Source organism: Pelmatolapia mariae, linkage group LG1 (assembly GCF_036321145.2).
Source record: "Pelmatolapia mariae isolate MD_Pm_ZW linkage group LG1, Pm_UMD_F_2, whole genome shotgun sequence".
NCBI lineage: Eukaryota > Metazoa > Chordata > Actinopteri > Cichliformes > Cichlidae > Pelmatolapia > Pelmatolapia mariae.
The window spans coordinates 33,353,961-33,465,811 of NC_086227.1; the positions used below are offsets into that span (position 1 = coordinate 33,353,961).

Here is a 111,851-nt window from a genome sequence, read left to right on the forward strand (position 1 = left end):
AGATATTACTAGTAATGCAGTACAATACCAGAAACTTTGTCCACAAAATGAGAATATTATAATCTTAAGTAACTGTGTCAGTTACTTAGATTACAGTTTCATACATTTTATGTGCCTTTCTCAATGACAGAAATGACTGTATTTTTACAGATACACAGTTAAGCCATTAAACTCAGTCAACTGTGAATGCTCCTGAAATCTATCAGCCATTAAATTCTGTGAGATTATGGATTAACCTTTGGTACAGATATGTCAGGTTTTAAATGTTATCAGCCAACCTATGCCCAGAAACCAAGATATAACACCAAGGTTGCCTATCTGTTTGTAGCTTATGTCTTAACTGTTCCCAAAGGTATCCCAAGCTAAGGTTCAATGCCCTCTACTGAACAAAGGATTCATTCCAGGTAGAACTAAAAGCATAACAAGTCGTCTGTCCCTACTGAGCAGATATATTACACCAAAATAAAATGTTTGACAATGACTGTGGAATCGATAGTATCAGATAGCATCTGCACCAATCAGCCATAGCATTAAAAGCTCAACCTCACAATCTATGGACCCAAAGGATCCCAAAGGATTAATGTCTTGGTGCAGCCACCACAAAACACCTTCAGAGGTTGCATGTACATGTCTTGATGGCTCAGACTTCTTTTGCTGACACAAGGTGGACATAAATACTATAATGCAGGGTTTTAATGAGCTGGCTGATTGCTGCATTTTAGGTTTAATATTAACCCTTTCATGCATAGTGGTCACAACAGTGGACAGCTATTCAAAGGCTGTTTTCTTGTATTTGTGTCAGTGTTGATGGTACACTTGCACATAAACCATTACATTGGACACTGATGTGTCACTCCATACCCTGCAACCCACTGGTGGCAGTGTATGTTACTATAGATGTAGGATGTGTTTTATTGTAATTATTGTTATTTAACCCTTTCATGCATGAATTTTGACAACCTCGATCAGATTTTTTTTTCTTAAGTATTTTTATTTTGATCTTTTCATGCCTAAAGATGAATAAAAATACTTAAGAAACAAATCCTGATTGAGGTTGACATAATTCATGCATAAAGGGGTTAATAATGGAATTATGGAAAGGTTTGGTTTCTTTGGGAAGCCAAATTCTATTGTGAGAAAATCAGAAGACAACACTGAATCATATCTCGGGTGTTGCATTAGGAGGACCATCTTGCATAAAAGTCTGGCAAAGCCAAATATGCAGAACTGCATGCTGTGGTGACCGCTTGCATTTAAGGGAGCAGCTAAAAGTAGCTTAATCTTATGTGATACAAATATCAGGATATCAGAGAATAAGTAAATAATGCAAGCAGCATGGTCAGTGTGGTGATTGTGTTTGCAGGCTTGTGCTCTTTGATACAGGACAGTTATAATTTGGACTTCAATTATGAATCATTTTCTCTACTCCACCCTGAGCCATGTTGAGATATTTTGTCTTTCTGTCCTTTCAGACCTGTCTACTGGCTGGGCAATGACACCCTGAGGGTGTTCTCTGCCCTTTTTACCGAGAACTGATGGCGACTGTGCCAGGGGCTGAAAGCCAAAGATGGTGTGATGCCAAAGTCAGTAGTGGTGCTGCAGGGAGGAGAAAAGGCACAGAGGTACTGCAGATGTCCTCTTTAGACAGGTAGGTACTTTGTAATTTTGGTTTTATTCATTCTTTCTCGGGCCTTAAGCCGGCAGTGAGTTTGCTCTTGGTTGTGTCTGATCACCCAGAGTGCATTTCATTTGAGTGGATAAACACCTCACTTGGTGAAAGTCAAGTTGCAAGTTTCTCCAGTTCTCATAATCAACCATACTCTGTCACAAGTATGCAGACCAACCTGCACATTCTATAGGAATTACTTATCTTTATGATCTTAGGTTTTCCACCATGTGAATTTGAACAGAAATCAGTTGCCATATTGAAGGTTATTTTTGATGTCACAAGTGGCCTGACAATGGGAAGCTCTTATATTTCTTTTGAACAAAGCTAGCTCATTAATCCTGTAACTGATTCTTGAATTGTACAGGAGTCTTTCTTCCACCGGGCTTTTGGAGTGACTGAGGCTCACTGCTTAGGAGCCATTCATGTGGACTCCATTCTTTTTGTTCCTAAACTGCCTGAGAGCTATGCTGCTTGGATTGGAAAGTGAGTCACACTGATCCTCAAAGAGCTGTGTACAAGGCCAACATCATCACCAGCTAGTCCATAGCAGTGAGCTGAACCTTCAAAGAAATGCTGACGGATACTGTGTGTTATTTTATTGCCAAATTTAATAGGTAATATTTGGTATCATTATCTAAATTGCCTCAGGGCTGTTTGACTACAGCACTGCTGCAGAATTGCAAGTTCACGTAGAACAGTACATTTGTATTTATTTACTTAAATAACTACAAAATTATGTGAAATTGCAAATTTGATTGCTCCACTTTAAAAATTGTGAATGTGACACGTTATGGATTAAATAAATGTTGCTCCACATCGATTGTTAACTTAAGATGATCAACATTATAATGTGATACTGACCATCTGACCATTTGCTTTTCCCTTATCTATAAACGTAAAAGAATCTTTTGTCATTTTATTATAAAAAAAATAATAATAACTGTCACTCAAAAGTAATTTGATAAGCACTTTATGTTCTGCACTATTGTTTCTGTATTATTTTTTTCCTCTGAAATCTGTCCTCAAAACTGGACTTCAAAGTTATAACCCATCAGTTTTGTTTTAAGAGACAAGCCTCTTAAAATCCCTCTGACTTCATGTGTATAGTTTGCTAAGTGCACTTGTTTTTGTCAGTTTTATGTTTTTCATTTTTTGACAGGATCTTTCCTAAAGAGCACTTGAGGAAGAAGTATGCTGTTGATGAGGTGCACTACACCTGCAAGTCTGTCAGTGTTGGTTCTACAGTCCAGCCTCTCTGGTGTGGTCAAAGCATCTTACAACCTTATTTTGGGGCAAAGGCAAGAAACCCTTTGAACAACTTTTATCATATTTGACTGCTGATTTTATACATCAGTTTTTATATCCTATTTATGTAACTATTTAAATTAAAGGTAATTTAGATATTGAATCAAAATTGGTGCCTAGAGCTGTTCAAGATGAATAGTGAGACTTGCTTTTAGAAGGACTTTGATTAAACAGTCTAACCTTTCAGCTCCCCGGTACAAAGTCAGTGTGATGTATAATTATACTGATGTGTGAAAAGTACAGTTAATAGTCGGGTGTATTCACAAATAGCAGGTGGCCTTCATGTGTTCTGCCTCCTGCATGCTCTACCCAGGCAGCATCTGAGCCTAAATTAAATGCACTATTTTCAGTTATGACAGCTCTGCTGATATATGCCATTTCTTGCTCTGTGCCACATGTGAGAAGTTATGCCTGGCTCATTTAAACTATAACAAAGAAGGGAGTTCCACAGAGCAACAATATTCACCACATCAAAATTTATTAATCATAATCATAAAAAATGTGAAAGAGAATAGGAGTTAGCCTAAGGGCATGTGTGGCTTAAACTAGGGATAACTACAACACAATCAAACCAAAGCAAATGAAAACACATCTGGGTGCTTGAAAGGGATCAGTCAGAGAGAGGGAGCGTGTGAGAGAGACATCTTGGAAGGCCACGAGCTTGTATGGGCTCCCAAGCAGCTGAAATAATTTCCTCTATTAGAATGGAAGAGCTGTTAATTAAGACCTAAAAAATAAGGAGGCAACAGGCAGGCCCACAAACCAAGACTGACACAAGGCCTGGGGCTGTCATAAAGGGCAACTTCAAAAAGTGTAATAGTCTGATTCTCCTAACATTTTTCAGAAGTTTATGTGTGTAAATATGCTAATGGTGTTTTTGAAGAAGAATCCTCACTGTGCTACTTTTTCTACGGTAGGTATGAATGCCTTGTTATGGCAGGTCCCGTTTCATTTATATATTGTGAAAAAGTCATGTTATTGAAATTTTAAATGAACATGCATTTAAAAGTTTAAGATCACCTGTAATATGATAATAGGGACCTGTGCTGATATTTCTGTGGGATGATGTGAAATCTCAGAGGACAGTTCACAACCCAGTTTTTGGCTCCCCCAAAGCACATGGAGCATCACAGCAACAATCCGTTTGGTGCAACAGTTCATTAGAATGCACAACGGTGAAAGATCTCAACCACCGATACTCTTAGGGGACTTTTATATTGAATTTTATTATTTAAATTTGTAACGTGGAATTTCATTTGCTTCATTTTGACAGCCCAGTGGGAAAAATGCAATCAAGTTCATGCTCTTTGTAATTGCATGTTTTGAGAGACTGGGAAAACGGTTATGTCTATCAGTGCTGACAGCAGATTCCCAGGGGAGCTGTACTGGTGGATTGACAGCACCAGAGCTATTCTGGAGGTGTTCATGTTAACAAATCATAAAATATATGCAGAGTACAATATAAGAGCATTGACTGACCGAAAATTTGCCTATAAATTGGTAATAAATGATCACATAATTTTACAATTATTTCCATATTTAAACTTTGTCCTATTGATGATTTAGTCTTCAGATTATATTTCAGGTATTTTTACATCTTCGTACCTGCCTGGGGTGTTAGATACCTTTATTAATCACAAGTTAAGACACAACTCATCTGCCAGTTTTTCCATGAAGTAATACCAGCTTAACACAGCAAGTAAAATTAGGAAAAAGTCAACTGCATGACCCACAGCTGACATCTAGAAAAGACAGAGTTGGTGGTGTTCAGCATTCATGTGACAGTGCTACTTATAGACGAACCAAGAGGAGAACAATATTTCTTTCTTATCCAAAGCAGGTCATGAATATTTTAGGCAGCGCTCAGACTTGGGAGGTATTCATGCACACATACTTCAGGGCACTACCCTGCTTAAAATTCTGGCAATTTACCTTTAAATACTTGAATTTGTGATGTAAAAGTATTTGGTTTTCATCTTTATGATTTATTGTTGGGAGAGTGTTTTTAGTTTCCATATCTTTGGCTCTCTTAAATAATAGATGCAGTTCTATGTCCATCAGGTTACGTTTGCCTTCTCGGCTACAAATAAGCTGTTGAAAAAATTCCGTGGACTTCAAAGTTCTTTCATCTTGCTTTAGTTGACTGATGTGTGTTTTACTCCTTAGATTTACAACTACTGCAAACATTAACGATTTTTCATTCATAAACTATAAACCCAATGCCAGAAAAGTTGGAAAGCTGAGTAGAATGTAAATAAAAACATGCAACGAGTGAGACATTTTACTATTTCATTAAAAATATAAGCTCATCTTGAATTTGATTGCAGCAACATGTCTAAAAAAAGGTTGGGGTGGGGGAAACAAAAGGCTGTAAAAGGCTGATACTTAAAAGAAACAGATGGAGTAAGATTTTGCTAACTAATTAGATTAATTGGCACCAAAAGAGTAACATAACAGAAGATAAAAAAGAGCATCTTGGGGATGGACTTCTTAGAGTTTCGCCGAGGTAAAGATGGGCAGAGGTTCATCGGTTTCCAAAATACTTCATCTCCAAATTGTAGAACAGTTTCAGAATTAAGTTCCTCAGTGTAAAATTATGAAGACTGTTGCACAGTACATCAACAGTACATTGCACAGTACTATTGCACAGTGCATCAATAGTACATAATATTATCAACAGATTCAGCGAATCTGGAGAAATAACTGTGTGCAAGGGACAAGGCTGAAAATCAGAATCGAATGCCTTTGATCTTCAGTTCTTCAGGTGACACTCCATTAAAAACAAACATGATTCTGTCATGGAAAACATCAAATCTCTTTCATTGCATTTAGTATAAAAAATAATAATAATAAGCTGCTTAAAATGGTCTTTGATATGATTTCTCACACTATCTTTCTGAAAAGACTTGCATTCACTGGCATTAATCATACCCCCCTTGCCTGGTTCACCTCATATCGTGCAGATTGCTCTCAGTTCATTAAACTCAAATCTTACTCTTCAGGTTCATTTTCTGTTTCTGCTGGTGTGCCCCAGGGTTCGGTATTGGGGCCTCTTTTATTCATTATTTACATGCTTCCACTTGGTCACATATTTTGGAAATACAATATTAACTTTCACTGTTACACAGATGACACTCACCTGTATATTTATTCCAAACCCAATTTTACCCTTCCACCCATCTCCCTTTGTGACTGTCTCATGGAGGTTAAATCATGGTTCTCCTCCAATTTTCTAAAACTCAATAGTAATAAAACTACTACTCATCAGCACAGCTTCCACACTAACCAAATCCTACAAGTTTTCCATTAATATTGACAACTCCTCCATCCTTCATTCCCCTCAGGTTAAGAGTCTGGGTGTCATCCTCGACAGCACTTTCTCATTTCAGTCTCATATTAATCACATCACCCGATCCGCCTACTACCACTTAGATAACATCAATCGTCCCCAGCCTCCCAGCCCCATGCTGCTGCTATGCTTTTCCATAGCCTTGTCACTTCTCGGATCGATTATTATTATTCTCTTCTCTTTGGTTTCCCTAACAGGTCCCTTCACGAACTGAAACTCCTCCAGAATTCTGCAGCCCAGATCATAATTTGCACACCCTCCAGAGAGCGCATCACCCCTGTTCTTCAACTGCTTCACTGGCTGCCTTTCAAAATATCACTTCTCACTTTCAAAAGTATCCATGACCTGGGCCCTCCCTACTTGTGTTATTTAGTCCACATTACTATTCCTTTTCATTCCCTTAGGTCTTTGTCCGCCACTTACCTTATTGTTCCCTCTGCCCAACTCACCACTATGGGGCACAGAGCTTTCAGCCGTTCTGCCCCCTCAACTATGGAATTCACTTCCTCCAGATTTCAGGAATACTGGCTCTCTTCCCTTATTTAAGTCAAAACTCAAAATCCATCTACCTTCTTTAATACAACTGAAGTTAAGCTGCTAGAATCTGGATTTTAGATTTTGAGGATAAAGAGGGTTTGAATACAATAAATACAAGAAATAATTTTAGTTTTATTAATAATAGTAACAGTACTAAAATATCACTTTAGTACCTGTGTGCATTGAATTAGGAATCTATTAGGTGACATTTAGGCTGCTGGCAGAGGAGTAATAAAGTCTGTTGAGTTATATCATTCAGTGTGCTGCTGAGTGCTAGAGAGGCCACATAGGCACAATGGTTCCTTCCAAAATGACCTTTATTCTGCAGCCTGAAAGTAGCAGAAAATTTGTTCTTGTTAATTCTGCTGCACTGAACAGCAGTTGTGTCCTGAAACCAGCAGTTTTCCTCACACTGGTATGTGTCAATCACTGAAAATAAATGTGCAACTATTTGGTTATTTTTGCCCTAATCACCCTTCTGCATGCTACTTTAAATTGGCTCCCAGCTCATTTATATATATTAAAAAAAACCTTTGTTAATACATAGTTTAAGCACTAATATCACATTTGTTTTTTTAGTTTTCAAAAAAACAAATTAACTCTAGACACCACAAAACATTTAATGCTGTATAAACTTTTGAGTGCATAACATGGCAATATAATACCTTATTTGTCTGTTTATATTTTTTTTTCTGCAGTGAGGACAGAATACAGATAGTGGGTGCATTTGCCTCACCATCTGCCTCCTTTGATGGAGTTAGTATGTTTAATTTCGCCGACTAGCAAGATAATTATCAACATAATTATACTTTCTTAATGGATGTTTTTATTTTTATTTTTTAACTAATGTTGCAGAAAACTTGATATACTGATTCCTGCTGACTAATTAAATTTGAAATGTAATTCAGTTAACCAAGCTGTCTTGTGTTTGTTGATTATTACTTTAATTATTATTTTTATTATTTATACACTTTTTTAGCACCTTTCAAAAACAATGTTACAAAGCGCTTTGCAAGACAAGACAAAATGAACAGCAGTAAAACATTTTTCAAATACTCATCTCTATGGAATGTAACCATTTGCATCATATTGCATTTTTATGTATAATATTGTCCTTTTTTCATTTTTATTTTTGTTTATTTTAATTAGCTTAGAACAACAGTCTTTTAAACCCACTCATGAATGCAATGGTAGGTAATTAAAATGTATTACTGAAGAAGTCCACTTAAGATAAGAATAAAAAAGCTTTTGCCTAAGATTGTATTTAGTCAGACTCTCACGAACCTCTGCAGTTATAGCTGCACAGTTGGGTAATGGCGTGTTTGCTATAAAAACATTGACTTCTCTTGTAAACGTCTCTTTTTTTCCCCTTCCTCTCAATTTAGGAGTGGGTCTGTGTAGATGTAATGGACTTCGTGCTTGCCTGGTTGTCCTTGGCATTAGGGTTTGCACCCTCCAGATGAATTGACATTTTCTAAAATGAGGAGGAATGCTTTTCAGGCACACCTCCTGGGAAGCAGGGCTTGATTGAACCCTCTGCCCCCTCTTCTTACTCCAGCTTGCATGGCTATCTTTCATGGGCTTTCTTTCCCTTTTATGTTAATTACTGCCTGTGTTTGGGGTGAGTGCCCTGTGTTATTTATCTTATTTGTGAAAAAAAAACTTTAAATCACTTCATTACTAAGCTACAGTATGTGCACACAAAAAATTCTAATAGTATGAATCAGCAAGCAAAGGAAAAATTTGATTTCGGTCTAAAACTTACATTAGTTGTGGACTGAAACATTTTCATCAGTTCTGCAGCAGTAGATTACAAAGTTTCCACTGGAATGACAAGATCTCATTTAAAAGCTGTGTGACACATGGTTCTTGCACCATTCCTCTTTTAGCAGTGTATATTAGGTTTATTTCAGTCTTTAGAGTACAAATATTGCACTAAGTGTTGGCATTTTCTTTTTTCAAACTATGTCTGTTGGGTGTGTGGAATCGGTGTAATTTTGAGCTTAAATAACACAATCAGCAGCTGCAAAACAGCTGCTGATTGTGTTATAATATAATCCACAATGTGGTATATATGTAATCCTCCTGGGTAATTGACTGTGTCAAAGTATAAATGCTTGTTCTGTGCCATTTAATAACTCTGTTATATATCACTTAAAGTACACACAAAGATCAGCCACTTGGGACAGCTCTCTATTGAGGATACTTGGAGCAGAATAAACCACCAACATATTCTTATTTGTTACACATTACTTACATGTTACATTTTTTTTTTGTGCGTGTGAAAAGCTGTGCATAATTTCCCATTTGATGTGTCTGCTTACTAGTGAAGCTGTAAAAACTAATTGTGTCTGCAAGTTTCAAGATTGCATCTGAACCTGTCACTGACAAAAACAAGCACTTTTGCTTTGACACAAACTGTTGACTCCATAAATTATATTGCAACAATTTTTTCCTCAAAAGACAAGAATATGGGCCCCCTCTTAGAAAAAACAAAGTTTTCTTTAAGTGTAAGAGTTGTTTTCTATTTATTGCATGGCTGTAGATTCACTGTAATGTGCATTGGGTTTACTGGTCAGAAAGACAGCTGGTTACTCCTCCTTCTGTTTGTAGCTGTCTCATATGGAGCTGGAGGTCCTGTGCTACACCAACAGGATTTACAGCGAAGCCCACAAAATGGTTAGACCATCCTTGAACATACCAAAAATTCAAAAAGAAAAAAGTTCAAGCTCACCCAAAGGATTCAAGGTGTTAGGATCCTTGTGATAATATTTGACCAATAAACTGTAACACTAAAGCAATACCTTACGTCTTTCTTCAATGTTCATTGGAAATCATTTTTAGGAAAAACAGAAACAGAAGTAATTTTCAAGCTTGATAACTGCATATAGTTACTTTTTTATAAAAAAGGGGGCAGAAAAATATAAAATAGAGAGGTAAGTGGGAATATTATTATTATTTTTTAAATTTTACATTAGAAAGATGTAAAGGCCTGTGTTTAGTGACAAGACATGGAAGCACAAGCAAATGGATTTATTCCACATTAACTTATGTAGATGTTATGCAGACGCTTTCACTGTATTGTTGAGTGTGTGTGTGTGTGTGTGTGTGTGTGTGTGTGTGTGTGTGTGTGTGTGTGTGTGTGTGTGTGTGTGTGTGTGTGTGTGTACGCACACACAAATACAGTGAATGTATATATGGAATTAGCTGCCTATGGCTTTTAGTCAAGCCAAGATATTAGAGCAAAACACAGAAAAGCAATTTAAAATGATATTTCAGTTTATTTGGCTCATGCTTATTTTTATTTTATTATAAAAGCTATTATTTTAGTTTGGCTGACTTTCAATACTCTGCCGTCAGAGTAGCTTTCCATGAGACTGATTTTTGTTTACCATGTGAGAGGAACTATTACCTGTAATAATCTTCTTGAGGTAACAGGTAATGTTATTTCCAGAAGTAGGGAAGCATATACAAGTAGAGTAATTTTTACAAAAGTGGAGTTGGTCTTATGCAGACAGCACAGTCTGAAAAAGATTGACTCCAGGTTGGTGGCAATGGTGCATGTAGCAAGGCAGCAGTGGATGGGAAGCAAGTGAAGGCAGAGGCAAGGATTAAATTGTAGATACTTAAAGATGAAGAATGATGCACAGAGTTCAGGGAGGAGCTGAGACAGGCTCTGGGTGGTAGGAAAGTGTCAACAGATGACATGGAAAGTATAGCTGAAGTGATGAGGGAAACATCCAAGAAGGTCTTTGGTGTATTATCTGGACAAGGGCAAGGGCAAGGAACTTGGTGGTGGGATGAAAAAGTACAGGAAAGCACTCATTGGAAGAGATTAGCAAAGAAAAAGTGGGATAGTCAGGGAGATGATGAAAGTAGACAGGAGCACTGGGAAGCTAGGCATACCAAAGGGGGAGGTGGAAAAGGAAGAGGCTATTAGCGAGTTGTATTTGAGCTGGACACTAAGTAAGGAGAAAAAGATTTGTATTGATTGGTTAGACAAAGAGATTGTACTGGATGGTGCAGCCGGTCAGGGTGGTTAAGGACTGAGATGGAAATGTACTAATGAGTGAAAAGATGGAAGGAACACTTTAATAGCTGATTAATGAAGAAAATTAGAGAGTAGGATGGATAAGAGAAAGCTGGTGAATCAGAAAGTGGACAGGGATTAGTAAGGCAGAAGTGAGGGCAACTATGAAGAGGATCAAGAGTGGAAAGACGGTTGGTCCTGTGGACATACTGTGCAGTGGAACAATGGTGATGTGAAGAGCTGTAGTAACTATGGATGAAGTGATGAGCCATACCATGAAGATATGAGGTATCAAGAGAATATTACTATGTCATTGTGCCTTTGTAGATACAGAGAAAGCATATGATCGGGTAGCAGGAGAGGGACAGCAGTATTAGGTATTGTATTAGGAAGTCAGGAGTGGCAGAAAAGTATGTGAGGGTGGTGCAGGACATATGAGCACAGTGGTGAGGTGTGGAGTATTGCGACTGAGGTATTTCCTGTGCTTGACAATGTGGTGGTTAAAAAGTGAGCAAATGACTTCAATGAATTCTTAAAAAGCATGGAGTCAGGAAAAGGACAGCAAAAGTTCTTCTGCTAATAATTATTTTTTCTTCTTTGTAGTCTCTTCCAACACTACTGCTACACTAAAGGAGGAATGTGTCACACCTCGTATATGTGTGCTCTTCTTCCAGGAGAGGACAAGTGAACTTGAGAACAAGGGAGCTCATATGATTCCTGTTTTAAAGTCACTACACTGGCTACCAATCAGATTTAGGTTCCATTTTAAAATTCTAGTTTTAACCTTTAGAGTACTACAGGGACAGGCCCCTCCCTGTATTGATGATTTGATTCGTGCACATACCTCTTCTCATAACCTGAGGTCATCGAATCAAATCTTTTAGTGGTCCCCCACACTCGTTTTAGAACTCGAAGGGACCGATCTTTCCAAGCTGTTGCACCCAGACTGTGGAATGCACTATTTCTACGGTGTCTGGAGTCGGTGGAGACCTTCAAAAAGCAGCTAAAAACATTTTTATTTCAAAAAGCTTTTAATTAGAACAGGGTTTTTATGATGTATTTATAACTATTGTGTTTTCTTACTGTTACGGCCCTAGCAGGGCCTCCTCCTGAAAGTGCCTGTGTGGGCGTGTCCTTCAGTCTCTTTTGCCTGAGGCGCCACCTTTCGTGCACAGCTGACTCTCATCAGTAATTAAAAGTATTTAAGCCCAGGGAAAGGTGAGCTCTGTGCCAGAGTGCCATTAGTGTGGTTACAGCTTGTGAGCTGAGTGTTTGTTGCGTTTGCAGCTTGTGAGCTGTGTTTTGGTGGTTTTCAGCTAGTGAGCTGCTCTCTTTTTGACTTACTTTTATTTTATTGACCAACACTTGAGTTTTGTTTGTTTTCCTTAAATGGTAATAGCGGCTTGTCCGTCTCTTTTTGTTGTGCTACTTTAATAAAATTCTTTGATTTAACCCTTTTGCCTCCTTGACTCCTTTTTCTGACCCGGACACTTTTTGTTACTTCCCCTCACCGCCTAGACCCCTCAGGGGAACGTAACAAGTGGGGGCTCGTCCAGGATAGTTGAAAAGGGAGTTTCGAGTTGGAATTGGTTTTTGATTATCTTGTTTTTTCCACCTTTAGAGATTCACAACTTCCCCAACTACCCAGTTAAGTTAGGTGAGTGTCCAGCTGAACTTATTAAGTTCTTCCTTCGGGCACTCTTTTGTTGTTTTGCCTTTCTTATTTTTGGAGTAATCCTGGGCGGGGATAAGTTCCCTGTTGGGGGTAGGCAATTCAGGGCTCCAGTCACTGAAGGTCTGCCTTTCAAGTCGCCTCGAGCCCAGCACGCTCCAGAAGATAGGTAGGTATAGTTTGGTGTGCTTAGGAACTGGGTAAGTTGTGTTTGTTTAACGTGTATGCAGTAAGAGGTAAGTTGGTCAGTTAAAGTAAGTTGTGTAGTTTTCTGTTAATTGTTCAGTTGTCTCTGAGTTGGCAGAGGGGTGTGGTAGTGTCCTAATTAGGGTGTGTTTGCTGAGTCTTCTCCGCCCCCAACATGGATGACACAGCTATTAGTGCACAGGTGTCTAGAGGCTCGTTTGTAAGTAATAACATCCACCTGGTTCCAGTTTTCTGTGAAGCCAGTGTTGAGAGCTTCTTCAGTGTATTCGAACGCATAGTAACTGCACTGCAGTGGCCTCAAGACGTGTGGGGGGTGATGTTGCTGTGTAAATTCACAGGTAAGGCTCAGGAAGCTTGTTCCAGTCTGTCTAGGGATGACTGCCTAGCTTATGAAAAGATTAAAAGTGCTGTCCTCAAAGCCTATGAACTGGTACCTGAGGCCTATAGGCAGCATTTTCAAGGCTTGGAGTTGGCACATGGTCAGTCCTACCTTGACTTCGCTAGGGAGAAGGCAAAGCTTTTTGATAGGTGGTGCTCTGCAAGCCAGGTTAACAATTTGAGTTCATTATGTGAGCTAATTCTTGTGGAGGATTTTAGAAACTCTATTCCTGAGTCTGTAGCTTGTTATTTAAGTGAACAGAGGGTTTCCACTTTACAGCAAGCTGCCACCTTGGCAGATGAGTTTAAGCTGACTCATAAAGCAAAGGCTGCAGGACACGATATCCCTTTGTGCCATAGCACCTCTGGGAGAGGTAAGAGTGGGCCAGCTAACAAGGCTAATGCAGTTGTGGTTTCAAGATCCAGAGCAAAACTATGTTTCTTCTGCCACAAGCCTGGCCATGTGGTTGCTGATTGTGTGAAACTGGCACTTAAGCGGAAAGCACATCCAAAGGGAAGGCGGCCTGATTTGAAAACAGTCAGTTGTGGTTCCCAAACTGACAAGGTTGTCAGGCCCAGCAAAAGACCACACGGGGCTTAGTTGCTTAAGGGGCTCCTGTGGTCAGTGTAAGGGGTCAACTAGCCCCGAGCTGCTGCTGTTTGACAATTTCCCAGGTCCTCAAAATGGCCTACAGGGGGACAGGTCATGTATAGCACCACCACTCAGATCTGCACCCCTGGCTAACAAACATGCCTGTACCCCTGACCTGAGGAATCGTCTGCGGAGTGTTTCTGTAAGGCCCACTAGCAGCCTGCTGGGTTCTCCACATGTGATGGTCCAAAGCCCTGGCTATCACATGGGACACTGTTTCGAGGGTCTGAGGCCACTCTCTAGCAATGTTGTGAACCCACTGAGATGGGGTTGGCAGCTTCCGCAGGAAATGCCTAACCGTTCCTATGGGGTTTGGTAGGTGGAAAGCCTACAGTTTTGGTGGTGCAACGGTTATGGACTTTATTGTTTTGGTTATCGTAATCATTTTGGTTATCGTAATTTGACAAACCATGGGTTTGTATTTATGGGAGGGGGTGTTACGGCCCTAGCAGGGCCTCCTCCTGAAAGTGCCTGTGTGGGCGTGTCCTTCAGTCTCTTTTGCCTGAGGTGCCACCTTTTCTCCTTTACACAGCTGACTCTCATCAGTAATTAAAAGTATTTCAGCCCAGGGAAAGGTGAGCTCTGTGCCAGAGTGCCATGTGAGTGGTTGCAGCTAGTGAGCTGAGTGTCTTTGCTGTGTGTGCAGCTAGTGAGCTGAGTGTCTTTGCTGTGTGTGCAGCTAGTGAGCTGAGTGTCTTTGCTGTGTGTGCAGCTAGTGAGCTGAGTGTCTTTGCTGTGTGTGCAGCTAGTGAGCTGAGTGTCTTTGCTGTGTGTGCAGCTAGTGAGCTGTGTGTCTTTGCTGTGTGTGCAGCTAGTGAGCTGTGTGTCTTTGCTGTGTGTGCAGCTAGTGAGCTGTGTGTCTTTGCTGTGTGTGCAGCTAGTGAGCTGTGTGTCTTTGCTGTGTGTGCAGCTAGTGAGCTGTGTGTCTTTGCTGTGTGTGCAGCTAGTGAGCTGTGTGTCTTTGCTGTGTGTGCAGCTAGTGAGCTGTGTGTGTTTGCAGCTAGTGAGCTGCTCTTTCTTTTTGGCTTACGTTTTACTTTATTGACCAACACTTGAGTTTTGTTTGTTTTTCTTAAATGGTGATAGCGGCTTGTCCGTCTCTTTTAGTTACTTTTAATACAAACTTTAATAAAACTCTTTGATTTAACCCTTTTGACTCCTTGACTCCTTTTTCTGACCCGGACACTTTTTGTTACTTCCCCTCACCACCTAGACCCCTCAGGGGAACGTAACACTTACCTTTCTTGTAAAGCACTTTGTGACACATGTCTGTGACAGGTGCTATATAAATAAACTTTACTTACTTATTTACTTATGTGTATCTGTGCATCGTGAGGCTTTATTAATTGATCCATTACCTGATTTATTTCTAAGGACTTAGAAGGGCTTCATGCAAACAAAGAAAGTACAGATGTACCTGCAATTAGATCAGTCAAATGCTTGCAATGGGGAGAGGGGTCTCTACATCATTTAAATCAGCCACAGCCACTTCTGTTTTGGCGCCAATGTTTTTGTATGGTACTACATAAACTGAACATGAAAATGGGAGCCAGAGCTGCAGCAGCTCTATATGCATGAGTCCTTTCATATTAGTTTTAATTAATTATATCTGCTTTATGTCTGCACCAAATGTGGCACTCTAAGACAGACAAAAAGTTAGCCTTCAGTTTTTAGATGATGCCATGTTTGTTGAGATGCTTGAGCACAACTGGTGCAAAGTTTAGATTTCACTTTCGGGCCATCTTTATCAACAAAATACAGCCACACAAACGGCTCCTCAAAAATAAAATCTATTAATCTGGAGAAGATGTTTAATAAATATAAACATGAAATAAATCGGACCGTTTTAGGTTAGCTTAGTTAAAAAGGTATTTTCAGTCTGATCCTCCTGGTGCAAAAATTAATGAACAAAGATCATTGATGTAGTGTTTTTGTCTTTGGGAGTGTAATGTCAGTGATTGTAGCATATTGATCAAACAGTCAAGCAGCTGACCCTGAGACCATAGCCCTAAGCATCAGAGCACCAAATACTGTGTTCCTTTGTTCTTTCGGAGCACAAAATGCTGAGTTTATGACATAGTTGAACAGGCACCATGCATCTCTTCTGTATCCCTAGTGACTTGCTGGCAAAACAAACCGTGCTCATTAAAAAAAAATACATTAACATCCCCCCTTTAGCTGTGAGCTAGCAGCATCATTATGGGTGAAAAATTGGGAGATGTTGTTAATCATGTTCTGGCCTTTTGTGTTAAAGGCCATGTATTGTGAACATTGTAAGGATTAGTGGCCTGTAGATGAAAGCGTTTTTCCTGTTAAAACTAGGAGTTTGAAACAAGAGACTGGAATCCGTTTGATGCTTTAAAGTATTCTCTGCTTTGAAGATTAATAGTTATTTATATTTTATTACTAGTTGTCTTTTTAATGTATGCATTGTTTATTCCCACCAGTGGTATTAATTCCTCTGTCATCTATTATGGTAATCAAGCATGCAAGACATGCAGTCTGTTTGACATGGGTGGAGAGTGCTATTACTGTCCTCAGACATCACCTGCTCCTTCCCAGCTAACGGCAGGTTCAGAGGGCCATCTATGAGGCCATCCTGAAATCTTCACATGCTGTGATGGCCGTGATCAGACCAGGCTATAGTATTTTCTATTCAACTATAGATATGGTCATGTAGAAAATTTTAAGGGTTACATGATAATATATTATAGAAATCTTTTTTTTATTTTTTAAGTACAAATCATAACTGTGATGTCTTTTTAAAAATTTTAAACTGGTTACACTTACACCGTGGAGGACATGATGAAGGTCCACCTGGGCTCTGTATTCATGCCCCATGGCCTTGGACATTTCCTGGGTATTGATGTGCAGGATGTAGGAGGTTACCCTGAGGTTAGAACACAACTCTTAAATTCTGAGATGGCCTACATCATAACAACTAGTCAGCACTTATTTCCGTGACAGTCATAGACTGGAGACAGTAGAGGATTAAAACGTTTCTGTTCCTGGAATATTGATGTGTAATAAAGAGACCATTGGTGAAGAAGTGAGAGACAAACAAAAAGAGGCAAAGCTGCAAAGAACAAGTTCAGGATGAGGGCAGCAGCGAGGGGAAGATAAAATGTTGTTTGAACTGTGAACATAAATAGTTTCATGCTGCGGTGGAGGAATTTGTACTGATATGCAGTAAATAAAGAAGACAGTTAACACTCAGCATTTCGAGTAGAACTACTAAATCTTCACTAGCTGAAATCAACAGTAAGAGAAACACAGTCAGCTGACCAAATACTTCCAACCTGATCATCCCTGAAAAAAAAGCTTTCTACAATTTAACAATTTAAAAGGGGGGGGGGGGGTTAAAAGATGGGGGTTTTCAAGACTCCAACTGTAATGAATACTAAATTATATTTTTCTAACTGAAAACTCCAAAAGTGTAACCAGTTTAAAGATTTTAAAAAGACATCACAGTTATGATTTGTACTTAACAACATAAACAGATTTCTATAATACATTTCTATAATACATACATAATATTTTCTATAACACATTATCATGTACACAGGTATCTATACAGAGGTATATACTAGATACCTATACTATAAAACTATTGTGTTGACGATATTAGACCTTGTAAATTAAAAAAAAAAACCATACTATCTCATTGGTATATTATTTATGAACTATTACCCCAGTCCAGTCTTTATCAACAGAAATAATGAAGCACAAAATTTGATGAAAATTCATTTCTGTTGAGGATCCAGCAACAGAATTCCATTTTCCAGTAGTAAATGGATCAACAATAGAGAGTATAAAACATACAAGTAGCTTTAGGATCAGGAAAATAAACCTAGTGTGGAAATACCTTAAATCTGCATCTTTGACAGCCACCAGATCGATCTTTGAATGACAGGTCATTCTTAAATGGTTTAACAAACAAACAAAAAACTTCTTCTGAAAATGAGCAAAACCAGCCAGAGAAAAGCTTTGAAATACTTTCAGGAATCCTGGGGGACTACCGCTAAAGACCACTATAAAAATTACAAGAATGTCTGGCTTCTTTACTGTACTGTAGTTTTAAAAAGCCTCAATTTAGTTAGTGTACATTCACCACTACTGTTATTTACTGTTTAGGGCACTGAGTGAATTGACGATCCTGGATCGAGGAATCTTCTGATGGGCCGCCTGGTGTAAGAACGGATGGTTCTCATGGTGGAGCCTGACATATACTTAATCAGCCACCTGCTGGACCAGGCTGGCTAACCCTGCCCAGAGCTGCTTCATCAACAACCAAGTGCTGGCTCACTTCTTTGATTTTGGAGGGGTTAGTATGCTTCTTTTTGTTTATGTTGGACCAGGATGGTAACAGAACATAGGGTCAACTAATACAGAAATGAATTCAGCACAAAGTATGCACTTGATACTTGTTCTACAGTATGACAGGATTGGTATTCTTTCATGATTTGCTAAAGGCCACATGTGCAAATTTGAAGATAAAAGCTATAAACATAGGATAATGTCACTTTAAGCATGAAAACATGAGCGAGTTTAAAATTTAAGGCCCAGCTATCTATAAAATTATGTCTATCAGGACTGACTTTCCATGTCTTTTTTCTTTGTCTTGTCTTTAAACATACACTTATGTATAATCACTTACTTTGGGCGTGGATTTGTATGTGTAAGTCAGACCCTGTTGCATAGTGAATGTCTTGAATAACTGACATTTTAACATATTTTTGATCAATTCAAAGTCCTAACAGAACCTAGATTCTTATAGATTTTATAAAACACTGTATGAGCTGGAAAAGATTATGGAAAATCACAAATTTGCTTTAACTAATGATGTAAAAGTAACTTATCTTTGTGTGAGAGCCATGTTGGGAAATTTTAATTAATTAAAAAAACTGTGAAAAATATGAAACAAAAAACCCCAACATAAAGGTAAAATACACTGTTCATTCATTTTTTGCAATAAAAAATCTAAAAAGTAGGATATTCCTGCAAAGTAAAAGAATGAAATTAAATCAGCAGTAAAAATGTGTGCATGTGCCATACCTGCGCATATTTAATTGACAGCTTGCTTTAGAATGTCTCCTGGTTTCGACTGCCATGTTTCACTGTCCACTTTGGTGCCATTGTTTGCAGGTTCTCATGGAAGAAACCACTGCAGTCACAGCAGACGGCATAGAGCTGCTGACTTGTGTCCCTCACACAGTTAAGGAGATTTTTTATTGTCGGCACCGCAAAACCTTTCAGTCCAGTTGTCAACAATGAGAAACTCAGAGGTAACTCAGAAAATTTTCTGTGTGACGCAAAAGGTATTCCTTTGACTCTCATATCTCAGTCATACGATACATACACATTCAAAATCATCAGCATCCCCATTAAGCTTTCATGATGGTTTAAATTTCTGATACATATTAGTCATGATCACTTTTATTTGACAAATTGTACAATAATACAGTATCATGTTAAAACAGCAGCATGGTGGTATGGTGGTTAGCACTGTTGCCTCACAGCAAGAAGGTCCTGAGTTCCATTCCACCATCAGGCCAGGGTCTTTCTGTGTGGATGCTCTCCCCGTGTTTGTGTGGGTTCTCTCTGGGTGCTCCGGCTTCCTCCCACAGTCCAAAGACATGCAGTTAGTGGGGATACCTTTATTGGAAACTCTAAATTGCCCATAGGTCTGAATGGTTGTCTCTGTCTATGTGTTAGCCCTGTGACAGACAGCTATATTATAATATTAATGCAGGTAGGCATTCTCTGGTTAATCGACAAATAAGATGGAATTGCCTGATGGCAAAATTTAAAATTATAAATATAATATATAATATATATGAAAGTTTGCCAGCTTTGTGTTTTGGGATTTGTTGCTAAATGTTGAATAAATGTTCAGAGCAATCACACACAATGAGCACTGCAAGTCAGGGACACATAGACTAATATTTACAAACTTTCATGCAAATGCCTAATAGGATAAAATAATGCATTTATGGCATTTTATATCCAAAAGTAACATCATAATAACTTTACTTGCAGTTATTGAATTACATGGCCCAAGAACAGAAATGAAATGGAAACTGTACCTAGACCAGTTACTGGAGTCATACAACAGCAGGCAATAATTCTAGTTTATCTTCTCACACTAACCTTTTGCCAAACTATTTTATACCTCTGCTTTGCTCGTAAAAACAAGAATATGACTCGGTATTTTCTTTAATAATGTTCTTTCTTTTCTTTCAACCAGAAATAGGTAAATAGGAAATAGGTTCATATTGTGTTTTCATTGTCAATCTTGTGTGACTTTTTTGTGCAGTAACTGAAGTTAGGATATGTAGTCATATGGCATGAACCATGACATCACTATAAATAACATTGGGGCCTTCACTTATTTTATTACTTGCACCTCATGTTAGTGAGAAGAACAAATATTAAGCTAGTTCTCAGACCTTGCATAGTTGAGCTACAAGTCAATCATGATCTGTTTTTTACTTCATTCACCTATTCATTATATAAGTAAATAATACGGTCAAGTTAGAATCAATAATGCTATGCTCACATTAAGCAACAATCTTAACTAATAATAAATACAAATTAACTTTAAACTGCGGTATGTTTTGGCCCAGTAGTCGATGACTGCAAAACACTTTATGTACTTCATGTGAAGAATGTGAAACCCGAACTAAATGATTATGAAACGTGAATGAAACAGTGGAGAATGGAAAAACAAACGATGTCTCTACACGGCTTTGCTATGGTGTCAACAGCCACAAAAGTGTTGGTGTGCTTGACCATGTGGTGATAAAAGATTAAGTGTTGAATGAAAATTTTAAAAGAAGCAGGAAGATTGATAGTTATCAATTTTCTCTGATTTGCTAAATTTGTTTAATGTTTTTTTAGTACCTCTGTTGTATCCATGGAACATAAGGTTTTTAGCTGTCAGCGCACAGCATTGTTATGGATGGAGTGTTTTCAGATGTTGCTTCTAATCTCGATTTAACGTTTTGGAATAAAGGTCACACATAATGAATAGTTCCTGGGGGTTTTATTCCAGATCCAAGCAAGCTTAAAAACGAGGACCTGAAAAGCACTGAGGCAAATTATCTAGGTTTTATATCCATCCATTCATCCTTTCATCCATCCATTATCTTAGCCACTTATCAAATTCAGGATGGGGGCTAGATTTTCTAGACAAAGGAAATTACACCCAAAAAACTATAATCCCTTGTTTTTAGATTGAAGCATTATCTGCCATGTTTTTATATTTTTTTTTATTTATTGTTTTTGGTAAATAATAAACACTCAAACTGTGCGTGAATATGGATAGAACATTTGTAGCCATAACTGTACAAAAAGATAAATTACACAATTATTTAAATTATTATGTGTGTTATATTGTTATATTGTTATATATCCTGCACTCACACACCCCCCTCCCCCCCCCCCCCTTTATACCTCTCTGACCTGTCTTCCCCATGTGATGTTTGTGTAATGTATGTATGGTCGGAAGGGTAAGATGGCGCTGGCAAAGCTGGCAGCCTTAACCCAATTTCCCTCAGGATGAATAAAGTATTATCAATCAATCAGTAAATCAATATTATAATATTGCTGTTCAAGTCTTTTGCTTTCGAGACATGCTCTGGATTCTGAAATAGCTGGAATATCGATGTTATGTCAAATCAGGATACAGCCACATTCATTGGTTTAACAAACTCTTTTTTTGACAAGTCTGTCTGTGTCTGGCGATTCAAATACGTAATTGTATTTTGCATTCTCTGATGTTCATGGACCAAAGCTGGTGCAGGTCTTTCTGACACTATTAATGAAAAGGTTGTTTTTACCTTCTTTTCTAGCAGTTGAAAGTCCTGGCTTTGCACCATTCCAAGAGACAAACTCTTGAGTTGAAAAATAAAGCCAACAGAAATGCCCCAAAGTGGGTTTCCTCTAGTGTCAACTTGAGTGAGATTTGTCTCTTTATTTATTTATTGTAATTTTGCATCTACAGCAGGTTTTATATCAAACAACCAGGATCCAATTAAAGTGTAGTGTTTCAGCTTTACCTCATGGGTTCTAACAAAAGTACTGAATTACTGTTTATTAAAAGTATATATATTTTAAAAAACAAAACATTGTCACATTGTCCAGAAACTTATAGACTTAACTGTAGATGCCACTTATCTGTGAATTAAATGATGCCAGATAAATCTACCATCACTAAACTTTCAGACCTTTCTAAACTATAGACACAATGTGTATATTATTTATTGTCTATAAAAATTAAATGTTCAGAGCAGGTCAAACTGGAAGCATGTGAAATATTAACTTCAATTTCTTAAACTAAAAATTGGAGAAGACACACAAACTGCTGCATCAGATGGTGAATTTCCAATAATCCAAAAATTCAATAAAAAATTTATATGCAATGGATGTGACCCCTCAAAACATTTTTTAAACAAACATTTAAAAGTAAGGTTGAAGAGTTTATGGAATTTATAGCATTTCACAAAAATGAAGCAAGAAATCTCACATTGTCATTCTCTATCATTTTTGACACCTCACATCTATCTTTGGAACACTTCAGGGATTCATAGAGAGTATAGGAGATGTAGCTACTGTAATAACAATCAGTGGTTTTGGACTCTGCATTTTGAAGTGTCGGGACACCTGTCAATCAATGTGGTCCTGCCCCTAACTCAATTATCAAGGTGGATGAGTTATAAAATTGAGGACAAAAACTATCCATAGAGCACCAAACTATTTTTAAACCAGGTTTTAAATCTTCTTTCTAATGCTGTAAAGTTGCTCATTTAAACAAGGGCTCTATGGGGATTTATTTCATTTTGCATCCAGCTTCTAGTCCCACTCAGAGAAACTGCAGTTTTTAACACTCCCACATTGGCTTCATTTTTAAGATGCATTTTTCCCCTTGGGGTAATCCTAATTCTAAATCTATAAAGAACTTGAAAATACAGCAGTAAAATGCAGCCATTTTCCAAATAACAGAAGAAATTAATGCTGCAGAAAATCGTTAGCTCAGTGGTGAAATAAAGATTTTAATTTAAGTTTATTATTTTAACACTGAGTGTGCTCTCGCTGCAGTGTATTTCTAATTTGAGAACCGCAGAGCTCTGAAATGAGATTCATTTAAATATTAAAGGTTGCTGTCCCAGAGCCTAACAAAGAAAATGTGAAAATTGCTTTAGACTGTCAGCAAATCAAAGGGGAATTAATTTTATTGACCGAATCCTTGGTGATAAATAACCTGATCGATTTTCTGTTGGTGTCTTTGTACATTGTTTTGTTTTGTTTTGGTTTTGTTTGTTTTTTTTTTGGGGGGGGGGGGGTTCAGGAAAATAAAGTAACCTGTTTATGGTAATTGACATGCCATGCCATCTATCATGCAGTAATTACACTGGTCTTGGAAGAAAAGAAAAAACACAAGCAGACGCAAATGTTTTATCCACAAAATTAAGTTTTTTAATTAGTAATTCAGTTATACACTTTTTACTCAAAAATGTATTTTCCTGATTTCTAGGCTATTACCATGAAGGGTGGTTGGATTACCATTTACTACATTGTTGTGTCTACCTTGCTTATTAACAGAGGTGTCCAAACTCATTCAACCCAGAATTACACCTAAACCTGCCAGCCATGAAATTCTATGAGAACATATATTATCCTTTTGAATCAGATATCAGGCAAGATCCAGTCAGACACCAAGATTTATATTTGCAACCTCACCTACCTGCTTGTTGATGGGTCCATATCTTGTGTCTTCACTCTTCATGAAGGAAGGTCAGACTTGCTCTACTGAACAAATCCTGTGGATTACCTCCAGCTACAACTAAAAACATGCTAGAGCTTCTATCTTTGCTGAGCAGAGTAATTACTCTGGATATAATAGTTATAATATTGATTGTGGAATGAAATGATAACATCACATAACACCTATACCAGTCAGCCTGGCACTGCTATTCACTGCCAGGTGGAGTGAATAGCAGTGATCACTTCTTTACAGTGCAGTTTCTGCTGGGAAATCTTGAATTCTGGTATTCTTGTGGATGTTACCTTGACATAAACTAACCACTTAAAAAATGTTGTAGACTAACTCCAAGAACTCCCAAGTGGCATCTACTTACCCAGCAGTGCTTGAGGAAAACAATAAAGAGCCCGGGGCACTGATGATGCAAACTCCCTGGATCCCAATCCGATCAAGCATCCGTATTATGCACCAAAACAAGCCCAATCCTTGGAGGCCCAGGCCCACAACTCAAAGGACCCAAAGGATCCACTGGCAACATCCTGGTGCCAGAGAGATATGAGTCACTCTCAGAGGTCCCCTGTCCATGCCTCAGTGGGTCAGAGCTGTTTTGTTGACCTCAAGGGAGATCTACACAACATCAGGCAGGTGGTTTTAATCCATCTGCTAGATTAGCAGATTGGATCATCAGGACATTTACCAGTGACCAGGTAAGTCAGACATTAGCTGAGAAGATAAGAATTAAAATCCATTCAGTAGTCAAGGAGGTTCATAAACAGTTCAATTCAGAACAAATTAATTTCATTTCAGTGAAATCTGACTAAAACTCTAGAAGGACTAGCAGTTCTTGTGAATTTTGGAGGGACAAACAGATGGATGACTGGCCGTTGCAGAACCTCATCAGTCCTTTGGCAGGATAACCAGAAAAAACAAAACAACCAGAAAAAAAACTTCTATTGACATCCAGAGATATAATTACAATGAATTCTTTTTGGACACAATAGTCAGGTAAAGAGCATCAGATGTCTGTGTTTTCTCAGACTTATCTGCTGGCTGGTTATTGTCACCCTGAGGGTGTGTGCTCCCGTTTTTACTGGGAACCGATGATAACTGCACCACTCAGAGGTTATTTTATTAGAGTGCACAACGATCTCACCTATTCAAAGTCAGGGTTTGAAAATTTCCTTATTACTCATAATCGTCATACTCTGAAACAAAATTGTAGGCCAGCCTGCACACTTTGCATTTTGTTTTGACCAGAAATATTTTGGAATATTAAAGGTTCATTTTTGTTTTCACTTGACATATAGTGTAAAGAAAAAAGCATTTTATATTTCTTATATTATGCAATAAATACAAGAAATGTCTGTCATTGATGATCTTTAAAGCCCAGCTGTTCTAGTGTGACCTTCTTTTCTGTGCCATTACTGAACCTTAATGTTAATATCTTAAAGGATATCAATGCCTTAATAAGCCTTTTTAACACTTGCACTGCATCCCTGAACTTTTCTAGACATTACCCTACAATCCACCAGAGACATTATAAGAGAAAGAAATGGCACTCAAAGAATCCAAAGTTGAATTCTGTTGTGGTAGACAGATAACTTCCAGCTGAAGAAAGTTTTCCCCAAAAATAATTTCTGGGGAAACTGAGACAATATTTTAAGCAGTTTTTGTCAGATTTTACTGGTGAATATATACATCAGTTTTTATATCTTGGTGACTACTAAACTTAAAGTTAAACTTAGATAACTATGGCCCTATTAGTAGGGCCGCCAAGTGACTAGATCTGCTTCTAGCACACCAGGAACACAGGAAGCATGAGACAAAAGCAGACTTGACACAGAGACGTGGACATGACAGGTTTAACACCAAGCACATAACATAAAACTGAACAGACTAAACCTTCTCTAGGGATAAGACACCAGGCATACAAGGGAGGCACAGAGACAAGAGTGACAAAAAAGACACAGAACAGAGGGAGCACGGAATCAAAACCTAAGAGCTAAACTCTTAATGGGAATAAAACAGAAACACCAGGTAACAAAAACAGCAATACTAGAGAATCAGAACAAAACCCATAATACAGAATAATACCAGAGCTTAAAACATTGGGTCACCGACCCAGGACTATGAAAAGAATTTTGATTAAACTGTCTTTAACCTGCTAGCTCCTTATTACCTGTATCCTCTACCAGATTCTAAACTACATTTCCTTTGGTGAGAATGTGACTGACACAAGCCATCCTATCCTTTGATGAAGGACAACTTCAAAAATTCTCCCAATCTGATTGGCCCAACATTATCCAGAGTTCATGTTGGAAAACAGTAATAGGGTTTGTAAATATGAAAGTGGTCATTTCAATTGTACCTCTTTGTAACGAAAAATATATATATATATATATCTGTGGCACCAGATATAGTATTTGTACTACAATCTTCTAGAAGTTCTGATTGCATGAATCATTAGTGTAAGTCCTGTTCCATGTGCATCTCTTCAATAAAATATGTTTTTTAAAATTTGAATGAACATTCATGAAAAGTCATAAACTTTGATTTATTGGTGAATATATTTTATGGAAGTATGTAAAACCTCAACAGGAGTACATAACAGTGTAGAGATGACATGTGGACAGTGCTTTGGGGTTACCCAGCTAAGAAGCTAGAATTTAAAAAGATGAAAATATTTTACATTATAAAGTCCATATTTTCTTTTTGTTCTATTGATCATTCAGTCTCCATATGATATTTTAGGTCATCTATGCGTTTCCCTGAGGTGTTAGATATCCTAATTAGTCACAGGTTTAGTTACAACACAGCTGCTAGTTTTTCTATAAAGTAACAGGCACTTAACAAAGCAGACAAAATGGGAAAAACTAAATGACAGCCTTCTATTACCAAAGTCTGTCATTTAGGAAGCAAAAAAATCAGTTGCTAGTGTTGAGCATTCAGGTGGCAATGTTCCTTATAGAAGCACCAAAAAGAGAACACTATTTCTTTCATATCTAAATCAGATCATGAATGTTTTAGGCAGCCCTCAGACTAAGAAGGTTTTGATGCATGCTTACTTGTCTATGCTCAAGATTCACACAGTTTACCTTTAAATTTTTGCTGTTATGGTTTAAAAGGATCTGGCTGGGTTTTAATCCTGATAATTAATTGTTGGCTGTTTTCATAGTTTCTATGTTCTGATAAATAGCAGATGTATTATCCAAGTGCATTTCCCATTTTGTCTTGGATGGCTGCAGTCAAACTCTTGAAAAAATTGGCAGACTCTTGCTTTAGCTGACTGGTGTGTATTTTCCTCTTGAGTTTGGAACAATAACAAATCTCCATCAATCCATCTTCTTCTACTTATCCAGGGCCAGGTTGCAGGGGTAGTAGCCTAAGCAGAGAAGACCAGACCTCCTCCAGCTACCTCCTCCAGCTGGTGTTCCGGGGGAATACCAAGGCGTTCCCAGGCCAGCCAAGAGATATGATCTCTCCAGCGTGTCCTAGGGGAAGACCCAGTACAAATCACAATTATAGAATATATTTAAATCTCAGATGCTGCTTGTCTTACATGGGGAATCAAAAAATTAGTAAGATGTAAAGAAGAAGTTAAGATATTTATTACCTTTTGATTTCACTCTTTCAGAGAATTACTGACTTATTCCATCAGTATCTAACTGACAACAATGTCTCATCAGCATTAAAATTTCAGTAGCAGTAACCTAGTAGTAGTAGTCTGTAATAAAGGTTTACCTGTTGACGATAATAAGAGTGCTATCACTACAGTATATGTTACCAGTGAATGGAAAATTTGTTATGTGACATTTAGACTGATGACCGAGGAATAATAAAGTCTCTTGTGCACATCAGTCAGTGTGCAGGTGAGAGGCCTTGTGCTCCTTAGTTCTGTCATTCTGCAGGTCATTCTCATTTCTACCTGATAATGTTGAGTTTTATTGAAAATGATGGTGAGGGAGTATTTTTACTGAACCATATTCACCATAATCATCCTTTTGCACTCCAATGCATCTTTGCCATAGAATTCTTAAAAAAGTGTTGACATTAAGGACTTTAAATGAAAACAAAAAACAAAAACAGTAACAACGATAAATAAAAAATACTATTAAGATTTACTAAATGAGCCATTAGTAAAAACTTGGATGTGGAAAGACATATATACCTGGTTGTTTTGTGGATGTCACTAAATAAGATTTAGCAGAAAAATCGGACTCACTGACCTTGATTGACTCTTACCTGTGATTTTAATGCGGGGGGTCGGGGGGGGGGGGGGGGGGGGGGGGACATTGACACATAGGGAGCAGATGCATTATCTCTACAAACACTTGACTGCTCAGAATTTGATAAGAAATAATGTTTGTTTGTAAAGCAGCCCTTCTCTGGGTATCTGGTTGCTCCAGTTCTCTCCCCGTCTCACTAAAGATTTCACCCTTGTGTAAGAATGTATAGTTATGGACTGATCTACACAGACTGTGTTAGTCATTACGCAAATATAAATTGCTGCATTGTTAGTAGATCGCTCTCAAACATTTTCACTCCCATTACCTCTTTTTTGTGATGTAGTGTGAGAACAAATGTAAACCACTGATTCCTGTAAACATTTGAACACTCTTGATGGGGACACGATGACTTGTTTGCATGTTTGCATTCTTGTTCTGCAGTGACGTCAAAATACAAATAGAGGGAGCATCTGCCATGACAACTCCTTTGATGGGATTAGTTAGTATGTTTAATTGGCATCAAATTGCATAAACATAATTATAATTTGTTTGCTGATCTTGTTTTTCTATTTATATCTAAGGATGCGACAAACTCTTAGATGTACTGAGTATTGATGATTAACATAATTTCATATATAATTAAATTAAGCAAGCATTTTTACTTTTGTTTTATTTGTTGATTAATAATAATGTTACTGTTGTTCTTTGCACTAGTATTTGTTCTTTTGTTAACTGTATATGCTTACAATTTTAAATCAACCCAATCTGACCCTAAACCCTTTTGGGGAAAAAAGTCTTTTAAGTCTTGTTTTAAATGAAATGTAACCCTTTGTACCATATTGCATTTTTAAGTATAACGTGATCCTTTGTTGTTTTTCTGTTGTTGTTGTTTTTGTACTAGCTTCTAAGTAAACAACACTCTTATACACCCAGTCATTGTGTAATGGTAAGTAGTTATTAGTTATAAATGTATTACTAAGAAAGCCCATTTGAGATAAGAACAAAATGGTTTTTGCCTAAGAGGTTGTTCATTCGGATTCTTGCAAACCTTGGCAATTACAGGAGCCCGGTCAGGTAATTATGTGTCTGCCATCATAATAAGAAATAGGAGCTTCTCTTTTGGTTGTTGTTGTCCTTTTTCCCCCCTCTTAGAATAAGAACTCAGTCTGCGTGGACATAATGGACTCTGTGCTCACCTGGTTGTCCTTGGCATTATTGGACTCTCCAGATGAATTGATGTTTCCTGCCTGCGATGAGGAGAAATGCTTTTCAGGCACAGCTCATGAGGAGCGAGGCTTGACTGAACCCTCTGACCCCTCTTCTTGCAGGGTTTTTTTTTTTTTTTTTTTTGGTAGGCTTTAATTAGTTAACTGTTTCTTTTGACTGTCTTGTACTAGTTGTATGGTTTATTTGTGTAGAAATCTTGAATCACAAGTGAACACAGAAACAAATAAGAACAATATGGAATGATAACAGTTGAAAAAAGCAAAGCTTTGATTTAAGCAAAAAACACTGGTACATTTTATAGTGGACTTAAACATTTTCAGCTCCCCACCAATCAATATGTCTTTACTGGGATGCCAAGAACGACATGACAATATCTGTCTTTTCTGGCTATATCAGTGCATGCATGAATTAAAGCAGTCCTTATTTGACTTGACTTTCAACTAGTCCCGTTTTATACAACTTCAATGCAAATTAAGTTACCACACTTTCAATGAAGCATATTTTATGTAAATGCATCTACTGTATGTATGTATAGATCGGTAGATAGATAGATATTTATAATACCATATTACTAATATTTTAGCTACATTCAAATAAGTAATAATTGCCGTGGTTATAGGTGTGGTACATTATTATGTAATATGTGGTCTGTAATGTCTGTGATAGATCAGGAACTGCCAAGAATACATGAAACAGAGAACTGGTCAGGGATTTGATCTAGATTCAGAAAATGGTTGTGGTCATGTTGGACTCATTAGCAGACATATAACAGACACAGGCTTATAACATTTAGTCAGAGGCTTGAAATAGAAAATAAAAAAAGGATGACAAGGTTAATTATTTCAGTTTAATTTGTTCATGTTTTAATAATGCTATGTCAGAGCAGCTTTCCATCATGCTCACTTAATTGCATGATTACATTGCATGAATACATGGAGGAACCATTAAACATCTTACACAGCTTGATCCACGAAGGTGTTTGATGGGCTTGACAGTGTGATGATTAAAGAGTGCTTGCAGAATGAATTCTTAAAAAGCAGGGAGTCAGAAAAAGAGCAACAGAAGCTAATTAGTGTTTTCTCTTCTTTCTTTGCAATCTGTTACAGCACTACTGACACACCTCATAACCCTGCCTCTGTACAATGTAATGGTTTATCAGTTAGTTCATTGCCCGTTTTATTTCGGTTGACATCAGAAAGGTGTGCAATCAAATTAAAACTGACTGAAGTTATACTTACATTTTGCAGTGGGAGTATGTACATTATCTGTACATACCTGCTATCCCTATTTGTCTTACTGAATTATAAATAAAATGTCAGTATTTGCAGCATATTAAATTTTAACTCCAAGATGACGAGCTGTACCTTTTAATTTGGGATTAATTTGCAAATTAATCCCAGCAATTGTAGCATATCAACTAGTCTCCAAGACTACAGCTCAATGTTAGAGCACCTTATACATACATTTTCTGTTAGACTGGGCACTCTAGTGAAAAAAAATAAATATTTTTTTGCATAATGCAGAATATATTACAAGTCTCTTTGTTACTCCTACCTTTAGAGAGCACTGTGTTGTTGTTTCCAGGTGAGTTGTGGTCAAAACTAAATCTTTATCACTACAACACTATATTAACATCCTCCCTTTAACAGGGTACCTGGATGAAAAAGTATCAAGATGAAAAATTATGAGACGGTGCTAATCATGCTCTGGCATTACTATTTAAGTCCATGCATATGTACATTCTAGGGATTCGTGGTCAATATTTGTAAATGATTTCCCTGTTTAAAATAATAGCTTGAAACATGAGATTGGAATACATTTGCTGCTTTAGATTATTCTCTCATTTTGAAGAATAATAGTTTTATATTGTTATTTCTTTTTTTAATTTATTTATTCCCACTAGGGGCAATAATTTTCTATCATATGGCTATCAAGGCTCTCCCCACTGACAAGACAATTACAGGTGGAGATATGGTAGTACTTTTCAATGATTTTTACTTTCAGCACTCCAGGCTTCCAGCTTTAGACTTAAACATGATAAAGATTCTCGTAAATGAGGAACTATTTTATTACTGCCAGACATTCCAACCAGCAGTCTTTTTAAAATACCCTTCAGCAAATCCCTTCAAGTGCTATTGTTACTGTTCTTGTGCTGTTAAGTCCCTTTGCCATCTATTTACATTTCTTGCCCTTAAAATAAAGTCTGCTTAATGACCTGATGTTTTGTTCCCAGCAGTCTGTTTGAGATTGTGGAGAGTACTACTGCTACCCCTCTGACATCATCTGCTCCTTCCCAACCAACAGCAAGTTCAATCCTGACCAGAGGACCATCTAAGACCCCATCCTGAAATCCTTAGACACTGTAATCACTGCTGTCAGGTTATATTCTTTTCGGTTTTACTAAGGACACTTCATTTAACAACCAGATTTAAGAAAATGTCATTAAAAGTTAATCTTTTGTCCTTCCCTAGAGGGGCCAAAATTAGTCTTTATAGTTCCAGGATTATATTTTCAGGATTTAAGTGCAGTTAGATATATATTATTTTGTATTCATAAAAGTTGGAGTGATCTGAAAAGTAACGTCTTTGCAAATTACAGTCCTAAGTAACATGTAAACCTGCCTGTGGCATGGAGGACATGATCAAGGTCACCATACTGGGTCTGTATTCATGCCTTGTGGCGTCAGACACTTGCTGGGGATGTGAACAGAATTCTTAAATTCTGAGATTGCCCACATCACAACAAGTAGTCAGTAGTTGTTTCTGTAGCAGTCAAAGTCTCGAGACAGTAGAGAATGAAAACATTTCTGTTCCTGGAATATTGATGCAACATCAATAATAAAGAGCCCAATGGTGCAGAAGTGAGAGGGGAACAAAAAGAGGCCAAGCTGCAAGGAACAAGTTCAGGATGAGGGCAGGAGCAAGGGGAAGATGAAATGTTGTCTGAGCTACGAATCCAAAAGATTTCATGCTGTGTTGGAGGATTTGTACACAACACATCCCATTTGACAAGTAAATATAGAAAAACAGCTACTCCAGTGGAGCTGCATCAGTGTTCACCAACATTTTATGAAAATTGTGAAAATAATAATATTATTTCACCTATTTTTAGGGGCATCAAGCATACTGAACTGGGACTGTTTTGATGGGCCACCTGGTGCAGGATCAGAGGGTTATCAGCATAGCAGAGCCTGGCATATACTTCAGACATCAACTACCTGCTGGATTAGGCCCCGCTAACCCTTCCCAGAACTGCTTCATCAGCAACCGAGTGCTGGCTCACTTCTGCAGCTTTGTAGGGGTTAGTTTACAGTTGTTCCTAAAACCCTTTATGAGCTATTCATACTTGTGTAATTCTCTAATGTCTGGCATGTTATCAAAGTGAAGTAGAGAAAAACACTTCAGACATTTCAGTCTGGGGGTCTGTCATTTTTCAATTAAATAAATTATCAAAACCCACAACCTGCTATAGTATAAAATATTACTGCTACAGTACTGCATGTGACAAATGATTCATAATTTAACATTGGGAAAATTAAACTGAATTGCCACTGAAATGTAAGACTTATTCAAATGAGACATTTTCTTGTAAAGTATCCCTAAAGCAGCTTCCAAGCAGTTTTGCTGATGGCTAAACCGAAATGTCAGATATACAGAACTGTGTACAAATTGAATCCATCACAGAAAGCACTGATCTATTTCCTCTTTGTCATTCTGAAACTGAAATTAAATTTATCTGACAAAATGTCAGACACCATGCTAAGTAGGACACATCTGACATTAAATTGCAAGCTTGATTATTGAATTTCCAGGGTGTCAGAGTCCAAGACAAGTTGATAGTTCAGAATTAATTTGCAACCATTACAACTGTAACTCAACCACTTCAAAGTTAAGTCAATATTAGCTTGGAAGTACTGAGGTCAAGTATTTTCTGTTGTATAACAGCTTATATGACCTTCATTTTATATTTCTTTCAATTTAGAACAATCACACCAACAGTTGTTACCTTCTCACCAGGTTCTTGCCCATTCCAGCTTTGTGCAGATATGCAATTTTGTCCCTGATGTCCTTTGACAGCTTTTTTGTGTTGCCCACAATGATGGAGAGGTTAGAATGTCAGAGGTTAGAACTAATTCAACAGAATCAGAAAACTTTATTAATCCTAGAGGAAATTATTGTCTATGTATTTACAGTTGTGTTTCATATACATAAAGAGTTGGCAGGTCCACGGGAGCCAGAATTCTGGCTGGGTTGTAGGGCATCCCACAGTTATACATACAATGTTAAACAAAATTTAAATAAGTTAATGTTTTGTTGATTTAAAAAACAATATTCTGAAATATCCTGAAATCCAGCTGTGTGTACTGTTTCAACATTGGATGTTTCAGGTTGGTGGAAAACACAAGTATTAATAAAATCATCTTTCTCGGGATGCAGTTTTTATGATTCAATCAATGGATTCACTTATCTACTCATTCCCTCCCTGTTAGCACAAACACTGCTAAACACTAAGCTAAATAGTGCCAATATACATATACTACAACTTCCCCTCCTTTTCCTTGATGTCTATCCCCCCTCAACACATTATATCCCAGCATCTTTATTTAGGTTTCTGTCTACACAGTGAAGTTGACATAAGATTTAACACAGAAACCCAGACAAGTGGACTAAACCATCTGCTGTGCCATTATAGGAAGAGGAAATAGGTTTCCTTATGTTGAGATTGGCATTCTGTTTAGGCCATCTCTTTTATGGTCCACATATTTCTCATTTTCTTTCTCCTATTTTCTTTCTCACACACACACCACTTTTTGACAATTATGACTGCTTTACCACTAATCATGTTGGTTGGCCCCATCTAATATTGTAGGATATTTACTTTATACTTTAAAGCCATTTGGGACATTTGGATCTTTCACTTACCTATTAATATCCTTCAAAATGTGAATCAGCAGTACTGCAGTGACTGAACATGACTGCTGAGGAGCCACTGATGGGGTCTCTTGGAAATCCATCCTTTTGGTTTTAAAAAAAAAAAAACTGCATGAGAGCTGTACAATATGGATGAAAGTAAGTCACACTAATCCCCCAAGAGCTGTGTGCACAGCCAGTAGTCATCATCAGCTAGTCCATAGATGTCAGCTGCGAACTAGCTCAAAGGCAAAGTCTTTATGTTATCACCCAAATAATCTCATGACATGTTTGACTACACATGCTGTAAATTTAGTTCATCTCCTCACACTGATCCTTTTTTTCCCCATACTATCACATGACCTCTTTTTTAAAAACAAGAATATGAAACTAAGCTCTTTCTGTAGTTTATTGCACTTTTATCAGTTGTGTTTGCATCTCTTGACAGGATCATTCCTAAAGAGCACTTCAACATGAAAAAGGCAATTTATGAGGTGCAGCGTGATGCAAGTCTGTGTTGGTTTTGGTCTTTACTGCAGGTCTGGTGTGACCTTTTTTTTCTGTGCAGTAATTGAACCTTGATGATATGACATGAGCCATGACATTTCTACAAAGGACAACAAGGGTGGCTGTGGCAGGAAGTAGAGGAGGTCATCAACATTTGGACAGGCTTCTCTAGCGCACATATTGATGTACCTTACTTGAATCCTAAATTAACCCCAAATTATGTATAGGTGTGTGAGTATGCATGATATATAGATAGTAGCTACAGGAAAATAGTCACGAAGACTCACAAAATACAATATGAATTTCAACTAAATTCTAGGTGAGTAGCCGGACCTTCCATCCATTTTAATCCATTTACTTTATTTCAATTACAAAAGTGAAATTTAAAAATTAATTGCTTTTAGCCAAATATATTTATCACAGCATTTCATTTAAATTATACACAAAGCTGCAGCCTTTCAGCACTCAGGTGGCATTGCTGCCTGGAAAAGACCTTAAAACCATTTTGCTCCAATCCCAGTGAAATCTCAGATCACACACTGCAATTCACCCCTCATTTTTTTCTAGTCGTATAGCCATATCTTTGTGCAATTTTAACAGAACTGAACTGACAAATTCATAAAATGCCAACTCAAAACACTAAGCTACCAGCGCCTCCAGGACAACTTTTGCCAGAATAACGTACACACTTCTGCAGACAAACTCACAAGTTGAAAATAGTACCAACTATGCTGTCAAAGCTGGCAATAATATATCTTTGTTGAAAATGTTTCATGATTTGTTTTGAATAAAGCTGTCAGTGTACACTGAGCATTGCCCCGATTAACTTGTAACTACTTTCTATTCTTGAATTCTGTCATTTTTAACAAGTAAGAATCCAAATATTTGGTTTCCCATCACATTAATAACCTTTCTAATAGCTACTAAAACACGGAATACCTTAAAGGAATTGAGATACTAGGATCACATAAGGCTGCAAACTGTTTAAGTGGTATTGATTTGAACTTGACACAAGAGCTCAGAGCAGAGCAGTTAACACAATTGCCTTTGACCAATAAGCTGTAACATTAGAGCAATATATTTGCAATACTGTCTCACAAAATTTCAGTTATGACCTCTTCTGGAGCTGTGCAATAATAAACAGTAAATCAGTTAGTGCCTGAGGGCTTACTCATTGACTTTCTCAACTTTTTGAAAACTCTGCTCAGGCTCCTCAGGGTTCATACTTTTTGAGTTCTTTGAAATGTTTTATGTTTACTCTAAAAAATCTTAACCACACATGAGATAAGGACTTCACTTGGCAGGCCACAGTTCTCCCTGAGCCCCACATTGCATCTGAATGTTAAAGTCTCTTGTGGCAGGGGCTTCACTCCAGGAGCAGGGAATCCACTTTGAGGTAAGGCAAATCAGGCTGACACTGGCGCCATCACATGGTGATGTTAGGAATGACATTGTAAAAAGTCTGTTGAAGCAACATACACTATAGCCTTCATCAACAGGATGAGGATATTGTGCTAAATATTTTTTTAACAAAGCATTTGAGTCCAGGGCACAGCTTTCTGATAAGACATTTAAGGCCGTTCATAACTATTATTAATAACTAATAAATAATTTCCTAATGTTTTCAGAAGTGTAACTTTATTATCTTTATGAGAGTAAACGAATGGACTGTTTAATCACGTGTGTAATAAGACAAATCCTGAAAAAACAGAGACTAATATCACTTAAAATGGGGCACTTTTTGGTCTATAATAGTACAGCTCAAAGACAAAATTATATTCAATGTAAAAAAATTCTTTGCAAACATTTATTGCTTTAGGTTTGGAAGTTTTTTATTTATTTTATGCTGAAATTCACTTAATTCAGATATAGTGTTTTGATAGAAACATGACTTTTTGATTGTACTGAGTGATGATACTGCTATTAAAACCACTAATGAATGGGGTTGTGCTTCTAAATTTCTAATAATCCCTTAGCAGTGAGAATTTTGTTGTTGTACTGAACATATTAAAGAGCTCACTACAAAAACAAGGAGGATTTTCCACTGTAACAATGTTGGCATCAATAGGTTACAACTGAACTATAATGTAACAGTAAATTGTTTATCAACTAATAACAAATACATCACCTTATAAACTCATTATAGACTGTGATTTGTTCAAATCTAGTATTATGATTGCATTTTCCCACTACAAAAGAAGAAGCATGTGAAGGCTAGACACACAGAGTATTAAAATTGATAGTAAGCGGTGTATTTTACCAATGGAAACTAATGAGAAGACAATAAAACACCACGCGTTGCTGTCAAGAGCCATAAAAGTGTTTGATGTGCCTGACCGTGTGATGATAAAAGATTGAGTAGTGAATTAATTTTTAAAAAGAATGGAGGTGGAAGAGGACAGTATAAATCCTTTATTAAAAAAAAATATGTATTCTCTGATCTCTCCTTTGATAAATTATTATTTTTTATTTTTTGCTTTTTTTCTACCTTTCAGCTTGTCAGAAAGCTGGAACACTACTGGAGGGATTTGTCGTAATCAAATATCTGTGGAACATAAGGTTTTTAACTGTCAGCACACAGCATTGTCATGGAAGAAGTGTTTTCAGATGTTGCTTCTAGTCATAGTTTGGTCTTTTAGAATGAAGGCCACAAGTAATGAATACTTCTTGGAGTGTTTTTCCTGGTCATGGAGAGCTTAAAAAACAGAGGCATAGTTGTTGGATTTTTTTTTTTCTTTTCTTTTTTTTTACTAAAATCTAAAAAAAGACTTAAACACTTAAAGGACTGCAATCCGTGTGATTATGGACTAAATGCTTTATTTAATTGTTTTAATCCCAGAACACATTATCACTTAGTGATGTGGAAAATTATTCAGATATTTATTCAGATTTCTGACAAATGCTGACTCGACCTCAGTAATGAAATGATCTGGGCAGGGCTACTGTGACCTTGCAGAACACATTTTTACCGGGAACTCAAGTATAAATACGCCAGTTATAGCAAAATTTCACACAGTTTCATGTGCCAAGTTAAACTGTTCAAAAGAAAAGTTGTCTTGCATCAAGGTGGCATATTTGTGTCCAAACAAACAAAACATCATTTTTTTAACTGCTTATTAGCTAAAAATTGATTTGAAAGAGTCCTGCAAATCAGATTTTCTTTATAAATGCCACTCTTTTTTAGAGGCATACAATTATAAAAATGCAATATGCAACTTAATGGAAATCATAACTTTTGTTTTAAAAAATAATTTGGACAATATTTTGATTTACAACAAAACTGAAGCTAAATTAAATAGTTAATTATAACTACTACTGTGCCATTTACAGTTTATATGTGTGTCTATGTGTATTAAATATCTGTAAGTTTATATGTTAATGGAGTTATACAACCAAATACATGTAACAAATTGTAAGAAAGGATTTATGATAGGGTGGGGCATGAACAAAAAGAAAAAGTGGGGATTATTTACTGAAGGAGCTGGGATTAAAAGAAAGTATAAATAAATAATAAATATTGTTTTTTCTTTATATTTTGTTGTATTATTTTAAAATGTTCAAAATAAAGTCATACATTATGTTACAGTACTGTACAGTCTGGTAAAATTGTATTACGTATTTGTTTGTCTTATCAAATTTTTAAACCTGAGGTCATTATTATCTTGTCAACTGTATTTGTCAGCAGCTCCCCTATGATACTATGCACTGGTTAAGCAAAGATTTAATCCCTGCATCATGGTCTATATATGAAATAATTTAATTATAGTTTTTTCAAAGAAGTTAAATGGGTTTCTGCTCTTTATTTAAGAAGTTTGTAGTCTGACACGCAGCACTTGGTTAAGAATTCACCCGGAAGAGATTGTGGAGACCAGTATTCTGTATGGCAGTTTGGAGGATATAATGAAGTTTCACTGTGGGCTCTGTATTCATGCCCCATAGTCTAAGACACCTACTGACGGCCAATGTGCAAGATGTAGGAGGTTACCCTGAGGTTAGAACAGAACACAATTCTATGGTTGTCCGCATCACAACATGTAGTCAGTAAATATTCCTCTAACAGCCAGTGTCTCAAGACAGTAGAGGATGAAAGCACTTTTCTGTTCCTGGAATTTTGATGTGTCATCAATAATAGAGAAAAGATTGGTGCAGAAGTGAGAGGGGAATAAAAAGGGGTCAAGCTGCAGGAAGAAGTTCATGATGAGGGCAGGAGTGAGGGGAAGATTAAATGATGTTTGAGCTCTGAATACAGATGGTTTCATCCTGCGGTGGTGATTTTTGCACACTTCCACAATTTCGACAGCTAAATACAGAAACGCTGTTGCTCCACTAGAGTTACTTAATGCGTACTAGCAGAAGAAAAATGCTGTGAACCAGGGCTAAGTCAGTGGATATATTAATGGCTCATATTGTGAGCAATAATTTGCTTCACTAGTTTTATTTACAGTAATACAATAAATACAGATTAGATGGCAAAGTGAAATGTCATTAGTTTAAACCTGTTAATCTTTTCAATCAACCAGAAACAAAACAAAAACACTTTTGCAAGTTCAATGCTTATGCTTAAGGTCAATGTTTTAAAGTGTTACTATCTTCATAGGAAAGACTATAAGTAATCACTGCGTGCATTGCTCCCTCTCCATCACTCCAGGATCTACCACAATTTCTGTGTTGATTATATTTGTTGGGAGTGAAGAGCTCAGGCTCTACATGCCAAACTCTAACTGCTGCAAAAAAAAGAATGCACAATGTGATGTGAAACTGATTCACAAGGAAAAGCTGCTGAAAAGTCTACTGCCTATTAGAGAAAATTTCCTCAAGAAAATTAACATCGGAATAGCTGGGATCTAAAATAAAGCAAATACAGATGTTTTATTAGTTGCAGTCATATATTGAATACTTAATTCAGTTGTTTCATGATTGAATTAAGATTAAAATTAAAAATCATGCCATCATGTTGGCACTTCAAAATAGTTATTTCTCTGATAGAGGAAAATATCTGCAAAATATCAGATGGATACAGTACTTATGAATCAGAGGTAAGTTAATCTTTCTTGGAGGGAAACAATAATAGCTTTTACAACAAGAGCTGAGCATTTCAGAGGTACTGTGTGCACTTTAGTACAAAACTGAAAATGGCTGTTTTATGGTAGAAAAAGATTGGTCACTAATAAGGATTTACTATAAATGCAAACCGGATGTATGTATCACCATATCAAGAACTGTAAAACACTGAAATGATTTATCTTTAGAGTCAAATGTAAATAATATATTACAGATAATTCAGTATATATTTTTTTTCATAGGAATTACACAGTGTGGAATGATCATATCCCACTAGAAATAAAGAAATATGTACAGTTAGTTTCAACTCTCCAAAAATGCAAAAGGGTTTCTGATTATCTGCTTCTGTCATCCAGCAGGCTGTGAATTGCCTACACTGAGTTCAAAGTTGTGACTAGTTTAAAGGCAACAAACGTTTTATCACCACAGCTAAAAAGAGGCCACGGGTGGTTCATGTAACAACAGGGAACCACACAAATAAATAAAGAGGGAGATTTTTCTTTCTCTTCAGTTACTAGGAGTGTTGGGCTGTCCAAGAAGCCTGAAAAACATTATTTATCATTCACATTGTCATACATACATTTATACATACATATTACATAGGCTGCTTTTGGACCTCGTAGCTGTGTAGGGAGAAAAAGACATGGTTTGCCAGAAAACAGATATATGCAATCGGCAGCAGGGAAGGTGCACAGTATTTGTTTTTCAGGAAAAGGTGGTGATCTGCTACTGTCGGCAGTTTGGTGAGGTTACATATCTTTGGTCAGCAGTGGATGTGAAATAACTGATAACATGTGCGATTACATTAACTGCCATAAATCTGAGTTCTGCTGTGTAACCATACATGGTCCATGTTACACAGTCAGCTTGTGCTCTCCTCTTCATAAGTAATCCACAAGAGCCATTGTCAGTAAACAGTACCTGCAAACTGTTCCCACTGAAGCAAAGAAGAGGGATTCTTTGAATAAGACACAGATCAAATCCTTTAAGTGTTTTAGATTCTCCACTTTGATACTGATGCCTCTCACCCCAGCTGACATCTGCAGTGAGTGGATTCTTGGCACACACCATTTTTCCCTCATAACAGCTGTCTTCAAATAAACCAACAAAAATGTCCCTTCTTCACTTTCCACAGTTGGCAAAAACAACAAGTGCCTATTTTAGGCAAGGTCCAGCCAGTCTATTCTTCCCAGCTGCCACAGGACCAGAGGGCCTCCAGGGGGTACTGACTCTGGACCACCATGGAGCGGAGTGACCCTGGTAGAGAGCGCTAGCTTTGTCGGCGATAGGTCGACTGTTTGTGGGCCACCCGGGAACATGAAGCACAGCATGTTGTCTTGTAGTAATCATACACGCAGAGGCGAGCCTGGACCACCACATTGCAGTTGAAGTATTTGTCTCTGCAGTTCTCATCTGAATACAAAATAAGAGTTGACAACAATATAATATAATTCAATAAAGATATGGCAGTGGAGCCACAGAGTTTCAGGGAAACTGGGAGGACATTCCCTTTATTATGCTCACAATGTGTTTCTAAGGATGCCAAAAATCATCAATAAATATTCATTCAGGTCAGTGGTAAAAAAAAGTTGACTGACCTATCTGAGGTATGCAGGGCTCTGGGTTGCAGTCCTCCTTCTCTTCTGGTTTCAACTGCACATCGCAGCCCTCACTGGACAGCATGTCATCAGACAGACAGCGCACCTCTCTCACACGGAAACCTCCTTCACATGTTTTGGAGCACTTGAAGAGCAAGAGTCAGTGACAGTAATCATTCTCATATGCTTGCCCTAAAGTCAGTGAGGATATCACAGCGAATATTCTAAACATTACAATCAAAATTTGATAAATTATTTTAATTAAATTTCTAATAGGGAAAATGGGATATCTGGTTTTGAGGTGTCAGATGTAAAAAGGTGATGCTAGGCACCAATCCGAGTTTAGTGGGCTGCTTGGGTACTGTCAGTTAAATCTGACCAGTCAAAATCCTGAAAAGAAAGGTTCAAGGGAAATTGTGCTATTGATGTACTTTAATTAGTATTAATTAAACTTTACATTTATTTAATGTCAAAAACACCAGGACACATTTTAGAGGGTTTAAATACAACTGTTACATATTAAATGGTAACAAAAATGGTACATAGCAAATAAAGATTTATAACCTACTTATTTATAAGTATTTATATAACCTAAAATTTAGGTTATAAATTTATAAGCCAAATTTATAACCTAAATTTATAACCTACTTATTACCTATTAATCAGAAGACTCATCAGCTAGCTCTCACAGAAAGTTAGCTCTCGGAATGGGAAAGGGGCTATAACCTGCAATCTTTTTAATGAACAGCAGGGAGCGACTCCTCTGCTTTAAAAAGACAGATAGTATAAAAGCCAAGAGAAAATAATTTATAAACTCAAAAAAAATCCTGATGAGTTTGCAATCTCACGGGCAAGTTTCAAGAAATTTTAATAAGGCTTGACGTTCATTACTATTTAGAGTAAAATAAATGACAAAAATAGGACTGGCTTTAGAGCAGGGCTATGTGTGATTGGCAAGTCGCTGCTATTGGCTATGAAGTCTCCACAGAGTCAGATCTACCAGTTGTGATATGCGGTTAAAAAAGTACCTAAGGCTTTAAAACAAAGTGCCCACAAACCAATGAGTGACATCACAGTGCCTACACCACTTTTATGTACAACTCAAGCAACCATCTACAATAGATTTAAAGTGATTTCTTCAGCAAGAACTATCCAAATTATCAGTCGTTTTAAGCACTGTGAGGATTCTAAGCATCTAAACTGTGATAGAGGGTTTTATGTCTTACTCACAGCACTCCAGTCAGTGTGGTACCACTTTGCTCCACAGGCCTTGAGGCTACAGCTCTGCTGGCTGAGAGGTTTGTCCAGGGATGAGCACTCATACGGTGGCATGACAGTGAATCCTTCATTTGACTTCATCAAACACACCACTGACCTCTGCTGGGTGCCGGTGCCACACTCTGCAGAGCACTATGTTCAGTTAAACACAAAATCAAGAAAGAAAAACCCATGTGACATGTTAATGTAAAGTCCTACATATTTGACAACTTCCCCGTAAGTACAGTGTAACCTCCAGTTGCGCTCATACCTGGCTCCAGGGTCCTGTGAACCACTCAATTCGATTCTCACAGGGACCGTTGTTGCAGACCTGAGAGTCTGCGGGCCGTTCGCTGCCACATCCTTCCAGAGGGAGACTGCTGATTTGGTTGGTCAGGCAGAGAACTCCCCGTGTCCGTACACCCATGCCACATTCAGCTGAGCACTGTGGAGCAAAAAGTATTAGAGTTCAGGTCAAATTAATCAAGCCAATAAGAAAGTCTTTATGTTTTTATTTTTGCACAAAGTAGAAACATAGGGTGAAAAATACATTAAATAGAAAGCACGCAAGTCAAATGTGTGCAAAGGTGGTATGAGTTTGTGAGGAGGAAATAGAGAACCTAATTGTGCCCACTTTGAAACTTCATATCTTAGCTGGCTTTGTAGTTTGTATGTTTCAAATCTAGAGGAATCTAGGCAATGTTGCAAAATTAAAGTCATTCACTTTCCTCTTTTAGTCCTATTGTATTGCCATAGTTAAATGGTATCATCACTGTAAAACAAAAAACACGTGCCCGGTTCTATTGGATTCTCATGTCATCCACTGAGGTCTTCCTTTCCCTGCAAGAACTTAATATTTGTTCATGGCTAATCTGTTCTGCTGCTTACAAAAGTCATGCAATGTAACCTGAAAGCAGGAATAGCCTAAAGCACAGCCTATGATCACGGTCTTTATTGATTTTATTTTCTCATAGTTTTCCTCATAGGCATGAAAGTTTCTATCTGACCTTAGTTGTATGTTTCCCTGCCAAAATCATCAAAAGGTATCTATATCAGCTGGCCATCAAGAATAGCTACTTGAGTGATGAAGACAGACCTTCTGTATACAAAGACTAGCTCTGTTATTAGAAATGAATGAAAGTTACTGTGTCTCCTGCTGACACTTACCCTGTTGCCCCACTCAGTGTAGAACCAGCTCTTGGCACAAGCTCCCATATCACAGTTCTCCACATCATTGGGCCGCAGATTCATGTTGCACTCCTCATCAGGAACAAAGTCGCCCACATTGCTGACACAGTGTACCTCTCGTGACCTCTGACCCAGCCCACATGGCGCAGAGCACTATGAAGATACATACTACATGGATAGTGTTGTACTATGGAGGTATGTATAGCTAAGGAGACTGTACCATTTTCTTTTCACGAGTGTGCTTATTTGCTCAATTTAGATATAAGATATAAGAGTAGAGAACAGGAGTACAGATTCAAGATAACTTTCATAACTTCAGGGTCAGTTCAGAAAAGTCTTGTAAGTTAAATTAAGTCTGACTGCTGCCACTCACAGAAGTCCACTCTGAGCGAATCTGCCACTCACTGCAGATCTTTAGCTGGCAGGTACTGGCAGTTTCAGGCCGCTCCAGGTGTCGACAGCGGCTCGTGTGGACATTGAGGGTGCGGTTGGCGTAAACCTGGCGACACAAGACCTGCCGATGCTGCATGCCCAGACCGCAAGTTTTGCTGCACTCTGACCATTCTCCAATATCCCAGCTATTAAATAAAATGAAAAGCATTAGTGTCCAAAATGCGACATTCATTTGTTGTATTTTCTGTGATTTGTTCTTTAGGGACAGAAACTGTACAGATATAAGAGGATGTAAAAAACTTGGTTCACCTGCAAATCATCAATTTCTATATTTTAAAACAACAGTTTAAAAAAATTGTATTAATATTTCCACATGGATGGTAAAATTTAAAATACATTCTTCCTCGTCATCTCTCAGTGTGATCTGAAATGCCTAGATAGAAAATTTGCTTAATGGATCGAGCCTTGGGGTGATATTTACAGCTTATAAAGCTATTAAGGCTTCATTGCGTACATGCATACTATTAAGTCAACTTGCATGTAGAATAAAAAACACTTTTTAAATTTAGATATCTGCAATTTGCACTCTAGAAACAGAGGAGAAATTTCTCACAATGCTGGGCAGGGCTGCAAGTTGCAGGCCTCTTCCTGTGGACTTGGTCGGCTGCTGCTGTCACACAAAGAGTCCGATACCTGGACCTGAGTCAGCCGGTTGACACAGTGAAAGATGGAATATCTGAAACCTAAAAAGTGGAAATTTAGGCACTAACTCCTGAAACAAATTTTGATTGTTGTATCTACCGTATGGGAAAATCTTTTGTGCAATTAAAAGTTCAGTAAAGTCATATTTTACTAAATGTCATAAAGACAAAATGATTAATGTTTTAGCAATGCAACTTTTGAGTTTTGACTTTAGGTATAGTTTAACGTGCACATGGGGACACATAATTTTTACACAATTGATAACTGGATGTAACATAATTTTAATGCCATATAAATGCAGACTTGCATCACAAATAAATATATATACACATCAAAAAAACTGTAAAACCTCAAGCAAACTTTTTTTCACTGTTTTGTTATTTTATTACTCTCTCTATAACTAAAAAGAAAAAAAAATGCTCAACATAAACTTCTTTAACTGACCTTTACCACAGGAAGCACTGCACTCTGTAGCACCAGTCAGTTTCCAGTTGTATTCTCTCTCACGTCTGGGTGGCTGTACGGAGGGTACCTGGTTTTCAGTAGGAGGAGGCGAATACCTTCCACTGCCAGCTGAATTAAAGTTTTCCTGATGATTCTGCTGGTCGTATCCATCCTGTCCATTCACAGCATTCCCTAAGATGTGAAGTGTCATCAATTTGATATACTCTATGGATAGATATAGCTAGCTATATATAGGCCTGCAACGAACACGCACTTATTAATATATCTAAAAGTTATTTTCTCCACTGGTTGTTTGCTTGGTCGTTTGTACACAGTAGGAGGGGTCGTATTTACCTTCTGGTCTGTGGCTTGGTTGCTGAGGGCTCACGAGCTTCTCAGATGGGAGAATGTACTCATAGTGAACACCAGGATTTGGCTGCTGGAAGATCATCTGAGTGAAAGTAGATAAGACTTAGACAACAATTTCAAAACAGAACTGTAAGCCTTTCAACATTTGCACTTTCAAAATTTTACGCTGTTTCTCAGGTCAGCAAAAAATAAAAAATAAATTTAAAAAAAACAAGGAGACCCACCACCGTAACTTTCTTGGGGTTCAAGCTGATTATTTTTACTCACATAAACGTCCAGAATCTCATTTGTGGGGCCTTCAGCGAGAAAGGATTCCCCAGCTGTGCTACTGATTTCATTGGGTCGGCGGTAGGTGAACATGGTCCCTGCACCCTCATACTTTCCTGGCCGGTCAATTGCCCAGTTTCCATTAATGATTGATCGCCCTGATCGGCTTCGCAAAGCTGGTAGACACAGAGAGACTGACAATCAAGACTGACAAAGACATGAGAAAAACATGTAACAAAAAAGCTCTTCTATATAATTATTGTTTAATATAAAACTATTTGGCATAATGGGATCTGTATTCTTTTTAAAAGTGGTTCAAACCCAAAAAGGTAATTACAGTAGCTAACTGAATAAAAGCTCTCACATGCACTTTCAGAGCAATGTCTTTTTCAAATGTGACAATCTGTTTGTGCTGGCAAATCTTTCATGCAAATCCTGTAACAAAATCTCCCAAGAGGTTTTTCCACTGATTTCATGGATTAAATACAAAAGGGCCATTAGAAAGACATTAGAAGTGTAACATTAGACAGGCTTGTAAAAGAGTGTTTGGACAACTAAAAGCACTATTAGAGATGCAGAGCATAGAACAAAGGCCTATTGAAGGGAAAATCAGGGACGTGATGAGGATATAGTTGATGGCTCCTGCCTGATTCTAGTCTCGTTTGCATTTTAAAACATATGTTGCTCTCTGGAACTGTGTAATCTTTTTATCAATTCAATGCATAACACTTTCAGATCATTCCTCTTTATTTTATCTTTATAAATGTGCCACAGATTTTTAAACTGAAAACATATCCACTTAGAACACACACGTTTTTTTCTTGCTATGTGTGAATGAAGAATGAAGAGTTTGTAAATGCTGTATAAGGTGCAGCAAAGTTTTTCATATAAATACTAGTATTTTTTTTGTCTGTACATAACTCTGTGTACTTGTGTATATAAATGGTCAGTTCAAATTAAAGAAAGCTGAGCATACTTGGCATCTAAGTAGCTGGGGTTTGAAAGGCAGCCACTGAATTCGTCGTCTTAATGTTTCCAGTTTTTTTATTTTTTTTATTGAGTGGTGAAATTCCGCACTTTAATTAAAAAAGATTGTGAGTCCTGAAGGGTAAGATCCTCTAATGAAAGCATGTTTATGCACTTTCCTCAGGGAAAGCAGTTGCGGGTGGGTGGATGGGGGGGGGGGGGGGGGGGGGGGGGGGGGGGGGCAGGACTGCTCTCCTCTTCCTCTAAACCCAATGCTGAGTCAGGGCAAGGTTCTCATTAAACAATGTCTGAGATTCCAACAGTCATTTCTGAATAAATAAGCCAGTTCTGCCCGACTGTAGCACCTCAGTAAAAAGTCCAAATATCTATAAAGTGTGGGTCACTCAAAGGCTCCACTAAACAACGGTAAGACAGCAGTGGGTGGTGATACAGGCAAAGAAATCCTAAAAAGAAAAATGCTGTTTAATAAAACAAATGTAACAAACAGCTGCTACCTGCACAGGCTTATTTAGTGCTAATGTAACAAACATTTCTCACATTCATCATTTAATGATTTCTTTTCATGACTTTCTTTTCACTGGTGTCATACATGTAACACTACACATGGCAGATGGAGGTTTTCTGACGTATGTTCTGAGCTGCTGAAAGCAGAACTCTGCAGCAAACTGTGACTAATGAAACTGTAAACCAGGATGGAAACTAAAATGCTCTATTTGCTGCGAGACAGCTAAATTAGCAGTTACCAACGACAAGCACTCTTAGAGGCCTCTTATTTAAAGTATATGGCCAACATTCAAGCATTTCTATACTGTTCACACACTTTTAGCAACTAATACCTAAAACCTCTTTTCTCAAGCAAACTAGCAGATGTCAAAATATTATTATAGTATGACTGATGTGCTGCTAAGAAACGATCTCTGTTACTTTTTTTCCAAACATAATTCATTTAGCTGTCACATATGCAATGAAATATAATGTGATGTGAACGGAAAAGTTTTTATATTTGGCATCTGCGTTTAAATAAAGAATATGCCCAGCACAGCATGGCAGAGAGTAAAGACTGACTAGGAGTAAGCACTATGGAGGGAGGCGGGGCTTTTAGATTACAGGTCATTCAGGGCCACTGTAGTCAAAAGAACATTGTTATTTCCTTCTACAGTAATTTAACTCTCTTTGGCTCTATTAGGAGAGTACACATCTCCACAATTCCACAAAGCCAGAGGAGGAGATACCAGCTGTAAGACTGTACAGAACATCAGGCTTCAGTGACAACAGGTATGGCACTGAAAGAACATGAAAGGAAGATAGAGTGGAGGGGAGTTACAACGCGACTTCAGGCACAACTGTGGTCAGGCTAATGCAGCTTAAAACACAGAGTGTATTAGTTGATATAGAGCATGGCTGAGATCCACTGAAGATTATGACTGATCTTGACTGCCTGAACGAATGCTGAACTAATAAAGAGTAACAAAAAAGTGGGAAAAAAGGGTGTAATTTTAATTTAGGTGCCTTAAATTACTTGTTAGTGCTCATAATGAAAACAGTGAAATGCTAAAGCAGTTCTGTTGGCTAAAATGCTAAACTTATACATTCACCCAGCTGCAATATAGCAGCTAGAATAAAATTAAGGAAACCAGCCATGAGCAAGAAGGCTAAACTGCACTAACTGGCTATTCTTCGTCAGTACAGCCACAGCACAGTACCCTGTGAGTATGTTTACCACCCACCTAGGTAGTTTCTGCTCTTCACCATCTCAGTAACATTGATCTTGGTGGCTCCTTCTGGGATCTCCACTATCTTGTGGTAGCCGATCTTGGATAAACTATGTTTGAACACTCCTGAAACCAGCCTACAGGTTGTGTTGTCACCTCCACACACGCCACACTTGTCCACCACCCTTCCTGATCCGAGATACTCATCGCATCCTAGACTCTGTGGGACAGAGAGAAAAGTAATAAGGAGGTAATGAGATATAGTGATAATCTTTACTTAGTGAAACAGCAGTAAAGTGTGCTAATCATGCTAGTATATAAAACATTTTTAGTGAAAAAAATAGGAATAACAGAGATTATGTAGAATAAACACAGATCATATAGATCAAAAATCTGCTAAATAAACACAATTAAGTAATTTACTTAACTATAACATAAGAAAGGCTAATTAGCATGATCATCGTTACTTTCCAGAAGGCATCGTTTTGGAATGACAGCCTCTGAATTGATGGCAAATTTCCTCTCGACAGTGTGAGGTTTCTTCATCACACTGGTGGCAATAAATTACAGGATACTTGGTCACAGTAAAAATAGAACAGTTAACATCAGCAATCCATAAATTGAGTCAAACCGGCAGTAAAAGTCTGTCACTGTGCAAACAGGTGGCCCAGAAGTCAAAACTGGTTGCAGTGCGCTACCATACAGTCAGACATGCTAAGCTTTAGCTCTCACAGCATAAGCTTAAGTCCAGTACAACCACATTTACCAACATAACGGTAGGGAAAGAAATTGTGACACAAAACAGCCACCTTCAAAACTCTAAATCAGATTACAACTTTCACCCGGCGTTAATGTAAATTCACAGATGCAGCTGATGCATTCGACTTGCTGTAACTCCAGCATACTCCCCTCAGCATAAAAAACTGTTAAATATAACCCTCAACAAAGAAGACCGATACTGGTCGATTTCACTGCACCATTTCACATATGTTCCTGTAGTGAAATGATCTAAACAAAAATAAAGGAAGTATATAAGAAAAAAATAGGATCATCCCCATGGATTTTGCAGAACTAGATCACCATAAATCAGGTGCAGAACAGTGAAAAAACAGAAACACAGTGGAAAATGGAGAAACAGGTGGAGAAGGGTATAAGAAAGTGATGAAAAGAGAGAGAACGGAGAGGTGGAAGAAGAAATAGTGGCCATGGGTGGACTAAGGTAGTTGGGGTGAACTCAAAATGAAATTCTTGCTCTCTCCCACCCATAGCAGGCCAGTCAGCTCTTGGCCAAAGCATCAGCTGGGCCAAAGCAAACATGAAATGCCTTCTTCAACACAGGAAATAAGTGATGGGAGAAAAGAACAGCAAACTAAGAGTGCTGAAATTTTTTTAAATAAAACTCCCAAAAGCTTTGGTGGTCAGCATGGAATTATGTTGGAAACTCTGTATGAAAATCACTAAACATAACAGAATAACATTCAGAGAAGCACTGTTGCACTTTATGATCTCACTTTACAGATCGACGAATACAGAGCAATTCAAAAGCTACAGTCTGGCTATAACGAAATGCATAATATATGGTAAAACACATCTGAGGACATTTAAACTGGCTACAGTACAGCATATCTACCATGGAAAACAAATTAAAATGGATTCAAGTAGGGCTGTCTGTTTAAATGACTACCAATGAATGAATATCTCCTCTGCATCTCCATTTTCACCGTAAATCCCTTCAAACTAAAACAACACCATTATAGAAGCGAGGCAGCATTTGCCTGAAAAAGGGAAAAAAGTTCCTCTCATAAAACAGATGCTGACATGGTGAGAGGTTATCTGTGGACGTTTGGATGGGAAAATGTTTAAACCAAAACATGTTAATGTAGGAGTGGAGAATTTATTGACTTAAAATCTGAATAGTTAGTGTAATATATTGTGACTGTGGATGTAAAAACAACCAGGATTTTCATTCTTCTGATATGAGGAAGGGCCAAGAGATTCTACACTCTGTACACATATTAGAAAGGTAAGGAAATTCTCGATATCGATATCTCGATTAAAATCAAGTTTTAGTCTTGTAAGTTGTACAAAGCACTAACATTGCTCTGCATATTTTTCTGACAAACGTGAGTCCAATGATGTGAAGACGGTGACATTTTAATACATCTATAACATCTATATATCACTAGCTGCTACAAGTTAAACTCAAACAGAAATCTCAGTGTGGCTGTTAAAAAAAAAGAGACAACTTTTAAACCTCACCCCAGTTTCTGAGAACACGTCAATGTTTTTTTCGCCTTCTCTCTGTGGGTGGTTTGTGCCATCTGTTGAGGAAAACCACCCTGTTTTTAGTGGAACTGTAACAGGATTTTGAAAATGTCGCTAAAGCCCACCTTCATCTGGAAATGGTTACATGTGTCAGGACAGTGGAGTCGACCTTAAGTTAACTCATGAACACTGAAAACAGCATCATCTTAAAGCAGATCCTGATGATATTTTCCCACGCAATGCAGCTGGGTTAAAGTCATCATATTGCAGAGTTTTCTGTAACAAACTGAATTCTACACAGTTTTGCCAAAGGCACTTGTCACTGGAGATATCGTCTACTCCCAAAAAACACAACAAGACATTTAGAATTAGACACAGACATCCTGAGAAGTGAGCCTGAGAGGTTAGTCTCTTTCTTATTGAACAGCAAGTCTGTCCTTAGTGGCCTATATTTCAATGATGACAGTACTTCTCGCCGTAGTTTTAATATTTGAATACTAAAAAACAGGAGAGCAGAGACCTCAGGACCCGCTGCTTAGTGTTGTGGTCTTGACTGAAAATCCTAAAATGAACATAAATAAATAATAAAACACTAATAATGAGGTCATGTAAATGCAGAGACATTAACCTCTTGAACCCAATAATCTATTGTACTCCTTTGCTTTAATGCTTTATTGCATAGCCAATACATGTCTTCTTCTTCAGGCCACTCATATATGACACAAAGTAGTATTATTGTTCATATTCCAACTTTATAACTTTGCTGTCATCAGATGATTATTTATGTTTTTAATAGGTCAAGACAATATATATAATTCTATTTGTTATTAGGTCGATTTTGTAGTATAAGTACGTAAAATTGAAACGTTACAGTGTGTAAAATCTCACCACTAGATGTCAGTAGACTGCAGATTGCAGTCACCTAAGTTCTGTTTTCCCCTCTCAATTAAAGTGCATAATCCTAGCTATGGTGGCCTCTGTAGTGCTCTGTTTATCTGTATTGAGGGAAGGCTTTCGATCTGCTGTCAGCTGTCAATGTGTGTTCACGTCTATTTACTTTGGGCAGGCGGTTCAAATTGTTTAAAGAGTCCAATGCTCTTCAATTACACCTTTACCTTTACCTACAACGTTTCTACCTATCTAGTCACATACATAAAGAGCCATTAGGCAGAACAATTCAATTAAATTCAGTTTTAATTATATAGTGCCAAATCACAACAACAACTGCCCTGAGGCACTGTATATTGTAAGGTTAACACCCTATTAACAGGGATAGCTCAGTAGGTAGAGTGGTGGCCCCATGATCGGAAGGTCGGTGGTTTGAATCCACTGAACGGCTACCCTGAGATACCCCTGAGCAAGGTACCGTCCCTACACATTGCTGCCCACTGAGTGAATGGGTTAAATGCAGAGAGGAATTTCCCAATGGAGATCAATAAAGTATACTTTCTTTCTTTCTATAATAATACAACAGTGATGTCCATCTCAGCCGCTGATGGTGGGCAACGTGGCACAAACCAGCACCCCTACCAGTGTATTTTTAATGGATTCATTCCAAGTTAATGAGAATGCATCAATTAATGCATCATTTTGTTGGAAGCCATAATTAACAATGTATATTTATGAGTACAATATACTTTTTTTTATTAAACAAACCCAAAAATGGCTTCCTGTGACTTAAAATATTTCTTAAACAATTATTATATTAATTATCTTATAATTATTGACCTAAAAAATTATCAATTTTAAACATCAACCACGTGATAACAGTGACTGTAGACCACCATAATCAGCTGCTTTTTCTAATATTCCAGTTTATCTAAACTCCCGTCAGTATACAGTACTGTATAGACAGCATACGGGGCCAACAAGGGAGTATGTCCTGATCTATAGTTTAGAGCAGGACATTACTAGATATATATCTTATTTTTGGATGTTTTTTGTACACTGTTTTAATTAACCTAACAACCAGATGACTAAAAATCTGGTGACAGACTAGACTTAAAAAGGTATACATCTATGTCTGTAACTGACTAATCCATACATATTTGCAGAATTTGAGAACCAAAATGAACATTTTGTAAAAACAAACAAAAAAAAAAAAAACCAGAAGCCATTAGTGTAGCTAGATTAAAAATTCTCATTTTTGAACTACAGCAATAAAATTATTTTATGAAGTTAAATGTTTAAAACATTATTTAAAATAATTACAGATAGAACAAATGTCCTGCTATATCCACCAGTAAGCTGCTAAACATTCTAGTCTACAATTTGGCACCAGGATGATAATTTGCAGTGGATCTATCACCACACAGTACTGTAGCTATGTTTTAACAACAACTTCCTTGAAATTAGGATGATAAAAAGAAAAGAAAACCAGTGAATGGATTTGAATTATCTACAGTTTTGGCATAGAAAACCAACATACAAAGTGAGCAAATCTGTACACTGTACTGCAGAGACACATTGTGCACTGTTAATGTAAAATAATGATTATTGAAGTTATAAAGTGTTTAAAAGAGTCAATATGCAAATCTGATGTCACATGTGCTCATATACACTACTCTTTATTGTTATTGTAACTAAAACCTTTACCAAAACATTGCAACTAAATTCTTATAAGTCTCTTAATGAGTTTAACATTATATTAAAAGGATATAAAGGGACAATACAGTAAATGATTAACACAGTACCCATGATCAGTTTGTTGCAACTTTGCTCTTACAGAGGCCACGCAGCTGTAAGGGCAATAAATGTTATGAGGGAGCGAATGAATAAAATATCAGATTTGCGAAGAATGCAAAGAAATGATATTTTCTTCCTAACAGCAGCTGGCATAATTTTACAATTGCCTTGCAATAATACTGCTTTTATCCATGCTGGAGGCCTGGTTTGTGGCTACACATTATGAATATAATCATGAATAAAAAGTTAATGCTCTGAATGATATCATCCTGAAATTAACAACAGTGCTAGATGTAGCTCATCTCTACTGTAGTAAATCAAGTTAGAAATGTCATGGAAAACAGGCACTCCTTGGCAGAGGAACCTCTCAAAGCAGAAAAACACTGTAACTGCTGCAGAAACTAAATCTTTTGTGAGGTTTCGCCAGGCGGGGTTATTTGTGTTTTTGCACTTTGAGAGTTTGCCACATATTAACAGGGATAACAGCTCTTTGTGACACATGTCTGGAGCCTGACAACATATTTAAAGCAATTTAATCCTTGGTTGAAATGATGCTTACTTTTCAACATCATGATTTACTCACATGAAATTAATTCTTGGCATTAACAGGCTCATAGAAGGCAGTGGCCTATATCTTATTTCTTACAAACTACCCGAACTACAAAGCTCCAAGCTTGGGAAAACAAAGGCACCAGTTTCTGCACATTGTCAGATGCTGTTTAGGGTGCTGAGACAGAATCATCTGCAGCTGACAGACACATCCAGTCCTGGGGTGACAGACTGACTTACAGCAGCACATGCTTGCGGCTAGACCACCGAGCTACACTGCAACGTAGCATCCAGATGTGGGCAGCTGCACTATACCAACTAGGATCTAGGAGACTACATGAGGTTTATTGATGTGTTTTCAGTTTTAGGCTCAACATAACACAGTGATTTACATGTTATGCATTGCCAATAGAAATTTGCATATTTCAGCTTCAAAGACTTATTTATTTGTTATGTCCAGATATAAGTAAATTCTGTCCAACTGTCTTACACAGATAGCATGGACACAGCTACTGCAAGTATGATATTTACGTCATTGCTCTAGCTTTCTTCTTTCTGTTTAATGATATGAATGCAGTAAAGCATTTTGACTTCAACAGTACATAAAAGGGTCGGCAGAAAGCACAGACTGAGCAGTTGGCAGCAACTTACAAGAAAAGAAAGCGAAAAAACCTTAAAGTGAGTAAAACTGCAGTTCCTTGAAATACCAGTTGAGACTGGTTTCAAAAGCTAGCATTAAAATAATGATATGACAAATTATTTGTCACACTGTGTAGTCAGGCGATACAAGACCCCTGTGCTCTGTTTTAGTGAGTAAAATTCTAGTGTTTTATTTGTTTTATTTGTACGATACACACGCCTGTAGGACGCACCCACAGTCGATATATGTACTGTGTTATTGTTTTAAACTATAGTGTTAGCTGATAACGGAGAACTCCACTTAAAAATATGCTTCCTCCAGACTTGAAAAAAAAAACATAAAACAAATAAAAAGAAATCAGAGCATCAAAAATCGAGGGTCATAAGCCAGAGGGTGACATAGTGGCTGTATCACATTGTTCTGGGGTTGGTTTTTTTTATGGCAATTTGAGTTTAAAATGACAACTCTCAGGTCTGACTGTCTTACCCTGAATAACTCACATGTTGCTGGGCCAAACTCTGCAGAGAAAAAAAATGTAATGGAGGCGGTTATGAATAAAAGGATGTTTTCTCAGTCTGGAGAGGCTGCGGTGGTTAAGCCCCCCCAAGTCTTAATCCACATGAATCCACATTGGATCCCCACCATAACCTTTTAACCTGTGTTTTGGCAGTTTTTCCCTCAGCTTTCCTATCGACCCCAAAAGAAAAGCAAAATAACAATACTGTGAGACATGAACTGCTGTCTCCTTTTCTCTATTTTCATTATACCAAATATACCAAAGCAATATTACTAACACTTGTGTAAACAAAACTGACAAAAAAGTGGAGGTTTTAACTCTTTAACTGACAATGAATTAGACATCGTGCTTTCCACCAAGATGCTTTTCACAATAAAACTACTCTTACATAAAAATGCATCCTGTGATGGAATTAGTCCAGTACTATAAAACATATTTATGAGCATAAGGTTAAAGGAGCCTGTTTGGTGCACATGTTGGGCATTTCTACAGATTCACACATAGAAAGGTTGTAAAATTCTTTGGAAAATGGCCAATGAAGTGATCATGACTTGGTCAGCTGTGACACTCAAGTTCATCTGGAAATTCAATACAGCCCCGACTTGGCTTCCAGGTTGAGAATACAGAGGCAGTATCATCCCAACGACAAAGAATTTACAGTGGAAGTAATTTCAAGACGTGATGTTGTGTCTGGAAATGACATTATGGATATTGTACAAACATTTCTAGGACCAAAAAACAAAAAATCAGTAAAGATTGATATCAAATATGGTTGGAGGTTTGGTTTAGATTTAAATAAAATACACAAAGCGCACATCAGAGCATAGTAGCATCTGTCCCCCACATGTTAAGATGCTATGGAACTTTAATTGGCTTTAATGAGGAAAGGCCTGCGACACTGCTTTTACCTCAGTCAGCACTTCAAACACATCTGTATCTGTGGAGCTAACATTACTATTGAGCTCTCGCATGACAATCTTAAACATAAACTGACATGACTGAATGATTTACAGTCTTTCCTGTGTAAACAATTTAGTTTAACAACAGAGAAAGAAAATCCTCCTTCACTGTTTTGCAGATCACATTAACCTTAATGCTAATTTCTATATTTAATAATAGACTTTTCAGGAAGTAAATCAACCATATGACCAAAACTTGCAGATTTATTTTAGTTTTAGAAATTTGGTTTATAAAAAAAGAGATGACTTTTCTCTAAGCCAGTCCTCTAAACAATGTTTGCCTTGTTTTTATTTTTGAGTTTCTCCACATGTCTGTGTGTCCTTGGGGTTGTAGTATTTGAGACAAGAATTTAAAGAGACTGAAGGGTAGTCTTTTCTGTGTCCTTTAAAACCCCAAAACAAAAGTGCAAGCTGTTATTGTTTAGCTTATTACCAGCAGAGCCTTAGTTAAGAAGGACAAGGAATATTAATTGCATTAAAATATAAAGCAGCAAGTTACAGTTAAAAAAAAAAAAAGACCCACTCTGATACCTCATACACTGTTTACTATTTCTCCCTGCGGTGACAGCTAGTGCTGGATGCTAGCATATTAATTAAATACCAAAGTTACAAAGGACTGAGTAAACAGACTTCCAGCAAACACTCTTTATCACACAGCTTTGCACAAAAACAAAAACGTCTTCTGTAAAGGTCACCTTATAAGGGAAAGCTAGAGTCTTTTAACACAATATCATGTGTCCAGCTATCAAGCTTATGCAGTATTTAAGACCTCGTTTACAAGTTTCTCCTTTAAAAAAAAAAAAAAAACACTGTGAGCAGCCCATCTTTAAGCTTAATTAAACATTAATTGTACATGGTAGAAAAGAAACAAACTGAGTTTGTCCACTGACTCTAACCCTAATTATTTCAAGATAACAATGATATTCAGTTCTGTTCAATTCAATTACATTTATATAGCACCAAAACACAACAGTTGCCTCAAGGTGCTTTATATTGTAAGGTAAAGACCCTACAGAGAAAACTCCAACAATTATCCCCTAAGAGCAAGCACTTGGCAACAGTGGGAAGGAAAAACTCCTTTTTAACAGGAAGAAACCAGGCTCAGGGAGAGGCAGCCATCTGCCATGACCATTTGGGTTGAGGACTCGTGCAACCAATGTGCCACTGTTTTCATTACAGTTACACAAGTCACCTAGAAAGTGCATGTTCTTAGCAAGTGGTCAATTGCCACTATACATATATATATATATATATACACACCGCAGGTAATTTCAACTGCATTTATACTTTTAATTTAGCCAAACACATTTTGGCTAAATATATAGCTAAATGATTTAAATCTGCCATCACAAATGAAACATATTATGAGAAAAAGAATGATGCAAAAATAGCCTAGAGTCTGTTTATGAGTGTATACATGAAGATGTCACTTTATCAATATCTCAATACTTGCAGATTTGATCAGTTTAGAACTTTTTCTCAGATTTTGCTTCTATCTCGAATATGCTGGTTTGTAGCCATAAATAGAAACCAAAGCTCTAGTGGGGCTTTTTATGATAATCACTCAGCCTTCCACTCTCCAAAACACAGCATGTTTTGAAATCAATAGCAAAAAAAGTTCAACCAAAATGGGCTGACAAGCTGGAATTAAAGTATTTACTGTAACATTGGATAAGCAGTAAGGACAAAACATCTGTGGTTTAAAAAAAATACAAATTGCTTTGCCTTTCTGTTTCTGCCTCTAAAATAAATAAATAAGCAAGTTACCAAAATGTTATTTTTGAACTTACAAGGTTCCACACTTGATTTCAGGCTACTGCATGACAGCACACGAATCTGTAACCTTTTATGTACAGAGAGAGTGGCAAGATGTTTGATCCCAACAGTAAAAAAGAAGCCTCATCCAAACCACAAAATGCCCTCACAGACTATAGAGCAAAGGGCACAGTTACTCTTAACTTCACTAAAGGCATCCATGCTTGTAAAACACTCAGAAATAGAAGTAAATGTGATCAATCTACAGCCATTAAAACATATAGAGTTTCTCCTGACTTCACAGCCCTGATTTAGAAGAACTGTTTCGGAAAGAGAATCACAGACTCTGAACCGCTCCTGCTGAGAACATCCACAAAAAAGACAGAGACTAATCACAGGGGCTGAGCAAACTAAATACTGCCAGAATTTTGCAGTGTGTGCCAGTAAAACGTATATGATATAAACCACAATACTGCTGTAACCATAATACTCTGTTTGGGGGCCTCTGAGACTTCAGGTGGCCTTTAAGAACTCAAAAACTGAATATGAGCTGATTGCTTTGTTGCCTCCATCTGTCAATTACTGTCCCAGTTTAACAAAAATCAGCCTTAAAACATTCATTACGCATTATATATGCTTCACAGTGGGTGCTTAATGTAGCCAGTATATTTTGGGGTTTCCTCAGCAAAACGTTTATCAGACAGTTTTATCAGGATGAAACTGACAATTGTTTTGCAATTATCTGTGAATGGCTTTGTAGCAAGTAAAATCACTGTATTCTACTGTTTTGTCAACATATCTGGTTTACAAAGAAGTCCAAATAAAACTATCTAAAGGAAAACTAAATATATGAATTGAGTTGATTTTAAATGTTGTGTTTGCAAGTAGAGCAGTGGGGTCAGTCTAATATCATACAGATATTCACAGAAAATACAGGCAAATAATAGATATAACAGAGTTATTCCTGCACGAGGCAGTGTCAGCTGTCTTTATCCTGTAGTTATTGAGAATGTAAATGAACATCAAAGGGGTTTTCATCAATTCAGCCACATGCCTTACCCGCTGTTTATGTGCTGATATATTAATGTGTCTATTTAAGCTTGATAGGCATGTAGTTTAAAGTCATATAAAATTTGGAAAGACATCCTCATCAAGCCTGTTGGCACATCATGAGTTTACATTAACACCCGCAGGCATCTCACACTGGCCTCATTAATTCCAGGCAAATACAGGTGATGTAAAACCAGATGAGCTGATGCACAAGTGGTGACAGGCTAATGCAGGATGACAGTCTATCCTTAATAGAGTTTTAAGTACATCTTTATAGTCCCAAGACAGGCCTGACTCACTGAGTCTTCCACTAGGAGGGAAATCTAACTCCACAAGCAGCCAGTGAATGTGCTGTGGAAAAATAAACAGCCCAGAGAGCAAGCAGAGCCACAGTGAGAACAGCAATACTGTAAATACTTCCACTCGGTAGTTGGACCACAAGATCATGGGGCTATAATGACAGTTCAAGTTATGGAGTGACACTGCCCAGTACTAATTGCAACCACAGGAAACTAGATGGAAAGAGGTACCAGGCTTACTTGCAACTAACTCTATGGATTTGGATGTTTTACTCAGATCTCTAATCAATAAAGTAAATAGCATTTCTCATGGTGACAGGCATGAAGCCACATATCAGCAACATATCAGCAACTGTAAAGAGTACAAAACAAACTGAAAAAATGAAGAAATCCCCCTTCTGTCATGGCCAGAGTATCGGTATCAACGAAAATCGCCCCTCTCTACCAGGTTCCCCCAGGACTCAGCAGAGGTGAGGCAGATCCTACCTGTGACCGCAACTTCCCCTGTACACGCATGTGGAGGCAGACGAGCAGCAGAAGAGCCAGTCCTGACAGCATTCTCTCATGTGGGCACAGAAATGTTCAAGCGGTCACTGAGGCGTCCACACGGGTCCAGTGGCTGCTCCCGTCAGCCTCTTCTATAACGCTGTAGCTCTGAGAATGCCAAAAGAACCCTCTCACTATTGAACTGATCTCTATGAGCTCCCCTTGTAAACTGAGCTGGGGGAGGTGCAGCTGGGGGAGGTAAGGGGGACCAGGTTTTGTTTTTTTTTTCTTTTTTAGAGGAGGGAGGGTGAGAGGTAGAAAATGAACTGGAGGGAGAGAGAAGAGAGATGAAAAGGAGGCAGAGTGTAAGAGTGTGGCAGCTACAACTACAGTAAATTGGAAGTTAGAGAGGAAGTTTTGAAGACTTTTTTTCAGTTGGGCAAAAAAGAGAGGAAGGAAATTCTTGAGGGTCTAAAATGAAAGTGTAAGGTAACCTCCAGGGTTATGTGCTACTACAGGTAGGCATGCAATCTTCAAAAGATGCCAAAAAAAGTCAATTACAGAATTACACACTTAAGTAGAAGTTCACCTTCATGTTTGTTGCTAATACTACAATGACACAATGCAGAAAAAAACTTCACCTACAAGTGAAAAAGACCCCATATGAAAAACACATTTTGTTCGCAAACAACAACTCAAAAACAATAAGATTCTTGTGTCCTATTGGAGCCACATTGCAGTGCTGGAAGGATAACTGCTGCAGCCAAGAAGACCTGACTCATCATATGGTTTTCCTATATTGCACCACCATTGTTTCCACAACATTAAATCCTAATTCACCAGGACATTTTGAGGTAAGGAAGACACTCTTCATCATAGTATGTGACAGTTGGTTTTCACATAATATAATATACACAGCCCAAGCACATTGGGGCCGTTGTGGCTGGACCTATCGGAGCACAAAGAGACCCTTGCACACACAGGCCAGAAGTAAGCTTAAGATAATTGAAAACTTTTCTATTTTGAAAAGGCACATGGAAACCATGGAAACATGCTGCTGCAAATGGCTTATTGACTATAAGGTTATACCTCTGATGAGCAAACAAAGGTCAGATACAAAGATCTGTTTAATAACTGTTTAATAACAGAAAGAAAAACTAAACTGATAAAGCCCTTAAATCTTGTGCCCAAAGTTCAGGAAGCTATTTCAAGACTTTATGTTTTAATGTCTAACATATTGTCATTTATGTTGTATTTTGAAAGTGTGTGGGGACTGTAGGGTATAAATAGGTTGTAATTTCTACAAACGACCAGTGTCACTCACTGATTCTTTGTTTTCAAAGATGTTGACAGTAATGTGTATTTGTGAGCCTTGTGATGAATACCATGTGACTACTTTGAAAACATGATATGTTTGCATGAAACGGAATCAGACATTTATTCAAACAATCGTATCGTTGTGTAACACAGCATTTTTTTCTCAATAGAAAAAAAATTGAATTTAGTTCACAGTAAGGTATCACGCACATACCAACATTCACAATTACATTATGACTGCTCCACATGACTTGTATTTTGTCCACTCACATCAAATGTTTAACTGCACAACAATTAAAACTACAGTATATACTGTATATAGTAAAACTCAGTAACGTGAACATTTTCAACAGCCATTAGGTGTGCGCTTTCCGTTCTGTCAGCCAGTTTCTTGTCCACATTATGCGGTGTGTTCTTTTTCTTTTGGTTTTCAGAACAAAGCACTCCAACATGCAGCTGTAGCCAAAAGCCCCTTCTGTTTCTGCTCCACTGTACAACAGTTTTGCTTCCTGTAAATTTCCACCAGGGGCAAGATGAGAAAGAGCATTGTAATATGTTTAGTTATTCTCTACACTGATCACTTGGACTAGTGACACACTTTCCTCAGAAGTGAGAGTCTTTTTAAAGCCTTTCATTGCTTAATAGGAAAGAAATTTAACCAAATACATATATGTAACTTGTTTTAAAAGACTACTGCAATCTCAGGAAATAGGAACAGGCAAAAAACTACACAGGTTTACACAGAAGAACTGAAAATATTTATTTAATAAACTGAATAACTGGACAACAAGACTCGCTTTGTCTTGATACAACTAACTGCAAATTTGAAATGCTTTCAACAGCAGCTCATGCCTAATCTGCTTCCAGTAAAACTATTAGCTACTATGAAGCTTGGAACCTAAAATTTATGTGTGCAGTCACATGTTTTAAGTGAGCTGAACAGCGTGCCAAATATTTGCTTGGTAATGATATGTATTTTGGCAGTATTCTTAATAAATCACACCCTTCCACCTTCTTTTAATATGCTGTTAAACTGTTTCACAGAGCTAGGCACTGAGTGCAAGAAGGAGTACCAAGAAACAAATATCTGCACACCTGCATCTGGCTTCGCTTGTGTTGGAAGTATGTCAGCAAACACACACATGCACAAACACACACACACACAGTATTTTATTGAACCACTCTAACTGTAAACACAGCTACTACTTCCCTAACCTTCCCCTTTAATTAAACCTTATCTTCTCCTTAAAACTGATCGATTTCCAGGCTTTTTTTCACCATAAGGATGGCTTGAGTACTACCTGGGCCACACACATACAGTACATACCATGAACCAACATGTACATCTTGCACAGTAAGCAACCAAGTGACAATAATCTCTCCAGTCAAGCACAGCTGCAGACACATAGGATGGGAATGGCCCCTTTCAGCAGCACATCCGTCATGATGAACATACAGACATCATCTTCTTCTCCCCTGATGTTTCTCTTTCATTACGGAGGCATAGCCCAGAGGTTGGACAGAGCCAGACTGATTCTCCGGTATATCCCAGGATCCTTCCCTCTACAAGTGGGTCAGCTCTGAAGCAAGCTTGGCTTAAGGCACCTGATTCCTCCAGTTTCCAGCCCACACACGCCAGAGTCATGCTCTACTGCAGGTGGGCTCAACATTACTGTATACTGTCAGAGTCCAACAGACACATGCTCATATAACCCTGTATTCAGCTTCTGTTCTTATTCTCTGTCATGTTTTTCTTTTCTTGCCATTTGCTGTTTGGGTGGTATTTAAATCCAAAGTTAAGTAGCCAAAACTTGACAGCAAACATTTTTAGCAAGTGTGTCCTCAGGGACTGTCTACCTGACAGCTGTAATATCTTTGTTACTACTCTGTTACCCTTACATCATTCTTTCCTTGTGCTACTTTAGAGTAGAAAGAAGAATACCTGCAGAAATTCAACCCCTCCAATGATCTTTATAGACCTCTTGTAAACACTTTACACTGATTTTAATTTGGTCAGTAAAAGTCAAGAAAAGGCAGAAAGTAGGAAGGAGAGAAAACATCATCATTTTGGTGCATCTGGGATACATATTAGTCAGCAAGGCCAGACATGTAGGTCCCATGATTGTTCCCTTCAAGCAATGTGTTTGACTGAAGAAGGCAGGTTTGGAGTGGAGGAAGGCAAGTTAATGAATAAAGCAGGTTGAGAAGGGAGTCAGGATGGGAGGGGCAAGGTGTGGCTGAAGTAAGCTGCTGCTTCTATTTGTCTTTGGCCTGTGATGGACAGACTCTGCAGCTGAAGTTATATTCCTGCCACGAGCTGTGCAAAGCCAAGTGTAAAAGTCATGAACGGGAGGTTTGTTCTTCACTAAATACTATAGCAGCCATTGTCAAACATTAGTCCCTCATCTTTGCCTGTGCTGTTTGAATCAGCATGATGGACTACGTGTCCACCTACGTGGCTATCACTGTAGCTTGATGCTATACTGTACATCTACCGTAAATGTCAGAGGTAGTACCTGCATTCATGTTATAGGTTCATCTTCTTTTGACTTGCACAACTCCAACCACTTTTGTGTAATGAAATAAGATTTGATGTGACAGAGTCAAAGTTTACTTTGATTCTTATAGGACTAACCTAATGACATGTTGCCATACTAGATGACAATATCAAATTGTAGTAAATAATATTTCTGCAGATGAACATAGAATATAAAAGAAGAATAATATAATAATTTAAATTCAGTAGGGGGGGGGTGGGGTGGGGGTGGGGGGTTCCCTGTATTTTCTTACAGAGCAATGGGAAGCCTCTGCATGAGCAATCACATTCCAAACAAATACTTTTTTGCTTTGATAATATCAGTATCTTTATCTGAGACAGATGAAGACAAAACAGAAGCTGCAGACGGAGGAATGTAATGTAGCAATGATATATTTTCATAGTTCTTAATTAGACCCTCCCTGTTTACATCATTCAAATGCAACAGCCCAAAGTCTCTAACGAAGGATTCCGTAAACAAACTTCACAACGATATCATTTTTTAAACCAGACTTTAAAATACAACGCCTGAGGAGATATTAAATCAAAACTTTTCACAATATGTTCACATAAACTATCTTTCTAAGGGCCCCTACACACTGTGAGATTTCATCACACTGTGCAACATCGATGATTTAACGCATGCTTAGTGTACTATAATAATACCTAGTGAATCACACACTACAATAACAAGGTGACAGTTTGTCTTCCTGCTGTGTTCTCATCAGCACAGTCACGACAACAGCTGCTGTCAAACATAAAAACAAAGTTCTGCTGCCACAACTACACTAGACTTCTTCACTTCTTTACTTTAATGCCAAACATGGGTTTTTTTTTCATATTTTGTTTGTTGTGGGTTTTTTGCTTTTTTACAATTGAATTGATTGGTCAGTCTTTCACATGAGTATCCTCATTTTTTGGCTCTGTCATAATTTTTTCCCAGATAATCTTTGGTGTTAGTGTCTTTAAAACAACTTTGAACCTCTCTCACTAACCTGATGATTACGATGTACCATGTATGATGGACCACAGTTGTGAAACCACAGCCAAAGATATTACTATAATTCTTTTATCGTCTTGTCTTTTGTATGAGGCAGCTCAAAACTGCACAGTGTTTATCCTGCTTAAGTGATAAGTGAAGAAAGTGTATAAGAGTTTTTGATAGCTAATGTCAAAGTCAAATGAGTTTATACATCTGCTGGCGGGGTTTCATTAATAGAGCTGTTAGAATTAGACGTCATCAGATAAAATCGTATTCACGGTGGAGTTTGACCCTGAGCAGCAAGAACCTGGAGGAGAGCACAGAAAACCCATACATACCTATTCACACCTGCAGTTCTTAACTTATTTTAAAATAAGTCCTCCTGACCACATATTGAGTGCTTGAGATCACTGACATTCCAAACAAACCGATGAGGCATTAAATGTCCTCAACTGTCTCTTCATTTGACAGCCACCCAGACAGCAGCAAATTACTGTCAACAGGCGTCTCTCTGAAGAAGACCTCTGTGACATCTGAGTGCTAAAAATACAGTTTTGTATCCATATAGTATACCCTCATAAACCTGTATGGGAGACCGGGAGACATTAGGAGTCATTGCTCTATTTGTAGTTCAACAGGTTGTTTATCATCCATCTAATGTACCATACATTAGCTAAAGCCCACTCACTGCTGTTAATCTGTTGTATCAGCCAATTATCCCCCTACCTCCAACAGCCTTGTTTTCCAGGTATTCCATTCCTATACAGAAACTCCAAAACTATTCAAAGCTATTTAGAAAGGTTAGTTTCTATCTGGTGTCCTCCTTAACTAAACATGTCGAGCCCACTGCTTAGTTGCAGTCACAAAAACATGATCATCAAGGCAAGAGAGGGATCAAATAAAAGATGGAAGGTAAAGGTAAACTGTGACAAAAAAAGCATCACAGGCTGAAAAATGAGACCAATATGAAATCTACAGCTCAGTAGATACAGAGAAACAATGTGGTTCTATCAAACCAATTATGTAACTATTTAGTATATAAATTATAATTTCCTCATAACAGTCAACGTTTTCCTTAGTTTTTGGTTGCTTATCATGTAAACTTATTTATCTACCAATATCTAGGGAAGGTATTTTAAGAGGAAAAGTGCTTGTACAAATAGTTTATTTCTGCTGACACCCATATTTAATGTGCCAGCCCAGATGTTGTTTAGCTGAGCTGTGAGAATATGATCAGGAAATGGAAGTTCAAACACTTTTGCTCTTCCTGTGGTCATATAGCCCCATGTGGAGGCTAATGACTCAGACAACACAGCAACAAAAGTCTACAGCTAGTCCAGCAGCTCTTACAATAACCTTATAGCACTGACACTGATGTTTACTATGTTCAGCTACTCAGTTTAATGTGTTAATATGCCAACTTCTCTTAATTTGAAGTAAACAAAAAGCCCTCGATTAGCATTCATCTACATTTGATCATGAACTAATGGACAAATTGAAATGTGGATATAATAATGGTACCTTGTAAAAGTTAAGGAAACCTATTATATAATAAAATTGCCCACAGTGGGCATTAATGAGTATACCAAATTTAATGCCAATCAACGCAACAGTTGTCTGAACATGATGGCAAAACATAAAAGAATCATGAACGACAAAATTATTAGTCACTCTAGGTATCAGCCATGTAATTAATGTAATTCAATAACTGCCAAGACATTTTCTTATTAAAAAAACAAACAAATCTGACCCCACAGTTGCACAAATGGAAAACCAAGCTAAGGTTATCAAAATTCTATCTGAAAATGTCATTGCAACTCCTCACTTAACCAGAAGTACAATACAGGAAATACATCAAATGGAGATCCCATCAGATGCAGACACTTTTCTTTCTCACAGCTTGATTGAGGCCCAAGGTTAAATACCCCCCAATCTCCTGAGGAAATACTTTATGAGCTGTAGCAGAAACCAGCAGAGACCAGGAGAGACGTGATGGAGCAGAACAAGTGTCTGACCCCCGAACCTGAAGTGCTGAAGCCTGCTGAAGCTCCACAGGTCACACAGAGGCAGTAACCAGGCCGATGTGGGCCAATTAGAGCCAGTGGGGGGTAGCAGGGGCCCATTAAGATCCAGGAAGTTGAGGCCTGACTAAGACATTAATCTGTCATCTCCCTCACATCTTTATATTCATTTGTCTTAACTGTCATCCAACTGGAATTTCTGTATCCAAGACCCCTGACAGCGACAAGTGCCATAACAAGTGTCTCAGTAACTCTGGTAGGTCCAGTGCTGTGGCTGTATGAACCTGACTTTCCATTCCCTGTATAATACAGCAAGAACCTGTGTCTAAGGAATTTTGTAAGAAATTTGTGTCTTGTTTTCTGTACATTTTATGCTAAATTTTGTTTAAAAAAATTGAAAATGCAGAGTTAAAAATGGAATTACAAGCACATTTCAAGAGCTTTGTGTCTGTGTTAGGAGAGACACCTAATATAGAGCCTTGACAACAAAGGCAAGATGAAACACTATACACCATAACGAACTGAAATACACAAAGCAGTAAGAGCAGGCCCAGCCACACCAAAAAAACAAAACAAAAAAAAACATGGATACAAAAACTCAGAACTGGTTCAAAGTCCCAGGAACTTGACAGAAGTATCAAAAAGCAACACACCATGCCACAATCTAAAGAAACAGCTGACAAGCATAAATCACACCTATCAGTCTGCAAAGGGTTTGGGACTCCAGTGAACTACACTGAGAGCCATTATCTACACATGGTTAAAACTTCAACAATGGTGAATCTTCCCAGGAGTGGCCGACCTATCAGAATTATTCCAAGAGCGCATCAGCGACTCATCCATGAGGTCACAATAGAACCCAGAACAACATCTAAACAACTGGAGGCCTCTCAGCTCTCAGTTAAGGTCATTAAGGTAATTCTGTTTTCTACCAGAAAATCCTGGATGATAGTGTCCGGCCATGGCTTCATGCCCTGAAGCTCAAGCAGTGATTATAAAGACACTAGGAAGTCCACCACTGAATGAAAGAAAATTCAGGGTCCAAGTGACTGTCCATAATCATATCCAATTGTGATGCTTTGAAAAGACATTTAAAAACTTAATGTGCTTTTTTCAAGTTTTATATTAAACACTTTAACCTCCGTGCCAGGTCATACACCATGCTGAAGTATCAGAAGAGCTAAAAGTAAGAATTTCATATCATATCTTTTGATGTATGTCTATTAGCTGAAGACAGGCTCTGTAACCATGCAGTGAGTGATGATGGGGAACACCCTATGAGTGCGCAGCTGGGGCTTGTACTGACAGAGATGGGATTGAGGTATCTCCGCCAGTCTGTGCCAGGTTGGCAGCATATCAGAGCTCTCATCCCCTTTTTAACAAGTCTGTCTGTCCACTACAGTTGGGGATGCATAAAACAGATGCAGCTGTCAGAGTAAAGAAGTGAGGAGTGGCCTTGGCTGTTGTTTGATGAGTTTTGGCCTGAGCCATGCTCTGGGCTCTGGATGCTGGGAAACATGCCAGTCAGAGAGGAAGGCCATTGCTAAGACCTCACCATTGCACCGGGTTGGATATCCCGTAATTCTGTCATCTTCATTAGGAAAGAACAATGCATCAAAACCTATACTGGAATCTGCCTGGTCAACCTTTCAGTGCTTATCAGCAAACATTAATCCTAATAGAGACCAAATTAAAAATATTTTACAGACCAATACAAGACATAATCAATTTATTGTCCACACAGATCAAGAAAATTTAAACTTCAGCTTTCAGAACTGGATTTCCTGATATTTTAGATGGCCCCTGCCTAACTGTGTTGAACAGCAGGGAGTAGTGCAAATCCACTACTGGCTCTGTAATAGTCTAGGAAAGATAGATTTTCTTTCCTCAGGTGGGCCCACCATCATCACTAGAAAAGTGTGTGGTCAGTGATCGCCCTTTAAAAATATACACACCCTTCTCAAATGCACTTCCTCAGTATAAAAAGGAGAGAAGTCACAGCTGCACTGAATTCCCAACATAAAGGGATCTTTCTTCCACTGTTCATCTGAAATGAGTAACTACATTCATAGGACCTGGACTTTCCCATGTGCAGATTGCACATACAGCTCATTGGAAATATTAAATGTTTCTGCTTTTAAAACATAAAGGTGATTGTACAAAAACTTATCAATCAGGATATTAAATGTGCTTAACAAGTCAAAAATTCTGATCATAGACACATAGTCTTATAATTTTACTAAAATTATTAACTGGTTTCTTTAACACTTTACATGTGATATATATAACAGTTTAACAGTCTAACCTAATCCCTATGGAACCAAAAGAACCTTTTGATTACATGTCCATAGCCATTTATGTGTTAATGTCCTGAACAATGACTAACTGTTTAGCTTGATTTTTCTGTGTGGAGTTAGCATGTTCTCCTCGTGCATAAGGACTCCTGGAGCCCAGCTTCCTCCTACAGTCTAAAGACACACACGTTAGGTTCACTGGTGAACCTGAACTAGCTGTAGGAGTCAATGAGAGCATGAATGGTGGTCTGTGTTTCTCATTTATCTTCTCTTTCCCATAGTTTGTATTTTGTCCTTTTTCTTTAATGGTCTCATTTTTTTTCTCCTTCTCTTACCCCTCACCCCAGAGTGATCACAGTAGATAGCTGACCCATCATCCAGTTAAAAAGAGGTTCTTTCTCACTACTGTCACCTGATGCATACATTATCATCTGATTGTTGGGGTTTTCTTACTAATATTGTGGGGGTCTCTACGAATCTTGACCTATCCAGGATGAATGAGATGAAAACTGGAACTTAGGCTAAGTAAATGGATGGATGGATACTGTAAAAACAAATGGAAAGCAAGGGCAAGAACAAGAGAGTAATCCTGAAATCTGCCAAGCACTTTACCATACAGAACAAATGATCCATGTGAAGCCACCAACCAACGGGTCCAATCTCAGGGGCATGTTACCCACCCTAATAGACTCTGACCACTAAACCCACAAGCGGCATGTGTTTAGCCTGTAACCAAGCACATCTCCAAAATGTTATGCCATTTTAAGTGCACATGCAGCAGGAAATTTCAATATAGTCAGTGAATTGAGAATAAAATACCATAAATTTGTCCAATCAGAAGAAAAGAAATCATAGTCAATTAGGTGTCTGTCCATCAGGTTAAAAAAATATGTGACCAAGTCCAAAGGTCAGAGGAAGAGAAAGAACAGAGGAGGGCAGTTATATGCATAATATTAAAGATGTCATGGACCACAGTAACTATGAACTGTGAGGTAAAAGGCCATGTTTTCTCTGTAATCAGTAACAGATCATCACCACAGCAAGCGCATAACTTTTATGGTTTGAATATGGAGAGATCAAATAACAAACTCATTGAGACACATTTCCTCCTAACCCGAAAATATAGTCCAAATGTTATGAATTAATTTTTCATTATTATGATTAAGCATCAAAAATTTGCTTGTGGTCACGGTTGAAAACCACAATGAGACCAATATGAATTCCACAGCTAAAATAACCTCCAGACACTAGTGCAAAGGTTTGTGGGTTTGTTTGTTTTTTCTTAAAAAGAAAGAAAAACATTCAAGATTTAAAGAAATATTAAAGAGCTGTGAGGTAGTGGTTGTAACATGGGACTGTAACAATGATTTAAACTCATGACTTTGTTCCCTTGCTCTCCCTGACCGCTCATCTGTGTTGTTACATGTCAGGGGTGGGCAGCCTTTTTCTCCTGCAGGCCACAAGGACTTAGATAAAGCAAAAAAAGCCATAAACTGGATAACTGAATCAAAATGTAGGTAAAGGTTACACTGAAAATGTTATTAACATTACAATAATCCAAATGCTATTTTGACAGTTAAATTGCCCTACATCTTGCCAACTATCTCATGCACTACTGAACAAGTCACATATAAAACACATTGCACTGGAATCAAACTACCAGCAGCAGAGTCGCTGCAGTAATCTCCCTAGAGATTGCTCAGTATAACGTTGCCTTGAGCATAATGCTAGGGGTTATTTTGATCCTTTTTCAGTATGTGTGAGATGGTCTAGTTCCAGCACAATGATGCACACACATTCACACACAGCTTAAAAAGAGAATTTCCAACAGAGGGAAGGTTCACTCAGTCAGAAAATAGACTATAAGCCTAATAATAATTAATTTAAAAAAAAATCACCTGAGGCAATAATTGGCGCTCCTCATTCTACAAAACGAAGAGCTTGATGTATAAAACACCATGTATCATTTGAGACATGTTATATTAATGTATCTTGTCAGGTGTAAGACAACGTGTTGGGGTAGTCAATCAATACTGTAAAAAAAAAAAAACTGCCTAAGTTATCCAGTAACAATCCATATACAACAACGTATGCAAGTACTTTTAATCAAGCATCATATTTAATTAAATGTGTTCTTCTTATCAAGCTTTATTCTATTAGAATTTAAAGGAAAATAATGTACTTAGTAGGGCATAACAATTATCTAACAGCTCTAGTTACAAGTAAAATTATTTATACAATAAAAGTAAGTAAAATTCATAAAATGTAATGATTGGATATAAATTAAACAATTAACTACATGAGTTAAACTAAAAATAATTAATCTACTAGTTATCTGAAAAAAAAATGGGATAACTGTTTGAGCCCTTGTATAAAGGAAAACATAGTTTTAGATTTGCCACTTATTTAGTTAAATTTTTTAAAAAGTAAAACAATTTATACATTATCTAAAAGATCAATAAAAATGATCCTACAGTCCTGCATGAAACATTTGCTCCAACTCAACTAAATACAACAACAATATTCGGCTTTCACTTTATCTCATGATTAACAATAATTTATTGATCTAACCATTGGTGTAATATGCATGCACCTTGGACTTTTAGTGATATTTACCAATGCCTCCCACTTAATGAACCCATTTTTAATGCAGGATTTGAGAGTTTTTCTAGTGCTTCAGGAAACACTCTGAACCCCTCTCTCATCTGTGGTATCATTTGCTAAAATGATGAATGCTTTAAATATTTACTTTGGAAACATGATACACAAACACTAACTATAAACAGCAAACGTTACACATAATGATTTTTTCCTTCTCGAGAATAGCACACAGTTGGACAAATACCTTTTTTCTCTGGTAATGTGCTTTGGACGTGTTGAAAAATGCACAACAGTAGTATGTGCTATGTACAGACGGGCTCTGACCTGCTGGATCGACTAAGTTTGAATAACTGGTGAAAAATTATTGTATGATTTGGCTCTCATCCAAATACAGAAGCATCAGAGTCTCTGGTAGAGCTCTAGGAGTATATCCGTAACACTTCTCTGTGCCTTGGGGACAGTTTAACAGTTTGTGCAGTAGCTTTGTGTGAGATATCTTCTGATTAATTTGGTGTCAGAGTCTTTTTCTTCACAGAAATGTAATAAGTATTAAGTTTACTGTATATTAATTTTACAACATTTATCACAGTCTGGCAAATAGCCAACAAAAACTTTTTGAGGCAAAAGAAAGTACGCAGATTTTGATGAGACAAAGAGAACACTGAAAACTGCAATTAAAGAAACACAGAGCTTTAAGTGGTGCTATAACAACCATCCAAACACAGACCAAACTCAATTTTTTTAGAGCCAACATTTCCCATATGAGCTAAAAAAATAATAATATCCATCTTGGCCTGCCATTGTTGTTGTCTTTTTGGCCTTCCCATATGGAAAAGAAATAGAAATGACTTATGGCAAACGTTTGGGTTTTTTTATGTCTTATAACATTTACTTGTCTCTTGCTATGATTTACAGTCTTTTTCAAAATTTTCTAATGTAATTATCAGAATTAAGTATTTTAAAAAAGGTTTCTGTGTATTTCTATTCCATGTGGATTACCATGGAGAAACAACTGAAAACAGCAATGAATGTATGAAACATGTCGTAAAATACAATCTGGTATTTAACTCTAAAGCGCTCCTGTTGTAACTTTCAATCATGTAGCTTCAATCTCCAAAAGAACTCACCAAAGTTGCAATAACGTTATATATTTCAGAGGTAACACATTACCCACTATCACACCAGCACGATCGACATTTCCTCTCCAATAAAATGGCAGAACTAGTATACATTATAATGCATTTTAACAGGAAACAATGCATGGATATCCAAAATAGATATAGAGTGAATGGCAGTAAAAATATCATTATTATCATCACCAATCTGGGTTTTAGGCCAGTTACTGGTCAGGTCAGGTATGGAAATGTTACTTCCATACTTGACCTGACCTTGCAGTACTCTCTGCTCATCCATAGAGCATAGTAGTTGGTTGGCTCCTGGGTCCAACTGGGCTTTTAAAAGCAGAGCAGAGCAAACTAAATCACTGAGTAATTTGGTATTTTGATCTGTTGCTCGCATTAACAAGAGATGAGTAGAAAGTTTTAAAATTTTATGTTGAGTGGGACTTAATATCCTAAGCAAACCACTGAATATCAGTAGCTATGATACTTGACTCTAGAAGACAAAGATCAACCCAGTGGTGGCAGAAGAGTAAAAGTTAGAGGATCACATTTAGGTCAGCAGGACTAATCCTGTGGGGATCAATACAATCTCCATCAGAAAAAGTTTTATTATTGAATACTTGACACCACTAATACATTTGACTCCACAAACATTGTGCTACTGATTTGATTTTTAATGTATTCTACTTAAAGGTTTTTAGGTTAGTTTTTTTTTTTTTTTACCAATTAGTTATTGCAGCATTTTGACAAGCTACAGGGTATCATGTTGGGTCACGCAGAGTGCATCAAACCAGCTGACTATCAGCTGATCCAAAGAGGTACCAATGATGACTGACACTTCAAACATTCTGTTCAAGCAGCCAACTTCCCTGCGGTTCCTTCCTGCTCCATGCTGTTGCTGTTGCTACTTATGATTGGATATGCTGCTTTTTCCCTCTACCAGCCCTGCCTCTTTCTACTGTGGTCTTTTTTTATCAATATAATTGCAATGATATCTCTTGTTTTAGAGATTATGTATATTCCATATGTCAGGTATATATCTTCAAGGCCCTGTAACCTCCATGAGGGGAGGGAAAACCTTCACCGCCAACTGCAAACATTTATAAATTCCCACAATAATATGAAATTCCAATCATGGCTCTGATTAAATTAAATTATCCAGATGTTTTCACATTATATCTTGGCTTGTAGCTGGGGGGATGTCCTGTTCAGAAGCCTGGACCAGCTGAGAAAATCTCAGTGGAGCAAGAGATGCAGAACAAAATCTCCTTTTCCGGAAAAACTTCTTATAAGTTTCAGTTTTTAAATAATAAGCCAGAACATCAGAAACTGGAACATAAATGGGCATTTGCAGATTAATCATTTTTGATTCAGACACGCAAAACACAATTTATTTTTGATCATTCAACAGTACCCATGTGAAGGATCACAATGTCGATGAATAAAGTCCGTTAACAGTGAAATGTGAGATCAGAAGGCTTTCTGTCTTGATTAAATCTTAATGTTGCAAAGACTGTTGCTGGATTACAGTTCATGGGAAAGACACTGGGTTAAAAGAGTAAGGTCAGCACAACCAATTGCAATTGAGCCGTGTTTTAAACACATTTCTTGGAGTTAAACCCTGATCAAACAAGAGTTACAGTGAATCCAGCACAATGAATACATACCTAACTATAAGCCCACACAGCAACAGCGTCCTGTTTCCAGTAGGGTAAATTTTTTTATTTTTGCTGCTTTGCGTCACAGATACTATACAGTCATGATTCTTATGCTGTGCTGCCCTCTAGTGCTCACAGCCATCTTTACACCAGCGCTACCACCTAAGTGTGTAAAGGTTTACTTATATTATAAATTTTTTACACTCCATCTGTATATTTGAATCACTGCTGCTTTACCCAAAAAAGAGGTCATGAAGAGAAAGTGAAGCTCCACTCTAAGGTCATGAAGGATGCAGTAGAAATGCAGCATGAAAACATACAGAGCTTGATGATGACATATTATGTTTGATACAAGTGAGAACAGTTAGAACAAAATGTTGCCCATCTCAGCAAAGCCCTGCAGGATCTTGTAAATAGATGTACTCATGTAGCGTGTAGCATTACAATAAATAATACAAAATCCTTCTCTTTTCTACAGTATGTCAGAAAAAGGGTCAGTGTGTGGCCTACCGTACACTTTCCTGCCACACAGAGAGAAGTTTCATTCTGTCCACATGGCGTCCCGTCAATCACCCTTTCTGACTGTCGCACGTAGAACCTGAACCCTATGGCCCGGCAGTTGAGTTCACACTGCTGCTCAATAGGAACTGTAAACAGATTTAGGTATCATGATATAAAGACATATTTCAAGATATGAAAATATGCTGGTTTCACAATACACACAAACAAAAGAAAATAAAAAAAACATCAACACATCACAGATGAATGTGCTGACATCCATCTTTAAATATGTGTACAAAATTTGACACTATCATTGTGTGAATGAAATAAACATAGATTTTACCATTAAATTTATTATTTTGTAACTACATGAAATCCAGCTGGATTTAAAGACTGAATCCACATTGAAATAAATTGCATATGCATATATGATACATGGGGAGTAACTGTCGATTGATCATATATTTAAATTTGCTAATCTTTTCAAGCACATAGGCTTTTGGACACTTTCCGGGCACCATTCTGACCAGGCATATTAAACTTGAGCAGAGGACAAATCAATGGTTTGGGTTTTTGTTGTTGTTGTTTCAAACTGGGAACTGGGTCTAAGGCTATGATGCGAGACCAAATAACAGTCTTCAGTAGAAGACCATAAAGTCCTTATGTAAGACAACATGACCTTAGCATGCCCATTTCATGCCCATCTATAGTTCACAGCATGTTAAAAGGGCGTGAGTGTTTTTGGACTCATCAACCATCCTCTCTGACGTCATCCTCTTCCCCAGAAGAGTTCCAACTGTTAAGCTGCAGTTTTGATAAAATGGAGAATATCCAGTGAACACTGCATTTGCACAAGTGGTCAAACTAGGACTTAAATCAAAAATAGCAGGCACTTTGGAAGCAGCTTAAAGGGAAGGTCATTCCTAAATCAACCATATCTAAATCAAGTGCTGGTTTGCCTTTTATGGCCATATTCACCATATCCACCAAGCTTTTAAATCATAAGAGTTGTTATGGTCATAACAATATAATATTTAAACGCATAATTTACCAAAGCATTAGAGTTCTGTGAAAAAAAGAAGTGTTACAGTTATACCCTGTGGCTGTATTCTGACAAAGAACTAAAACAGCACTGGACTGGCCTTGACTGCTGTTTTAAAATTGAAAGGAGAAATTCTCTCTCTTTAAAATGTTAAACATGTTCTACAAAAAAAGATCTTTAATATTGACAAAGGATTATGTTTGATGCAATAAAAGCTGCAAAGTCTAACCTCTGCTTTCCTTTATTCATGTGCTTTATCAATTAGATATGCTACAAGCCCAAAAGCCAGGCATTTCTTAAACAGATGTACAAGAGTATGTTTAAGCACTGCTCAAGATGGGTGTCAAATGACCCAGACTTAACCTCGTATGTGTACCTGGGGTTATTTAATCTTTACATCTGTCTTATCCATCAGTTAAGGCCACAGCACACAGACAAGATCTCACAATACACATCTGTTTGACAGGATATTAACTCTGGAGGTTGGTATTTCCATTAGCTCAGACAAATGACAGATAGTCAGTTGTTTTGACTGTTGCCTGGATACTTCAGGTGAGTACGTTAAATGAGTTCGTACGTATGAACATTCATCAGTAAGCCTACGGACAGGTGGCATACCGTAGTTCTTACATCAAGCTACATATCAGTTTAAATACGTCATGGGTCAGGCAGCTGAAGATGTAACACAATGTGAACATGCAGTTAACTGTGAAATGTGTGACCTCAGGGTTAGGTGAAGCTACTGACTTTGAGCAGCATTTATTACTTCTTCAACAACACTTTACAGGTATTCAGTCATCTCTGTGTTTTAAACTGAGGTTTAGGTTTTCACTAGGACTGTGTTTGTCAGCCATGCTGGAGAGAGGATATGGGGGCCGTGAGGTGCAGGACATAACAAGAAAAGGAAAAATCACAAAATTTCAAAAATAGCATAAAAATTCAATTCAATTCACATGGAATTTATTGAGAGTAGTACTGAAACAAGAAATTATACTGACCTGTGGCCAGCCAGAGATTTTATAAGATTCTGGGTTTTTTTTTATAAGATTCAACATCATTTTCCTAAAAGTAAAATGATGTTGTCTTTTCTGAAATGTTGTTTTTTTGCCTCTTTTGTGTATGTATGTACATACATACACAAAAGAAGCAAAAAATAATCCCGATATTGACAGCCGTAAACCCCTGCTTTAGTTTTTTAGGGGGATAAATTGAGTACCATCGGTCTCAAACTCTGCAACGTTTGTCTCTGCCAAGAGATTTCATGGCTCAAGCCTCTTGACTTAATCATGTCGCCCTCAGGATGAACTGTTAGCGGCCTCTCAGCTTTTCATCAAGTGGCATCATTAGCTCAAGATTTTTAATAGTAAAAAGTCAGACTCGGTATTGGAATATTTTTTATCTACCTGCAAATTAGGAGAGTGCAAGGGCAAGACCATTACAGTGACGGTACCCCAAATCAATACTGACTGCGAAATTGACATATGTGAGGAAATTTTTCACTTTTTGCCCCTTTTGCTCAGTTAAAGACAGTAGACACACAGTGTCATTGTTATATGCTATCTGTTATTCTGGGGTAAATATGCATTTAATTCTAAAATAAAGTGAAAATTAATTTATTTGTAGCTCTGGCTCTCTATACCACTACAATAGATTTTAAAATCAAATTAGTTATATGACAATGAAGCCATGAGCTTTGAGCTTTATTTCAAGGGTTTAACAAAATCACTGCATTAACTGTTTAAGAATTTTTATACACATTTTCAGAAACTAAAAAACTAACTGACAGTTGACTAACAAACAGTTTCATGGCCAGGTGAGGCTTTTTTTTCATTTTATTTTATTGCAAATGCAGGAAACATAATATCTGACATTGATCCAAAGTTTTGAATTAATCTTTTATAGGATTCCACTGTAATTTTAAATATGAGGCCCAAACAAATGCCAGTGCAAGTAAAGGTGCCATCATGAGATTGAAAGACCAAAATAAGCCTCAGAGAGAGAACAAAAAACTGTAGGACTAGCCAAATCAAAAATCTGGTATATTGTTAAAAAGAAGGAGTGCTTTGGCCAGCTCAGTACTAAAGTACACAACGACCATTATTTTCATGATTAAGAAAAATTATTTTTCAACTAGTCAATTTGTCAATACTGCAAGAGTTTCTCAAGGTAAATAAATGGGATCAGTCACCTGATCTCAATCCAACAGGGTATGCTTTTCAGTTATGAAATATAAAAAAGTAGCAACTGAGGGCAGCTGCAGAAAAGGCCTGGCAAAGCATCTCCAGAAGGGAAACACAGCATTTTATGATGTCCATGGGCTCTAGACTTCAGGTGGTTACTGACTAAAAAGGATTTTCATCCAAGTATTAAAAACAATCTCTGTATACAATCCTTACAGACAGTCATCTCGTTCTCGTCTCTAACAAAAACTAATATGTCAGGATGTATAATCCTAACATATTAGTTTCCTGCTTATATGTTTTGCATTTTAAAGAGAAAAAAAGTCATACTGCTTGTATATACAATCCTTACAATTATTTTTGAATGTAAAAAAGTCTTTAATTCTTAAACAGTTAATACAAAGTTATGTGACGACTCTGAATTAAAGCAGAAACTCTACATTTTGATCATATATTGACTGTCTGATTGACTGTCAACTATGGTGGTGTACAGAGGCAAAACTACAAGAAATTTTGTCTTTGTCCCACAGATTATGAACCTAGCCATATATACAGTTTATGTATGCTCACACTGCTCATAAATGTAACCTACCCTCATTAAAAGGTTCCCATTCGTACAGTCTGCCCATGAAAGGTTGGTTGTTGTAAGATGAACACTGGCCAGCCCGGATGTGTCTGCTGGATGGGGGACAGGCCTGTGGAAGGACCAGTGAAATACAAACATGCATTTATTTTCCATGAAAACACCAAGTCCGACAGGTAAATCCCTTTGTAACTACAACCGCGTCTCACTGTCACGCTCTGTAGCCACTGATTTACTGATTGCTACAGTGAGCCTTCACTGTTTTAACTGTTTCCACTCCTCCACTTGTAGCGCTGTCTTTTTAACAAAAGCACTTAGATTCCAAGCATATATGAAGGCTCCAGAGTGAAACCCAACCTCCCTTAAGTCTCCATACATTATATCATTTGTCTAAACAAGACTGGTCTGCCTTACTTTACTTGAATATCTGTCATCACACAACATAGAGACAATGTGCAGAACCACAGGCTATTTCAATTCATTTTAATGCACAGAATCAATTCAATAACCTAGAAGCTTATCCACATACTCATGCATTTAAGCTGGTGTTTAACTCGTGAAGGTGCTGTATGAGTTATTAAGATTATGGGTTTTTCCCTAGTAATTTAAATAAGGTTTAATGTTTGATTCAAACACACAGACAAGTGCAGCTCTGTGGTGAGCTCTGCTATAAAACATCCACTCATAAGTTCAGTATCTCAATCAAAAACTTTACAAAAATAGATTCTGAGATGGTTTTGAAGATTGGTTTCAAGTTTGAGCGGTGGCCATGTGGCTCTGGAAAAGTATCACACCCAAAGCTAATGAGTCCACTACAGTGCAATAAATAGCATATCTGTCTAGTTTCTAATTAATATTAGGTGTTCTTGTTCATTACTTCAACTCAGTCAATGACAATTTGACTAATAAACTCTAAACACATTTGAACCAGGTCTGATTATCTGAATTAAACTGTTATGGTAGTAGAGGACACATCTACTACATGTCTAAATGCTACAAACAATAAATGAACCAAACAGTATATTCTATTTCCACGAGGGACATCTTGCATTCCTTGCCTTCTGTCAGACATAAATTTTGGAATTCATGTAAATGTGTTCTTTTCCTCATCAGAGCTTCAAAGTTAAAACTAATGGTTTATAATTTGAATGCTAGTTTTTCCTTTGCACACATAAAACAAAAGGAGCATTAAAAATAATAAAATCCCTATTACTAACAAACCAGTCTGAGAATACAAACAAAACGCAGACTTGCATACATTACTGTTGCAGATCCTGTAGCGAGCATGCTCCCCAGTACAGAAGGAAGAAGGCAGAGGGTTGTAAGGTCTCACTTGATGCTGCTTAGGATTGGACATGTGGCTGCCTGTATGGTGCTCCTGTTGGACCTCAGCCTTGTTGGCTGAACTAGGCTGGTAAAGGGGAGCCCAGATTTGGTTATTTCTGGGATGCTGTGTCCTGGCATTCATGTAGGGTCTGCTGTAGAGATGGAGATTGCTGGAAGCATTAGGGTTGTTTAACCTGTGGCTACCATGGCCTCTAGCTGTGGGGTGGTGGGAATTAGCTGCAGCAGAGCGTCTGTGTCTGTGTGGGCGAGGGATCTTAGAGCCCTGGCCTGTATCCATCTGCAATGAAGCAACATAGGGCGCCCTTCCATAGCCGTACTTCCCTGGGATAATGTTTGTTACCCTCCTGAAAGCACAAACATGAGGATATTAACACTTAGTGTGCAAGTGTAGTTATCACTTCATCTCTAGGCTACACATGTCCCTATCAAATACCACAGAACTGAATCCAGTCTGCTACCGTATTTTTACCGACAATGTTTTAAACTTGAATTAATATCTTTTTTTATTGGAAAGGTTTAGGTTTAGCTAAATGCCATCTTTTATTGAAGAAAATGTCAAGGCCCGTCTTCTGAACTACAACTTTTGTGATGCACCAGGATCTCATTGGCAGAATTCTGGGAGCTTTTGTTGTTATTTGGCTCCTTCGATTCCAACTCAAACAACCCCCCATTACTCAGCTGTCAGTGCTATTTGTTTAAAGGCAACCACAACAGGAAGGAGGTCACAAAGCTGCCAAGCACAAGCCGGGCTTTTGATTCCAACTATAAAAGACTAGTTTCCACTGGAGGGCAGTCAGATGTGCCCACAATGATGGCTCCAAAGAGTCACTTTTAGGCTGCGCTGCTCAGCATGCAGCACAGCCATACATGACTTACTGAAAAAGCACAGAAGCTGATATACTTTTATTAAAAAAAGGCTTATTGTGCCTTATAACACATCAACATAGTCGTATAAAATGCATAGATATAGAAATATGTATTGCAATATTTTTTTATTGGTTCAAATGTTAAACATTTTGTATTTTTCAGATAAAAAGTTTGGTAGTTTAAGTAGTCGCAGGGTCATGAATTCTGACAGTAACCTGGTCATAAGTCATAGCAGACTGCACTTTTAACTAGTGTGTGGTTGTGGAAAAGGGGGTAGGGGAGGTTGTATACAGAAGACACAGAGGGGAAAGGATGATGTTAATTTCGTATAATGGTCTTGACCGATAACATTGCCAAACAGTTATGAGTTGACTGAAATTAAGTAAAACATCCTCGTTCACTCCACCATATTTACATAGTGTGTCTAACCATCAGTGTCACAGAGTACGTCACAGTCAAGCAGGATGAAATATGGAAAATAATTTTTGACATTGTACTTTTTGTCAGGATAGCTCAACCTGTGCCAGATGCTACATTAGTCATCTTCCACCATGACACGCTATATGGACTAAAAGCAGTAATTGCTGGGCCCAACTTCTTTTCATTTGCAATGCCCCTGTCTGTTGGGTCAGGTTGCTATTGTGCTGGCAACCTGTAGTCTGTACTCTGTACTGGCATTTATTATTCATAGTTTATTTATTATTACTACAGTTATATAGCCAGAGGACCAAAATTCCCCTGCATATTATTTTTCATTGTGGCCTAAATGAATGCCTGGGTACTCATTATGTATCACAACATTTTTTTTGTTGCTGATCTGTATCTAAATCATCTGCTATTTTAAAACAAATACAATTACAAATACATCTATTAGATTGCTTTTGGTCCTACAATTAATCCCATGTCTCTGTGCAGAATAATATCTGCTAAAAGTGTGTACCTGCGCCCACCAGGCCTGTTCTCCTTCTCTTTTCTCAGCTCTCCACGGCTGCTGCTGTTGTAGGGTCTGACTGTGCTGCGGTGCAGAGGAACTGTAGGCCGAAGAGCTGAAACTATACGGCCTGGTTGATGAGGCTGAACACCAGCCCCTCTGGAGGGGTACTGAGATGGAGCGTACACAGGTAGGCAGGGCCTAGTCTGTTCTTGTACTCCTTTTCCACAGGTCCGGGAGCAAGCTGACCAGACACCCCAGACACCCCAAGATCCCTGAATTTCTCCATGCTCTGCCCTAACTTCCTCTTGGTGCTCTGCCCTCTGAGGAACCTGCATGGAAATGAAACATCAATTAAGGGCATCACAAAGTGCAAAGACGTGGAAAAGTGCTGCAAGATCTGAGTGCCAAGGATTTGTGGAAAGCCTCATCAAGACTTTAATCTTTAAAGATCATGGCTTTGAATAAAAGCTTACATTGGGGACCTCATCACATCACCACAACTATCCTGCCTCTCTGCCCCCCACCAGTGCTCATGAAATAGACCTCTGTTCATGGGAATAAAGGCCTGATTTGGCTGATTAGTGGGTGTCTGTTTGTGGTCTCTCCCCTATTGGCTACCTGTGCTTCTCACTATTGACTGTATCCCTCTGTGTCGCTGTGCCAGGGACATATTAGCAGCGATCACTCTCTGCTCTCTGTTTGAGGAATTTGCCAGCAGGAGTCCTTTTCCAAACTGCCTTTATCCGCAAAGTTGCGTGGAAATCCTGTCTTTAAGGAGCGCTTTGTCGCCTTTCACAACAACCTCTCTGGGCAAACACATGGCTGTAGTAAAAGCTCAGCTGCCTTTGACTTTTAGTGGATGGAAAGAGAATACAAAAGCAGTAGGGAGAGTTGGCAGGGAGCTTCTTCTGCTGTCAGTCAGCCTGTGCAGCTATTCAGGGAAGCCCTGGACCACCCCTCCACCTCTTCTGCAGCTTCGGCTTTTGTAACCCAAAGCCACTGTCATCTCTGGGTCACCCAAAGGTCACACAGCTGGACCCCCAGTAGAAATACACGGAGGCAATTCACACACACACCCTTCTTTCTGACAGTTCTGTTGGTCAGCCATCTTCCATTACTTGTGTTTCTGCGGGGGTCAAGAGGTGGATTGCTGACAACTAAAATCAGCCCTCTTTGTTTGGCTAAGGCCGACAGATGTTTTCACTTTCCGTCTCTACAAGTACAGATTGTCACCGTGATCAGGTTACCCCTCTCATTCACTGTTTTGGGTGGCATTTGGCTGTGCTGGTGAGAAACAATCATGCATGCCATCTTTGGAGATGAGGATTCCTGTCTCTTTTTCCAACCAAGCAATTAGACTAAAAGATAAAACACCAAAAAGAAAAATTCCAGGAAACATTTGATGGAGGTCTACCATCATGAGAATTAGGACATCAAGCAAATCACACAAGTTAGAACACTGACATATTTTTCTAGTAGCTCCATCTCCCATGCTCACCTTTCTGTGGTCTGTTGTGTGCTGGCTGCCCAGGGGATCTGACCAAAGTAACAATAGCAGCATAGACAGTCTGTACAAACCAGAGAGAAGTAATTACTGGTCATATTTACAGCTTTACTCCAACTGGTTTATTGGCTTACAATATAAATTATCATTTGCTACTGAAATATTGCTGAAATACTGAAATACTGTTATTCAGCTGCTATTAAGGATAATCAGAGAATGAGTCAGTCTCACAAAAAATGGGAACACAGACATAAATCTGAAGTTAACCACAAATGAATGCACCTGATATTAATTTACCTGACAGTCCAGACACAGCCTCCTTTCATAGTTCCTGGTTTCTTAAAGCTGTACACTTAAATGTAAAAAGAGAAGTTGACATTAGCATGCACCTGAGTGGTGGTGACATTTTCAGCTCTGATGTGAGGCTACAGTCCAGAAGCTTCAGAGAGTTAGATTCTGTCTAATCACTGTCCATCTACAGAACAGACTCAGTTCACCTTTTTAGCTTGGCATATATTCAAAGGAAACGCTGATTCTATCAAAACTGGTACCTTTTTTTTCCTACCACATCACTCTAGAATCCATTTGAAAAAGACTTTTACCCACCTGACCCTGTGATGACCTCTTAACTTCTGGAATCTAAAAACTGCATCACCGCTGACAGCAGGTTTGAGTTGCAGTAAGAGAAAAACTTTCACCTGTCACCCCTTACCCTATGACCTAGGCCTTCTTTGCACATTTCCTACATGAATTTTATTGACATAAATGAAATGGTCAAAAAGACCTGAAAACTGCCACTTAGCAAACACCGGGAAAACACTGAAAGGTGAATGGGGTGGTAGATAATTAGTTGTGCTGCATATCATCGAGTTTAACTTTAGAGCACACTTTTTAAAGGTCGCCCAGCAGACAGTAACTTTCGATTAATTACTGCGATTCTTCCCTCAGAGCAGGACGCCACTTCCCGTAATACACATTCACTTTACTCGCTGTGAGGATTAATTTATTATAGTTAAAGAAAAATGATAATAGTATGACAGAAAGGCCTATAGCATCATCTCCACCTACCTGTACTTTTAGTTACTGACGCGTGTATGGTGAAGTTATTTGCTGCCTCACTGTAAGTTCTAGGTCCTATCAACGCGCAATCCTCATGGTCGAAACATTAATCCAGGTAGAAATGCAGGGCTTCATCTAGAAACTTGCTGCTGAGCCATGTAAATCAGTTAATCCGTACCAGAGTTGTGAAACAAATCCAGGCAGAGTGTAAACTCCAGACTCTAATCATCACGGTGACTCCGGTGGTTCTACTTTTACGCACAAAGCCACTGAATGACAGAAAGCTGGATACTGACACAACGCACAGAATGCGCCCTCTGCTGCGCCCCCTGCCGCTGTGACTACGTTATCTGACTGTGTGTGTTTGTGTCTCGTGTAAATATTGAGGTGTGCGCCTCCTTTCCAATTCCGCGAAAGGTGGTGGCGAGCTTAGATGTATTTATGTGTAAAGTGAGAGGGAAGTGGGGGGGTTTTATGTTCCTCTCCAAAGTCTTTTCGACACTCCTCTCGCCATGAGCTGCCCATGTTGGAGCCACATGCAGGTAAACGATCTCCTTAATCAAGTCAAAGCTACTCCCGTGTCTCTGACAGAGGTCACAAAAAGGATCTAAGTGCTGAAAAACTGAAATGCTGGTGTATTAGCTGCATTTAGCTTTTGTTCTCTAACACTGCATACGACAGCGCCCCAAGGACGCCAGTAACTCATATTTGTGAGGGTTATTTTGTAATACAACTTTCAAAATATTGCTCGAGTCTTTGTAAAACTTGCAATAGTTTTAATCAGCAGCAATTAAAAACAAACTCAATATATAAAATAACAAAACAGCAAAGTTAAAGGGCAGTTTTATCAAAATAATGTTTCCCCTTCTTGCCACAAATAAAATACAGTCAGGACTCATTAGATAATCTAGTTCATGCCTCTGTAACATGATCATTTTTTATCTAGCTTCTACAAAATGACAGAGTCATTGAAGAAACTGTTCTGAAAGAAATGTAATTTGCACAGTATTGTTTGCATGGTTTTATTGTTTGGTCATCCAATAAACCAACTCATAGTGCTATATGTACAGCTTTACCTATACTGTTCCAATACTGGGAAAATGCAGAAAACCACAAAACAGTGAATTTAAACTATAATTCAGACCAAGAATTGTCTTGTTTTTTTCCAGGATGTCTCAAAGGAGCAGACTTCATTAAGTGGGATTGGTACTCGGATGTAGCCAAAGCAAATATACAAAAACTGGATAATCTAAGACTTTTTAGCTAAATGAAAACTGGAGGCATTTTTATATGAGGTAGGTCACATGTAGAGTAACATTTGGCTTCAGGCTTGAATCACAGACATTTGCTGTTTTATTTTTGCAGAGTGAAAAAGCTCACCGTATTGTTCTCTTCAGTCTGTTTATTTAGTTTGAAAAAACAGAGCTATGCATAGCAGAGTGGTTTATACCACAGCAGCTTATTATAGCCATCATTCATAAACATGCAGCCTTTATTATAGAGTATAGCCAACATAATCTACAAATATTGTGAAATCAGTATGCCAATATGTCTGTGCAGCCTAAGTCTGTGCATAGAGATCCATCACCAGTGGTACTGGTGGCACTATGTACCACTGCACTGCAGTATGTCTCTTTGCAGTATGGGGAGTAAAGTAAAGGGAGCTTGCCCCCACTGACTTTTCTCACTAGTGCATAGATGCTGAGACTGCTCAGGCATTTAACCTTGACGTTTTTAAACCTTTCGTAGACAAACAATACTGTTTCAAATGATTGCCTGACAGTCTGTCTAGACAAGATTTAAAGACAGTGGACACTACTGTCTCACACAAGGTGAACATGTACACTGTCTCTGGACAACACTCAAAAAATTTTCATGAATGTGTCTAAAAGGAGCATTAGAATGACAAGCTATAGTGAAGCACCATCTCCCTTTATTTATTTACATTTTTTTAAGGGTTAATGTAAGTTGATCTTCGGGGGAAATTTATTTTGCAATCTACATCTAACTCATTATAATTCTGAAATGTAATTGATTAACTAACAAGTCAAACCACTGTTTCAGATCATTATTTTTTGCAGCACATGGCTCACAATAAACAATACACTTGGTTCATTCCAGCAGAAACTAATAGTTGGTCCTGTGAGGTGGAACGAATTGGCAGCCGGCTCTCCAGACTGCAGAAAAATCTATCAGAGTTGAGCATATCAACACTGCAGCTTCTAAACCAGCTCTTAGGATTTTAGCTTGTCATTCACCCAAACTTAGATTATACAGATAATATTGCATGGGTTTAGTCAGCTATTTTATAATAAGTACAATAATGAATTCACTCTCATTTCACTCCCCCTTTTGGGTTTACTGTGACCTTCTATGTGTGTCTACATTATAATTACACCATTACACTCGTAAACAGACAACTGTAAAGCTTTAAACCACAGCTGAATCAATCAAGCCTGTAGCGTGGAGGTTTAAAGTTGTCTGAGAAATCAGAGGTACACAAAGATAGAAAGAAAGTTAGTTCATTATTTGCATTCTGAAAATGAGATTGTCTTCACAGCCTTGCAGAAATCCTCACACTAGTTTGCCTCTCATTATCCAAGCTCTTCTTGGCTGATGGCCACTGTGCATTGGCAGCTGAGACGTACAGTGCTGCTGTTGTGACAGAAAAAAAGTGCATTGATTTACTGTGAACAAGGATCCAAGTGCTCAGTTTTCAGGCGTAGATAAAAGCTATTTTGATGATATACTGTAGCCAGTTCTAACTGAGATAAGTTGAAAACCTCATGCTTTACTCACCCACTTTAAGTATTACAGCTATTGATTACTATCATGTAACCAGACTAATCCTTGCTGCAAACACAGCAACTCTAATTGAAAAAAGAACTATACATATTTTAATATTCAGACATAATAAAATTGCATTTAATACACATTGCACATTTAATACAAATGTCAGTGTAACGTTCTATGATAAACAAATATGTATTTAATTTGTGCCGCAGATTGATTGACAGTTATTTCTCACCAAGACATATGGAGCACATATTCATGTGTGTAGCCTTCTAGACTGGATGGAGCTCAGGAAATACTAAACTGTCTGGACTTCTCTCCAGCGATGAGACATTGCTCTCATTTTGTGGCTCTGCATCTGTTTGCTGTCACTAGTCACAAAGTTCTGTCAGTCCTTTGGGACTAGACTTTTCTTTCAGTGTTGACAGCTGTAGCCTCACAAACTGACAAAATATAACAACGGTGCATTGCTGATAGGCAGCAATGTTGCACATCAGACGTGTTCAAAGTAAACTAGTTGTCGCTTTCTGATAGCAGACATTTGCACTGAGAGCTTTCCTCTCAAAGCAGAACAATGAGCCGTCATATGAAATCATCATGGGACAGTTGCCCCAAAAACAACACATTATACCGTGTTTCTTTTTATACAAAAACTGCGATGTTCTGGTTCTTAGATTTAACCGCTCTATCAGAACAGATGCTGAACTATACTCTGTAGCATGGGCAGAAGATTGTTGTGGGAGAAAAGTAAATATGAATGTCACTCACATTACTTTTTACCAGAAAATAGCCACCGGGCACTGATGTTCTTGCCTTCTTCAAGTCAAATGCCCCAAGAAAGGCACTGATCTCCAGTGCGGTGGATGACATATGACAACATGACCCATCAGCTTGTGTGGGGCTGTTTGACACTCGTGGTGTTACTCCTCTGGCTTGGTGCCATTCCCTGCTGACTGTCGGATTAAATAAGGGTTAAGCATTTTTTGTAGGGTTAAAGAGCAGGTGGTGGGAAACAGGTGAAGCCTCTACACCTTCGGGGACATTCCAGTCTTAGTTCACGCTACCTTCCTAGTTTTTGGACCTCCTAGCATGAATGTAGAGCCTCCGCCTTATGAAATACCAATGGCTTGTGACTGACTTTCAAAGTGAGAATGGCATATTTTAAGAAATGATCTAACTGGATGACCTAGCCCCTTCACTCCAGTAGAGACATTTATCAGAAAAATAATTAGGCATACTATGCAGACAATCTCAGTGTTAATGCAGAATTGTTTAATACTAAGTACAATACAGAAAATCAGTGGTAAACAAAGAAAAGACCTTGTCCTTGTTTGTGCCCTTGCATTTATGTCCCGCAGGAAGAAATGAGAGAGCAATGGATGAGACAGGCTTTAAGACAGAAAAATCATTCTAGTCTCAAGAAAAGAGACACTGGTCATTTTCAGCTGATGATATTAATGGTGTAGAGGGGTCATTCAGATGGCGTTTAAAGTGCAGACAATGCTCCCTAGGGGCAACAATGCACATTGAGTCACTAAGTCTCTTTAACATTCTTCAAGTATTATTTACCTTCAAGCTCTGAAGAATAAAACTGTGGGTTTTTAGTGAAAAATCTACATTCAGACAATTTCTTCAGACATCTATAAAATAGTCTACGTACATTTCAAGCAGAAGCTTCCAACAGACTAAGGAAATACACCCTTGTGTTTCCAAATGCATTAAAACTGATAAAGTGATTATGTGTTATCCATTTTGAAATTAAAGGACGAAGATGCCCAAGAAAGCTCTGTCCACGTGTGCATGTATGTTGCCTAACAGTGAACCTTTGGTCCTTTTCACTTGGTCTCAGAGAGCTTTGCCAGGCTGGCTTGGCGGAAGGCCGCTCGGTCCCTCATCTCCAAGACACAGTCTCTCACCATCTCTGCAAACATGGAAGGCCAGAGCTTGTGTAAAGCCTCGCCCTTCAGGTTGGTGTCTGATGCACTTTGGACCAACTCCTGTAGGTACTGCTCTACCATAGTAGCACGCTCTGACGACTCCACACTGCCCTCCTGTGAAAGGAAAGAGAGCTCATTGTTGTTGATTCTGTTTTTCTATGGCATGGGAACAGGTGAAACCATTGAGATTGTCTATTTTCTCTATGAACTGCTCACAATGGGCTGAAAAATATAATAAGTACACAAACTTCAGATAATAACACACAGACAGTAATAATCCTACATGTCTTTATTAAACACACCCATAATACAATCACAGTGCAAAAGTTAAACCTTAGATTCTTAGTTCACAAGGAAAATTTGCACTATTCGGATCAGATAAATTCTAATGATTTCTGGTGCAAAAAGCTTTCTTGACACTTTCTGCTGCTGCAACACCCAACATCTACTAAGCTTTGTTTCAAGGACAGTTAACCACATATTATCCTGTAAGACATGCTAAGTAAAGATGGGAAGTCTAGAAAAACAAAGCAGCTTTTAAATGACAAAAAAAGTTGTTTTGTTTTTTCCCTTAAAGTTATCAAAATTTACCTGGCCTTGTGCGAAAAAAGCTATTGCTCAAAAAACTGTTTGGCTCAAAAAACAAATTCAAAAACAAATTTAAGGTTTTGGAGTGCCTGAATCACAGTCCACACTTAAAGTCTATTGACATGCTTTGACAATAACTTAAACAGGCCACTCATGCTTGAAAACCCTTCAGTGTGGTTGAATTGAAACAATTCTGCAAAGAAGAGTTGGCAAAAATTCCTCCACAGTTTTTTTTTCACATGGAGGTAGGTAGGTTTGGATAACTTTTTTTCCCCTCAATAAATGAAATCATCTCTTAAAAGTGCACTTTATATTTTCTGGAATTATCTTTGTCTAACATTAAAATGTGCATAATGATCTGAAATATGTAATTGTAACAAATTTTCAAAAAAGGAAAAAATCACTAGGAGGGCAAATTCTTTTTCACAGCACTGTGGTTGAGCAGACAACTAATATGCTGAAGGCTATGCTTCTCCCTGCTGTGCCCTGTGTTTGAGTCTACATAAGAGTATTTCCTGCAAGTCACTCTCACTCTCTCTCTTCATTTTATGGTCTACCCTACACTGTGTGTAATAAAGATCTTTCTTCATTGAGCATGCCATGCTTCACTGTTGGAGATGTTAGATGATAGTTTACTCCCATTCCTCTATTCCACTAAGCTGTTTCTTGAGTCAACATTCAAATGATTTCCATACTTATTTAAACATACGTATAGACTGTGAACAGAACAACATAATTTGCATGTTTGCGTTACAAATTATAATACATTTGGTTTGTTCATTTTTCTATCTTATAAATACATTTGTTTTTCAAACAGAAATGATAGGAGTGTCTTAGGTGAGTGGAAACAGAGGTCTTATATATCGCAGTACACTTTTGTTAAACATACTACTAAATTATAAAGTCAATGCTGGTGTTGGTTTTATAATGAGATTGGGTAAAAAGCCTTTATCTAACTTTAAAAGAGAGGTGAAAGAGGTGACCTGAACATGGGGCAGAAAAGCAAGAGTACTGTCATGCCAAAACAGGTACTGGTGCCTGATCTGCACAAACATGTCAGATGCTCCACTCTGTCCTCAGTAAATGGAGGTTAAATTGCACCCAAATAAAGCAGGATGAAACTGCATTAGTGCAAGTGCCGGTTACTAAGAGACTACAGTAGCTAGAGGCTTAGGCTTCTCCAATGTGCTGTTATCCCAAGTTCACTGTATTTATTGTTGCTAAATTTAAGAGAAAATAGAGATTTGAGTAATATTAAGTAATCCCAAGTGTAACCATGTTAACTGTATCTGGTTGAGGAAAGTAATTTTAAGATTTCAGAAATTGCTGTTTTTTCTTCGGCTTATAATGTGTGTTTTATAAGCTATGCCATCCAATGCAAAGTTTCTGGAAATACTGGTGGTATTAGTTGCACTTGTTAGTGAAACCTTTAGCAATGATGATGATAAAACAGCATGCACAATATCTTTCATTGCTCTAATAGTTCTATGGAGATATTACAGTGAAGAACAACTTTCAGTCCATCTCACCCATACTGCTCACTCCTGCTTTATCTGACTTAATCAATGCAATAACTGTTGTAACAGAGGCCTGCTTTGTTCTCTGAATATAAATGACTGCAGATCAAGATAACAAGTTTCACAGTACAGTAGTCCCGCATGAATTAGAAAGGACTGATGTCAAATATTGATTCCTGTTCGATGGTGCATTAATGACCTGTGTGTTATTTGTGTGAATGACACCAGAAGCTGACTCCTGTTCAAGTCATTGTTTGTATTTTCTCTTAACCTTCTTTTGAGGATGAAGTACAGTCAGCACTATAAATAAGAACTAACCTCAGGGCTCTCTGCACTGCAGTCTCTGCTTGGATAGTTAAACAACGCTCTGCTCAGGCCTTCTCCCAGGAGTTTCCCATTATCACGCAGCTCCTCTGGACTGAGTCCTGCCCGCCGGCCACGCCCCTCCAACAGGAACTGCAGCTGCCGCTTCCTTCAGGGTGAAGAAAGACAAGAAAGAAGAGTAAGTCAGATATAGACTGAAAAAACACAAAGACACCTGGGGAGAAACAGTGGCTGCAAGTGAGTGGCACCACTATAATAAAGGCGTGTTTTTGTATCCATCAAATGGCACTATCTCAACTTAATACTGTGAAAACAGTTTCTTGAGAAATAAGGGAAAGGGCTCACTTGAGAAGTCGTCAGAAATGACAGCATTTAAACAAACACTGACAGTTCAGAAAGGTCAGCAACACTCAGATACTTTGAACATAAAAACACCATAATGGATTAAATCCAAGCAAACAGGCAAACAATATGTAAAATGTTAATAGTCTTTTTGAACTATTTCCATAAATATTTTAATGTCTTTAACACAGAGAAGTACAATATACTTATTAAAGCAGTACAGCGCTCTAACATAAACTACATCAAATATTGCTGTCTATCAAAAGGAAATGTCATGTGATACACTACTGCACCAACATGTACCACAGGTCAGTGCCAGGATGCTGAAACTGTCTTTTCAGAGGAAGCTGGAGGCAAACATTCCTTTTAAGATAAGACAGTTTGTAGAGTGTGTGAATGCATGTGTATGCCAAAACACATCAGTGTGTGTCATTCACACATTATAATGACTAACACAATAATACAGACGCGTGGAAGTTAGATCTGATTTAAAAAAAAAAAACAACTTGAAACAACACCTTGGGTTTGATATATGATCCCACAGTTTCGGCCTGAATTTTACAAACACAGTGCAGATGGCATCTGTTTAATGCTGAGAAATTTAGTTGTATTTTGTCCATCAGAGACCTTAAGCAGTATAGCAAGCATGCCCAGTTACAGAGTTAGTTTCCCTTTGATGTCTTCCCCTACAGAGGAAATTTGTTAAGTACAGGAAGTGAGCTTACTAAAGAAGAAAGGTCAAGAAATCAACTCAGACTGAAGTTAAAGAACCCTGACGGGTGTGGGTGGGTCAGGTAACTTAACTTAACTTAACTTAAGTGATTAAAGGTAGATAGATAAATAAATGGGCCATTCTCCCTCTCAGCTTGTTCACAGTGCATCAGTTCTTTATTACTATATTTTATACTTTATATTACTATACTTTATACTTTATTATACATATACTTTATTACGATATATCTTTATTACTTATCCAGATAAATGACATTATAACTCTCCTTTTCAAGAAATGGCCACGAGGATATTACAACCATTATAAACGCATACAAACACAAATACAACTGTCACACACTACAAATGAGTGAAAATGAACAGTTGTTGAAAGCAGAGAATACACACTGCACATCTTGCACATGTAACTTTATACTGAGAGTAAGTATGAAATATGCTTAATGCAGGTATAACACATGCTATATGAGCAGGAGAAGCAAGGGACAGAGCGAGGACATTAGCATTTTATAAATGATTTTATAAATGAAAAAAAAAATATTATTGATTGGTGATAGCAATCTCTGTTCTGGTCCATTAAAGGACTATTCACATCTATTACAGGAAAGACAAGAAGCACAGATTTTGTATGAAATTAAGGCAATTAAATGATTAGCTAAGTAAGCGATGACTATAGACTGACTCAATGCCAAATTTTAGAGGAGCTCGTGTGCACAGAAAAATCAGATAGCTAATATATGCAATATAAACAGCATCACATGTGTTTCCAGTGTCAGCTCCTTATGATGCAAAACAAAGTGTGATAAACTGAAAGCATTTATTATAATGAGATCATAAATTCCATAGTGTAGGATGATGTGTTTTGGTTTTTTTTACTAGAACGCCTGTGGCGCACAGATAAGCGTAGTCCGAATGCATACCTTTGCCACGGCTACAAATGCTGCATGAATTGAGTCCCTGGATCCAGAGGCATATCTGACTACATAAAAAATGATGTACAACAATTTTTATTATTTCTATTAGCTATTTATTTTTTCCAAAATGTGATGCACATTGTGATTTTTTGCCATATTTTGCAGGTCAAATCAGTCCATAACTTTTAAAATCATTTTGCAAAGAAACCCATCAAAACATCTCACTGATGAAGTAGAGCTGGGCGATATAAGATTTTTTCATATCACGATATGTTTTTTTCATTTCAGGCGATAACGATATATATCACGATATAAGCCAAATAACTATATTTGTAAGATTTAAATGTGCCGTTGCTCACAAGTAAAATGTGAAATAATCAGCAGCTTGTCTTGATTTTAATATTTATTTCCCATAATAAGTTCAACAGGGTAGATGTACTTAAGGAACATGAGACTTTTTCAGATAAATAAAGGCAAATATTGCAAACTACACAAAAGCCAGCCGCTAAAGCGTTTAAGTTTCAAAATAGAACAAACAAAACAGACTACTAAATTGTCAATTCCACTTAGAAACAAAATGTTAATTCTAAAAATAAATCTTAGTTTGTTTTACAGAAGAACAGACAAAATTGACTAACTTTTGTCAATATCAAATAAACTGAGAACTAAAAGGAAATTTTCAATCTCTCCTTGTTGTATAGCTTTCTGAACTTTCTGAATCCTTTATCATCCGCAACTGAAAATAGTTGTGGATGATTACTATACCTTTCTAATGTGACGTCGTTGTCCCTGGCTCTCTTTCTCTCTCTCTCCCTCCCGCTCTGTTCCTGTGCTACTGCGAGTGTAACTACCGCCCTTCCCCCCTCTTCCCAGCGCGGAGTGAAGCGGGAAAAAAGTGCGAGAGAGAGGGTGAGAGAAAGAAAGAAAAAAACCCACGGCTCGCGATAAGGAGCCGGCTCGCGTCGTTCACGTCAAAGATCCGGCTCTAAGAGCCATTTCGTTCGCAACCGACACATCACTACAAAACACACTCATTTCCTCCATTACCAGCGGCTAGCTGCTTCCCAAACCACACGTGCGCGGCTTGGCACTTGTGCTGTACGTAACAAGTCACGTCACGTGACGCTGCGGCTGTGATTGGTTCGGCTCTGCGCTACTTAATTTGGATTGGCTGTTCTTCTTTTCTTTTTTTTTTAAGAGAGCAAGAGCGAGATGAGGTCTATCGCAATAGTTTAATTTTTCTATCGAGAAAAAGTTATTTCGCAATACATATCGTTATCGTTTTATCGCCCAGCTCTATGATGAAGGCACTGATGTAGAGTTATGCAGCCATCCATAACTCTGCATCGAGGAGACGCTGCAGTGACAGAATCCCAGTGGGGACAAATCCTGAAATGCGCAGAATGCCTCAACTTACTGACCTCTGCAGGAACTTAATTCCTCACTAGTGTTTAAGGTAACCCCCCTAAACAAAATAGACATAACAAGAGCTCAGCATTAATTTACCATCTTTTAATACTGTTTGTTCACTCATGATTGCTGTTTCCAGTAATTTCTTTTTTATTATTATTCATGCTGGGAAACTAAAACCACATTTTATGTGAGAAACAATCTACAGCAGTTTTCAGATTTTTTCTTTTTTTAATAAGTGAGTCAGATGGATACAAATGATTCAAGATCCTGCATGCGGATAACAGTGAGTAAGATTTCTGCACTGATATGAAATTAATCTTTGGCCTTGGGCTGTTGTGTGTTATATATTCATAACAGACTCCATGAAGCAGAGGTGAGATACAGCTTACAGCCTGTTGCCCAAAAGTTTACATTTTTAACATGACTTTTAAAGGGCAATGAGGATACAAAGGCAGTTGAAATTGAGTTCTAGGTTGCTTAAAATACATTTGTTTACATTTTATTCAACGTGCCCATCTCCTGATGGCTGTTTCCAGCAGGATAGTGTCACAAAGCTCAAATCGTGTCAAACTGGTTTCTTGAAGATGACAATGAGCTCACTGTACTCAAATAACTTACACAGTCACCAGATCTCAATCCAGTAGAACACCTTTGTGGTGGAACTGGAGATTTTCAACACTGTAAAGGTTTCCTGTCAATATAACTGAAATCTATGAGGAATGTTTCCTTTGTGATCTATGCAATTAAAAATTAAGGCAGTTCTGATGCCAACATGGGGTAAAACCTGTTACAAGCAAGATGTATTCAATTATCTGGGAAGTATATAATCCTTAATTTATTTATTATCCAGGTAGATATCACTGAGTTCAAAAAATGTCTTTACAAGAAATCTGGCCAAAGTAGTCTTGTGCGTGACAAGCAGATTTCTTTTCCTTGTTAGGATGTTTTTTAATTGACCCTGAGAGACAGACCTCAAGAGTTTTTTGGCTGGGGAGAGAAAGGAATGTTTGTGTCCAAATGCCAAGTACCCACCCTTATCCTGAGACACATAGTCTAATTCCCCTGGCTCCTCAGTGCCAGGCTCTGTCTCACTGTTACTCACACTCATATACCCACAAATGCTATGCACAGGCATGTACACACATGTACAGAAGCCTACATCTGACACACATTTAAGGATCCACACATTTTTGACATACTTAAACAAACAATCTACACGGTCCAAGACACAGCACACACCTGCCATTAATCTGTAGTTAATGCTATGTTATGGTTAAACATCTGCAATCAAGTTCTCACCTGGACTCCTCAAGCAGCAGAAGGAGACGGCAACGTGGAGTTTCGGTGGCTGCTATATGGCCCAGTGTTCCAAATACACGTTCTGCAGCGATAACATCGTTCATGGTCACCTAAGGTCAATACACAAAGCACATACATACACACAGCACAATATATTTCAGTGACGAGCTTTTTCATGTATTTCCCAATACGAAATGAAGATTTACAACTTTATTCATGGGTTCGGCTTAGCAAAAAGGTTTGATCCCATTTAACAGATGCAAGATAGGATAAGACATGAAAGTGGCAGCTAACACAGAAACAAGCGGCAGGTGAAAACTAATTTAAAGGTCATTTATCAAATCAAGTCTAAAATGGGATCTAATGTAGAGGCAATATCCTCAGGTACAGCATTCCAGGAGACACAGACCTATAATTGGGGCGATCGTGGCTCAAGAGTTGGGAGTTTGCCTTGTAATCGGAAGGTTGCCGGTTCGAGCCCTGGCTTGGACAGTCTCGCCCGTTGTGTCCTTGCGCAAGACACTTCACCCGTTGCCTACTGGTGGTGGTCAGAGGGCCCGGTGGCGCCAGTGTCCAGCAGCCTCACCTCTGTCAGTACGCCCCAGGGTGGCTGTGGCTACAGTGTAGCTTGCCATCACATGTGTGTGGATGACTGGTTGTGTAAAGCGCTTTGGGGTCCTTAGGGACTAGTAAAGCGCTATACAAATACAGGCCATTTACCAATTTAGGGCTGGCAACAGTAAATTAATGGTTTGACATGTTTTTAATTAATTAATTGCCCCTCTGTGAATCGCTACCTTATCGTGGTGGAGGGGTTTGTGTGTCCGAGGGATTCCAGGGACTATGTTGTCAGGGGGCTTTTGCCAAAATATCTCACTATCTATAAACAACAGGAATGTGTTAAAAGACCGAGCTAATCCTCACCTCCTGGCCATTGATCCTCTGCAGGTTGAAGTGGTGAAGACGATAGATGACAAAGGAGCGCCAAAGAGTCAAACTGACCACTGGGTTGCCATCTGGGTGTATGGTCAGCTGGTCTAGGCGCCTCACCTGAGCCAGGGCTGCCAGCTGCGGCAGACGGCTGATGTTGGTTTCCAGGAAGATCATATGCTACCGAAAAGAAACAAAAGTTGGTACCTGTTAAAGCAATAAGTAGTTGTTTATATCAATAACTCGCTAAATTAAACTAGGACTTAAAAGGTTGGCCTTTGGCAAAAAGGGTTTAAAAGATATATCAAATATATTAAAATATTAAATGATGTGATTTTTTACACTGCCTTGATTTACACTGCCTCAACAATATACCTGTGAGGCAGCTATAAGTATTAATTATGGGCCCTACCACTGACTATTAAATTTATTTTTCTATTGTATATTGGATTAATGTGGCACTCTACAAGATACATTACGTAATAAGAGAAATTAACTAAAGGTTCAGGGACAATAACTAAGGACTATCTGGCTATGATCTGGCAAATAGCCACTAGCCAAGACCGTCTTTTGGTGTCATGTCATGGAACTTTGGTGAATAAGGTAAATGAAAAATGCAATGAGCGTATTCCTTCCTTATTCCTTCCTGATTAATTAATTAATTAATTAAGTCATCACAGCTTCACAGCTAATAATATAACATGGCCTCACCGACAGATTTGGGAACTTGACTCTTATTCGTGGCAGTGTTGGTACTATGGCATCAAAGTTGATGTAGCGGAAGGTTATTACAGTGACAGCACCAGCAGTCTGAACACCCCAGCCCCTCTCCAGGGCCTCCAGGGCTCCAAGTCCAAATAAACGCAGGGTGTCTCCATCCAGCTCTGCCAGGTGACTGTCAGACAAGGACAAGCTTTGAACACTGCCACTCCCTGCCTCCACAAGCCTGCAAATTACATACAAACACACACGAAAACACTCCTTAAGTTAATTTTCTGATACTAAATGCGCAAATTGTGTTTTTTTGTGAAACTTGAAGAATGTCTTCATGAAAAAAGTGTATGCTACATTTGCTTGAAAATTCAGGCATTGTTGCTAAGAGAAGTGGAACACAAGAGAACACTCACTGGTCTAGTCAATGTCCTATTTGTGCTGCTCAATTGCTTTCTATACTCCTAGACAACAGTTGAAGTGCCCTTCTCTGATAAGAGAGTCGTGAGAGTAGAGAATCTTGGCGAGTCTCAAGGAGACATAATCTCCGTCTGGGTCTGCTGACACTCAAGGGACTTTTCAGCATAGCAGGGCATCAGATGGCTACTGGCTCCACGATATTCAACAGTGATCATCCTGACTTCAGGCCGCCAACAGACAAATCACCCCTATTCATGTTTCATATCCTCTTGACGAAATGCAACAGAAAGCCAAAGTACTTTTAAGATTAATCCCTTGATTACTGAAGTCTAATCCAAGATTACACAGAGACCAAACTTTAGAAAGTGTGAGTTTGAGTTGTGACCTTAGATAGGTTAAATAGATAGTCAGGGGCACAAAATATAATGTAAACAAAAAGAGTATATTTAGTTTTCCATAATGAGGCTGTTTCATATATAAGGCTTGTTTAAAAAGTCACCATTTTTAGAGAGTGGCCCTCAAACAATAGCTTTTTCTATAGTGCCGAGTAGGTGCAGTTTCCTCTCCTAGGTGGAAAAAAGGTTACCATAGATTTTTAAAAACCAAACAAGTACTGTCAATGAATAATTGAACTAAATCAGTAACATACCTCTTTAAAATGAGCAGTTTGCTACAGGTAGTGTTGTGTCTCAACTAGATTGACAAGCTTGACCAAGTAAAGGAAATGCAAACAAAAGCAGGTTTGCACATTTTTGTGTGTATTAGTGTGTAATTTCATAATTTCATAATCTGTAACGTGTTTACTCTTTGGACAGAAATATTGGTATTAATATTTTAATTTTTTGTGAATCTGCAGTTTGTTGTCTCAATCTATTAACCACTGGTCTAAAAGCTGTTAAAACTAATAAACAGTAAATATTGCAGATGGAAGTAACATTTTCAAGCTATACTGGTCCAGGCTGAACTAAATTAATCATGTAATACAACCTGAACCTCTCACAATGCACCAGTCACTGATGAGGAATGTCCCCCTCAATCATTATGTTTTTACCTAGACATATTACTCCAACATAGCGAATGTGATCCACCACTCACTCTGTGGATTGTTAGTCAAATGTCAAGGGACGGTCATGGTGTGGGGGATTCCACAGATGTATTAAAGAAACTGATATGTGTAACAGTCAGCCTTTCTGACATTTTTCCCCCAATGGCCAAAAATTGAACTTACACTCAAAAGAAAAACCCTGAAAGTTTAAAAAGCATTTTCTTAAGGACAGTGATTACATCGTATTCAGTCATGTGAAAAACTAGGAACACCCCATCATGTAATAGCTTGCAGAACAAGCCTGGACATTGACTTGGCCATTCAAATACCTTGATTGTTTCCTTTTCAGCTATTCTGTTGTGCATTTTATGCTGTGCTTAAGATAAAATATACATAAAATATACTGGCATACAGAAGAGTTCATAGTTGACTCAATGGCTACATGGTACCCATGTTTTGCAGCTGTAAAAGGAACACAAATCTGCACTACTATGCATGACAGCTGGTCTGTGAATGTACTGGTTTACTTTTTGCCAAATGTGGTGTTGTGCGGTATGGCAAAACAACGCCACTTTGGTCATGTTTGTCAAAAAGACACTGTTCCAGAATTCTTATGGCTTTTTAAGATGCAGCTGCTATGTTCTTTTCAGAGAAAATAGACTTTTGCTTGGTAACCTTTTCAAACAAGCCACAATTTTTCAGTCTTTTTATAATTGTACTGTCATGAACTTTAACATTTAACATGATCAGTTAATTAGATGCATTTGATTAGTAGCATCTTCTTGCAACTTATCCTCCTAGTTCCTAAGAATGTACTTAGTTTTGTACAAGACTGCACAGAGTGCTGTGAAAATGTTTTTTTGTATTGTTTTTTTTCCACAACTGTATAAAAACAGTACAAAAACATTACAAAAGGTCAGAATTATGCTTTTTATATTAGTACATATACCAACCTTACAAACATGGACGCCAACATGTACAAAGGGTTCAAATAATTCTTGCAACAAGTGCAGTAGAACGAGTGCATCCATTTTTTACATTTTTATTTTAAAAACGTGTGTGGACATTGATAGATTACTATTTCAGATGACAAGATCTCTAAATCAAAATATCACTGACTGCAAGCATATATGTTAGATAAAGTAGTAGCAAAGAAGTTTTAAAACCGTAAAATCCAAGTGGGTCGTGTTTCAAGTGCACACATGGACAAAAACATGGAACTAGACGGGGAGACGCCAGACTCTGAAAGGCAGTTTAATATATTTAAGGAATATGCCACACCTCCAAGATGCAAGAATGCCAAAGGCTATAAATCAGAAGGAGTTGAAGAACAGTGCAGGAGATGGAGTGTAGCATGTAGATAAGTCACATCAAGAATGAGAGTAACTTCTAAACACCTGGCAGCGTGCCATCAACACAATCTGCACTGTCACATACTGTTCAGCACAGCTGAAGGCTCCAGGTGGCCCTGAATCCCCTTATGACATGAACCCATGTACAAATGCTGAGAGAAGAAGAGAGCATGGCGGGGAAGACGGAGTGAAGAATCTATCACAATTATACGGCTCCTGCTGGCTCCATGAATTATAGAGAACAAAATTTAATTCAATTAGAGCTATTTAACATAATCCAAAAGAGGTTTTAAAAGGGACATCTGTCATCTCTTAACAACTGAATCCCACCACAGAAACAGCTTGTACAAATGCCTAAATATTGTGAGGTAGTGACACATGTGAAACTTTGAACTGAGCTGTTATTTTAACACGCCACTCCATCATTTCCATCTTGTAAAAAGTGAATGCAATTTATTAAGATGCAGGCTTACTGGGTACTTAGTGTTGCATAGAACAGTCCTGTTTCTGTAAAGTATTCCTACAGCTTGCACTGGTTTAAAATGTCTTAAGTTCTTCCTTCACTCATATAGCCCACTAAATCTCTTTCTCACCATTGTTCTGGTATCTAACTGATTTATGTGCCTCAAAAAAAAAACACCTGTTCAGGATCTCTCAATTTCATCAATGTATAAACACTACAAAGCCCCTTCCATCTCTTCCCAACTCAATTGCTGAATTTCTGGGTAATAACTCTTCTATTGCCATGCAACCCTTATTCCATCTGTCAGGGGTAATGGAGTTAAATAAATCTAAGATTTCACAAAAATGAATACAATTAAGCCTACTTAACAGCCATAATTTGGCAATGATACAAACTATTGTCCCATAAATTTTAGAAGCACGATGATACTATCAAGCTAAAAGTGGTATCAACATTCGTTTACGTATCATTGGAAAGGGGTGATTTATCGCTGTATTAAAGAAAGAACCAGAGATGACATTATGTATCCATGCACTCTATGGGGGAGGATGTTGTAATTTTCTTCAGGGTGTAGTACTTCAACAGCTCTTCGAGGTAATCAGGACCACACTGTGTAGGCATTACAACATTCTGTACACCCACCCAGTGGTGAACAAAACAAGTTTTAAATTTCCTAATTCTCATATTTCCAAGCATTTAGATTTTTTACCCCTTGACCCTTTCATACATGTTGCTTCTCTTTCATGTTAGTAGTGGTGCCATGGTTTGTAAATTCCCTTTGTATTTTGTCACACAGTACAAGCCAAAGTAATTCAAGTCTTAGCTGATAAGAGTATGGCAGACTTCGCATCACTATGACCTGTTAAGCTACGTTAGTGAAGTTATAATAGACCAGTAAAAGAAAACCACTGGCACTGAAGATTTTGCTTTAGGGCCATTTTCATATCCTGGTGCAGGAAGGAAGGGCCCTCTTTGAAACATGTAATAATAGCCCTTAACACAGCGCACACATTCATCTCAACCTTCCCACTTATAATTCATCCAGACTTGTATCAGTCTTGATAGGAAAGAATATGAGGGCATTACTTCCACATTATACTGAGTCCACACTACTGATTTAAACTTTTTGCAGTGTCATGTTATAAACATTTGAAAGAAAAGAACTGTTTTCAGACATCTACATGTGCATCTGCTCATCTTACCAGAGTTCAGAGAGCTGAGGAGTAACCAAGAGCAACACCCCTGAAGTAAATAAAGGGGTAACTGTGTTGTAAAAGAATATTTTAAGGTAGGTTTCACACACCAGCTGTTGCAGGATCTGAATATATTACCAGAATGATCCCTACATATTCTGTCTAGGCCATTCTGCCATCTGTTAATAAGGTAAAAATGGTACAGCAGCTGCTAAAACACTGCATTTAAATGTGACAAACAGTACTTTGTTAATAGATGTTTCAAGGGGGCAGGAGTCAAATTATGTGAGATTTTTTTCAGTGCCTGTGATCACTTTAAATATTTAAGTAAAATATATCATTGTGGCATTTTTGTCTTACTTGGAGTCTCGTGGGCTGTTTGGACGGCTGTTGGTCTGGAGTCTGATTTCTGTTCCCCCAGATGGCCGCTCTGGTCCTGAACCTGGGCTTACCCGCCTGATGAAAAATAAACAAAATTTTCAACAACGGACAAAAACAATTCTTTCTAAAATCCTATAAGATAAAAAATAATAAGTAATAAATGATAAGTAATAGTGATAATAAGCCAGAATCACAAAAACAATCATTGTTATATTGTCTCATCTTTCTACTTACAAATATCTGCACACAGGATGAACTGTGACAATTATATGCAACACAAAAGTTTACACAGCAATGTATACAGTTCCCTCACTGTTGCATTTTTCGCTTTTCTCTCCTCCCACCTACACACACGATTTGTTTTGTGTACAGTCAGGAAGAACTGCCATATTTAATTTTTTCTTAAATAACTCATGAATGATGGAAATGTTTTTAGTTTTGCATGTACTTGTTTATCAACCATAGAACTAGTTAAATGAAAATACATTTCTTGACTCAGTTACGGTGGTAGATGAATTATGAGGGGATTACCTAAGTAATTACAATTATTCCTGAGGAGGGGAGGAATCGCTGTGCCAAAATTCTGGCTCAAAAGGAAAATTAAGAAGTTGGTTAAAGGCAACACTGTATGTATCCATGAGTAACTTCATTCAAAACCAAGTTGGTAGACCGATCAACTGGAAACCAATCTCCACTGTGAAAAGCTAAAAAGGTAGTAAAAACAGTCAAAAATAAACCATGACTGAAACCACAATTCTAAATAGACCAGGAATATGTAGTATAATATAGTTTGCTCATAACATCAGTATCTTAACCAGTCACTGTCTAATTTTTACTTCTAAAATTCATCTTAATTTTCTGTACATGCTGTGTGTACCTCGGTTCATCAGGGGAAGGTTCCTGTGTAAGGCCATTGGTCTGGGCGGGGCTGTGAGCCGGGCTGTTCTCTGGACTGACTTCTTCTTTAGCGCCATTTGTGGATGGGAGCTCCAGGCAGGCCCTGACACCCTCCCACTGCTGTGCAGCATTACGGATTGCTAGACGCCGCTTCTCCTTGATGAACAGAACACACACACAAACATACACAGAACAAAGAAGGTTTCAAGTGTCAAATCTCCTGAGCAGGACAGAGCTAGCATGCTAATAGAACCTCTGTGTGTTTTCATCGGGTCACAGAAAATCATATCCTTCTTGCCTTCCTCATATATACATTTTACTGGGATACATTGTTAAAGAAAGCATATACAATAAAGTACAATAAACTAAGACATTTTACTAAAGCAGATATAGAACTCAATTTATATTAGATTTGAAATTATATAGTGATTTCTTAGTCCATTTCATTTGCTTCCTTTGTCACACTACAGCATTATGGTTTAACAGTGTTTGCCTTTTACACCAGAAAAATGTGACATCCCACCCTGCAAGAGAGAAGATTTCTGCCTCTCTGTTCTATTTCAATTACTCTTTCTTGGACAAGCTGGAGTTGCAATATGCTCAGCTAAGGAATGTGCCACTCCTTGAAGCAGGGATGAGTATCAGTTCATGGTAAGTCCTTGGCCTTTGTGAACCCTTGGCTGTGGCATTCACTATAAAATTTTCTCAACACCAGGGATTAAAGAGAGTTAGGTAACTGAGAGACAACGAGTTTCGGCATAGGGTCCATCTAACAGTTAAAGCAGCAGGATCTTTGGCACACACACACACAAACATATTTATCGCAAAACAGATGCATGTGCAAAGCAGAACATCTTAGATCATTTAAAGCTATAAAGTGTAATTTACAGACTCCTTTACAAATACAGTACCCTTGTGAACTCTGTACAATACTCCAGATTCCATCTAAAAGGGTTTTTGTGTCGTACAGAAGAAAAGAGAATGCATTAAAAAAAATTCACGTCTATGAAGCATCCAAAATGTGTACACTATTAATGAGCTTCATCAGTCCCAAGACACATAGGTCAGAAGAAATAAATAAACTCATAAATAAAAATCCTTATCATGACCTAAATATTTTAGAGCCTTCTCATTAAATATGTTTTGAAGGGCAGACTGATGTCTGATGAGGTGCTTTTTTTTCTCTAAATGCACACTTAAGCCTGAACCTGAATCTCATAATTATGGGTAATTCAGAAGATGAATAAACTACAAATCAGATATCATCACCTATATGTGGCATTTTAAGAATGTTAAAAACCTTACTGCTTATTATTGTCCTTCTACATACTAACTATATAAAGGGTAATTATGAGTTTATTTGCTTCTTAACAGATTGTTGTGTTGCTGTCGTCTACAACGTGCATTTGCATCCTGCCAGCTAAAGACAGCAAGAGTGAATCTTGTCAAACTGGTACCTTATGAATGGTCTGCTTGTGACTCTCCTTCTTCTTTTCCTCCTCTTTTCGAGCCTGTACACCTGCCATGCGCCGATCCTCGTCCTGAAAAAGATAGCCGGTGCAATCAGAGTGTCGCTCCATTCAAGAGTTCTGAATTATTCAAGAGAGCGGGGAACCACAAAAGACCCTGTCAGGACAACTGTTCTCTACACTAGAAATGGACCATTATGGAGGCTGGTAGATAGTCTCACACAAACCGGCTGCATCACGGGATTATCTGTCTGATTTTCAGTCTCAGATAAACTGAGCCCAGCTGTTGGGGAAAGCCAAAACTCCCAGAATGCAATGCAGCCAACACAGTCTGAGTGTGCCAGCAAAGAGCAGGGGGATATTCAGCTGTCTATGGCGAGCTAGCAATGACGCAAAATGATGCTCAAGTCTGATAAAGACAGGCAAAATGCTGTCAGCTGGTAGAGACAGTTAAGAATCCAAACCCATATAACAATCCTTAAAACTAATTTTATAATAAAAACAACATATAATATCAAAATGAAAAAGCTGTTTTAACCTGATGAATAACTTCTTGACTGCAAAGGATGCTATTGTTCAGTGTCAATACATTCTTTGTTTGTGCACTTGCCAAAACAATGAATGTTTGGACAACAGCTCTCGGTTATGAGGCTGTTAAGATTTTCTATAATGTTCCCAGTTAAAATTTGAATATTAAACATATTCAGGTATTTTTCTGAAACATAATAGTTGACTATTAATGCTCTAGTCTAGCGGATGTGTGTTATTTGAATTTTATTCTCATTTTCCATTTTCATTCATAAATAACAGTCTACCCACCAGTCACCCAGGCATGGGCTTTCACAGCATAGAGGCAGTATGGTGCCCTGGAGACATATATTCCAAACCAGTTATAATATGCTTAAAGAAATAGAAACCCCAATGCTAGACAAACATTTCTGTCATTAAGTCAATGCTGTGTGTCTCCCTAAAGTAAACTCTGAAAATGTAACTGACTTGTATCAGGAATTGGCAGCTGAAGTGTGGTGGAGGTGCTTTTATTGGACCACAATAATCCTGAAATTTGCTAATCCTGAAACCTCTTAAGTAAAAACATTTTGAAATCTGAGTTACAAGTTTTGTTTTTTGGGGGTTTGGTTTTACTTCATATCAGCTCTGTGTTTTGAGGGCAAGGTGTGTGGTACTTACAGATTCCTTTAAAGTACAAGCTCAGACCTGGGTGCTCTCTGCCTGACAGCTTCTAAAAGCACGCTGACATTTCATGATAGCACATTTCTGGCAAACTGTACGACAAAAATAATTTCATGTTTTCTGAGAATAATCACTGTTTTGCTACATACACTGTGTGTAAAATATGTGTAAAAGTGTAGCTTAGAGTCATAACTTAGTCACTGAACCACTTTGCTTTTAGCATAAAACAGAGCATAATGAATGCTGTACCACAGTCAGACTCCAGAATATAGCACTGTAAAGTTGTTCATACAACTTGGTGATACAGAGTGACAGTGAATGGGAAACTATGTGGGTTCAAAATAAATTTGAAGTGTGAAATCATAAAAACGTTTATTTCAAGAATGAGTCACTCTCAAGAATCAACATGTATGCTGCCTTCAGGAACATCAGAGAGGGACAAAAAGTTTGGACCATTAGCTTAACATGAATGTGTAATGAGAATATGGCATAGGTTTATTAAATATCAACCACAGCAAAGTCATAAGCTGTGAAGGTTTAATCGCTTTAACCTCCTAGGACCTGGCGTCCACATATGTGGACATCACATTTTGCGTTATTTAGACCAAAATACTCAATTTTGCTCTACAAGGGCCTGATATCCACTTACGAGGACATTATACTGCTACTGTTCTATCAAATTTTTAAATGAATATCCTCATTTGTGGCTCTCATTTTTCTTAAAAACAAAAATAAGGTAAAAAAAAAAAATCTGGAAATTCTTTGTTTTTACATTCATTGGGCCCCAATATGCCCAAATATCAAAGAGAAATTAAAAATGCATGTCGTGGAAGAGTTCGGGTCTTAGGAGGTTAAGGCAGCTCTTTGCTTCTAAAAATATTTGTGAATATTTCTTCCCTATTTTTAATAAGCAAAATATAGCAAAACAAACACTGTAACACAGTGTTCTCTGATTGTAGCTATGCAATTTGTTGTAAGAAGAAAAGAAAAATATCTGAAAGGACAACAAAATATCTTAACAGTCACAGCTGAACTGGTTAACTGGTGGCTGGTGTCCTATTTATCACTTTTAAACACACACAGTCGAACACGTCAGTCTTACTGTGATGCGCTTCATGTCCAGCTGTCTGAGATGAAGCACACAGCGCAGGACGGCCTGCTTGTACCATGTCTCCAGGGCTACAGGATTCCCATCCAGCGTGAGCTCAGAAAGGGAGCACGACTCTCCAAGGCAGGCTAGCTGGTCAAAACTAGAAACAAAGGATGAATTTTTTAAACACACTCATGAATTTCAGTGGGGGGGGGTACTTTTCCAGTACAAAGACTGGCTATGCTAAATGCTTTACGGTCAGTGGCAAATACTGGGAAGTCATGCAAACACTTGAATTTCTGCACTCTGCCTGAGTGCCATTCAACTCAACTTAAGTTAGTCATATTCAAGTTTGATTCTCATATAGCAAAGAACTCTTATCAATTATAATTTCTTGTATTACACATTACAAGAAACATTGTAATGTACTGCTACTGATCAGCACATTAGCTAAGAAGTTGGACAATCCTTACCCTATGTTTTATGTTCTGTCTTACTGGTTGTGGAAATCAGATAGGCCACTGTTCAATGTGGAATATGCTGCTAAAAAGTGGCTGTCTCTGTATGTTTATATGCCTCTATACATCAATCTCTAATTTTCTGTTTCCCTCTCTGGTTCCCTACCTTTTTTAAATGCATGTGTAAAAAATGAAATTTTTATGGCTTTAGCTCTCACAAAATTTCACCAGTATTTTTCCCCAGAGTCAGAACAACATTAGGCAAAAAAGCTTTCAAATATAAGCTACGGATGGACCTGAAATTGTACAGCTGGGAATTTAGGTACTCTTGGTCAATGGACTGCTCTCAAAGCTCTACTGTCATTTATTTGAAATTTGATCTATTTTTACCTTATTGCATTTAATTTGAATTTGTATGACAACTGTGCATGTGTTTTATACAATGTCCCCTGCCCTCAGGTCACTTTTGAAAAAAATTGACAATTTTAAATGAGACTTTGAGTAAATAATATTAAATATATATATATATATATATATATATATATATATATATATATATATATATATATATATATATATATATATATAAATTTTGCAGAACCTGAATCATCCACCAGACAATCTCACTATCTTCGTTTTATTCCTGACACATTTTGTCTTGCTTCGTATTGACAGAATGGAGCCGGGCTAACACATGCCATGATAAGCTGGTAATTCAGCAGGCACTCTGGCAGCCTGACATTACTCAGGGGGCAATGAAGAGAGACAAATCTGCTACACTGTTGATATCACCCTATGGCAAAAGGAAACATGAAAAAGCAAAGTCACGCCATGCACGGCAGGGGAGATTCTATCGTTGCTAATTTATGATAATAACCTTGATGAATCATTTGCCTGGAACCACTCAAAGTCCTAGTACACTGTGCCTGTTCCTAGCCAGAGGTTTAACTGAATGCTAAACACCATGCTGGAGATACCAGGGGTCTTCCAATCTCAAACACATGCAGTAGCTTAGACCCTTTCTGTTACGGAATATCAATTCCTACCATAAAAATATAAAAGAGACATAAAATAATAAACATAATAAAGAGGTGCTTGAGTGCATCTAACACATTCTGCCTAATTGGTGTATTCATAATAAGGAATAATAATAACATTAATGATGAAGACCAGAACCTTTACAAAAACAGAACTTCTATTTCTTGCACCATCCACCAGTTTCTGATTGCTACTAATGGTCCAATAAAAAGTGAATATCAAAACTATTTTTAAGATGTGAGTACAGAGTGCGGTGTGAATGAAAACTGTAGCTTCAGGCTTTATCTATACTAGCACTACCCTAAAAACCCTGCACATATTCTTCAATGACTTATTGGTAATTATTAGTTCTGCTTTGATCCTATTTTCATAGGGTGTCTTGTTTTGTTTTGTTTGTTTTTTTTAAAAAGCAATATCAATGTAAGCTCAAATGAATATTTCAGTCTTAATATTATTTCATGAGAGATGTTTGATCCAAGATACTGAACTGGGTAAACTGACTCCATCAAGGTGATGAGTGTGCTCTGTCTCTTTACCTAGCAACAGAGCAAAGCTGTTCTCCTATCAGCACTAAAGAGTTCAAAAAGGTGCACACACGCTAACCAGCCTTCTATACTGCCATTACATGAGTACATTAAAGACGATACATTAAAATATCCTATCATGAAGTAGGATAAATGATACATATATGTTTCGCATAATCAAAATTTACTTATATTTTTTATTCACATATTATATCTAGAACTAGATGTCACTGTAAAATCAGAAGTTTAAGAATATAGGATTTTATTCCTTGCGACTATGTCATGATTCTCACAATGTTTGAAGCATGGAGACACAAGAACAGCAAAGCTGGTTTGGACTGTCAGCTCAGATCTATCAGAGCACAAGGTGACTATGGTCAAGGGAGCCAATGATCCCACAGAAATTATCCTCCACTAGGCAAAAATAAAGCAAACGGCCTCATTTAGTGCCAAGATGATGCTGTGTTAAGTTTATTCTATGAGGTTTTTATTGCTGGGCTCAGAAATGAAGAATAAAAGAAAAAAAAGGAGGACAGATACTGGAAAAAAGTGTGTAAAGCTGTTTGACAGTTAGCACTAAGACAAAAAAAACCATACCTCTCATTCATCCTACATGCCCTTACCTAGGTATATTTTCCATTAATTCATCCAACCTCCAAATCTGTCATCAATAATTATCTTCTCACAACCTGCTTCTTTGTTGCCCAAATAACTTTAAACATTCTCACACCCATTTCTTAGGTAACAGATGATTAAATACTAAAAATAAAGAACACATCGAGGATTTGTTATTTTCTAGGTTGCAGAAATTGCCCACTACAGCAAATCTGTGAGTGTGTCTGGCTGTGGGTGTGTTTTCTCTGCCCAAAGCCATGGGAGGGGACGTGGCACTGTCCGGCCACCATCCCTATTTCTATCCTGCGGGGAGGAGGGAGTTAAGCGGTACAAGCTCTTACCTGGTGATGTTGTTGCAGCTGAGAAAGAGGCGCTGCAACAAGGGCAGGCGGTCCACCTCAGTCTATAAAGAGAAAGAGGGAGAGGGAAGACAGAGAGATGGAGGGATGTGAAGATGAGAAGGTGCTCAGGAAGAGGGCACTGCATCGTCACTGTCGTCAAGGCTCTGTATCCCTCTCCATTCCCTCAGTCACCTTGCAGCTCTCAGCTCCAGCATGCAGCATCCCCATCCACCCTGCGCATGCACACACACATACACACACACATACAGCATGCTGCCTTGTCTGCACATGGAGAGGCGGGGCAACAGAGAGAGAGAGAGAGGAAGAGAGCGAGAATAGATAGAATATGAGGAGGAAAGGGGGGGAGGGGAGGGGAGAGTGGAGAATGTGCTGCGCTAATGCAGAGATCCCCTGCTGCAGGAAGCTAACTTGAAATGCTCAGTGGAAAGCATAGTGATATAAAACGAGCAGCTAACTAAGGTAGTGCACCTCATCATGCAATAGCTGGAGAAAATTCAGTGGAAACTGACAGGGATGTGGAGAGTTTTACCATCAGGCAGGCTCAGCATCAAAAATCGATGCACAATTTACTGAGGGGGTGGGGGAAAAGCAGCAGCTGGGCAGCTGGCACGCTGAATTGGACACACGGGGACAAGTGCAATGTCATAATCACATAAACTACTTGGATGACAGCATGGGGTAAATCACATTCTCTAGTATCAAGGTCTGGGCTTTCTTTATGTGTGTCGCTGGACAATGTTGGATATACTGGAAGCAAAGAGGACACTCCCATCAGCAGTCTGACTGGGCTGCGTCACTGTCCACCCACACTGCAGCCAACGCCTCACAAACCTCCTTCAGTTTCCTGCTAGGCTCTGTTCTATTAGGAGGTTAGACTGGTGTTCAGGTCATGCTAGCACCCCTGCAGAAGAACAGTGCAGGCGGGTTTCGTCATTTAGAAATCCACAAAATTCCCTCCCACACAAGCATATAGATATAACACAGTTATGCAACACTGCGTTATCAATTGCATATAAGACCAACAAGCTGAGTACAGTATATTTACTACAGATAGAGTAGTAGGGTATGCAACATCAGCAGTAGTGCTAGAGATACTGATAACTGTGAAAGATTTCTACAGAAAAAACTGGGGAGGAGGTTTTTCCTGCTGACAATAGGCTGCGTTCACCTTAGATAGGTCATCAGTCCATCACATGACCAACACAAAAATCACAAGGCCAATGCCAAAGATCATCTGCAGGAAGCTGGAGTACCCAGAGAAAATCCATACAGACACAGTGCTAACAATGGTAACCACTGCATCACTGTGCCGTTCCTCCCCTACAATTATACACATCAAAACTCAGTTAAAAGAAACATGTAATATTTACAACTTGGCTTTTTTAAGCTAGTAACAACCTACACTTAATTTTTAAGTTCTGCATGAGATTTTAGCAAGATGTTTTAGCTTGTTTAACACATTAATTTACATTAGTTTACACTATGCCTCCTTATCTAGACTTCTGCGTCATGATAACCAAAAATATTGAATTAGAAATATGTGCATATGTGCATGAAATAATGGTGAGACAAGGAGTTAGTAAACACTAAATCAGGGTTGTAAACTCAAATTTCTAATTGGCACATAAGGTGGGTCCTGTGCGGTATATGTAATAAATAATAATGTATACTTTATTGATCCCCGTGGGGAAATT

General features: G+C 38.0%; 2 protein-coding genes and 1 pseudogene across 3 annotated transcripts; 1 reads left to right on the top strand and 2 right to left on the bottom strand.

Moving 5' to 3' along the window:
* Positions 1–1,093: 1,093 nt before the first annotated feature.
* LOC134626401 (xaa-Pro dipeptidase-like) lies at positions 1,094–19,073 on the top strand (annotated as a pseudogene).
* A 20,197-nt stretch (positions 19,074–39,270) lies between these two features.
* Positions 39,271–84,313, bottom strand: LOC134631232 (thrombospondin type-1 domain-containing protein 4-like). 2 transcript variants are annotated; one of them, XM_063479371.1, is made up of 18 exons: positions 84,172–84,313; positions 83,401–83,455; positions 83,098–83,167; positions 81,606–81,928; positions 79,710–80,142; positions 78,461–78,563; positions 74,656–74,792; positions 48,426–48,630; positions 45,712–45,887; positions 45,430–45,526; positions 45,076–45,267; positions 44,543–44,672; positions 43,910–44,114; positions 43,516–43,689; positions 42,620–42,793; positions 42,322–42,501; positions 41,092–41,236; positions 39,271–40,906 (listed from the first exon to the last, which is right to left on the bottom strand). In XM_063479371.1, exons 2-18 carry the CDS (start codon positions 83,427–83,429, stop codon positions 40,764–40,766), a joined length of 2,916 nt encoding a protein of 971 aa, XP_063335441.1. In that variant the 5' UTR covers positions 83,430–83,455; positions 84,172–84,313; the 3' UTR covers positions 39,271–40,763. The 2 variants fall into 2 exon arrangements, with proteins under 2 accessions (XP_063335441.1, XP_063335450.1); XM_063479380.1 differs by lacking the exons at positions 74,656–74,792; positions 78,461–78,563; positions 79,710–80,142; ... (2 more) ...; positions 83,401–83,455; positions 84,172–84,313 and adding an exon at positions 59,616–59,821.
* A 3,893-nt stretch (positions 84,314–88,206) lies between these two features.
* Positions 88,207–110,379, bottom strand: LOC134631245 (leucine-rich repeat-containing protein 49-like). Its single transcript, XM_063479393.1, has 11 exons — positions 110,329–110,379; positions 110,137–110,198; positions 107,173–107,320; positions 104,868–104,951; positions 103,391–103,566; positions 102,493–102,588; positions 97,660–97,894; positions 96,943–97,128; positions 96,019–96,128; positions 91,316–91,469; positions 88,207–89,006 (listed from the first exon to the last, which is right to left on the bottom strand). Exons 1-11 carry the CDS (start codon positions 110,362–110,364, stop codon positions 88,791–88,793), a joined length of 1,503 nt encoding a protein of 500 aa, XP_063335463.1. The 5' UTR covers positions 110,365–110,379; the 3' UTR covers positions 88,207–88,790.
* Between the last annotated feature and the right edge of the window lie 1,472 nt (positions 110,380–111,851).

Coding starts and splice junctions, on each gene's coding strand:
- LOC134631232 (XM_063479371.1), bottom strand. CDS start 83,429: ATGAAAGGAGGCTGTGTCTGGACTGTCAG. Junction 78,564..79,709: donor ACAGGATCTGCAACAGTAAT/GTATGCAAGTCT, acceptor GTCCTTCCACAG/GCCTGTCCCCCATCCAGCAG. Junction 44,673..45,075: donor CAGTGCTTCCTGTGGTAAAG/GTCAGTTAAAGA, acceptor TCCACTTTTTAG/GTTTCAGATATTCCATCTTT.
- LOC134631245 (XM_063479393.1), bottom strand. CDS start 110,364: ATGGGGATGCTGCATGCTGGAGCTGAGAGCTGCAAG. Junction 110,199..110,328: donor CTGGAGCTGAGAGCTGCAAG/GTGACTGAGGGA, acceptor TTCTCTTTATAG/ACTGAGGTGGACCGCCTGCC. Junction 97,129..97,659: donor TCAAGTTCCCAAATCTGTCG/GTGAGGCCATGT, acceptor TCTTTTCGGTAG/CATATGATCTTCCTGGAAAC.